The sequence below is a fragment of the Pteronotus mesoamericanus genome, unplaced genomic scaffold (assembly GCF_021234165.1).
Source record: "Pteronotus mesoamericanus isolate MK-2021 breed Mesoamerican mustached bat unplaced genomic scaffold, CSHL_Meso_final scaffold_174, whole genome shotgun sequence".
NCBI classification, from domain to species: Eukaryota; Metazoa; Chordata; class Mammalia; order Chiroptera; family Mormoopidae; genus Pteronotus; species Pteronotus mesoamericanus.
Genome location: NW_026555309.1, coordinates 42,402,988 through 42,543,701, shown reverse-complemented (window position 1 = coordinate 42,543,701; position 140,714 = coordinate 42,402,988). Strand labels below are relative to the sequence as shown.

Below are 140,714 nucleotides of genomic sequence, written 5' to 3'. Positions count from 1 at the left end.
GAACATAGAAAAACAACTGGCCTAGATTCCCGCAGATCTCAAGGTTGTGACTTACCTGAATTTGTTCTTCGCAGTTACAAGTTCCATAAATGCATTTCACAAACTTGGTATATTTAGCTATCTCTTGAAAGTATGTGAATTATAAATAGCAGTAGTTAGAAATATTTTTAGGACTTTGCTGATTTGGTGTTTTGAAGAAGTGTAAAATTTTTTTAGAAAATCTAGTAGGAAAAAATTCATATAAGTCAATTATTTATATAAATGAGATTTCAGAAAGGATGCTTAAATGGGTTTCCAAACACTCTAAAGCTCTTTAGAGAGGGGAAAAAGGTATATTCCAAGAACAAATTATGATAGCATCAGTTCCCCCCCCCAAGTGAGGCTATCATTTTTAGCAGATAGTTAGTGATCATTAGTAATGACTCAAATCAGCATGGTTTTTCTAAGGAAAGATTATTCCTCATTAATCTCATTTCCATTTTTAAAAGAATTACTAGGTTCTTGGCCAAAGAGAGTATTACAAACCATGTCTGTTTTCACAGTTCCATCAAGAAATTAATAATTTTTAAAAAACTGTCAGGTTACACCCTGGCCTGGTGGCTCAGTTGGTTGGAGCATCACCCTATACACCAAATGGTCTCAGGTTCAATCCCCAGTCAGAGCACATACCCAAGTTGTGGGTTTGGTCCCCTGTCGGGGCACATATGGGAGGCAACCCATCAATGTTTCTCTCTCATATTGATGTCTCTCTCTCTCTTCCTTCCTCTCTCTTTAAATCAATAAACATCCTCAGGTGAGGATTTTTTAAAAAAAAAACGGTCATGTTACAGAAACTGTGTTGCCATCCTCAAAGAACTTGACTCTTCAGCCTGTCCATTATAACACTCTATTAATATCTGAATGAAGAGGTAGAATACTTCCTTATCGACTGTGCGGATGACCCAGAACTGAAAGAAGAGCTTATCCATTGCCTCACAGACTCACACATAAAAGGATCTGAACATGTTCCAAAAGAGGACGGAAACAAGATGAAAAAGACTAGGTTCATCAAAGTTCAGCAACACACATTCAAGGTTGAGAGGATCTGCTTTGATGTCAGTATAATTGAAAGACACACAAAGTTTAGCCAAGTGCCATCTAAATACAAGCCAATGATGCACAGTGGCTGTTTAAAAAGTAAGTGTGACTTGCAGGTGCATTAGTACAAGTATGGTGCCCAGATCAAGTGGGTGACGGTCTCATGTGCCCTAAACATGCCAGACTTAGCAGGAATGCTCTTCTATTTGGGGTGTGTGGTTATGAGAGGGAACTGATAAGCCAAGGATTGTCCAGAGGGCCAGTGGGGTCATGAATGGCCTGGAAATCAAGCCGCGGGAGCAGACCTGGGAAGGTTTAGACTCAGAGGGAACACGAGCGTGGTCTTTAAACACTAGAATGGCTACCACAAGGAGGGATCTCTTCTCACTGATCGGCTGGTTGGTTGCTTGCCCAGTGTGCTGCAAAGGGTAGAATTAAGTCAAACTTCACAGAATGGCAGAGTTCCGATTCAAGGAGTTCCACAGTCAGGGCCAATGACACCTGAAAGGCCTCCTTGTGAAACAGTGGGCAACGGAATTCCGGAGAACGAGGAGCGCGAGGAAAGGGGTCGAGGTGGGGTGGCCAGATCACACTTCACGAACAGTAACCAGCCGAGGCTTGGGGGCCAGACTGGTGACCGATCCTACCTCTTTATATGTCAGAGCTCTGAGACTTCCAGCAAGGCACTGAACCTCTCTGAGCTTCAGTAACTGGGAATAATAATGGTAATATAATATTCCCACTGAATTTTATTTTATTTTTTTGATGATTGAACAAAGCAATGCTATTATTGGTAACCCTTGAGGAGATTCCTTCAGTGGGATCTTAGATCTCAAGCCGGCAAGGAAGCAAGGGAGGGAAAGCTTGGCTTTTCATCCCCTGGTAAAATCTCCTGTGCCTGGCAATTACATCTGCCCATGATGAATGCTTCCATAAACACTGGGGTGTGTACGGCACTTTTACTCACCAAATCAGGCAAAAGAAAGTCGTGATTCCACGCCATCACCCGCCATTCCTATCACGGAGAAAGTAGTAACGTTCAAAACCTCTTCTCCTACTCAGCTCTCCCCTCGTCTCACTGGAGTATTTGCCCAGCTGGAGACTCAGGCCACGACCTCCCTGCATCCACACCCGTGCCCAGGCAAGCGAGGACAGTTTAGGGGGCGCGACGACCATAACTATTGCAGAAGCCACCCCAACTCAGGGGCTTTAGGGAAGGAGGCTGGGTGGGGTCGCATCATCTGTTTTCTTCGTGCTCTCGAAATGACTTCCTTTTCTGTGTTGACAGGAAACCGAGGTAAAGGCCACATGAGGCTAGAGGGATGGAGACAATGGCAAGGCGGTGTTCCCACCCTGGGTGTGCCCTGTGAGTGACTGAAGGGGGACCCCGTGTGTTCACAGTAACTACCAAGAGAACTGGATAGTACAAAATTCACAGCGATCTTCTGGCACACAAGTGAGCCCTTTGTTTCTACCTGGAGGAAACTAAGTCCTTTGCTTGGATATTTGATTGGAAGCCCTGGATCTTAAAGACAATTACAAGGATAGGAGTTCAGAGACAGGGGTTCAAGGTATGGCAGAGTCAGACCCTCCTTATATCCCCCACCCTCCACTCTGGGCGCATCACCTGCCCCCTCCGGGCTGGATCTGACTTGAAATTTAAATGAACTGACCAGCCTCAGCTCCTCACCATCCGCCTCAGATTCCCCCTGTTCAACCCCGGACCGAGCTGGGCAGTCCCAGCTTGGACATGTGGTATTAGAATCCTAAAGATAAGTCCTAAACATCCAGCGTCTGAAAAGGGACTTTATCCCCTAATTTGTAGACAGCTTTTTGTATCTGTTTAACTCTGATTGAACACATGAGCCCTGACTTAATGTCTGAAGAGCTTTAACACACTGAACGAGCGCTTTTTTCCCAGATTATTTATTTTTGGTGCCATAGCTGTCATTGCCCCCACTCCACTTACTCTGATAAAATAATAATTCTGGAAAGCACAGTAAGAGTTATATTTAATTAAAAAAAAATTGTTCCAACAGCAGTACCTTTCTTTCAAATGAAACCTTGCAGGGAGCCTCCTGTAGAGGCTGGCAAGGGCAGAACTGGTCTTTTTGGAAGACTTCAGCGGGGCGGAGAGCCCGCCACTCTGCAGTGATCACTCGACTCCAGAGGACAGGCAGGGCCACCGTGCCATACCCTGAACTGCGTGTTTAGTCCCCCAAACTGATGATATGTGAGCAGGTCTACTTTTGCATGGACAGTGGTCACGGGGGCCAACGTGTAATGCATGAGGAAAAAACCTGTCAGCAGTGAGAAGAATAAGCAAGCAAGGCCCCCCACAGCAGGTTGCTGGAGTACAGTTGTTTTGATTTTTCCTCGGCCCCCTCCCTCTGGGGCTCCCACAGTAATAACGGGGGTCCTGGGCAGTGCCCTCTGCTCAGCCAACAGGCTTCACATCTAACGTCTGGGGCCAGTGCACGCTGGGCCCTGTTCCTCCGCCTGCTTTGAGGGTCCCCCGAGGCCGCGGACTTCCTGCCAGGACCTGCCTGCTCACCTCCGTGGAATCTGTGTCCCTTCTGCCTCCTGAAATGGTCATGAAGTGCCTGTATCAGTGATGGCTGCCAGTGGCATTCAGTAATGCCCGACATTATTTCTGTTGCTGTTTTCACTTTTCAAGAATCCTGACTCATGTTTATTTTATTTTGCATAACCCTAGAAGCAGTGAAAAAACAAACACGTTTTAACCTCTTGGAATCAAGGAATCAAGTGTAAGCTCATCATACGCATTTAATCTCCACTGGAGACCTCGCCAGGGAGTGATTTATTTTATAACAAAGAAACACACAAAACCCCACCCCCTCGGGTCTCATGACTTCCTCGGGGTTTCATTTACAGGTTAGTGTATCAGAGAAAATCCACTGGCGAAGTGAAAAGGGAGCAAAGCATGAAAACACACAAGTACTTAAGAAAAAGCCATTTAAAACTGCGAATATAGTGGATAAACTAAGTAGTTCCGAACATCATCACTTGAGTGTCCGCAGGATCAGCTGCCCCCGCTGCCTGATTTCTGCGCTGGCCCCAGGCTGCCCCTCAACATGTTCCTGCTCTTGGGAAAAAGAGTCTGTGCCTCTGGGGAGCTTTGGTGGGGCTGTAGCCAACGAAAGGGCCTGAGAACCCTTCAGGCTCGAGAAAACCTTGGGAAACTTTCCCCGACAAAACGTGGCCTATGATTGCGGTATGTTCATACATCCACCCTCATGCTGGACCCAGAAAGGCTCCTGCTCTCCAGCTCCGGCAGCGGCAGGGATGACCGAGCGGACGTGTGCGGGAGCACGGGCTGACTGCCTCCCCGAATAAATCACGGAGCAGGAACAGGTGATCAGCAGACGCCTGTACCCACGTGATCTGGCTCCTGCCAGCCCACCCCAGCACGGAGCGAACGGCAGGTGTGGTTCACACGCCCCCGACGGTGACCTGCTGACAAACTCCAGAAGGACCCAGCGGCCAGGAGCGGAGGCAGGCCTGGGAGACCGGAGCTGATAAGCGGATCAGGTTTCGGCTTCCCTCCCCATCCCCAACGCCCGCTGGCGCACTCAGCAGCTGCGGGGGCTCACTTGTTCTCAGCTGGAAAATGACTCTCTGTCTGGGCCATGGCTGCGGGCCAGCACCTCTGAGCCCCCCCGCCTCCCTCGAACACATCATGTACTTTCACACCCGAGCCCATGCTGTGCCCTCGGCAGGGCGTGCCCAGCCTCTGGTCAAGTACCCACTTGCTCTACGGGACCTGGCTCTGGTTTCAGCTCCTCTGAGCCGAGGCCCTAATTCTGGGGCGCGTTTAGCAGCGCGCTCCTGTGCCCTTCTGGCCCCGTGGATCTTCTTACTGTCTCTGTTCTTTCCCAGAACGCCATACAGGTGGAAACATGCAGTACGCAGGAGCTCCTACTTTGTAGCTATCAAGATTTCATTGAAATTGCTGCAAAACACTGAAAGGCAGAACTTCGCCCTACACCATTCCCTGTGTTGGATGAGGGGGGACCTTTCTCTTGCTTTTTACACCCAGTATTGGAGGCAGGGGTGAGGCGGGGTGGGGGGTGAGCAACTGGAAGAATTATGTCAGTAGAATCCAGTGTGAGGGTCAGTGGCTCCTGACCTGGGCATGGCTTCTGGCTTCTGAGCCCACTCAGCGTGTGACAAGTCCCTTCGCCCCCTGTGTGCCTGTCCTGCCTCTCAGCCTGCCCTTGCTGGGGACCTGCAACAGCCAGCGTCTCTCCTTGTTCTCACTGTCCTTTCTCCCAGGCCACCCCCACCCCCGCCCCGCCACCGGCCCTTGCTTCAAAAAGAGAAAACGCCCTGGGAGGCCCGGTCTGTCCCAGCTGGGCCCGTGGCCAGTGCCAGCCCAGAGGCAGCCAGCACAGCCGCCCCCTAATGAGATTTAGCAGCCCTGGCTGCAGGCAGCCAGAGCCAGTGACAACTGGATAATATTTCTTAGCGTGGGGCTTACCATTTATTTTTATGCTCATGTAATGCTCCTGGAAGAACCACGTGGGCATTTAAAGCCTGTGGAGCAGCTTAAGAATGTGGGGTCGGAATCCAACGGGCCTGGGTTCAGATTTTTGCTGCTGCTGACTAAGTTCATACCTTCTCTGAGCCCCAGATTTCGCATTTGCAAAAATGAATGTGATAATACCTGAGAGTTATCATGAGGATTGACTGTGAGAGGTGCCTTGCACGCAGGAAATGGGTGCTGGTCATCAAATCCTTTTTCTTACTGGGACCTGGGTTTCAGTCCCAGTTTAGTTATTAATCTAATTTTGCAACCAGGGACTAGTCATAGATTCAGGGACAGAGATTCTCACAGGCCAACAGCTGCCCTGTATCTATTTATTTTTAAACTTTATATTGAAAAACTTTAAAAAAAAAAATGTAGTGATGAGAGAGAGAGACAGACGGACATTGCTTTGTTGTTCTACTTATTCGTGCATTCATTGGTTGCTTCTTGTGTGCGCCCTGACCGGATCAAACCCTCAACCTTGGCGTATTGGGACGGCGCTCTAACCAACTGAGCTACCCGGCCCAAGCTTTTCTTATTGAAAATCTTTATATATGTATGTATACACACACACACACACACACACACATACACACACACATATACATATACATACTCAGAAAGGACACATGTCATAACTGGGTGTCTTGGTGAATTTTTGAAAACGGAGCACGCTGTGTACGCAAGGCCCAGACAGGAAAGAAACAGAGCCGCGGGAGCCCACCTCTTCCCCTCCAGGCCCGCCTTCCCCGGCCCAGCTCGCACCCTGACTCCTGCCCCTGGGCCGCAGCGTGGCCTGGCCCGCCCCTTCCTCGCGTAAAGGGAGCCAGGCAGTGTGCGCTGGGGGCCTGGCTTCCCTGGCCCAGCAGTGTGTCTGTACCGCTGGCCCACGTTGCTGGATACGACTGGAGGTGGCTCGCTCTCAGCGCTGTCTTGCAGGGCTTGGCGTGCCGGGGCTGGCAAGCCAAATTCAGCCTTCCATCTGTTTTGGCCTTTTTTTTTCTTTAAACCACAGCCATGCCCATTCATTTCTGTGTTCCTGGCTGCTTTTACTGCATGGTGACGGAGTTGGCATGGAGACCGTACGGTCTGCAAAGCTGACAACACTCTCCGGTCCTTCACAGAGGACATGTTACGACTCCTGCCGCATGGTATTCCATCGTGTGAACGTACTAAAGTTTATTCCCGCTGTGGCCAGTGAGCAGATGCCGAGTTTCCGACTGAGGGCTCTTTTGAGTGATCTGTGCTGAACGCCTCATGTGTGTCTTTTGGTGAAACAGTCCTGTTGAGTCTATTCTTGGGAGCAAATTTGTTGGGTCACTGGGTACCTGCAAGTCTAGCCTTGTCACCAACTGCCCCCCAGTCTTGCCATAGCAACTGTGCCCCACCCCCTGCCCCCCACTCCCACAAGCAGTATCTGAGGGCTCCAGTGGCTCCGTATCCTCGCGACACGGGGTACGTCCTGTCTTTATCGTTTTGGTCACTTTCCCTGCCCCCCGTCTTGATGTGTCCCTTCTCTCTGTAAGTTACTGCTCAGTTTGTGCTTGGACGCCTCCCCCACAGAGCACTCACTGCGTCCAGGTGTAGCTGTTCCATCTTCAGTTGCTCCTGGTCTCCTAAGAAGCTCCTCTGTGAACACTAGCCCTTCAGGTGTGTACATAAACCAATGCTCCTGCTCCTGCATAATGCTATGTTGTTCTCCAGGGAAAGACGAAAAGAAAATTCCAGCTTCTCTAAAGTTTCTTGGAAAATAGGGATTTGTGCATCCCTATCATCCCGGTTGCCTGGGGAACATGTTAAGCTTTCCGGATTAAAAGATCTTGAAAGTCATTGTAACTCCAACACTCTCTTGAACATTGTCTTGGGAACTCTTGCAGTGATGTCCGCGTACATCTCCAGAGGGGGGACCTTCCTCTTCCAGAGGCTCCTGTTAGTGTTCACCTGCTGACTGTAGAGGATGGAAGCATTTGCTCCTTCAATGTCTCCTCCTTCTGACAAATAGTTCCTGAGCACCAAAGATGTGCCAGGGTTTCCCGAGATGAACCTGGTCAGGGTCTTTTCTGTAGACCGTGTGCCTGGGGGACCCAACGACATCCCTGGGGCTCTGTACCTGTGCCAGGCACACTTTAAAAAGGCAAGAGTCGTGGGAGATGTTGACACTGAGGAACATCAGCAGAGGCTGGAGGGGACTGGGGAAGGCGCCCGGTCCCGGGGGCAGTGTGCCCGGGGGTTGGGGGGGCGGGCGGTGTCGCTCTTTTTGGAGACGGGGCAGGGGCAGGCTTCACCCTCAACATTCTCAAGATTTACTTTGCTTGCGGCAGTGAATTCCCAGCCCAGACTTTCTTTCTGCTTTCCTCCCGATGTAAGTGTGGACCGGTCAGCCGACCTGGATGGTGGTCCCCTCTGACACTTGAATTTTTCAGACACCGGCCTAAATGAACCAACACAAACACTGTCCAAACGCAAGGCAGGGGGAGAAAATGAAAATACAAATTAAGTTTGCGAGATGTCAAACTCCATAGCCTAATAGGAGCACCAGTTTGAATATTTTAAAAGAAAACCTAGCTAATTGTGTGTTAATTCATTCAAGTCTCACAAGAAGCCTGCGCCTTCGATATTGTCATCCTTGTTTTGTGAATGGGGACAATGAGACACGGAGAGTTTTAGAATTTGCCCAGGGCACGCGTTTTAAGGGCAGGGCCGGGATTACGGACTCAGGCGGCCTGGGTTTGGAGGCAGCGCTCTTAATCCCGACGCAGCTGCAAGGGGAACGGCAGGGATTTTCACGTTGGGAAGGAAGCCTTTCCTGGCAGGTCGGAATGGGAGGCCTGTCTGCCTGGCTGACTACGGGGTTGGACAGGGTGCTGGGTGACACCCCAGGAGGAACTACCCAATCTAACCCTCCCCGAACTTTCCCGAAGGGCCCAGGAGCCCAGGCCACGGGCTCCCAGAGCTCACCAGTGTCAATGACAGTGTCTATGCTAACGATGTAAAACATCTTTCCATGAGGGCAGGAAGTTGCCTAAGGAGCAGGAGGCTGTCGCCGGGAGCAGGCAGCCAGCAGCACGGACATTCGCCACGGAGGGAGTGTGGCTCACCAACAAAGGGCAAAGCCCAGCTGGAACCTGTGTCCTTCCACTGAAGCCTATGCAGAAAGTGCATCACTTTTTCATACCAAGCCTTGGTGGAGAGCCTCCCCTCTTTTACTCAGCTGAGCATGTGGATGGCCATGTGTTCGGAAAGTGGATTCTTGGGACACACTTCACAGGCATTTTTCTGTGGACATATGATCGATGTGTGGTCAGTTGCATTAATGGTCCCCAAAGTTCACCCCACCCGGTGGCATACCTTTTCTCACATGACTTTATCTTCTCTCACCAAAAAGCAGAGTATATTTCCCTGCCTTTTGATTCCGAGTTTGGCCACGTAACTTAGTTTGGTCAGTGGATGGTAGAAAAGACTCCAAAAGGCATCTGACAGGTCTCCTTGCCCTTTCTGGCTTCGGCCATCACCATGAGAAAGGCGTGCCCAGGCTAACTCGGTGTCCCGTAAGGAAGGTGGCGGCCGCAGGAGGCCGAGCTGCCCCACCTAAGATGGGTCAGCCCACAGCAGAGATCCCACCCATCCTGCACCTGTGCTCGCTTGCCAGCAGGCCCCACCCCCGCCGACCACCAGGCAGGGCGGGCGCTGTAAAAATAAATGATCGTTGCTTTAAGCAACCAAGTGCTGGGCTGTTCCTGCGCACAAAGACTAACTGGGTCAGCTGTTCTTTGGCAGCTCTGTTTCAGAGCACTATAAACACATGTCAGTTTCGATAAATTAGCGTTGCCGTCTTGGCCATTTCGTTTGGTGAAAATAAATTATCCAACCCCCAGTTTGTGAGCCGATCCTCACAAATCTTTCTCCCAAAGTATCAACATACATTGTGTTTCCCTGCAAACAGGCCTTGATCCATGGCAAACTCTTCCTTCTCTTTTTCTCATTTTTCATATGCCCTACATTCTGGCGAAGTCATGCCCTAAATTGGCAGTGACAGGAGAGATTGTGTGAGTTGGCTCATCTCCTGCGTTCTGTTTGTACCTGTCTGTAAATTACGGCTCGTCATTCTTTGTAAAGCTACTAGTTGAGGGGGAACTCCAGGGTGCTGCCCTGGATGGACCGAATCAGCCTCCGACTTCCAGACTGCAGAGAACGCATGTCAAACCCTGCAGCTCTGTTTGGTGCGTCAGCCCCACGTGCCCCTTTCACGATTTGTCAGAGTCGAAGGGGACCTCAGGGACTTTTAGGAACGGTCTGTGTGGCTGCTTGTGTGGCTGTTTGCTTCATAACAGTTTTGCACAATTCCATCCGAGGCTTGTACAGGTCAGTGTACCTGTCACCGGCCAGAGACTGCCAGGGAGCAGACCCTCACCTTTACCTTCCTACCTGCGATCTTGGGAAGCTGCCCTCACACACCAAAGAGAACCAGGTAATTTCCAAAGAAACTGGCTTAGCATGGGCCTTAGGAAAAATATCATATGATTTAAAAAAATTAACCCTGGGATCTAAAAAATATCTCAGAGAGTATAACTGGCTCGCACCACGGGCACTGTACACAGAGGGGTGCGCTCCAGCCCTCTCTGTGCCTTGCTCATTACTGGACCTGGGACAGCATGCTGTTGGCTCAGTACCAGGGGACGGGGCACCCTGTCCCCACTGCACCCTTCACAGGTCCTCCCTCTAGGCCACCTCAGCAGGTGGCAGCCCGAGGCTGTTTATGGAAACCAGAATCACGCTCACCAAACACTCCCCCTGGGGTGGGGGGAGGTGTAGGGGTGGGGGCGTGAACGGTCAGGTTGTAAATGAGTTTCTGAGCAGCCCTGCAGTTCATCTACCTGGATGGCTCGAGGCAGCGTGAGGAAAGAGCTAATCCGCTTTTTAACACTCGGCAATATTTGAAATTCCCATGGCGGCTCTATTTCAGGGTTACCGGTTTCCTCTCAGCTGATACAGCAGTGCCGCAGGAACTTTGTAAATGTGCTTGTGATAGGAAGACTGGCTGTCCCTCCCGTTACAGGCTGAACTGTGTGTTTGTTGAGCTGCTCCTCGCACGTGAGGTTAGGGAGGTGCCCTTCCCACAGGCTCCCTTGGCCCATGGTCCCCTAGGCACGCTGAAGGGGTACTCGAGGGCATCTTCGGGATGCGCCCAGCCAAGGGGATGCTGGCAGGAGGTGAGGAGGGCGGAGGAGAGGAAGGGCTGGGCGTTTATTTCAGTCTCCTCCTCTGTTAAGTTACAGAGGATGGGTGTGTGTCTCTGCCTGTGGCCACAGCTCTTGCAAGGCGGACCTTTCCAGAATGGTGTGCTCTCCTGGCTCCTCTGGGGCCCAGGATGCACTCCCTCCCCTGTGCCTGCAGCCCTGGGCGGGGGGCGGGGAGGGGGGCCCGAAGTTCTCCGTTAACTCTTTGCCTTTCTTAAACCCTGCTCTCACCTTTGCGGACAGGCCCTTCATGAAACTCTCCTTAAATCGCCCAGTTTGAGGGTGCTCTCTCGTCCCTGCTGGGGCCTGGCTGCTAAGGAGCTGAGCTGTCGACAGGGTAACGAGAAGGAGGAGCAGGTACGCGGTGGGGCTCTGGGACGTGTCTGAGAGGCGGCCTGCAGGGGGGCCACCGGTTAGCTCGCTCGCAGCCCCTCTGACCCCAGAATCCCCTGAGCGGTGCTCACCCTGGCTTCTCAAGGGTCGCGTGCTTCTTCACCAGGGCGGCCGTAACACACCTCGCAGACCTTTATTTCCTCCCCATTCTGGAGGCGAGAAGTCCAAGACCAAGGTGTGTCAACGTGGGTGGTTTCCTCCGAGGCCTCTCTCCTTGGCTTGTGCATGGCTGTCTTCTCCTTGTGACCCCAGTCTTCCCTCTGTGTGTGTGTCAGTGTCCCGATCTCCCCGGTATAGAAGGACACCAGGCACTGGATTAGGGCCCACCCATGTGCCCTCACTTTACGTTAATTACCTCTTAAAAGGCTATTCTTCAAATAAAGTCATATTCTGTAGTGTTAGGGGTTAAAGCTTCAACATACAGCATCGGGAGGGACCTAAGTCGGCCTGTGTGTTGTGATAAAGCCTGTAAGTCCCTTCAGGTCAGGGATGGGGTCATTTTAGCACCATATCCCCAGGTGCGTGACGCCTGTTCTGTCACTCAATGCTCATCTTGCTGCGCCATTTAGACAAGACCCGTCCCCCTCAGCTTCCTGGTCCGTGAAGTGTGAGCTTAAGGCCCTCAGCATGTGTCAGTCATCTTGAGGCGCACAGGTGACATCACGCCTCCTCTCTTGCTTGCCTTTCGGGCCAGCTGCGCTCTAGCCAAGCAGCTGTGTCAGTGATGTAAGCTGCTGACCACAAGGGGGCTGGTCAGCCGAGAGCCTGCCCACAAGTCACCTTTTGTCTTGGGTGGGAGCTGTGGAGGGACATCCCAAAACAGACACTGAACGAGAGCGGCCAGGGAGCGTTACCTTGGAAGTAACGGGGTGACCCCCATGTTCCTACATCCTTGCCTCTGCTCATGCCCAGCGTCCCGTGCCCAGTACGCGAGTCCTTCCCTCCGGACCTTTGTCCAGGCCATCCCTTCTGCCTGAAGCACTTTGCCTGTTGAACCCCAGCCACGCTTGAGCGGTGCCCTCGAGCCGTCCGCCCTGGCCCTGCAGGCTGGGTTGCGCCCCCTTGTACTGCCCCGCACTTTTCTCTCCTATGCATTCACCACGCTGTCTTCTTAAGTGTCCAGCGAGCTCGGAAGTCCTGGAGGACAGATCTGTGACCACACGTGTGCCTCCTTGGACAGTAGTTTTGGCACTTGGTAGGCACTCTGTACACGCTCAGGCGTAAGTGAATGGTGTGACCCCTTTTTCATAATGAAGTCTTCCCAGGGGTCACTCAGCTAACACACTGGCTGTTCTTTCATTTCCTTACTCTACCTGGTCAGCTCCCTACCAGCTTCTTCAGATCGTCTCCTGGGAGAAGAGGTGAGATGAGTTAGTCCCTGCCCCTGCCCAATGGGAGCGGGAAACACAGGTGTGTTAACAGGTACGGCACAGTGTGGAAGAATCATGAGGAAGGTGTCTGGGAGTCACTAATTGTGCCTGGGTGGTAGATGGCTTCACAGAGCAAGGGACATTTGGTTAGGGTTTTGAAGGATGTAAAGGAGTCCAACAGGTGGAGAAATGTAGCAGAAATATTCTAGACGCATGCAGACTCAGAGTTGTAGAAAGGCCTGGCATCTTCAACAAATGCTTGGCTGTTAAGGTGAAGGGTAGCTTGTCTGCTTTGACACAAAGCAGCTGCGTGTACCATAAACGACCGAGTGGTCTAGAACATTCATTTTCTCCACGCTGCGCCTCCTCCCCCACCTGCCCGTGAGCTCTTTGGTTTGGGCTGCAAAGGTCTGTGTGAGGATTGTACTCCGACGGGAAGCCTCCTCCCTCCTGCCTCTCCGGCATCCGTGGCTTCCGTGGCGGAGGCGGCGGGAGGCCGGCAGGCACAGCCGCCGACCCTTGCACCTGAGTTCACTGCGGGAAGAAAAGCAGCGGGCCATTTCCCAGGAAGCTGTGACTCCAGCAGCCTACTCACCGGACGCTCAGGGGAAACCCGGGGGACACACGGCATGCCCTGGGGTCAAACAAAGGCCAGCAGAGCGAGCGGGATGCGGCAGCCAGGCAGGCCAGGCATAACCTCTCACTAATGAGGCTTCCTCGGCCGGCTGCGCCCACACCACGCTCCCGGCTGAGCCACACCCCTGCCGCCGCTCCCCGCCCGCCCGCTGCCCCCTCCGCGGGGCCGCGGAGAGGGACGGCTTCTCCCACCCTGTGCTCCGCACGCTTGGTCCCTGGACAGGGCTGTAGGACCTGGGTGAACGATGGAGGGGTCGTGCAGAAAGGCCTGGGCCCATGGTCCCTGGGCCCTGCTTCTTTTCGTTCGTTTATTTTTTCCTTGTCCCGGTGCAGTTGTCTCCATTTTCCCGCCACCACTTCCCCCGCTCAACCCTACCCCGCCCTGGCTTTGTCCGTGGGTCCTTTATACATCGGCCCTGCTCCCGGTCCTGCGGTTATTCTCATCTGTGTGACACTGGGGAAGCCACTGAACCGCTTACGTTTGCTGTTCCCTGTGTTTAGAAGGAGGCGGCTTCTTCACGGCCCCGCTTCCCCCGCAGGACAGGGGGTGGGGGCGGGGAGGGCTGTGTCCGAGGAGGGGCAGGAAGGGGCTTGGCAGGCGCCAGGGGGCTGGTCACTGCTGTTCGTGATCCTGGGCTTCCTCTCGGGCCGGGCCGGCGGGGCGTCCAGGCCCTGCGCTGCGGGAGCCGCGCGTGGACTGAGAGCTCGCAGGGCCACTGGCCCTGGGCTTCTTCGGAGGGGGCCTGCTTTTGGCCGCCTCCAGCGCGTGCGTCCTGCACGACTCATCTCTCCCCCAGAAAGCCGTTCAGCGGCGGCAGGGTGCCCCCTACAAGGTGCGCCCCCCTTTTCGCCCAGCGACATCTCTCTCGCCTCGCTCTCCGAAGCAGCCTCATGGTACTTCCACGTTCGGAGGGACCATCGCTTCAACCAGCCCTCCGGCCAGGGACACGCAGCTGCCCGTGGGTTTTCCGTGTGGAACGTCTAAAGCAGTGCTGTTCGCTCCACAGCCAGGAAATGAACGTCCTGTTCTGCACAGTTTCTTCTCTTTCCCCACTGGCTTCCCCCGGCGTTCGCGCTCCCTCCATCCTTCACCCTTCCGTCCACAACTGACGATGGGATCCCCGCAATGGGCCTCGCACTCTGCTAGGCTCTGGGTGCTCTCTCGCTTTTTTCCTTCACGTTGTTGGGATCGCCATTTTTTTCATGCCCCAGGACTATTACTGGTAGTTGTTTTAAAGTCAATCTACTGACTTTTTTCTCTAAACACTGACAGCTGATCAAAACTTAAAACCTCACAAAATAAATTGCCCTTCATATTTACACACTTAGTCAAATTATCCTGTTTCAGTATGTCTAATACCACTTCTCCTGAATGCTTCAAACACCTTAAAAGCACCAAAGTTTGTGCCGTACCCATACCTAAGTCCACTGGTAAAAATCGTAACTTTTGTTCTGATCAATATGTTATCCCTACGAGACTTATTTTTGTACTTTGCCAGGATTGTTAATATCAGACCCAAAAGAGAAAGAACGTCTCCTTCCCAGGTGCATTGAATGCAATCCCAGCCTCTGGGCTGGTGACTGATGGATTCTTAGTTCAAACACAGAATCCTTCAAGGCAACTCAAATGGCAGCAGGTGTTTGCTGGTTGGGGCTCCCTCTCTTCCACCAGGTTCACCTGCTTTGTCAACAGGGCTTATACGCAGGTCCTTGCAATCTTTACCTCTCTGTGCCTTAAATCCTGGGCACCTGGTGTTCTGCCTCAGTTTACAATTAACTTCATTCGGCATCATTAGCATTTCACTTTAATTACTCAGGGCCATACGACAGTTTCCTCTACCAGCCATTCTCTTAGGACATTTGGCTGATCCATTAACTCACAAAGCCCATGACCAAACTCCCTACCTGGTGATTCTTGAAATTACTGGTCTTGACATGCCCTTCCTGATTTTGGTGCAGTTCCTACTCTTTCTTGAAACCTTTGACTTATTCATAGTAAGCTTACCTGCTCTTCTCAACTTATACAGCTATGGCATCTTAGGAAGAGATATACAGAACTTCAAGTGAAAAACTGAACCCTATATGCCAAACTTACCTACTTACTCTAATATCCTATTTTTTTTACTCTTCGAATTACAACTAATGTGATTACACATTTATGGGTGTGCTTTAATACATATAACATTAACCTTTTCTTTTTATAATGGTTTTCCATAGACTCAGGCTGAACTTCGTCAACAACTATAGATCTAGTTATTCTTTGTGACATGCAAGTTGTCACAACCTGACCAGAGGGACACCCTTTCCCCTCCGGCCGACTCCTTTCTTCTCAGCAGCAGCCCAGCTTTTTTTGCGGCATCTTGTTTTTCTAGCAATAGCAACATGTTTCGGGCCATTCTGATGTTCCTGGCTCCCAAACAGGGACTCAGCTTCTTTGCAGGAGTCCTGGCTTCTGCTCATGAAATACACGCCCGGGATCGATATTTGGGTGCTGAGGGAAGGTGCACTGAAAAGAACTAGGGGAGGTGTGATAACTTGGCCATAATTATGTTCACAGCCAAACTGCTCATATCGTTCTCCTCTTTCTTTCACGCCATCTTAAATGGACTCTACAGTGTGCCTACTCAGATTTTTAACGCCTCACTCAGACGGATGATCCCCACCTCTGATTTCATCGTTGCTGTGTACCTCAAGGATCATTATTTTGAGGTCCCTTGTATGTATCTTTTAACAAGAAAGCATCTTATAAAAATATGTATACAATTATGGTTTCCATGTAAATGCCTGTTTGTCAGATCGCTTTTAGGTGTAACTGTAAAATGACTGACATTGAAAAAACACATTCAATTATGCAAAGTAATTACAGACTTGTCACTAAGTGCCATTTCATGGTGATACATTTATTGACATGAACTCATCCACGCGCAGGCCGTCGGAGGCTGGCCGCCGCCGGGGGGCCTCTGGGAGGCTGAGCTCCTCTGGGGACCTTCGAGGAAGCAGGATGCTATTAATTATATAATTCTGAGCAATTTCTAGTTAATTCCATTAATGCTGCTTCATTAATTGAAGGCATTTTGAGATACTCCTGGCAAACGCAAAGAATAAAGATGTTCACTGGGCGAAAGTGTGCAAATCACCCAGCCAAGAGATGCATGAGCCCAGGGTGGACTCATCTCTCCATCTGCAAATCTGGTCCCTTAGAAAGGGACTTGGCCATTTCTGTACGCCTGTGGCCAGGACAGTGTTCAGTATAACAGGTGCCCGGCGACCCTTCTTTGGATGGAGAGGGGAGAAAAATACGTGCGAAGAATGGAGAAACTCAAAGCTGTCCCAATAGCCCAGCAGCATCACCCCAAGTCCACAGTTGCTTTTTTTTTTTTTTTTTAAGATTTGATTTTGATACAGTCTGAGGTAATGGGGTTTTGAGACAAATTCTAAATTGCTTCATTTCCAAAATTCATTTTGGCCACATCCAGGAGCAATCCATCTGCTAATCAATAAATAACATTAAACGCGGCTGCGAGAGAGGCATTCAGCACAAAACCAATATTGTCAGCAACCCAGAACAACTCGGGTTTCCTGACAGAAATCGATCCACAGCAAAATAGTGATTATTGTAAATATTTATAGTTCTAGAAGGAAGAGCTCATCAATGCAGCTTTCTGAGTGGCTCCTTTGCTAAGGAAAGGTTGTGCTGGGCTCCACCGACCATCTACCTCCTGATGGGGATGGGGTGGGCGTGTCACACTAACCCGACATTGACTTGGACTTGGCTCTTCGGGGGTGTGGTGGGTCCCCTGGGTGCATCCTGGATGGCAAAGCAACTATATGGGAAGGACACTGGGCATGGAGAGACCAGTTCCCTGCCTGGGCCTTCGCTGACCTCCTGGGTGACCTCAGAAAGCATATAACCGCTATCAGTGCTCCTTTCCTCACCTACAAAAGAACGATCATCCTACCTGTCCCGTTTCACCCATCAATTATGAGGATGAAATGAGGGGTGGCAGCGGAGATACCTCTGAGCGCATGTTCAGTGGCCAAATTTGGGGACTGGTCATGACTCCTTACATCCCAAGAACAGGATTAAGGAATGAGGTAGAAAGACTGCTGCGAAATCGGATGCCATCCACCTGCGCTCGCTGTCCACGGAGTTTTTATTCCTGACAACCCGGTGACAGTGGCCATGAGCGCGAGCCCTCAGCAATCCTACCGTGCACGGGGCGCTGGCGGACACGGACGACACAGACCCCTGTGCGAGGCTTCTCCTGCGTTCACGGAGCTCAGGGGAGGGGGCTGTGCAGGCAGGAGTGAGGCGGTAGGGAACGCAAGGCGCTGGTGAGCTGGCCCTGGGGACTCGGGCATGAGCTCCGGGGCTGTCTGATGGAGTTTCTTCAAACTGAGCAGCCACAGAGGGCAGCTTATTCCAGGAAAAAGCATTGACAGGCAAGGATTAGCACTTCAGGAGAACCATAAAAATAAATCGGTTTCCCAACCTTCTCATCACTTGAGGTTCACTTTTACATTTATTTTATTTTCTGCTTTTTCTCTGTACCTTGTGTACCATTTTCTTTAGGTTGACTACTGTACATAGTTGTATTTAAAAAGAGAGCTTCATATTATTACCATAAATTAAAAAAAAACCCAAACAAACCCCAACCCACCATCATTTGTTATGAATGGAAAATAACCTTAACAATACAAGCTCATTAATTTTTTTTCAATAAATAGCTGTCAGGCTCAGTTCTAGTTTCTGGGGCTGCAGGGGTGACCGAGAGGGACAGGGGCAAGCAATTGAGATAAATTAATGTCAGATGGTAGGAAATACTACGAAGAAAATAGACGGTGACCTAGGAGGGTTACTTTAGAGGGGATGGTCTGGGAGGACCCCCTTGGAGATGTCATTTGAGCAGAGACCTGTAAGTGGCAGAGCTAGCCACCTTAATACCGAAAAACGAAAACAAGGTCATGACTTCTCAACCAGATACTGCTAAGGGCAGGAGGCTGCGTGAGCTCTCGCCCGCCTGTCTGTCGGAGACTTGCCGCAGGACAATCCGGAGCTGGGAGGGAAGGCACGTTCTCCAGGTGGTTCCAGGTGGGTGCTGTCTGCACGGACTCCGGTCAAGTCTTGGTACCTCCAGGCGAACGCATCCCACTTTGGGAAACGCTGCAACCTGAGAGGGAGGCAGGTCATGACCACAGATCAACACACTGGTGAACTGAGACCAAGAACAGTTAAATCGCTGTCCCAGATTACTTAGTAAAGGGCAGGACTGGGATACCAACGCTGACCTCTCCTTCCAAGCCAAGACCGGAGGCTTCATGCCAGGTGGGGCCAAGCACGGTCTGGCAGGTAGCAGACCTGGGAAGGCTCCCAATCCTGCAATCCGCGTTCCAGTACTCCGGACAGCCCCTTCTCAGGCGAGGTTCAAAACGCGGAGCGGCGGAATTTACGGAGCGGGAAACAAAGCGCGGCCCCTGGCGCGAGCATGCGCAGTAACTCGAGCCAGCCTGGCCGCGCTCGGCGCCGGGGGAGGGCCCTCCGAGGCTGACGTCCGCTACGCCGGCGTCCGCACCCCGTGAAGAGGAGGGCGAAGACTCCATCCGCCATGTTGGATGCCGCAGATTCGCCATAAGCTCGCCGGCTCTTTTCTTAAAAAAATAAAAATAAAGAGCGAAGCATCAGCGGGGCGCCCCGCCTTCTCGGTGGGCACGGGAGGGGGCCCAGAAGAGCCCGAGGCTTTTTTTTCCTCCGCGGTGGGGGCGTTGCCATGGAGACGCGGGCCGCAGGTGAGCCGGGCTGGGGGTTGGGGTGGAGAAGAGGTGGGGGTGGGGCACGGCGCAGCTCGCGAAGCCGCTTCGAGTTTGGAGTCGGGCTGAAGCGCGCAGGCCTCCGGGCGGCGGAGGGATCCGCGAGTCGGGGCGGAGAACGGACGTAGCGGCGTTATTCGACTGCACGCTCAGTCGCTGGCAGTATCCCGCCGCCTTGGGTTTTTATTGAAAAAAAAAAAAAAAAGTAGCAAGGGTGCTGGCGGAAAAGGGGAGGCAGTGCACGCGCGTGCGCGGGACGTTTCCAGGGCAACGGGTTGGGCTGGGGCGCGCGCCAGCGACGGCTCTTTGGCGGCCTCACGGGCGGGAGGTTCGAATCCCGGCGCTGTCACCTCTGTAGTCGTGCCTCCTTTCCTGGCCCCCATTTCCTCCTCGGTGAGATGAGTAGCTCCTTTAGATTTACGTACTCTGCCAGGATTCTTTTGAAGGGGCAGGGTTCAACTGAGCTACTGAAGGAAAGCTTTGTGTCCTATCAAGGGTGCAATAAACACGAACTGTGTAATCGTGTAACACGCTGTGATGAATTGTAATTTATCTTCTGCTGCTGCCTAGCGGGGGTCACTCTCCCCCGCCACTCTTTAAAGTTAAGCACAAATGCCACCTCCTCCAGGCAGCCCTTTCTGGTTTCTGGCCTCCCAGCGGAAGCAACCTGTCGGCTGGCCGGATGCAACGGTGTGATGGGCCTTTCACTTCACACCAGGTTCAAGTCCCTTAACCTTGAACTTGGTGCCCTTCCACGCCCCAGCACTGACCTCAGGTTTTGCTGCTCAGTTCTCCCAAGAACTTTAGCATTTACTGACGAGGAAAAAAAGTTCAGAGAGGTCCCGTTCATCCAGTTTTAAAATGGCAGAGGTGAGGCTTTCAAAATCCACTTCCATTTGTGATGAAACCCAAACTCCTGCCCATAGTAAGTGCTCGGTATGAATGTATTAAATGCAGACCCCCTAACTCGTCACCTCCTGCCTCTTCGGGTCTGCTTTTCTTGCAGAGCCCAGTGCCCATTCGCAAAAGCAAACCTAGTATCCCCCGGACCCTTCACAACTGCCCCTCTCCAGCTGCTGCTTCTGAGCCTGTTGATTCACCCTGAAGCAGCTGTAGTGTCTCCAGAAGACACCAGGACCGTATGTTTGCTGGCCGTTGGGTGCCACTCCCCCCACCTCCAGGGACACCTTTCTTGGCCTGAGTTCAAGCCAACAGCTGGGGATAGTGCCCCACACACCAGGCAGGGGTCAGAAGCCCTTCAAGCCTTGGTCCTGCCTCGTCCCTTTGATGTGTCTGATTCAGGTGTGGGTGGCGTCGAGTGACAGCGTTCAGACCCCTAGCCACAGGTGGCAGGTCAGGACCCTGAACTAGCCGGCTACGCTTCCTTCTGTCGACATTAGAAGGTCCGCACCTGGAGAGAATGTTTGTAGTGATGCATTTGAGCCAAACAGGATATTGCTTGGAAGCAAGATCTCAGTAAACTGAAAAAATGCTTCCAAGAACTGGCGGTTTTCGGCTTCCTTTATGCAGGTGGAATTAAGGAGGGAATGTAAGGAAGATGACGTGAAAATGTGGGGAAAAAGCCAGGCCAGGATTGGATCATTGGATAGTTAACAAGCTCCTGAGTTCTTTTGAGGGCAGTCACACTTTAGGAGGAGGGTCTGAAAGGCGCCCGTCAAAGGTATGTGAACCCAGAAGCCAGGGACCAGACTTGCTTAAGGCAAAGAGAGGCCTTTTACTGAAGAAGTTAGAAGTTTACTCGAGAAGTTAGAGGCCTAGGGCGTAAGTACCCCTCTGGACGGGCCCAGTTAGGAATGATCACCTCGCCAGGCGAGGTTCCTTTCCCTAGAACTTAAAATCATGACTTCTTGGTTTGGTGCCCCCTCTCCCAAGTCATTCAGCTCCTGCCGATTCACAACATGAATAGCCCACCTCGCTTCGTCCGGAGTTGACAGTTTTTAAAAAGAAACCTGGGCATTTGTAGTAGTTTCCTTTCCTTTCTGGCCATAATAAAGAAGGAAAAAATCGTATTTTTCAATGTATTGCTGTCAACCTGTGGTCAATTAATTTCTGAAGTTCCCTGTTTTGCTTGGTTATAATTTAGGAGAGGCAGTATAGTAACTAACAAGATAGAGTTTCAGAGGGTCTACATGTAGGCCCAGCTTTTAAAATTGGAGATTTTTTACTGAGTTGTTCGCTTCTCAGCTGGCTTCTAAAATGGTTCCTGTTTACTTTGTAATTCACATACCTTTTCAAAGATAGCCATCAGAAATAGCTGAGTATCCGCCTAGGGCAAGGGCAGTCAAGAATGAGAGATATTAAAAAGAATGTCCTTAATTGCATCTCCTTTTATAGATAGGTCCGTGCAGGCCACCTCTGAAAATCTCCCTATCAAGATGGGCTGATTTAATTACGTGGCAGGAATTTAGCCTAGAGTTAAGTTATCTCTTTGTTCTCAGCTGTTTATTCTTTAAAGTTTCCACTGTTTTTGAAATTTCTCAAGGGCAAGTGTCACCTTTAAGGGCAGGAACGGTTGGGAGGGTAGAAGGAACGTGTGCTCTGGGCCCAGAGGTTGGCACCTCTCCAGATTCCAAACCCAGGGCGAGCCCTGGAACTGGGGGCTCGCGGCCCCTCCTCCTGCAGACGGGGACCTCGTCCTGCCCCCAGCCCTTCCCTGAGGGACCTGACCCCTCCACTGGAAGCTCCCTGCACTATCACCCACTCGCCCCTTGAGAACATTGGTGGATGGAAAGGGGAATAGACTTTAATTTTCTAAAAGAAATAAAAGTAGCCCTGGCAGGGTAGCTCGGTGGGTTGAGTGTTGCCCTGATAGGGATTCTATCCCCACGCGGGGCACGTCCGAGAAGCCAGCCATGAATGCGTAGATAAGCGGGACAATGCATCAGTGTCTCTCGCTCATAAAAAAAAGTCAATCAATAAAAAAAAAAAAAAAATACAAGAAAAAAAGAAAAAAGTAATCTGGGAGTGGAGCAAATGACATAACAAACATTTATTACAGGTTTGAAGTTGTTTCCCTCCCTTTTTTTTTCAAGGAACATAAAATAGATAATTGAGTTTGCTGATAAAAAGGTTATGCTTGGCATATTAATATCTAAACAGGGATTGTAAAATGGGTGGCAGGCTTTTGTTGTTGTTCTTTTAAATCATGTAACAAGTGGAGCTGCAAACTGTTGAACTCTGGAGTCTGGCACCTTGGTGCCCCAGACTGGGTCTGGGCCGGGGCAGGATGGGCAGAAGGAAACGAAGTCATCAGGAAAGCCACCTGTCATTTTCGTCGATTCAAGCCTTTGATCTCTAGGTGGAGGCCGTGTGAGAAGTGCCTGTGTGAGGAGCATGACCAGGAGTAGAGTTTGGTGGTGGGAACCGACCGGAAGGAAGGGGAAGACATCAGTAGGTAGGGACATGGTTGGGACGTGGCGACTGCCTCCCGGCTCGTGTCCAGGGCCAGGGTCAGCGATGAAAGAGAAGCCAGGAGGATGCTGTACCCTCGACCCCCAGTGGTCCCCAGGAAGCTGGCCTTGTTGGGTGGGACAAGAGTGCTGGTTTGGACATGTCACATTTGGTTTGATGGCTCTGTTGACCTTCGGAGGTTTGGGCTTGAGCTGTGGGCTGGAAGGTCCACCGGTGTGACCAGGGCACCCCTTGTTCTCGCTGCCTTTATCTTGGGTGAGAACCCCGGAGCTGGGGCGGCCTATTCCAGGGCTTGTCAGAGGGGCCCTGCTCTCTCTGGCCCTCTAGTGTCTCTCTGGAGGTGGCTCTCTGTGTCCCTCCCACTTTCTCTCGCCTTGTCTTCTGCTGTTGGTCTTCGTCAGGTAGCTCTGTGTTTCTGACCAGCTCTGGTGACTGGCTTTTCTCCACGGTTCGCGAACGGCGCCCGGTGTGTGCCGCCTGTCAGGCAAGAGGGGCGTGTGAAATGCGGGTTCTGGGGCTAAAGACTGGGTGTGTCAGATAGTGGGGGTGCGTTTCTTGACAGAGGATGTCTCAGAATTTCTAATGTGTCCCCTCCCTCTCTTAACTATTTGAGACTAAGTGGCAGACATAGTGCCCTTTTACCCACTCCTAAGTATTTACTAAAAACGAGGATTTTCTCTTACGTAACCACATTTCAGTTACCACCATGAGACAATAACATTGATCGGTGCTCGTCAGAGTTCATCAGTTGCAGCTCACAGTTTGACCAGTTGTCCCAATGATCTAATAACTTTATATAAAGCCGGAGGAAGTTCTGAGTCACACACGCGTTCAGTTGTCATGACCTTGTCCCCTTTTCGTCTGGAGCATTTCCTCTCTTTGTGCTCCAGGACATTCATAATTTTGAAGAATATGGGCTAGTGATTTGGTAGAATGTCCTTCCTTTGGGCTTTGTGTGATGTTTCCTCGCGATTCCGTTCAGATGCGGCTGTTTGGGCAGGAGTACAGAGAGGCGACGCCAAATTCTCTGCCGTCACGTCGGGAGGCACACAGTCCTTTGTCCCGTGGGGTGGGGTGGGGATGTTGCACTGGAGGAGGTCAGTTTCCTTCACAGCAAAGTTACAGTTTTTCTCCTTTGTAATTAAATGTCTCACGATTAGATACCCTGACACTATGTACTTATTCTGCTGGTCTTCACTCCTCAAATTCCTTCACTCACTGGTGTTACTGTCCATTGATGATTCTTGCTGGAATCCGTTACTACCATTGTTGCTAGGAGATGAGTTTCTAATTCCATCATGGCTTCCCCATTTGCTAACTGTTGTTCTCTTGGACCAAAAACGCCCTCTTTTCCTTCATCTGTCTGTTTTATATTAACACGAGCTCGTGCATTCGTACTTTCGTCAGTGGTTTATAACCCTTTATCATTATTTAAAGTGATACTCGAGCTGCCCGGTAGTTGGCCATTTGAAGTGCCTTTGCCACGCCCTCTCTTCGCTGAGCCCCTTCTTACTTCCGGTACCACAGGGCGCGGCTCTGCGAGCTCCGGAAGCGGCTGCTTCGACGAAGAGCCCTGGCTCCTGCTCAGGGAGGATGGTGTTTAGAAGCCGAGAGCAGGGCACGCGGCGAGCACAGTGCTGCAGGCGTATCGCGGCCTCTCGGCCTGCCCAGCAAACACAGCTGGGAAACAGAGCGGGAGTTGATACCTGCTCACACATCTGTGTCTGTTTTTATCTCAGACGCCACTGAGGGCCCGTGGGTCTTGCCAGTTCTGACCCGACAGCACAGGGTGTGTTCCACCCTCCGCCCTTTCCATAGTCGTAATTCCTTTCCATATCTGCAGCTCCCTTTCCCACCGAAGGAGGGCTCCCTCCCACGGTCCGCAGCGCGGTTACTGGTTGGCTCGGCCCTAGAATATTCGTGGAGTCGCCTGCCGACTGGAGTTTAGCAACTTCTTACGGTCCGCCCCCCGCCCCCACCCCGCCACGGTTTCACTCTCCGCAGTCTCCGTTACCTGCCCACCGTCAGCCACGGTTCAAAACTCTGAAAGGGACAGTTCCAGAAGTGGACAACCCGTAGGGCTGAAACTGGGCACCGCACTGAGTGGCGCGGAGAGGCCTCCCGCTGGCCGGGGGAAGCGGACGACCCCTTTGTCCACGACGCCCCACGCCGCGGGCGCTCCCGCTGGTCCCCGCGCAGCAGCGTCTTGGTCACGAAGCCGTGGCCTCCAAGTGCAAGAGTAGTGATGCTGGCAATTGTCATAGGCCAGAGAGAAGCTGCAAAGTGCTTTTTTAAGTGAAAAGATCAAAGTCCTCACCGTAAAGTACAGCATAGGGAATATAGTCAATAATATTGTAATAACCGTGTATGGTGCCAGGTGGATGTTAGACTTATTGGGGGAATACTTTGTAAATTATATAAATGTCTAACCATATGCTGTACACCTGAAACTAATATAAAATAATATTGAATGTCAAGTGTGATTGAAAAGTTGAAAAAATAAAAATAAAATAAAAATCCTATAGGAAACATGTATGGGTGTTACAATGAAAGCTTTCTCTTTGAAATGAAGAATAAAATAAGAATGCTTTTCATTGTCACTTCTATTTCACACTTTATTGAAGATGCTAGTCAATAAAAAAATACCAAGATATAAAAATTGAAATAAACAGATAAACCCTGGCCGGTGTGGCTCAGTTGGTTGGAACATCGTCCTGTAAACTGGAAAGTCACGGGTGTGATTCCCGGTCAGGGCTCATACCTCGGTTGCGTGTTCAGTCCCTGGTCGGGGCACAATGAAGAGGAAACCAACAGATGTTTCTTTGGCACCCTGAAGTTTCTCCCTCTCCTCCCCTCCCTCTTCCTCTCTCTAAAATCAATAAGCATGTCCTTAGGAGAGAAGTAAACAAAAGAAATAAACAGATAAAATTTTATTATTCGCAGAGAATATGATCGTGTATGGAAAAATATCTGTCAATAAAATATTAGAATTCCTAAATAAAAGTTCTCAGCTCAATGAGGAAAAAAGCGTCGTGTGCCGAGGCAGCGAAGGCACATGGTCGGAACGGATCTTCTCTGAAATTGTGGAGGAGGAGAAGGAAATCCCGGTTTGCCGTTGCACCTCAAACGGCAGAAGGGACGGCCCAGCGCTTCACAAGCACCGAGTCAAGATGGGAGAGACGTGCCTTCTGGGGGGGAAGACGAGAACTGAAAATGTGCTCGGACTGACGGCAGCCTGTTGCACCTGGAAGCTTTGAGCTTCTACGAGGACTTCAGCAAGGGGTCCCCTGAAACAGGTGACACGAGGACATTGACTGCAAGTGAGAGACAGGCACACAGACTCAGGGATGGGTTTGGCGCCTCATCATCCCACAAAGAAGGGTGAGTACAATCCAATAAGAGTTCAAGGGAGAGACTGCAGTCACATAACTTTTATGGCAGTGTATTGTTACGATTATTCTGTTCTATTATTGTTAATTTCTTACTGTGCCTAATTTATAAATTAAACTTTATCATAGGTGTGTACACATAGAAAAAAGCAGTATATGTAGAGTTTGGTACTATTCGTGGTCTCAGGCATCCACGGGGGTCTGGGACCCTGTGCCCTGGGGACGGGGCGGGGGCGGGGGCTCGGGCTCGGGGGCTCGGGCTCGGGGGCTCTTTCTCTCGTAGCCCGAGGCTTGCAGTGCAAACACCAACTTCCAGAGTTGCTCGGGCCTGCCCTCCCCTGCCCTCCCATTTCAGTGCCCTTCTGGGTACTATTGTCAAACAGGTTCCCTTCGTTTGTTTCTGCCTGTATTTCTTGCCAGGGTTTCCTCTCATACTTGTTTGTTTATTTACTTTTTAACTTCTTTAAGTATGTAACTTTTCGGAGGAAGTGTGTTTCTTGTATTTTAGGGGAAGGAATGGATTTTGCTTCTCTTTTTGTGGGGATGCAGACATAGGAAGTGGCAGAGGTGCCAGGGGAAGCTTTCCTAGGAGGAGCGGAGCCCCACCGTGGCTGGGACTGACGTGGGACTTCCCTGGCGGCTGAGCCCGCTCCGTCCGCCTGGCCACCGGCACCCTCCCCTTCCTGGCATCTCTCTTGGAGGCCCTGTGCCTGGGCCTGGCCTCCCTTCCTCGTAACCACCGTTCAGGATGCCGCGCTGGTTCCCGTGTCATAGACAGGGCTCTGGGGACCAACGAGGTTAAGTCTCTGCTGGGTGGCCGCGGCTGTCCCGCCCTGAGCCAACGCCCCCCGCCGCCCCCGCACATGGTCCTATTTGGGAGCCAGAGTTAGAAGGGGCTTGGTCAACATACGTATTTCTCAGGGCTTTTTCCACGAACTCACTGGAAATGATCTCATGGCAGGAAGTGCAGCGTTTCTCTGTTTATGGGGAAATGTGTTTATTAACTGTTAACATTGGTCTCTTTAAGCTTTTCACTGTATTTTAAATTAAATGATATTGATGGTTTTGGGGAGGCAGACTTGACCAACATACCATTACATCCTCAATTACAAATGCTAGTGATTTCTACTAAGGTGGGAGGCAGGAGAAAGTAAGGGGACCTAACTTACATTGAAGGGCATCTAAGGAAAGTCTGAGAAAGTGAGGTTGGAGCTGAGAATAATCAGGCTCCTGAGTTTAAAAACAAAACAAAACCAGTCTGATAACCAGAGAACAGGCACCTGCCAGTTCTCTCTGCTTGGCAGAAAGAATTTCAAGCGTGCGGCTCCAGGGACACACACGTCAGTGGACCGGTGCAGGTCACGTGGGAGGTACCCGCATCTGCAGAGGTGGGGGCCGGGAGCAAGCTGGCACGGTGGGCCCCGCTCGGCTGAGGACTGGGTGCTGGCCGCAGGGCAGAAGTCCAGGGGCATGAGGCTTGCCGGCGCCCTCAGCGCTGGGAGGGAGCAGCGGGCCTGGCCCGGGTCACCCTCCAGCTGCCCAGCTGGAGCCGGGTCTGGGAGAAGCGCAGGCTGCCTGAGCCTCTAGCGCTGACCCAACACGGTGAGGGTGAGGGTGAGGGCCAGGGTCACGGGGGGCTCTGGGCCCCCAGGCTCCTCTCCATGCCCCTCCCCCAGCCCCAGACACTGGTTGGGGGCTGGACCTAGAACGTCTCTGTCCCTTCCAAGGCAAGGACCTATGAAATTAGACCACAAATAATAAAACTACAGTCCCTTAGAATTAGTCTCATCAACAACATGGAATTATTTATGTTCCTGGAGGGAGGGCCTGTGCCTCACTCATTTCTGAGTGCCTAGCGTAGTGATTGGTTTACATTGTGCATCGTTAGATGTTGATTCATGAGACTAATAAACATAGTAAGTTAAAAATGACTCCCCCCCGCCAATCCGAACAGAATAGCCCAGGTATTTGGAGAATACCCCTAATACTTACTTCATATCTGAGTTGCCAGGAAGCGTGGACCAGGTCATTCGGGAAGGCTGTGGATGTGTGGCTGCAGGGGTTTAGAGAATTCTTTTTTTCCCAGTTACTCTTCTTGCTTAAATTTAAAGATCTCTTCTGGAATTTAAAAATACTTTAGACATGTGTGAATATTAAAGGGCAGTTATTTCTCCTAGAATTAATTTTTTTTTTAAGATTTAATTTATTTTTATTTTTGGAGAGAGGGAAAGGGAGGGAGAAAGAGAGGGAGAGGAACATCAATGCAGGAGAGAAACAGTGATGGGTTGCCTCTCGCACACACCCTGACTGGGGACCAAACCCACAACGCAGGCCTGTGCCCTGACTGGGAATTGAACCAGTGATACCTTGCTTTGCAGGATGACGCCCAGCCACCTGAGCCACACTGGCCAGGGCTCTCCTGGAGTTAATTGCCAGGTTCAGAGCACTTTATAACTGGGGTTGGTGTCAGCCTTTCAGAATAAACAAGGTGGACGTTTGAAATTCGAAGATGATTGTGCATGTTTCCAACACCGGCCTTCAGTTCCACCCAGAGTGATTTTATCTCCGCTGACTGTGGCTCCAGGAGCCTGGAACAAACAGCCAGCTTCCAAGCCTGCAACAGCAACGAATGAAAACGTGTCTCTCTCTTCTCCTCTGCACTGGCATGCGGACAGGGACTCTCATGGGGAAGCTCTGTTTCCTCATCCTCCCCCTTCAGAAGTAAGAAACAGGTGTCAGCCGCACAAAGGAACCCAAAGAAACCAAAGCAGCAGCACTGGAGACGCAGGGCCGGGAGGCAGAGTGGCCGTGGGCATTGCCGTCCCCTCAGATCAGCTGTGAAATTGGAAAGGACTCGGCACATTTTTTATAATCCTCACACGAGGGTGCGTTTATTGATTTTAGAGAGGGGAAGGGGGAGAGGAGAGAGAGAGAGAGAGAGAGGGGCATCAACGAGAGAGAGGAACATCGATCAGTTGCCTCCTGATTGCACCCTGACCAGGCATCAAACCTGGGACCTAGGTGTGCGCTCTGACCGGGGATCGAACCTGCAGCCGTTTTTGGTGTGAGGGACAATGCTCCAACCCACTGAGCCACCGGGCCAGCCTGGCAGTTGCACAGGGCAGCTGCGGTACCAGAGGGCCCCGCGGGGTTGGCGGAGGGGCTCCTCACATGCTCAGAGCTCCCCGGACTTCTGCCTGGGGTGCTGCCAACACCTAGAGAACGGGGGCTGTCTCTGCTTCCATAAGAGGGTTTGGGCGCTTTCCAAGGGAAGGGCCTCTGCTTCCACGGTGACAGTGTTAGATGTGAACCTGCTCCATTGCCCAGGGCGCTCACTGGGAGAGCGCTTAAAAATAACTTAAAAAAATTGCCAAGTTTTCACATGGAAGAAATGTGGATGCATAAAATTAGAGTGCCACTGTTGGCCCAGCCTTAATTATATAGCTGATACCCAGCATTTCTCATGTCATTTTGTTAATCTGGTTTCAGCGAAGGAACACCCATGGGATTTCTCCTTTGCGTTTAATAAAAACGTTAACTTTGTGAGCTATAGAAGTTGGCGCGTTCATCAGCATTTTATGAGATGCATGATAATAATACCACAAATTAGGGTGAGCAGTTGCTGGGACTGCTGCCCCCGAACCTTGGAGCCAGGCGGGGGGGCACCGTGGAGACTGGTGGTGGGTGGGGGTGGGGAGCAGGCGGGCAGGTGCATCGGGGGCCCTCCAGGCTGTGGGGGAGGTGGGTGCTGGGTGGGGCTGCCCTCACGTCCTTGAGTTGGTCCAGGTGGTCTGTCCATCGTGTGCACGTTTGCCTCTGGGCGAGACTTGAAGACCAGGTCCCACTGTGGAGCATTCGAAGGCCGCCTCTCACGAGGACCCTCGTCTTTCAGAGGAGAGAACGGAGGCCTAAGGAGGGTCAGGGCCTCGCACAGTATACACCGCCCTGGAGGGAGCGGGCAGCGGTGGGGGCCCAGGCCCTGACTCAGGTGGGTGCCTGGCCCATGGCTTCCGGAAGGGCGGTGCCGGGGACGCGTGGGCCACCGAGCTGGGCACGTCACAGTCACGACGCCCTGCAGCCCTCCCACAGACCTGCACGGATGAGCAAATGGGAGTGCAAGAGGCCAAGTGCATGTTCTGGGGTCACCGGCCACTGGGGCAGAGGCGGGGTGAGGTCTGGGCTGCAGGGCTGCTCTCCTCTCTCGCCCCACTGTGCTGATGTAAGTAAAGAGGTTCACTTGTGCATCAGAATCTACTGTTTCCCCCATGTCATCTTTAAAATTTGCCATTTACATGTTAAAAAATGGATACATAAGGTACATGCACAGAAGTGTGTATAAAATAGAGGGATGGCTCCATGCATATTCCCACACTGAATTCAGCATGTGACCAGCCAGAGGCCGCCACCCCGAAGCCCCTGGCTCCAGCCCCCACCCAAGGGTAGCCCCGCCGCGGCGACTCGAGCAGGTCAGGGAACCTGTGCCTCCTTTCAGTACTGTGACTGGGAGCGCGCCCGGCCTCCGAGTCAGGCCTCCTCGCTCAGCGCCGCGCAGAAAGGGGGGTGTACGTGGGAAAGCACCCAGAGATTGGAAAATCACTCGTGTGTGGATGGAGGCTTGGCCAAGCGAGCAGTGCCTGGCTGTGACGAGGACAGAGCCTCCACCGTCCGAGTGGTCTCGCTCGCCTGCGGCGTGGCCAGGGCCAGGCTGCAGGGACGTGCCCAGCGGTGGCCCTGCTGTGGGACCACGAGCGGCCCTGGTTGTGCCCCTCCGGTGGGCTCCCGTGCCGTGTGACTGCAGCGCCCTCCCCGGGCCCAGCGGACTCACCTTAGCATGGGGAGAGCAGCCCCACTTACAGGACTAATGTGAAGGTTACACGGGCGGCAGCCAATCACGGCTTCTGGCAGAGTTAGTTAGGAATCAGAGGATATTAGCCATCTTGCGCCCGCTCAGCCTTGCCGACGGCTCCTCAGTGCACGGAGGGTGTAGTGCCCTCGTCGGCCACCAGAGGGAACCACTAGCACGTATATGTGCCTGTCCCGGAATGACCGAAGGCCCTGTGCTTTCTGTGTTGGTAGCAGCCAATGGCTTTGATTTTTTGCTGAAAAAGCTGTCTGCCGTGTGCACGTCTGGCCCCTGGCCCCGGACCCGTTGCCAAGCAGTGCGGTGGGCATGCTCAGTAAATGTGAGCTCTGGGTGAGAGGCAAGCACCCGCAGCAGGTGCGCCCCCCGCCCCCTCTCCCCCGCTTGCCGCTGCCCTGGGCGAGTTGCTGCAGTGAATCACGACAGACCAGAGAGCACGGTCCCCTCCTGGGGTGGCCGCTCCTCTTAGCTGTAACTGTTTGGAATGTCTCTGTGACCAGGATGCCAGCTGCGGGTTGGGGGCCACGGCCTGTGTCCCTCACCGCGACCCCGGTCCTGTGACAGGAAACAGCACATCCTCTCCTGACACGGTGCTGGCTGCCGGGGGAGGGGCAGGAGCAGGGGTGGTGGTCAGCTCAGAAGGTCGACTTGGTCGGCTGTGGGCTTTTCAGTGTTTCTGGCGACTCACTGACTCTCTGTTCCCCAGCTTTCTGCTCCGGAACACGGGGGTGGCGGTGGTGGAGGTGCGGGTGGCGGTGGTACCGTCCCCTCCTGGGCCACTCCACCAGCCGGCAGGGGGATCAAGTGCAGACAGGTGACGCTCCGTGTGAACCCAGGGGCAGTTTGACACCACCCTGCAGCCGGGCCGGCGGGGAGGGCAGGGGTGCTGCTTCGAGCCATGAACTCCCGAAGCTTTTCCTTCCCGCGGCCAACACGTGGGAATTCCCCCCAAACGTGCAGCTCCGGGGGCTCCTTGCCTTCCCCTGCCCCGCCTCCCCGATCACAGGCCCTCTGGTACCTGGGCATCACACCTACCTGACCGAGGGCTGGACTGTGCACCCCCACCAGGTAGCTCATTGCGCTGTGTATCCCGTGTGTTGAGGATGCCTTTTCCCCATTGAGTCTAAATCTATATTGTGCGCGCGCGCTCTCTCCATTTCTCTCCCCCTTTGACTCTCTCTCTTTTCTCCCTTCCCCTCCCTCTGTCCCTCTCTTTTCTTTTCTTTTTTTATCTGAATATCCTGCACTTTTATTTCCCAACCTAACATGTCATTATGAGAGAACGGAGCATAACGAGAGGTGGCAGTAAGTCGTCATGTGCCCTTGCCATCCTCCCCAAGCCAGTCAAGTGTCTAATGGGCCTCAGAGAGAGATCGAGAACTCACCAGCCATGAGAAAATCTCTCTCATTGCAGGTCCTGTTTACAGGTCAGGAGACCCCAGATCCAGCCTTTTGGCCCCGCTGACTGGGCCTGGGAGGCGGCTGATGTTCCCCACGGGCTAGGCTTCCTGGGTGCCTGGCTCGGACCTCTGTCAGACGGGCTTCCTGCTGGGGAGGCCGGGTGCCCCCTGCCGCCCGCGTTGGTCCTCTGAGGGCCAGGAGCTGCTGTGGCTCCCCTTGGCTGCTGCTGCTCCGGAGGCTCCCGGCCTGCCTGCCTTACCGCGAACTTGTCCTCAGCATCCCTACGTGAAAGACCCTGCCGGGACCCGGCCTCCCTCTGTCCCACCCCAGGCTGCCTGCCGACGCTCCGGCCTGCTGGGGTTCCCTTCTCCCCCTCCCTTGGCCTCCAGCTGTCTTGTGGCTCCTGGGCCGTTGCAGCTTTTGTGCCCCCAGAAGCCTTCCCAGGTGCCTCAGCCACAGGGCCTTCTGCGTTCTCCTCGTGCTGCCCTGTGGCAGGCATGTGGCCGAATGGCGTCGTATAGCACCCACAAACGCGCACACGCAAGGGGACCCCTGCCTAGTGTTTAAGCTGCCTGTGAGCTCACCGAGTAGCTTTGGAAACATCCAGGCCGGAATCTGACCTTGTCGGGCAAGTCATAGCTTCCTCACCTGTGACGTGGGGTGACGTCTTCACGGTTGACTTATTAGCGGGGCCATGGCCCAGCCGTGCAGGTGACATGCTGCGCAAGGGCGCCGCATCGACAGGCACTCATTTCACATGATGGATTTGTACACTCGTCGTGACGGTTTTCAGCAAGTGGCAGTAAAGTGTCCTGTTCCAACAAAATCAGAGTATTGTGACCACAGTGACAGCGGGCGGGGCGGGGGGGTGGCTGGCGTCTTAAGGAAGGGGTGCACTTTTCCGTGTCCCACAGCAGCGCCTTTTGGACCAGCAGGGCCCTGCTGGCGGAATTAAGTGCAATAAGGAGTGTGGAAGTGCCTGGCACTCAGAACACGTCTGCCTCCTTCCCTGTCTGGAAGTCAGGGTGTGATGTGAGGTACTGCCACAGGGGTAAGCCTCCCAGGAGTGGGCTCCCGGCCAGACCGTGTGTGGGGGGCCGAGGGCGGAAATGGGGCCTTCGGGCAGGCGCCGGGCTTTCCCCAGCTCGCGTCCAGCCTCCCTTAGACCGTGTGGCGCCTCCCTTGGAATCTAGAAATATTGCTGAATTTCGCTGGTCCCAAGACTCACGTAGTCACCTCTCTGAACCCAAGACGCGTCTTTTGATTGGCGCGATGAGAAACCTGTGCCCGCCCCGTTTCTGTGACGGTGTTTTCTTAGTGAGCAGTACAGACATCAGGGTGTGTGGTATGTATAGCAGCGCCTCTTAAGATAGCCGTCTCAGATGTGGGGAAATACGATGCTGCAGCCGATTTGGGGGCCTTGCTGTGACGGTGGAAGAGGCCCTGCGTGAGCCTTGCCCAGGTGCGGCTCACGGCGGGTTTCCATCTTCCCTGCTGAGCCCCGCTGTTCGGACTCAGGGAGTTAAGCATGATGATGACGGTGATGTTACGTATGGTCCGTAAAAGAAACTATTTATAAATGGAAGGAAAGTGTTTTGCCCCAACCCAAGCCGCTTTTCCTGAAGATAAAGGAAGAAGGTCTTTTGAGTTGCGCTAAGCTGTGCTACGTGAGGCTCCAGTCGTGACGGGGCACGTGACGGCAGCCTGGCCCGATGTTGTTGAGCTATTCCCGTTTCTGTTGGGAAGCTGCTAGCGCTCATGAATTTAATAACTTCAGGGCAAGTGAAAACCACAAAAACAAAAGTACAACTCCGAAAGCATTTGCCACCCTGTTTCTTAAGAGCTCTGGATACTTTCATAGGCGCTCAGCTTTGGCTGTGGAGCTCTCCTTAAAGTTGGTCAATCACAGTAAAAAATAGTTACAGAGCAGAGAGGATGATTTATACTAATCAAGGGGAAGAAGGGAGAGAGTTTTTTTTTTTTTTTCTCTAAAGCTATAGTTTTTAAGTGAGGTGATTTAATAGCCTGGTAATGTAGCATTTTATCTTACTGTGGTTGTTGATAGACGTTTAGAGTAGTTGTAACTGTCAGTTGATCTCATGCTCGCTGAGTATGTGCTGTGTCCCTCACAGCGTCCTTGCTGCTGGAGGGAAGTCGGCTTTGGGGGGGGGTGGGGCTCCACTGCAGGTAATGCATGTGGCGACGTGGAAGGTGCCCCACAAAGGCGTGGGGTGCACAGCAGCCTCTCAGAGCTCGCATTTCCTCTCCATCCTGAGATTTGGGGAGGGAGCGCTCAGGGGCAGCCAGCGCTAGCTGGCATGTGGGCTTCCAGTGCCCAAAGGAAGCAGGGTGGGGGGCACCCGTCAGTGACCAGTGGCTTTGCCCAGAGTGAAAGGGGCCCAAGCAGCCTCCGGGGACCTCCCAGCCCATTCTGGTTTATGACCTTCTCCAGGGACGAGTAGGGTCAGAGGCCCTCATTTGTTTCTGGGTCCCCAGGCCGGGTGATGGGCAGCAGGTGGGACATCAGAGGTCACGGACAGGACCTGGCTGATAGCAAGTCAGAGTTCAGAAACAAGGACTTGTTTATCTCAAGATTTTCCTTTTTAATAGTACAGACAAGCTAATTAAACACTGGCAAATAAATTACAGAGATTGAGTGCTGAAACCCCCAACTTCTGTGAAAAAACTGGCAAATAATTCAGAGATTGAGCGCTCAAACCCCAAACTCCTGTGATTTTCCTTGTGCTGAACACGCCATTTTCTTTTGAATCCTTTTGTTAAGATGAGTGCATAGTAATCGGGCCTAAAAATGCATCCAGATTACAGCATCTTCATCATGATTAGCTGACAACATAATAATGATATTTCAGGGTGTGAGATACATTTTTTCACATGAGTCTGCTACCATAATGAAAATAGCTCCTTTGCTATCATTCTGGCGGATTCACAGTTCTTAGTACTTGGGGGAGGCAGCCTGATCGGACACTTTTTCTGGATGTGTTGGCTTTCGGCAGTCTCCGTGCGGCTCTGTGACATCACCGGTCCCGGGGGACCGGTCACAGATCCTGTGCAAGAGGGAACACCGTGCCCTCGGCCGCGGCTTCTGGGTCAGTCTGCTCATCCGTAAAGATTGCACCGTTGGTAGCAGACCAACCCGTCCCTCACCACTGCTGGCCCTGGGAGGGTCCCGTGGCCCTGCGGAAGCCCTGGGCTGGATCAGGTAAGGCTGGGTTCCACTGTGACCCTGCACTTGCCTGGCTGTGTGGCTGAGGGAGGTCAGTCTCTCTGAATGTCAGTCTTGCACCTGTAGAATAGGGATCATAAGCCCTGGCTGGTGGGGGGTGGGGGCTGCCTGAGCTAATGCATGGAGGGTGGCTTTGAGCCCACGTCTGGTGCACTCCTGAGTACAGGTGACCTTCCCCAGATCACATGTCCTGTTCCTGGCTGCTTTTCACTTGAACAGTCAAACGCCTCCTCCTGGAAGCCTTCCAAGCATGTCAGCCAAGGATTCCTGCCTTCCCTCAACTCACACTGTTTGTTGTTTGCAGCGTAGCTGTTGGCTCACACAGTGTGGAACAGTCACGTGCCAGCCCGGGGGACGTGGCCTTGAACACGACGCCCTCCTTGCCTGAGCAGCTCTTAGCTCATCCTTTGGAACTATGGCATGACCGCTGTATCTGTCCGTCACCTTGCTTTTCAGATGGCCTTCCCAGTTTTTATAACATAGAGGCTCCTTGCAGAAAACACGTAAGTGATGGAGCCTAGCAGGCAGGACTTTGCTGTGCTCCCTCCCAGCCTGGCAGGCTGTCCTTCCTTCCATCCATTCGTACGCAGCGACTCTCCGTCAGTGACATAGTTATGCGTCCCACTCTTTTGCATTGAATGTTCAGTAGGAGCATTTTCCTGCGTCATTCAGGATTCTTTGAAGACACCATTTTGGTGGCTGTGCCGAATTCCCTGGAGGGGAGGTGCCGTGGCTTGCCCAGGCAGAGCCCGGGGGCTGTGTAGGAGCTTGCCGCCGGAACGCCTGCGTGTTGAGGGTCTCTGTGCACAGCCCCCGTGCACATTTGGTTGATTGTGAGGCGAGGTCTCGAGACCTAGAGCTGCTGGTCAGAAGCTGTGAGCAGGCATCCTGGGGGCTCTTGGCTCCTTCGCTGGCGGCAGCCCGACCCCGTGCCCCTCCTGCATGCCCACGTTGCACGAGCAAGTGGTCTTGGGCTCAGGGCTGATGCTGTGGGCCATGCTGTCCGGAAACCTTCGAGCTGTCTCCTGAGGAGGCATCATCTGGAGGAGACACCTCGCAGGGCAGAGATGCGGAGGCGCAGGCAGCACTTGCCCACCTCCTTGGTGACCTTTGGTGCCTCCTTCAGCCGAGGCTTCCCTGCCGACTGGGCCCCTGGTGGTTTTGTGATTTCCGTGCGGAGGCTGGCTGGTCTCACAGTCTACATCGCACGGCTGAGTCCTGAGCTGGTTTGACAGTCATCCTAGGTCATGCGTGCTTGTCGCCACTTGCCCCTGGGGAACTCCAGGTCCAGCTCGTTCGCCTTACAGAGCTGGGCACGCAGCAGACACTTGGGAAGCTCACGCTAATTGATAGCAGATGGCCAAAGTCCGGCGCCCCCGGGGCTGTGGGGTCCTCCCGCTGGTACCGTGGCCCCAGCACTTGGTGAGCCTCCTGGCTGCGCCTGGGAACCGAGACCCCTCGCAACAACTCTGTTAAATGTCACAGGAGTCCCTTTCTCCTGAAAGCAGACAGGAATCGAGAATACTTGCAGGTCTGCTGGGAATTAGTTTAAGGAGAGACGCTAAGATGCAGTTGTTCTGTGACATGCCTGTCTCTCCCTCAAGCGGTGTCCTCCTCTGTGGCCGGGCCTCTGGCCGGCGCCATCTCTGGGTCCCGGTGCCGGCCAGGGGGCCCGCCCCGTGGCCGCTGCGCGGCAGATGCTGAAATGAACAAGGAAGACACTGACGAGTGATTTGGGAATTCTGCGCGCCTCGGTGACGGTTGTCGTTTCAGGTGCTGCTGCGATAGTGGTAAGCACTTCAGCTTTAACTCGGGGGAACTCGGCTTGTGGTCTGTAGCCAAGCAGCTCCTGTTGCGAGCAGGCAGCAGTGAGCCTGGCCTCCGCCCCCTGCCAGCTGTGACGCAGGTGGGCTGCTTGTCTTCTCTCAACCTCAGTTTCCTCTCCGTGGAATGGGGATTACAGACCCCTTTCCCCTAAATGATAGGATCTTTGTAGGACCAGCAGGAAGCACATTGAAAACAGCACGGCCTCACAGAAAGAGTGAGCTATTACTGCATTCTCTTCTTAATTTGGGAAGCATTTTGGGTTCCTTAGAAATAAGGCATTTCTTGGAAAAATAATAAAATATCGATTGTCAGTATTCACAAGAGATTTTCATTGATGAAGCAATGTTCTGCTTTGTTAAATTTCTATTCCAAGGGTTGCTTGGTAGGAGAGAATTCTCTCAGATCGTTACTTCACCTGCCTGTTCACGGAGAAGCCCGTTCTTTGAATCTGGGGGGCAGGAGGGCTTGTTCCTGGGATGGGCGCGTCCTGCCCACACTGTGGCCGTGTGCGGTGGCCTCCTGCCTTTCTCTCTGGTCTCTGCCTGATGGGGGAGGAAGGCGAGGCGGGGAGGGCTCAGGGTGGAGAGCAAGAGATCTTTGGTTTTGAGATGGGAGAAATAACAGTGTGTAGGGAGCACATAGAGGAAAGAGCTGACAGCCTGGAGAGAAGCAGAAGTCCCTGCCACAGTGTCGCTGATGGGCACACACAGGTGATCGCGATGCCGTTTGCCAGTGGCCTTCCAGGGGAGGGCGCGGGGCAGGCCTTCCAGGCGCGGGCTCGAAGGGGGCGTGGTCTGCAGGGGCCTGAAAGCCTTACTAATGATTCCTCAGTGTCGGCCACTTTTCATCTCCATGAGCCACCGATTCTAAATGACGTCGATGATAAACACGCTGCCTGCCCGGGGTGGGCCCGTCCCCCGATCCCCACCCGACACGCAGCAGGCTCTGCTTGTGCCGCCCATCGTGCCGGCAGGAGCGAGGCCGGTGGATAGCGGAAGTGTGGGGCGGCAGGTGTTGGCGGGAGAGGCTGGGGAGGTCTCTGCTGGCTGCTTCGGTAACACAGGGCGCAAGGCGGGCAGCTGGGAGGCCGCGGTGAGGAGAGGGGGAGGGACGATATGCTCCTTCACCAGCGACGGAAAGTCCACGGCCTAGGGACTTGGCATGACTGCCAGGTGGCCTTAGGGGGCCGGTGATGGCAAGGGCCCGTGGGGACCAGCGTAGATTTTCAGCTGTACAGCGCGGTGGGTGCGGACATGGGCCGGAGGAGTGTGGGGTCGCTTTGGGCCGCGGTGCACCGAGTGCCTGGGCGCTGCGCTCCCACTGTGGACGAGACCCGCTGCCTGCAGTTCTGGTGAAGCTCTGCGGCCGAGGGGCGGTTGCTGCCTCTCCCAGGTCACCAGCGCTACGGCGTCTGGGCACGGGGGCTGGACGTCTAACCCGGGTGTCTGGCTCGAGGCCATGGTCCTGTCTGTCCTTTCAGTGTAGATGTTTAAAAAAATCTAGCTTTTAATTGTTATTGGATCCTAAATTTTAGATATATATATATTTTAATTTACTGATTTTTTTTTTTTTGACAGAGAGAGACACCGGTTTGTTCCACTTATTGATGCATTCCTTGGTTGCCTCTTGTATGTGCCCTGACCTGGGATTGAACCCACAACCTTGGTGTATCGGGACGATGCTCTAACCAACTGAGCTAGTCAGCCAGGGTCTTAAATTTAATATTCTTATATGTGCCTACAATTATTTTATCAGACTAAAAAATGAGGGTTTTTCCCATCATGTCTCCCTGCTTCGTACAATGGATGATCATAATGGACTATCATTAACTATTTGTGAACGGTGATAATGCTTTAAACAGGAATTAAGTGGCTTAGAAAAGCGACAGATTCCTATTCTTTTTCTTTGTGTCTGTGCCAGCCAGTGAAAAGGTGTCTTGCTCCTGAGAAATGTTATTTTGATCGGTTTTTTCTTGCACCTAATTTAGGAGAGTGCAGCTAGAATACTTAATTGCCATCAGTGTGGTTATACATTTGAGGGTTGGATATAATTTTTCAAGTTCCACATCCGTTTCCTACTTTGCCGTGTCGTTACTGCAATCTCGGCTGTGGGGTTGGTTTGGGTTGCAGGGAGGCCTGTGTCAGACTCGATCCAGAGGGCAGAGGTTTTGAAAAACTGAAGGAAGACTTTTCTGGCAACAGCAGGGAGCGAGCTCTCTGGCTGGGCAGGAGTGCGCAAGAGGGACACGACCAGCCGGCAGCTGGTGGGGCTCAGCCGGCAAATGGTCGCTATTTTTCCTAGGTGGCTGGAAGTAACTGTTGTTCCTGTGAGGCTGAAATAACGTAATGCCACTTTTCTCCTTACAGAAAACCCGGCCATCTTCATGTGTAAGTGCTGCAACCTTTTCTCGCCCAGTCAGGCGGAACTCCTGGCCCACGTGGCTGAGAAGCACGCCGAAGAAGGGGTTAACGTCGACGAGATCATCATTCCCCTCCGGCCTCTGAGCGCGCCTGACCCCGCCAGCCGGAGCAGAACGGGCGATGGTAAGGGGGCGCCGTGCCGGGCGTGGGCCGCCCCCGCGGATGTGCGTGTCTGGGATGGCGGTGCTGATGTCCGGCCACAGACACAGACTCCAGGTTTCCGTTTGGAGCCGTGGGTTTTTGTCTGGTGGGCAGAAATACGGAAAGCCCGAATAGCCACCCCAGAAGTCCAGTAACAGTCTAGGTGGAGATCCGCTCACGTGAGGCGGTGTTTGAGTTCCCTGGGCCTGTGGTGCCTCTCCCCATGCCTGGTTGGCGGGCGGATGAAGGAGTGAATGGCTGATTGATGGAGGGAACGAAGGGAGGTGGCGTCACCCCACAGGTCACAGGGCATGAGCTTGCTGTCGAGTAAGTGGGGGTTTAGCCCGGCTCCAGCGCCTGCTGGCTGCGTTACCTGTAGCAAATGATGTTTCCTCTCTAAGCCTCACATGGCTTATCTGAGTACAGACAGATGCTCCTGTCGCAAGGCGGGCCGTGAGGATTAAGTCAGAGAATATAGTGACAGGAAGCTGTTCCTAAAACCCACATGATCAATAAGTACATACACTCTTAAAGACAGCATTTCTGAGGGATTGTGTACACTCAGAACAAGGATTCTAACTGCAAAAAGCTTTGCTTTGCACGGTCTCCTTCGTGGTCACAGCGTGCGGAGCGAGGTGCACCTGGTACAGTGTCCAGGCATCGCAGCGCGTGGCGTCGGGCACAGACACGGATGGGTTGGAGGAGGCGTCCAGGAAGTGTAATTAGGTCCCTGGGGACGGAGACATCCACAGAACAGGAGGAGCAGCTGAAAACAGGAGTTGGCCAAAGGCCCTTGCACACCCATCGTTAGGTGGTGACAGGCAGTGGCCGGTCTCCTGCGCGAAAGCCCTGTCTGTGGAGGTGGCCATCCACTGTCGGGTTCATTAGCTACACTGATAGTCCAACAGCTCTTTCCCGGGAATACTCCGGTGCATTTCTAGTAGACAGGCTGGCTTATTGATTGTCTGTCCCACACAGCGAGCAAGGACAGACTCCAGGCAGGCACCGTGTGGGCTAACGAGTCTCCCTGGCCATTTCTGGGGTGCTCGGAAGAATACACCCGACAGAGCATTAAGCTATTGAGATGTTAGAAGTTGTTCGGTTCCATGTAAGGTGAAAACTAAGAGAACCCGCACTGGGGGCTGCTCTTGGCGAACGAGGAGGGCGGCCGTATTCGTACCTGCTCCCTGTCGACTGCCATCAGTGGGCTGCCCGGGGCCTACTCAGCCCATCCCGGGCCTGTGAACAGGTCTGTCCTCTCCCCGCCGAGAAGGCAGGACGAGGGGCAGTTCCTCATGATCATGTCTTACTGGCAGTTCACGTTTGGTTCTTTGGGCTTTGGGGAAGCAGAAGAGGGATAAAGGCCTGTGTCAAGGCACCAAGACTCTACCAGGTAACCCGATCAAAAACAGGCAAAGACCTGGATAGACTTTTTCCAAAGACGATGTCCAAGTGGCCAACAGGTGCATGAAAAGGCACTCAATATTACTACTACTCATTAGGGAAATGAACATCAATACTGTCATGAGATGATCACCGCATACCTGTTAGAATGGCCGTCATCACAGAGACAAGAGCCAGCATGTTGAAGAGGATGTGGAGAAAAGGGGACCCCTGTCTCCTGTTGAGGGAGTGTAAATTAGTGTAGCCACCATGGAAAAAACAATATGGAGTTTCCTCAAGACATTAAAGGCAGAGCTATCATATGACCCAGCAGTCCCTGTTCTGGGCATGTATCCAAAAGAAGTGAAAGCAGTCTCGCGAAAAGATAACAGCACTCGCATGTTCATTGCAGTGCTATTCATGAGAGACAAGACGTGGAAACAGCCTCAGTGTCAATGGACAGACGAGTGGATCTGGAAAATGTCACACACACACACACACACACACACGTGAAAATTATTCAGCCATAAAAAATAAGGAAATCCTGCCATTTGCAGCATGGATGCCTCTGAGAGATGTTATGCTAAGTGAAATAAGCCAGACACAGAAAGACGAATTCTGCGTTGTCTCACTTACTTATAGAATCTAAAATAGCACATTTCGTAGAACCAGAATAAAGAACATGGGTTGCCAGGTGGCGGGGGAACGGTAAGATGATGATCAAAGTGCACATACGTTCAGATTAGACCCGGGGATCAAATGGACAGCATGGTGGTTATAGGTAGTAATACTGCATCTATTCCTAGACTTGAAATTTGCCAAGAGAGTAGATCTTAAATGTTCACACCACACACCAAAAAAATGGTTACCATGTGAGGTGATGGACGTGTTAATGAACTTGATTGAGGGAAGCATTTCACAGTATATATGTATATTAAGTTATCTTGGACATCTTGAAAATCACATTGTACAACCTAAATATGTACAATTTTTTTCAATGATTTCTTGATAAAGCTGGGGGTAAAAAGAATCTTTTAGTGTCAGGGGCCTTGAAGCTCAGCCAGCCTGCTCCCTGCCGCACTGTCTGGGAGTGAGTTAGACACGTCCTTCCTGACCTTACAGGTAGAGAGCCTCGGTGACCCCGCGGCCACTGCCCGGTGAGCCGTTCAGGTGTCTCGGCTTTCCAAAGAGAACAGCTGAGCACACAGGCGGCGTCGAGGCCTCAGTCGAGAACTTCAAGTGTTCGTGTCCCTGCCTCTGGAGTTGAATCTGTAAACTCGGGGAAATGGATAATCTCTTTTGTAAAATTCATATGGCAGACGGAAGGCTGAGGGATTAACATGAAAAGAACTCTGAGAAAGCCTGTTACAAAGCTTTTAATTCTCTTTTTATTCAGCTTTGCTTATTAAGATTTTCTTCTTACTGAAATGAAATGTGAATAAGAGAGAAAGTAATTGGAATTTTTCACTTCGCTTATAAATAATGAATGAAGATACGACAATGAGGCGGACAGGATTTCACGTGGAATTGCATGCATCGTGTTTTATAAGAGGCGCATGTCTGACTCCCACCCTGTGCCTCCATACTGACGTTGGTGAAAGACAGCTCAGGACTTTGGCCTGAACTCTCCTCTCCTCCCGGGGAACGTCCCCTGTGCTCGGTGTCTCTCCCGCAGCCAGCCCCCCATGCTCATCCTGTCCCTCTTGACATCAGTCTGCAGCCACTGGCCACCGTGCTGCCCGGAGATCCCCGCAGAGGTGTCTCAGCCTGGCTCACCCTGCACGTGCCTAAGGCTCATTCCGCTTGAGATGGCCTCTGGGAACGTGGCCCTCGGCCTGGGCCGGGGAGGAGGCCCTCCTCTGGGCTCCTGCAGCCGCACTCGTGTGTCTCAGCTCTGTCCTCCCCGGGGGCGCTTTCATCGTCCCTCCCCTTTCCCTGGCTTGTCAGGGACCCCCGAGGAAGGCCTGTACGCTGCTTCGGCTCTTCGGCCTCAGGCCCTGGCACGGAAGCTGACACAGGGCACATCCCTGTCCCTGGGGGCGACTGAACCCATCACCTTGTGTTGTTTGTTTTCTTACCTGTGGCTTTGCTGCCCTTCTGCCTCCCAGAGGATGTGTCCCATGCCACCTGTCACCTGCTACTCGGAAAGCCTCAGTGGCTCCCCCTCATCCAAACCAGCGCTCCCCAAACTGTTGAGATCCGCAAGCCCCACCGAGGAGCGGAAGCCCTCTTACTGTCTCCGCGGTGCCTTTGGCGGTGTGATTCCACGGGCGGGCCCTTTCCTCCCCCTTGCCTGGCGCCGGGACCCCCACCAATAGCTGAACGGGGTCGCAAGGCCCCAGGGCGCGCTGTCGCAGGTGGACCCCTGGGCGTAAAGCTCCCTTCACTCCCCAGGACACTGGGTGCCTCTCCTGGGTCAGCTTCTGTGTGGGTAAACCCATCAGAGCGGCTTCATTATTCCTTTATACTCCCTTTTTTTCCATTGCAAAAGTAATAACACCTTGTTGAAAAAGATTAAAACAATGTAAGGTGAGGAAGGCACCTCTCTCTGTCCCCCCAAGTTCCTCACTGGATGGCCTTTTCACCCTTGTCAGAAACCATTGCCCTCAGAGCTATGGGTCTCGGTCTCGATTCTCCATTCTCGTCGATTGGTCTGCCTGTCCTCAGACCAGCAGTAAGTTTTGAAATGGGAACCTGTGTCCTCTAACTGTGATCTTTTTCAAGATTGTTTTCACTATTCAGGGTCTTTTATATTTTATATGATTTTTAGGATCAGTGTGTCTGTTTCTTCAAAGAAAGCTGTTGAATTTGATAGAGGCTGTGTTGAATCTGTAGATCAGTTTGGGGACTATTGCTGTCTTATTACTAAGCCTTCCAATCCATGAACGTGGCATGTCTTTTTATTCAGTTAGGTCTTTAATTTCATTTAGCAATGTTCTCTACTTTTCAGTGTACAAATCTTTTACCTCCTTCGTTATTTTATTTCTAAGTATTTTATTTGTTTTGATGCTATTGTTAAGGGAAATAAATTTGTTATTTTTATTTTCAGATTGTTCACTGCTAGTTAATAAATACAATTGTTATTCATATATTGATCGTGTATCCTGCAGCCTTATCAAACTTGTTTATTAGATCTAATAATTTTTTAGTAGATTCTTTAAGAATCTATCTTTGTAAGATCTTGTCATCTGCAAATAGGGGTAGTCTTACTTCTTCCTTTCCAACCTGGATGCCCTCTGTTTGATTTTCTTGCTGAATTGCCATGGCTAGAAACCCTGGTACAGTGTTGAATAGAACTGATAAGAGCAGACATCCTTGTTTTCTTCCTGATCTTGGGGAGAAAGCACCCAGCCTTTCACTGTCGGGGGTGATGTTATCTGTGTTACCTATTTTAAATATACCTTCTCAGGTTAAGGAAGCTCCCTTCTTACTTTGTTGAGTGCTTTTTTAACATAAAGGGTGTTAGACTTTGTCAGGTGTCTTTTCTGTGTCTGTAGAGATGATCATGTGGATTTTTTCCCCTTCATTCTATTCATACGGTATATTACATGGATGGAATTTCATATGTTGAATCACCTTGCATTCCTGGGATAAATCCTGCTTGGTCATATTGTGTAATCCTTTTAATATGCTGCTGTATTTGGTTTACTGGTATTTTGGTGAAGATATTTATATTCAGAGACATTGATCTAAGGTCTTTTCTCTAACGTCTTTGTCTGGTTTTGGAATCGGTTAATAGTGGTCTCATAGAATGAGTTGGGAAGTGTTCTCTTCTGTTTTTGGAAGATTTATGAACTGTTGGTGTTAATTCATCTTCTATATTTGATAGAATTTACCAGTGAAGCCATTTAGTAAGGCTTTTTATTTTTGGTGGGAAGATTTTTGATATCTGATTCACTCTATTGGCTTGTCATAAGGATACTCATATTTTTCTATTTCTTTTTGAATTAACTTCAGTAATTTGTGTCTTTCCAGGAAATTTTCTATTTCATCATATTTATCTAATTTGTTGACATACAATTTTCACAGTATTAACTTAGACTTTTTTTTTTATTTCTGTAAGGTCAATAGTAATATCCCCTCTTTCATTCTGGATTTTAGCAATTGAATCTTACTCTCTTTTTCTTGCTGAGTTTAGCTTAAGGTGTGTCAGTTTTGTTGATTTTTCTCTTTTGTTTTCTCTGTATTCTATTTCAACTTTTTCCACTCTAACCTTTATTGTTTTTGTCTTTCTGTTTGCTTTGTATTTAGTTTACTTCTGCTTTTCTAGTTTATAAGTTGGAAGGGTAGGTTATTGATTTGAGACCTTTCTTTTTTCTTTAACAGAGGCATTTGTAGCTATACATTGTCCTCTAAGAACCGCTTTCACTGCATCCTGTAAGTTTTGGTATGTGGTGCTCTTGTTTTGTTCATCTCAATCAATATGTTTCGTAATTTCCCTTATGACTTCTTTGACCATTTGTTATTTAGGAGAGGACTTTTAGTTTTCATTCATTTTTGGATTTTTAAGATTTCTTTCTGTTGTTTTTAATTTTAGTCCACATACTTTTAAATTTATGGGGATTTGATTTACGGCCAAATACATAATGTCGTCTATCCGGGAGACCATTCCGTGTCTGCTTGAGAAGAATTTGTATTCTACGGCTGTTGGGTGGCCTGTTCTTTCTGTCTGTGTTAGGTTTTGTTGGTTAATAACTGTTGTTCAGGCCTTCTAATTCCACTCTGATGTCCAGATTTTATAACCGAGGAATATGTGGCTCAGAGACCAGAGCTCAAACAACGTACAGGCATACCTGGGAGACATTGCGAGTTTGGTTCTAGATTGCCACAGTAAAGTGACTAGCACAATGAAGTGAGTTGTAATCTTTTTCTGGTGAAGAGTTTTACCTTCAAACTGTACAAAACACAGCTCCCGTGAGGCACAGTAAAGCGTGGCTCAGCGGCACGAGCTGTGCCTGCACCCCCGGTTCCCTGCTGAGTGAGCGAGGGATAGCATCTGGGTCCGTCTGGGTCCTTTCGGAACTCTGGGCATAATCAAATTCTTACCATTGAGCTACTTTTATAAATCGTTTTCCTTATTAGCTAATTTACTTTATTTATTTTATTTATTTATTTTTAGAGAGGGGTGAGGGAGGGAGAAAGAAAGGAAGAGAAACATCAATGTGTGGTTGCCTCTCACATGTCCCCAACTGGGGACCTGGTCTGCATGCCTGGTCAGGCATGTGTCCTGACTGGGAACTGAATGAGTGACCTTTCGGTTCGCAGGCTGGTGCTCCATCTACTGAGCCACACTGACCAGGGCTAATTTATTTTTGACTAAGTTCTTAAATACATTTTTTTCTTGTTCACTTGTATATATAAAGATTAGTTGCCTATATTGCTTAACTTAAAAAAGTATTTGTTAAGTCTTTAGTACCTCAAACTCTTACTATGAGAAAAATTCTTCAAAAACCTTTTATTAAGAATTCCAAGTTCTTCTAGTTTTCTTTGTGCACATCCATAAAATTTGAGGCTTGTAAAGGCTTAGTTTGTCTCTAATGATTTCTACTCAGGTTTAACCTCCACAATTCAGTTTAGGTTGAGAGATACTTGAAATGGCTTAATTGAACCTTTTAACTGAGTAGTAATTGATTTATTATTTTGGTCTCCCCTTATAACACGAAGGTTCCTAAATCCTCTGGTTTATTTTATAGCCCTTAATCTTCTTGGTCATGTAGGAAGTGGTCTGCAGGAGACCCTTCCATTTTTCTTCCCTTTTTCTAATCACATCTGGCTGTGGTCCAAGAAAAAATGGTGGAATGGACCAAGCTCATTCTCCCTCTTGAGTGTGTGTACGTGTGAGTATGTAGGAGAATGTGCGTGTGAGTGCTGGGGGGCGGGGCAGCTGGGCTTGACCGAGGAGGAATTTCTGTGGGTCTCCTGGGAGTCTTGTTGGGCTCCTCCGTCTCCTTTCCCCTTTCAGACTTTCAGGAGAAGGCCTCTCTTCTCCTTTTCATCCCCGCCCCCTTTCCTTATTAGATTTCGTAGCTGAGTAACTGGGCACCAGCAGGAGGCCTGGGTGCCGAGTCCAGGGCAGACCCAGGCACTCCTCCTGTGGGGTCCGCCTCCCGGCTGGTGGGTGGCGGCGAGCATGGAGGGATTTCCGTGTTTTTCTGGCTTAAGGCTGGGCTATAGGAGAGGGGGTGCTTAGTCAAGGTAGTGGGTTAAAGGATGTGTCCCAGGGGAGGTGGACATCTCGGTTTAAGTCTCTGCTGCCTCTCCTGGGCACTTAGCCCAGGCAAAGCCATCCTGCGTGTATGTAGGCACGTAGTACGTGTGGTTTTGGTGCCCGCTGGAGCCCAAGCCACTCCATCTGCTCTGGTGGGCAGCACAGGGCAGGGAAGGCTGGACTCGGCGGGCTCGGGTTTCAGGCCTGGCGGGGCAGAGGCTGGCCCAAAGGCCTCTGTGAGGGTCACAGAAAGGAGCCCCACGTCTGGGCCGATGAGTCGGGGACAGCCTTGCCCTCCCCGTAGACAAGCATAAAGTGTGCTCAGGGCTGATGCCCCAGCGCCAGGGAGCTCAGCTTGGCTTGGGGAGGGTCAGCCGCCCCCGCCCTCTGTGGGGCCCTCGTGCAGTGCTCAGCCTGCACCACGGCTGGGGAGATGGCTGGTGGTGCCAGCAGGTGGCTCTTGTCATCTGTCCCAGGGACATATGACCTTGGCCCTCTTTTAAAAGAGGCTCTGAGATGAATACTCGGAATGCCTCAGTCCCTGCCTGGTGCACAGTGCACTCAGTAGCCCTCCCCTTCCCTTTGCATCTACCTGGGGCTCAGGTCAGGGGTCCGCTCGTGCTGAGGCAGGTCGCTGGGTGGCACTGTCATTTGTCCGCAGAACCTACAGGTCAAAAGGTGTTATTTCTGTGCTCTGATTGTACCCGAGCTGACACAGGTGCAGGTCACTGACTCTGAGGCTAACAGGACGGGGCTCCAGGCGCACCTCTGCCCTCAGTTAGTTGTGCCTTGGGGCAAAGGACTTGCCTTCTGAAGCCTCAGCCCGCCCTGCAGAATGGGAGCCATGCTGGGGCTCCCCGGCTCCGATGAGGCCGTGTGCGGGAGTGCTCCCTGCGCAGCCTCAGGCGCGCGTGCTTAATAGTTAACGGTCGCTGGTTGGCGTGGTGACAGCGCAGGTAGCAGGCTGAGGGTGCATTCGGTAACCCCCCCGCCACCTGCCGTGTCTCGCATCCCAGGCCGCCCCACAAAGCGGTTTCTGTGTGGCCCATAGACCTGGAAGGCGCACGCTTCTTCGTTTCTGGTAAATAATTCACCATCTCCCTGTTGCTTCCTGTTCTGGCTGGAAATACACGTCCTGGAGATGGACTGTCAGGGCCTGGCCGTGTGGGTGTTCGGGGTTTTTCTGAGCTCTCCGTTGGCTTGACGAGGGGTTGAGCTGCACAGTGAGGGAACGGCCAGCCGGCTCTGTCCGTGTGTTGGGGGCTCCGGCGTAAGGAAGCCCCTAAGTCTGAGTGGGCTTTCTTGGTGTGTGAGATGTTTTTAAATGGAGAAATCAAGGGAAAAGGGTTTTAATGAATACCAGTGGGTGTGCATCGAGGAATCACGTGACCTAACAGTGGCCTGGCTGGGCGGGGACCAGCTTCTTCAGAGAGAGTCCAAGTCGGAATACTAATGACTGTGTCCATCGTCATATACAGTTGTCATTTATCGATCCCCTCCTGAGCCCTGTGCTCAGCATGTTGGTGGATTTCTCTTATTAATAGAGACTCGGTAAAATACAGTCAGCTTGTGTTTCTTTTTCATGTTAGAATCTGAGGCTCTGGGAGGATTTGAACCCAGGCTGGCCCCCCTCCCCCGCCTCATCCAGTGTTCTCAGCACCCTACATACTGGCTTTGTTTGCTTGTCTAGAGCCCACCTGGGGCTACGTGACTGAGGAGAAGGACCCAGGGCTGGGAGGAAGGAAACCCAGATCCCAGCTCTGTGTGCAGCTGCCACTTCTGGAAAACCAGCCAAGTCCCTCAGCCTTTGGGGCCCTCATTTCTTTTCCTAGTGTGAAAATTGCATTGGCTGCATCCATCTTTAAGGTTTTTACAAAGGTAAGATGAGGTAATAGCTGCAAAAGTGCCTTGCAAACTTGAGTGATGTGCAAATATAGGGCTTATGTTATTAGATTTTTGATAATGTTGGGCTATTTTTTCCATAATGCTCACGCTGTCTTTGATTGAATGAAAAACCTCGGGCTGATTCTTTCTGTCCCTTGCTGGCTTTTGTCCCTGGGTGAGAAGGACCGTTCTCTATGGGGACGTTGTCCCCATGCTGTGGATTTGCGACAGGGTTGAGATGGTCTTTGCTCACCCCTTTCTTCCTACTGGAAACTTTGGCCATAGGGGATGACTTATTTTCCAAATGCTTCCTTTCCTGATGTGAAAAAAATGATTACAGCAGGAAATTTAGGTAGTATAAACAAACTAATACTTCGCAAAGTGGACAGTGTCCAGTCAGAGAACTACAAAATGGGCTGAAGGCAGGAAGCTTTTGTAGGATCACGAATAGGAACAGGAAGAAAGTACAGCCCTGGCTGGTGTGGCTCGGTTGGTTGGGCACCATCCTGCAAAGTGAAAGGTCGCTAGTCTGATCCCAGGTCAGGACACCCAGTGCCTGGGTTGTGGGTTTGGTCCCTGGTTGGGGTGTGTACGAGAAGCAACCGATCGATGTTTTTCACATCAATGTTTCCCTCTCTCTCCCTCCCTCTCTTCCCTCTCTCTAAAAATAAATAAATAAAATCTTTAAAAAAAGAAGAAGGAAGTGCAGAGGCCAGAGCTGGCTTGGCGTGTGGGGAGGGTGCAGCGCCCCGCATTCTTGGGGTCCTGTGTGCCGAGCCCACGCTGCTGGGCCGCCTCTGCCCCGCCGACGCTGCTCCTGAACCGTTCTGGGGCCTCCCTGTCTGACTTGGGGAGCAACGGTGACCTGTGCAGAGGATTTCCATGGCAGTAGCAGTGGGTGGTATGGCTGACGCTTTGCTGTGCAGAGTCCCAGCCATAGAGAGAGCAGGGAGGGACCTTGAAGGCATCTGAATCCTGCAGGTGACCTTTCCCCCAAGATGGTGCTAGAATCTGAGGTCCCTCCCACCCTCAGTCTGGATGTTCAGACTGAAAAGAGGAGCACTGGAAGGCCCTGCCCAGCCCGACAGGCGCTAAGGCAGGATGTCAGCCAGGCGGGCCGACTCTCTGCTCCGCCTCGCTCAGCCTCCCAGGCTAGTGACATCGCCCAGGACCCTGCCATTCCACCGACACACCACAGCACCGCAGCACGGGGCTCCCGGGCCCGCTCACCCCTCTTCATTCCCCCCTTCATTCTGGAGACGAGTGCCTTAAAAACGAATGCTAATTAAGACGAAATACAAGTGGTGAAATGAGTTGAAACTCGCTCTAAAGCAGCTCTGATCGTGACATTTAAATCATTAGGTCGCTAGGAAACTTGAAGAATATTGTGATTGTCTTTAGTCCTATAATTTGTGGCTTTAGATTATAATTATTTTTTTCTCTTTTTTATGGGAAAAATTTGGCTGTGGTAATTACGATGCCTTGAAATAGTTTGAATGGCTGTGTGATGCAGCCTCCGGGAGCGTTGCCGAGGAGCCCTCTGGCGGTTCCTCAGACTTGGGGGCCGTGGGGGGAGGGGCGCTGGCGGTCCTGCTTTGCACGAGCAGCATGGGCACAGGACCTGCCAGAAGGATTTCTTACGTCATAACATTACAAAATTGATTATGCAGGTTTACAGTTGTGACTACGCAAAACATAGTTTATTCTTATATTATTGTTTATTAATTATTGTATTCTTTTCTGTACAAATAACTGTAAACCTACTTTTGCCCCCACCATGCATATGAACACAAAGATGCAAATATATTAGCATTAAAGATATTGTTTGTGGCTGTTAATTTCTGGAACAGCCTCAGACTTTCTTTATTAAAACGTGACACCAAGCCCATTCCCACACGTGCGCGCCCTCTGGCTTCCTTTGCAGAGCTCTCGGGCATGAAGAGGAAGAGGGGCAGGCCCAAGGGGTCCACAAAGAAGCCGAGCGCCGAGGAGGAGCAGGCAGAAGGTGCCGCCGGTCCGAGCGAGGCCTGCCCGCTGGCCCTGGAGGAGGCCCGTGGCCCGGCTCCCAGCCGCCTGGAGTGCACGAAGTGCTCCCGCAAGTTCTCCAACCTGCGCCAGCTGAGGAAGCACATCTGCATCATCGTGCTGAACCTGGGCGAGGATGAGGGGGACGCAGGTAACCGCTGCCCCGCGCTGGCCGTGTCGGGGGCTGATAGAGCTCCAGCTGCTCAGAGCAGTGTTCACTGGGTCCGTTACTACTGGGGAAGGGCTCACACTCATGCAGGCCTCACCGCTCTGGGAAAGTGCTTATCTGTCACCATTGTGGACTGTAACTGTGCGTAGCCTTTGAATTGAATGTGTCATCTGGTGGTTGATGCCCACAGAGTCCAAGTCACAGGGGTATCTTAGTAGGCGATGTGGGGCTACAGAGAGGGACAGTCTCTACCCTTAACGGGGTAAGAAAGATATATATTTGATCCATAAATAAGCACAAAGGGGTTATCTTCATACATGCAATTTGATAGATAAAATATTTCAAACCATAGGGTCCACAGAGAAAATCATAACAGTGTGGGTCAAAGTCTAAGAAACCCTTTAAAAGGTAAAGCTTTCTACTTAGAAAATAATGACGGAGTCACAGGAAGTCACAAAGCTTGTAGAGCGAGTCCTCGTGTTCACGTCCCCCAGGGCTCACGTCTCCCAGAGCCACAGCGCAGCGTCAGCATCAGGGCGTCGCAGGGAGGTGACGCGCAGGCTCGGGCAGCCACCGCTGCCGTCAGGAGACGGAAGGGCTCCGTCCCCAAGGTCTCCTGGTGCTCCTGCTTCATAGTCACACCACCCCCCACCCCGGCAGCCACCCGTCTGTCCTCCCAGTTCTGTAGGTTTGCCACTTGACGAATATTCACTGAATCCCACAGTATGGGACCCTTTAAGATTGGCATAGAAAACCGTCTTTTCAGACCCAGCTTCATAATTTTAGACTTGAGGAAGCTGGGGTGCTCAGAGCCATACTCACTTGAGGGAGGGTTGGGGCACCATCCCGTGTCTCCCCACCCCAGCCTGCAGCCCGCCCTGCACTACCCCGGTGCCGTGCAGCCAGGCTTGTCCTTGCTTGGTGGGCATGGGTTACATTCCCGGGCGTGCGCCTCTCTCAGCTACTTCTCTGACCTCCTAAGGGATGAAGCGCCCTCTGTGTGGTCCCAGTGTTTAGTTTCTACCCTGTAATTACCACGGCGGTGTCCTCAGCCTTGGCAGCAGGCGCAGGCCTCCGGATGGGATTGTCAGCTTCCTCTTGTAATTAGCTGTAGAAAATGGCCTCGCGTCCCATCGATCTGAGTGACTAACGGGACTTCACCAAACACCAAATGGAAAGGGAGGAGCTGTGGCCACCGCCGAAGCCTCGGGCGCAGAAATGACCTCCTGCCCAGCAGTCTTGTGGCTGACGTGCACGCCATCGCTCCATGTTTCTCAGTGTGCCAAGCACAATGTCATACTTCGGGAAATGCTTGCGCAAGTGTTTTAATACGTGCTGTATAAAGAGCAGCTTAGTGACATTTCAAACAATTGACCTTGACTCTTTAGTTTGTTAAAACAATTAGAGGAAAACAAAACAGACTTCTTCTGTGCACTGAACCATGGCAAGTTAAAATAACACTTTTGATATGTATTCAACATTTGTTTTATTCTGCATTTGAATAGTAAAAGAAACCAGGAAAACAGATTCTTTTTATGTCATTATGTGCAACAGCTGGTGTTTTTGAAAAACATTTTTGCAGCCTACAGAAATCAATGTGTCAGGTTTATAGAAGCGACTTCTGAACCTTTCCAAGCTTGTTATTTCTGGGGTCACTTTATGCAGAGAGAGTTGTAAAAGGCGCTCTTACTCTTGTTAAACCCTTTTTAAAGCAGACAAGGCATTTATGTTAAGATTTTGTTGCGAGCGTCTTCTATGTGTGTATTCGCACAGTAGTGGACTTGGTAATTGCGGCACCAATGGGAATGTTCTGAGGGAGTGTGTCTGAAAGCGCACAGTCGGGAGGGCAGGGTGGCCTGGGCTCCGAGTGCCGCACTTGCTCCGTGCTGACAGCGTCACGCGCGTGCCCCTCCCGGGCTGCCTCTGCGGCCCTCCTGCTCCTCTGCTCTGGTCAGGCGAGTGGGGCCCCGGGGCGACCTGGGCAGCGTCTCAGCCCTGCCCCATCTTGGGCACCCTTGCTGCGTGGGATCTACCCTGGCACGTTAACGCGCCCTTCCTGGGACCCCTCTCTCCCTACTTTGTCCCCACCTGGCCCAGGGTGGCACCTGTCATTTCTGCCCATGCAGGTCATTGGCCGGAACGACGGTATGGCCCCATTCGACCTCACATGGCCAGGAGGTGCGGCCCTGCGGCCGCCCAGGGTGGGGAGCACTGGAAGTGTGCGCTGGCTGTCCCCAGAGCCCGCCGCGTGGAGGCCCCGGTGGCTGTGCTCTGCAGACCTACAGACACCCTCCTTGTCCGGACTCTCGAGCTCGAGCCTGCGTGTCAGCCTGTGTCCCCAGGCAGTGCGAGCGTGTGGCCTGCGCGGTGCTGCCCTCACTGTCGGGCTCCTTGTAAACGGCCCTCCCCAGCTCTGCTTCGGTGACCAGCCCGGCCGTTCAGGTGTCTCAGCTAGAAACCGCTCCCCCAAATCCGGACTTTCTGCTCGGATTTTTGGGAGAAGACGTTCTTGTTTAGCACCTCCGAGGCCAGCCAGGGCTGTGCCGCTCAGTGACGGCCTGGTGGAAGCCGCTCCGTGGTGCTGGGAGGCCAGAAGGTGACTCGGTCGCATTTGCTGCCCGAGGTTCAGTGGGCTGCCGCGTGTCCTGCGTGGAGGGACTTGATGACATGTGACTGTGCCTGTGACGCGCTGGGCCTTGCTCTAAGCAGCAGTTCTTCCCAAGACAAGTCGCTGCTGGGCCTCATGACCCCCACTTGAAAAGGAGTGCTCCCTCCGCTGTGGCGGCCCTGACTGCTGAGGAGTGCGGGATGGGAGGCCATGGGCGTGGCCGTGGGTGTGGCCTGGCAGCCTTCAAAGCCAGGCGGACTGGTGCGCCTGGTGCTGCCAGGCTGCCTGGAGCTGACTCAGCCGGAGGTGAGGAGGCCCTGCAGCAGCAGAGGAGGATAGAGAGTGACTAGATCAAAGGTGTCAGAGGGCCCCCCCCATACGTATGAGAGGGCAGGGCTGGGCCGCATGTCCAGGGGCTGTGTCCTGGAGGGCTTCCTGACTTGGCATGTGGGGGTGGGGGAGCAGATGGGATAAGTATTGTCCCCCCACAACCTTTCTTGCGAAAGCCTGCAGCTTGGGGAATGCAGGCGCCTTGGAGGAGTGCTGGGGAGTTCTCTGCTGGGAGTATGCAGTGAGGAGGGCGTCCCGTGGAAGGCAGAGCCCTTCAGATGCCCATGCCCTCTGGCTCTCCGGGGGCGCTGCAGGCTGCAAGCAGGAGCTCGCCTAGCCTTTCCCCAGAGCCCGGGAGGCAGGCAGCTGTGCAAAGCCTGAGGGAAGGGAGGGTGGTGCCTGCTCAGCTGGTTGCAGGGAGTTAGTGTGGGCTAATGCGTTTCTTAAACTGCTGTGTGAGTGCAGGGTGGGGGGCCGGGGGGGGACTGGTGGGGAGCCCAGCATGTAATCCCTCGTCAGTCTGCTGTTCTGGCGGCTGTCCGGGGCCTTACAGTGATCTGGCTGATAACACATGGCTCCCTGGGGTGTTCCGAGATTTAATTAGTTCTCGGGCAGCGTAAAACGGGTGCTTTAGAATATTAGCACAGCGTTAGTTATAAATGAATGCACTGAACACTCTGCCAGTGTGTGATTGCCGGCACAGTTAACTCTTCACCTGCCCGTTCCCACGTCAGCCTGCCCGGTGTGAACGTTGCGACCTGTAAGGACTCCGTGGAGGCTAAAAACCCAGCTCCAGTCCCTCCCCTACGAGTGTGGGGCTGGGGACTGTGGGGCTGGGGACGGAGCCACACCCCTCCCTCAGGGCTCGCCTTGGACAGAGGGGATAGTGAGCACAGAGCAGGGGGAGTTTGAGGTAAAAGGAACTATGTGAGGTGTTTGTCTTGATGAGCTTCGTTTTTCTTTGCAAGCTTGCAGAAGCCGCTCAGAGTTGCAGGCGTGTGCGTGTGTGTCCCTGCGAGCTGTGTGATGTGGGTGTGCACTCCACCTTGCGCGGTGTGACCACTTTTTTAAATGCTTCCTTGTCACAAGGAAATGAAATACATAGAATTATGTTAATGTGCTGGGGTTGAAGAGCAGTAACGTACCGATGGGAAGAAATCATAAGGTATGGTTCCCAAGGGTCAGAACCTGGGCAGACATGCAGGCTGGGGGCCGGCGTGAGGCGGCCCCGCTGAGCTTGCCTTGAGCCGCACAGCCCAGAGGAAAGTGGGAATTCCAGCCCCAAACAGAGTGACAGGGCTCTGCCGCTGCCCCCCACCCACGGGAACCTCACAGGGACCGTAAGTTTAGAGAGTTCCGAGGGATCCAGCTAGAAAGAGGGCAGCGCCTGGCCTTGAGCTCACTCACCCTTGAGTCTCCCGAGGCCTTCGGAGCAGTGGCGGTCGTTAGTGGCATTTGATGCAGCCCTCGAACGCCCTCACCCAGCGGCTGTAAAGCTGTCCCCGGGGCTCCTCAGAGCTGCTCTGATACATAAATAAAATGAAGTGTTATTTATTTATTAATTGTTTAAATTATAGTTTATTGATTATGCTATTACAGTTGTCTTGATTTTCCTCTGCTTTGCCCCCCATCCCCACCCCTCAGGCACTCCCCTCACCATTGTTCAGGTCCGTGGGCCTTCGGCTGCTCCGTTTCCTATCCTGTAGCGTACATCCCCTTGGCTGTTCTATCACTACCTGTTTGTACTTCTTAATCCGCTCACCTCTTCACCCATTTCCCCCACACTGCCCTCCCATCTGGCAGCCATCAAAATGCTCTCTGTATCCATGATTCTGTCTCTTTTCTTCTTGTTGGCTTAGTTTGTTTTTTAGATTCAATTGTTAATAGATACATATTTTTGTGCCATTTTATTGTTCATAGTTTTTGTCTACTTAAATAAGTCCCATTAACATTTCATATAATAATGGCTTGGTGATGATGAACTCCTTTAGTTTTTTCTTGTCTGGGAAGCTCTTTATCTGCCCTTCGATTCTAAATGATAGCTTTGCTGGGTAGAGCAGTCTTGGCTGTAGGTCTCTGTTTTCCATGACTTTGAATATTTCTTGCCAATCCCTTCTAGGCTGCAAAGTTTCTTTTGAGAAATCAGCTGAGAGTCTTATGGGAGCTCCCCTGTAGGTAACTGACTGCTATTTTTCTTGCTGCTTTTAAGATTCTCTCTTTAACCTTTGGCATTTTCATTATGATGTGTCTTGGAGTGGGCCTCTTTGCATCCATCTTGTTTGGGACCCTCTGTGTTTTCTGGACTTGCTTGTCTATTTCCTTCACCAAATTAGGGAAGTTTTCTTTCATTATTTTTTCAAATAGATTTTCAGTTTCTTGCTCTTTCTCTTCTTCTGGCACCCCATGACGTGGATGTTGGACCTCTTGAGGTTGTGCCAGAGACTGCTTATACCATCCGCATTTTTTTTGGATTCTTTTTTCTTGTTGTTGTTCTGATTGGTTGCTTTTTGTTTCCTTATGTTCCAAGTCATTGATCTGAATCTCAGCTTCATCTGCTTTACTGTCGATTCCCTATACATTGTTCTTTATTTCAATTAGTGCATCCTTCACTTCTGACTGGATCTTTTTTATGCTGTTGAGATCCTCAATAAGTTCCTTGAGCATCCTTATAAATAGTATTTTGAACTCTGCATCTGATAGATTGCTTATCTCCATTTCGTTTAGCTCTTTTTCTGGAGTTTTGATCTGTTCTTTCATTTGGGCATGTTTATCTCCTCATTTTGATAGCCTTCTTGTGTGTGTGTGTGTGTGTGTGTGTGTGTGTGTGTGTGTGTGTATTAGATAGAGCTGTTTTGACTCACTGTCTTGGTAGTGTGACCTAATGTAGTAGGTGTTCTGTAGGGTCCAGTGACACAGCCTCCCCTATCACCCAAGACGGGTACCTGAGGTGCACTCTTCGTGTGGGCTGAGTACACCCTCCTCTTGTAGTTGAGACTTGGTTGCTGTTGGTATATCAATGGGAGATATTTTCCTAGTCAAGTCATCTGCAAGGACTGGCTGTGACCACTTACCATCAATCTCTGCCCTCCATGGTGTATCAGCTTTGTAGGGGCAGGGTGGGTGCTCCAATTTGGTCTGTAGCTGTCCACTGGGTGCGCTGACTCTGGGGTTTCCCAGGTGGTGCAGGTCAAGGTCAGCCCCCATCTGTGTTCTGCCTGGGGCCCCCTGCCTGAGCTATAAAGCAATCTGAGAAGGCTGTTACTTGTACTGAGCTTGGAGATTCCCAGGTGAAGCCAATCTGTGAATCTAGGCTGGCTGCTGCTAGTGCCGGGCCTGGGGCTCACTGAGGCCAGCTGCTGCTTGTTTGATAGGATTTAAGAAGTTGTGAAGCATGAGCCAAGACCAGCAGTTCATATGGAAAAGCAGCCTGGGTGGGCTGGCAGGTTGGGTGTTGCAGAATCTCATGCGATCTCCAAGGCTGGTCAAGTGGTGTTGGCTAAGTTGATGGAGCCTCAGATATAGCAGCAGTTTGCTAGCTCTGTGGGGGAGGGTTCAGAAAGGGGACCATGGCCTCTGCTTGCCTTGTGCCAGACACTTCACTTCTTCCCTTTATGCTTTTTAAGCTGCCACGCCAGGGCTGGAGCTCAGAGGGAGTGAGTCTGAGTCCATGTGTCCGTGTGCAGGTTAAGAGGAACTGCTTGTGGTTCCAGCAGTTTCTTCTACTGACTCAATCCCCACTGGTTTTTGCAGCTGAAAGTTGTGGTGATTTACCTTCCTGGCATTGGAACTGTGGGCTGGGGGGCCTAGTGTGGGGATGGGACCCCTCACTCTGGAGATAACCCTCCTGAATTTTTATCCACCACAGAGGGTGAGAGACTAGCCCGTTTGACATCTGTGCCCTCCTACCAGTCTGGATGGATGTGGTTTCTTTGATTCCATAGTTGTCAGACTTCAACTCGATTTTGGATGGTTCTGAGTGATGGTTGTTCTATGTTTCAGTTGTAATTTTGATGGGGTTGTGCAAAGAGGTGAGCCATGTCTACCTACACTGCCATCTTCCCGATTATTTATATCAAAGCATTATTTAAAAAGCCAAAAGGAATCCCATAATGCATTGTTTCTGCCTCTTGACATCACCCTCTGTTCTGCTGTAGCTATTAATGCAGGCGTGTCACCCAACACAGAGGCCACAAAAAGAGCTGCTGTGGCTCAGGCAATTTGTAGGCCTTTCAAAATGTTTTGTTGTTACAGCCACTAAACAGTAAAATAAAATGAAACAAAACCCACCACCAGGGACAGTGCAAATCAGACATCACAGAAAAGTCATCACTGGCAGTGACTTTGGAGACCACTTGTCTGGCCCCATCCTTTAGCTTTTTGGGGGCCACCACGCTCTTCGAGGAATGGACGTGAGCACTGGTCCTCGACTTCTCCCTCTGGCCACGGAGAGTGAGGTACCGCGCTGTGTGAGTCCTGATCTCAGCTGCTATCATTTCCTTTCAGTTCTCTGGTAACATCTTTAGTGTTGATACTAATTATATGACTAAGGACCTTTTTCAGTCAGTTCAATAAAATCCGTAAAACTGCTTCCACCAGGTCTAAAAATGTGCCCGGCACCCGATGATGGGGACAAGCATTCAGAGACACTCATTCCTAGCACATGGAAAGTGAGTGTGGGCTTCAGTCAGTCTGCACGAGCCCGGCCCTCCCGTCACCTCCTCTTGAGAGACTTGACTTCAGGAGGACCTGTGCTTCTGCCTTGTGTCTCTGCCTCCAGGCGTTTGTTGGGACGTGGGTGTGCGGTCTGGCTGTGGGTGGACGCGGACCCGAATCGTGGGAAGCTCCGAGTCACCCGGGCTGAGTCACCCGGGCTGGCTCCCTTTGGTTTGTCCCATGTTTTTGGCTTCTGCCTTGTCACCGCATGGCTCTGACCTCCCTTCTGATAACCCAGCGCTTTGCAAGCCCCTGCTGTCCACCCGCTCGCTGCTCGTCCTGCCCCCCGCCCCCTGCTCGGCTCCTCTCTGCAGAGGGTGCTGTCTGCTCGTCAAAACGGTCTGAGGAAGCTGTCCTTGGGCGGGGGATTTGAGGTTTGCGGCTGTGACCCTAATTAAGGGAAGAGCCCTGTGCCATCCTTGCCTGTCTTTGCGTCTTGCTCTGGACGCTGGAATAGCGCTGCACTCAAGAGCTCGTCTTCACTCTGGTGATGAAGCAGCTCCCGCCCCCAGGCTCACACCAGGTTTGGCCATGTGGAGCTAGTGCTTGTTCTGCTGTGGCTGACAGCCATGCTCCGGTGAGCTTGGAAGTCTTTTGAACACATTCAGTCCATTCTTCCAGGGACGGTGCGGACTTAAAGCACAAATTTAACCAAGCTACCCCTCCGCCTCCAAACAGCGATTGAGTGGCTTACCACTGCCTTCCAGATTGGCAGTGGCAAGGCGGGTCAGATGGGGCTGACATGTGGCTGGCTCCCTCGTTATTTTAAAAATATTTAGATGAGAGTCAACTCTGAAAAATCAGATTTCATACAAAAATCTGGAATTCCAGTCTCCCTTTGAGCAGTCAAAAGGTTTGGTGACTACGTCCCATGACCCAGCAGTGCAGCCCTGGCCGGAGCTAGTGCCTGTGTCCTGTCCCCTGAGACTCGCCTGGCCAGTGTCGGTCGCTCGTGCTGCCTGATGGGCCCCGTGAGCATCGACACTGGCTGAAGGTCCCGGACTTCTCACAGTGTTGCGGTCCTCCGGGAGCTCGCTTTCCCTCTGCTGGCTTCGTTTCGGCCCCCCTTCTGCTGCACGCAGTGAGCCACGCGGGGCCCCTCGCCAACGGTTCCTCCTTGTCTCTGCTACCTTTCCTTTGAGTGGAACGCTGCGATTTTTACCCCACCCTGTCCTTTGCCCCACACACCTTTGGCGCTACCTGTTGCTGCAAATGCTGGTTTTTTTATATTTATTGGAAAGGTTGCCTCCTTAGAAAGTCTTTTCTGACTTCTCAATTAGAACCTACCAGCCCTTCCTGTAATTGTCCCAAACCCCCTCTCCTTTAAGTCGCTGTGCAGAGGCCCGTCCCCGACTGCACCTGTTTGCACGCCTGTCTCTCCCACCAGAGCACAGGGCACAGGGGTAGGGTCTGAGGCTGCGCCTTAGAAGGCTGGGTCCCCCACACCTGGTGCGTAGGAGGTGCCCACTTGCCAAGTGACTGAGTCCTCCTCAGGCTGGAGACCTTGGTGATCTCCTCTCCCCTCAGTGTTGTTTGTGGATGACTCTGAGGTCTGGTGGGGTTCATGCCCGCGAGACGAGGGGCACCCAGTGCCTGAACCGCAGCCTGCGGCAGGGGTACAGGGACCACTTACTGATGCAGTGACAGGCTGATGAGCCCAGGATGGCATCTGAAGGGACGTAGGGGCCTGCCCGCATAGAGGGCCAGTGTGCATGCCACCCGCACATTTGCCTACCACCCCCTGGAAGGGTTCTGGGCGCCCTCCAGCTCTGTCACTGCTTGCAAAGGGTGTCTTACTCATCTCAGTGCTTGCTCTTCAGGGAACGAATCTGACCTTGAACTGGAGAAGAAGTTTAAGGAAGAAGATCGAGAAAAGGCCCCGAGGAGAGCGCGGACGCAGAGGACGGAGAAAGTCCAGAAGGTCTCCTCGGGGAAGGAGGCCGGGCAGGTTTCTGGGGCGAAGAAGCCCATCATCAGCGTGGTTTTAACTGCACACGAAGCCATCCCAGGTACCGCAGCGAGTGGAAGGGACCAAATGGGAGCTTCCGGGCAAGGCCGTACTGAGGGCAGCCCGGCCACTTGGGCCCGGGGCTCCGGGCAGTGTGTGCGCTGACGGGCTCCCCACTTCATCGCCCATTAACCTGGGAATGGCAGGGCTGTGGGTGCTGCGTGCAGGAAAGGCGGGGAGGGCCCCTTGGGCCGTCTGCTGCGCCGCTGACTCTGCAGCCCCTGCCTGCCCGCCCCCTCGCAGCGGCCCTGCAGGAGCCCTGGCCAGGGACAGGCCTTCCTGTCTCCGCTCCCCGACCTGCCCCCCTCCGGATGCCCTCCTTCCCCTCACTGCACTCGGCAGGGCAGCGGCTGCTCCAAAACTCGTGCTGATTGTTCAGTACCCCGCCTCACTCCTTTTGTGCATTTTTAGTGGGTTCATCAAATATTTTATAATACTAGAAATTTCTGTCTCCTTTCATATAAAATAGCAAGTGGATATATACTACTACTTTTTTCTTTTACAGTCTCTTCCAGGAAGAGTTACTTTAGACTAAAAGTAGTTTAGGATCGTAGATTCCAAAGCAAAATAATGAGTTTTTTTCCCTATCAATTTGGGGTGACAGGTGTGGAATAAAACTTTAAAAGTTAAGTTTAGGATTTTAAAAACAGCTACTGCCTTTTAACAAAAACCATCTTTTTTTTTCAATGCTAATAGTAACATTATTTAAAACGAAAATGCTGAATAAATGCTTCTTAATACTTCAGTGCCAAGTATGTTGGCAAGTGGAGAATAATGCACATCAAATTTGTGGCTGGAAGAACTTCCTGGCAAGTCACTCTACCTGCCCTCCCCACTTCAGAGCAGTGTTACTCTGTTCTGGGGAATGAAGATCCCAGGAAGGGGGTCCCTGTTCTCAGCCATCTCGAGAAGAAGTTTCTACAATAATTTCTTAAATGTCGATGGTAGTACTTTGAGATTTCCGTTAAGTGGGAGTGAAAAGTAGAATTAAGTTCCTGTGGTATAACAGAAGCAAGGGGTAGATCAGAGCCTTTTATGTAATGCACTTGACAGACATCTGTGCCAATAGGCACACACGTGTGCACATTTGCAGGACGTGTCCACAGCGTGAAAGATCTTTGATCATGTTATAGCATAGAATCGCACACGTGCAGGCGGCCCTTGGATGTGTTCACTCCCCACCCTTCATTTCGTGTGTGCAAGCAGAGGCCCTGAGATGGAGAGGGAGCATCACACATGGGACTGGACCCCAGGAGCCCACACGCCTGTTCGCTGGGGACTAACTGCTTCCACTTTCCCATGCTGGCTTTTTTTTAATGTTTTCTTTTTTAAAAAATTTTTGTTCAATTACAGTTGTCCCACCTTTTTTCTGTTGCTCACCCCTGCCCCCCTGTCTTTTTTAAAAAAGATTTTATTTATTCATTTTAGAGAGGGGGAGGGGAAGGAGAGAGGGAGAGAAACATCAGTGTGAGAAAGAGCCATCGATCAGCTGTGTGTCATGCGCCCCCTACTGGGGACCTGGCCGACACCTCAGGCGTGTGCCCTGACTGAGCATTGAACCAGTGACCTTTCAGTTTGTGGGACGATGCCCAACCCACCGAGCCACGTTAGTCAGGGCCACTACTCCATGCTCTTGATGCCAGTTTAAATTTCAGCACAAGTTCAACACGTGATTTCACATAACACCTTACAGGTAAACATGTCTGTATCTATCTGTATGTTTGTGTATTTTTAATAAATAGATCAAGTGAAAATGAACCTCAGAACCCTTTGATAGGTTATTAGAAAACATATCCTTTTTCCCCAAGCGCCCATATGTGTGACCTGAAGGGAAACTCACCCCATACACAGGAGTCGTCCAGGAAAGAAACGTGCTTCCCAGGCTCTGCTCACTGCACGGGGCTGCGGTTGGGGCCACTTGCAGTGCCTCCTTAATACGCGGTGCATTGTGCCTCCATCTCAGGTGCCACCAAGATTGTTCCTGTGGAGGCGGGGCCCCCCGAAACAGGAGCCACAAATGCCGAGGCCGCCGCAGCCGAGCTGGCACCCCGGAGGGGGTACCAGGAGTACGCCATCCAGCAGACGCCCTATGAGCAGCCCATGAAGTCGAGCAGGTACAGTGTGTGTTCTGTGCGACTCCCGCCAGAGGCTGGCACCAGGGCCGCCCCAGGGCAGCTCGCGGATCGGGGCTGTGCCTTGAGAAGGACACGGGTGTCCTGCTTTAACCGAAGAGTCTACCCCTCCCATGGCCAGTCAGCGGCCCCCCGTGAGCAAGTGCGTGTCCCCTCCGCATGCTCAGTGAGATGGGGGCCCGTCTCAGCCGTGTGAGTGCCCGCTGAGGTGGAGTGATGAACTGGTCACCGGAGCTCCGCAGCCTTTTTGCAGCTGAGAGGAAAAACACAACACTAGCCATCAGGGGCGCCTCTGGGACTGGAAGAGGGGAGCGAGGTGTTCTTGACGAGGAATAAGCCTCTGTGCCCCATCGGCCTGGGTGGGCTCCCGACCCTTCTGCTAGAGTTCAGCTCAGCAGGTGAAACGCCTGTGCTGTGTCAGGGACGGGGCACGTGAGCGGGGGCAGGGCAGACACGGCTGCTGCCGAGGGGTGGGGGGAAGCTCTCACTCCGCTGGGACCTGACACAGGCGATGTGGCCTCCGAGCCCCTGTGACGCCAGCCGTAGGCTTGTCCAGTGCGTCGGACTCGGCGTAGCGGAGAGAATAAATGAGCAAACAGATGAGAAGCGTCTGGCGCCCGCGGTGCTCTGACGACACGGGAACATAATGTCACGTGGGGACATATGTCATGGGGGGAGGCTTCATTAATTTGTAGCCTCAGTCCACTTTTCTTGCAAATGTGAACAACTGAATTTATTGATGAAACTGTAAAAATACTCACTTCTTTGGCAAACCTGTAATGGAAAGAAATTTGAAGATCATTCGGGTCTTAACTCAGGTTGATTTGTAGGCTTCAGCTAATTACCTTCATAGTGTTTCAAGGCCCACTGGGGAGGCCTTCAGCTAAATGCTAGTCCAGTTGCAGGTAGAGATGGTCCATATTGAAGTAGCAGATTGAGGCTGTATTTCTATTGTGGCATATCCTATTAATATTTTATAATATTTGTTGTGAAAGAGATTTACTCACATGTACAGTTTTTCCTTGTAAAATACGGAGGCGAACTTCTAGGCTACAGCACTATGTCAGTCAGGTCATGTCCGTTAGGTTCCCATGCAAACATGGTTCCGATTTATTATACAGAAACTGTTGGAAGTCTGGAAAAGAACCAGGAGAATCATCTGTGATCTCACTACCCTGAGATGATGACCACTGTTAAAATTTTTAAGAGTTTGCCCTTTCAGCCTTTTTACAGCTCATATGTTTTATAAAATTGAATTTATATTTGAGGAGTGATTTTGAATCTTGCTTTTAATATTAGCCACATTGTACTTTCTTGCTCAAATATTCACAAACTCTGTCCTAGGGCGACCTGCTGTACCATGATGAGTATAGGCTCTCATCTTCTCGGCCCTGGACATGGCAGCTGGGGGATCTGTGTAACATTCCATTGGACTGTACCCTCTAAGGCCTCTCATTGCCGTTGGAGCACTTGGCCTTGGCCCTCTGGGACAGCCGCCTCTCCCGCCTGGCCTGGCCACCTCCCGTGAGCCTTCTAGTGCCCTGGCTCCCTGGCTTCAGCCATCTGGGCCCTTTCTACTTCCTTGACCGGTCCTTGCAGGTGCCTCCCCGTCTTCCTGGGTGCCGCCCCTCCCCCGGTCATCCTTCAGCTCCCCGCTCAGCTGTCCAGTCCTCAGGGCGGCTGCCCCCGACCCGGGCTCCTCCCGGATCCTGTCTTCTCCCATCACAGTAGGGAGCTCACAGTCTTCATCTGCTCAGTTTTATGGCTGTTGGGCTGGGCCGTGGTGTCTCTAGAAGGTTAGCCCCAAGAGAGCAGGAGTGGTGTTTATTTTTTGTCCCTGTGTATCTCCAGTGCCTGGGATACCTTTTGAAATAATGAATGAATGAAAAAAAATATGTGCAAAGCAGTTTCCTATGTTGGGAGCCTCCGACAGCTTCCCGCTTTGAGCTTTTGTGAGAGAGAAGCCGCTCAGTGAGCACCTTCATTCGAGTTTTGTGCTCCTTCTTTTGGATCCAGAGACCTGGCCTTTTGAACGGGTTGCCCGATGGCATTCCCCTGCAGTGGGTGAGTGGGGGACATCGGGCAGCGTAATCTAACAGGAGCCGGAGGGACCTGGCAGCACGGCGCACCCGGTCACGGTCACAGTCAGCGGCGTGCTCCTGAGGGTCAGACGGGGGCTGCGTAGCCCCTTCCTCAGACGCATCCCCCTTCACGGGGACCAGGGTGCTGAGGACTTTGTCAGGTATTTGTCTGATAATACACTGAAAATCACAGCAAAGGATTCTCCTAAGGCCGTTTAGATGTTGCATTGGAGAAGAAATGCTGTGATGTGTTTATTTAATTAACATTTTGAATCCTTTAGTGTTCTTTGCACCAATAAAATATGTTGCCTCCTGGATATCTTTATCATTCGAGAAAGGTCCAAATGACTTTCCTTAAATTAGCCTTGGGTTTAGCATGCAGGCTTACCAGTAACTTTCACATTTGAATATTTTAATTACACCCTGTGAGTTGGACCCTCTGGGGTTCATGGACTGTGATCCATTTAAATATTTTTGATTTAAGGACAAGACAACTCGTGTTGATCAAACACAGTTGTGGGGAGAGTCCGTACATACAGACTTGGCAGGCCCAGCGGGCGGAGCTCGGTGATGCCTGCGTCACAGCGCCGCGAGGTGGCTCCTGTCTCTGAGGGCCTCCCTGGGGCACCTGGCCACGCCGTCCAGAGGGAGCCACTGGGAGGGAGGAGGCCTGGCCTGCCCCCTTTGGCTCACTGCCATCTCCTGTCCCAGTGCATGTTGTAGTGCTTGGGCGACTGTCACTTGTTGATTTTGGAAACAAGGCATGGCTGTTCCAACAGCAATAGAAGCCCCGCCCGGGGCCTTCTCCACATGTACGGTCCCACTGGGCAGGGGGTGGGTGAGCATGGTGCTCTCGGACAGCTCAGAGGGTGAGGAGGGATGGGCAGGCTCGGGAGGCAGACGGTCCGCTCGGGTTCAGACCCTGGCCCCACCACTCACTAATTGTGTGACCCCGGGCAATGGCTCAGTTTTCGTGTCTGTAAAGTGGGTCTAATGATAGGGTTTGGATTAGATACTCAGTATAGGGGTTGGCGTGTGCTAAGCACTCAGTACTCATTAGCTGGTGTTATTACCGTCTCATTACAAACACACACATCATCCTGTTCAAGAGGAAGGGCCCGAGGGGGCTGTGCTTTTCTCCTGCACCCCCTGCGTGAGCTCCAGCAGCGCCTGAAGCTCAGGGCAAGTGTTAATCAGCGACACTCATTTATTAGTAAGTGACGAATGAGGTTCATAACCCACTGCTGAACTCAGACAGCTGTCCGAGTTCAAGACCAGTCGTGACACAGGAACAGGAAGATGTGGTTCTCTGCTGCTGGGAGAAAGTAGTGCGGCACAGGTTAGCACTGGCTTCCTGTGACTGTGCCGCAGAACTAGACAGCCCGTCCCCCCACCTGCTCCCACCTGCAGTCCCCGGCCGCGGCTGGTCGGGCCCGCGGATGCCCACCTCACTAAGTGCCCAGTGCCGCACGCTTCCACGCTCGGACACGTCCTCAGCAGGTCGGGAGAGGTAGCTCAGTTCTCAGGGCTTGGGCCTGTTCCAGGCTCCCGATCGGACACCTCAGCTCAGTTTTCCTGGAGAGAGGTGAGCACCTAGAGAGAGGCTGGGTCTTTCGCTGGCAGGCGGCCCTCCCCTGGGAACTCGTAGCAAAGGGCATGGCGGCTGCCCCGACGGCTGGTCGGGTGAACAGGCAAGCTTGCACTCCTGGGGCTATGAAGCGAGCCCAGGCAGGTGGCACATAGTCTCACGGAGCAGACTGGGTTCAGCAGGCGGAGTTAAGACTGGCCCCATCGGATTGCCCGGGACCCATGCAGGTCAGCTTGGTACACAGCTGGCTCTCGCATTTGCTGTGAACAGCACAGTCCTCTTCCTCCTCTGGCTTCCCACCTCCTTGTCCTGTGCCTGAACTCAGCCATCTCTGTGTCAGTCTTTCCCAGCCACCTTCCTCTGGGTCAGGGGCAGCTTTCCCTTTGCACCCTGCTCGCACTCCTGTCCACATGTCCCACCCTGTGGGGCAGCCGCCTGCCGACCTGTCCTCTCTAACCCCCAGACTGTGAGCCCAGGATGAAGGACCCACGCTCCATCCCTTGATGGGTCTGTTCCCCCAGGTCCTCTGGTCCTGTTGGTTGGTAAACGCTCGCATGCACGCATCCATCCTCAGTCCCACTTAGTTCACTTTGAGTCCTTGCCGTTTGGTTCATAGGAGGCGCTAGAGCCCATTAACATGTGCAGAGTCTCCACGGTAACCGTGCTGTCATCTGTTTCTAGGCTAGGGCCCACGCAGCTCAAGATCTTCACGTGTGAGTACTGCAACAAGGTCTTCAAGTTCAAGCACTCGCTGCAGGCCCACCTGAGGATCCACACCAACGAGAAGCCCTACAAGTGCTCCCACTGTAGCTACGCCAGCGCCATCAAGGCCAACCTCAACGTGCACCTGCGCAAGCACACGGGCGAGAAGTTCTCCTGCGACTACTGCTCCTTCACCTGCCTGAGCAAGGGCCACCTCAAGGTGCACATCGAGCGGGTGCACAAGAAGATCAAGCAGCACTGCCGCTTCTGCAGGAAGAAGTACTCTGACGTCAAGAACCTCATCAAGCACATCCGGCATGTGCACGACCCGCAGGACAAGCAGGTCCAGGAGGCCCTGGATGAGCTCTGCCTCATGACCAGGGAGGGCAAGCGGCAGCTGCTCTACGACTGCCACATCTGCGAGCGCAAGTTCAAGAACGAGCTGGACCGCGACCGCCATATGTTGGTCCATGGTGACAAGTGGCCCTTTGCGTGTGAGCTCTGCGGTCACGGGGCCACCAAGTACCAGGCGCTGGAGCTGCATGTCAGGAAGCACCCCTTTGTGTACGTCTGCGCCATATGCCTCAAGAAATTCGTCAGCTCCATCCGGCTGCGCGCCCACATCAGGGAGGTGCACGGGGCCGCCCAGGAGGCTGCGGTCTTCACCAGCTCCATCAACCAGAGCTTCTGCCTCCTGGAGCCTGGGGGCGACATCCAACAGGAGTCCCTGAGCAGCCAGCTGCAGCTGGCCGAAGAGGAGTTTGTGTTCCAGGGGGTCAGTGCACCCAAGGAGGCGGCCTGCTCTGGGGGTGCGGAGCCCGAGGTGGGCCGGAAGGAGCCAGAGCCCGAGGCCCTGCAGCAGGCGCCTGCCCCGCCTGTGCGTTTAGCTGGCCCCTCCCAGGCCGAAAGCACTGCCCTGCCGCCCTGCGGGCTGGGAGCCAATGCCATGGTCCCCTCAGACCTGAACTCCCATGTAGTTGTTTCGGACGAGCTGTTGTTGAAAAGCAATACCTTCTCCGCTGAGGCTCACACTGCTCCTGAGAAGACCCAGGACGCCCAGCCTGGAGGCTCCACCCAGACTCGGGGAGAAGAAGTCACCTTGCTGCTGCCCAAGGCCGGAAGCCCTGCCGCAAACCAGGAGGCCCAGACCTCCGAGAGCCCCCCGGGGGAAGGGCCGGAAGCCGCTGCCCTCCTGCCCGGGGGGCCAGATCCCAGTAGGTGCCTCAGGTCAAACCCTGCCGAGACCTCGGACCTGCCTCCGGTAGCCGGCGGGAAGGACGCGGCCCTGGGTCAGGCTGACTTTTGCCCCACTGCGCCCGAGCACCGGGCTAACATGAATGCCTTCATGCGGATCCTGGACAGCTTGCAGAAGAGGCGCATGGACACCGGCCTGTGCGAGAGGATCCGGAAGGTGTACGGAGACCTGGAGTGTGAATACTGTGGTAAGAGAGGTGCAGGGCGCAGCTGGTGGGCCTCTCATTCCATCTGTCCCACCTCGTGTGTGATTTGAGCTCACGTCTCTGCCAAGAGCCGCTTCCAGACAAGCTGTCCTCCATCCATAGAGAGCCGTGGGTGGCCGCCCGTGTGAGGTCTTTGCAGAGGCGGCTGGGGTGACGGGCAGTGAGCCGAGCGGCTCGGTCCGGCTGCGTGCAGAGGTTTAGCCCACGGCCTCTGCCGGAGCTTTAACCAAGAAGAGTCTTTCTTCTGGCACAGGACACGGATGACGTAGCGCTTTATGTTGTGGCCGAGTTCCAGATGAGCAAAGAGAGCTTAGGGAGGTGGTGGCAGCCCGGTGTAGGGAGGCCCTGAATAGAGCCTTCCAGTTGCAGAGCAGGCATGGCCTCTGTGTCCCTGGAGAGCGGGAGGTCCCGCGCTGCACCCGGTGACCCAGGTGTCACCAGCGTATATGCATGTGCATAGCAGTACTGGGCACTGTAACTGGTCCTCAGTAAATGTTCGTGTCCTCCTCGCCCAGCTCAGACGCCAGGCAAAAGAAGTAGTGCCCTGAATGTTTGCAACCGCCCACCTTTGAAAAGTAATTTCCAGCCAGCAACGTGGTGGGAAGTGTGAAGGGTGGCCGCACAGGCAGGAGATGTAGAGGAATATAGTCATAACAGAGTGGTAAAAATTAAAAAAAAAAAAATCAAATTCAGTCTAAAAGAAACTTCCTTGTTCTCACGTGAACATATTTTTTTAGGCAAACTTTTTTGGTACCAAGTGCATTTTGACATGCATGTCCGCACCCACACCCGGGAACATCTGTATTATTGCTCCCAGTGTCATTATTCTTCCATCACCAAAAACTGCCTTAAACGCCATGTAATTCAGAAACACAGTAACATCTTGCTGAAGTGCCCCACTGATGGCTGTGACTACTCGACTCCAGATAAATATAAGCTGCAGGCCCACCTTAAAGTGCACACAGAGCTGGTAAGTAGAAGCCCGAGTGGCAGCCCCGTCTCCCCTGGGTGCTCCTGGCTTGCTCACGGTCATGCATTGGAGGTGCCCCCGCTGCGTGTCAGTCCGGCGTGTCAGCGTCCACCCAGAGAGGCCCTTCCCCCGAGCCCGGCTCTGCACCTTACGAGAGCCTCCCCCCCAGGGTTCTTTTTACAGGGAGAGTGTCCCCTGGGATGATTAAAAGATTAGATCGAATCCTTCTGCTTTCTGTGCAAAATTTTCAGTGTGGGACAAAGTGTGCAGGAGAAAGGTCTGCAGAACAGAAGTAAAGCAAGGGTCTCGCCCATGACGTGCAGGAGAAGGACTAGTAACAGGGATGATGATGATGATGATGATGATGATGATGATGATGATGATAATACCACCCCTAAAAGTTGCTGAGAGATCAAGTTAGATAATGCCTGTCATGTGTTAAGCATGGCATTTGGTTCATAGTGAGAGCAGAGTAAAACTGTTATCTAATAATTGTGTTATTTGTAGGAAATCAAGAGGCTATCTGTAAAACAATTTTATTCTTTTAAAAAAGGGATATGCTTATTCAAGGTGCTGCTTATGTTCATAGTGGTAAATTTGTTTAAATCTTTGGTTGGGAGATCATGTGACCCAGTGGATGAGCGGTTTTTGTTTGCGAAACCTCGTCTCACGGAAGAGGCTGACCCCCAAGAGTGACAGAGATGCATTGGCGGGGCCGCGGCAGGCCCAGGCGCGACACTGTTCTCACTGCGTTCCCTTTCATGCCGATGGCGGTGCCGACTGGGGCTCCAACACGCGAGGTTCCTGCTGCCATCTTCTGACGTCAACGTCACAGACACTGCCGTGCTTCGTCACTGAGGGCGAAGGCAGGGTCTTTCACGTTGTGTGGGTGGGTAAGAACATGCCCTTCGGGGTTAGAACCCTGCATTCAAGTGCTATCTCTAGCACTTTCACAGGCTGTGTGACATTGGACAAGTCACTTGTCCCTTCTCTAGGGAATATATATTAAAAAGAATATATCCATTTTGTGCACACATGTACACACATATATACACATGTATGCACATAGACCCCAATGTACACACTTTTGTTTTAAATCCTCACTTGAGGATTTGTTTATTGATTTAGGGAAAAGGTCAGGGAGAGAAAGAGTGAGAGAGAGAGAGAGAGAGACACACACACACACACACACATTGATGTGAGAGAAACATTGATCAGTTGCCTCCCATATGTGCCCCAACCTGGGATCAAACCTGCAGCCTAGGTACGCAGCCTCACTGGGGACTGAACCTGCAACCCTTTGGTGTACAGGGTGATGCTCCAACCAGCTGAGCCACCCTGCCAGGACCACATAATGTGTTTTTTAAATGACTCTCTTCAGTTAAGGTTAACAGTCAGTATTACCCTATTTTGCCATGTATAGTGCGCACCAACGTTTTTGGCCCAAACTTTCAGGAAAAAAACCTTGCATTTCAATTTTTAATTCAACTATTTATTTATTTATATTTAGAAACGAAACCAATTGTTGTATTCCAGAGTATTATTTTGCATGCATATATTGTTTTCTAGAGTTACACTTTTAATGCATAAGCATAAATAAAAGAATTAAAAACACTTATATAGATATGGAATCAGTACTACCCATGTTTCACGTGCATCCTTATTTTTCCCTCAAAAATTTGGGCAAAAAGGTGCACATTATACATCACAAAATATGGTATATTAACATCAAATATGTAGCACAATGGTTAGACATTTATATAATTGATGAAATGATCCCCAGTAAGTCTAACACATACACGTACACGCACACCCATACATTACACACAACTATAAACACAGCACACACACACACACACGTGTCCACATGTGTACGTATATGTGTATGTGCACAGATCTGCTCGAGTTACGGGGAGGCTGAGATGGAACACTCCGGATGAAGAATGTGGCTCGGCGCCGGCGTGCGTGACTTGCATCGGCTGCTGCCTGTCACCTGGTCCTACATAGTGCTTGTTCCTCCTGCCCTCCAGGTTGCTGTCAGGTTGCTCTCAGGTTGCTGTCAAGTTGCTCTTGCTTCCAGTCTTCTCCTAGGGCAGGGACAGCTGAGGCGGCAGAAATCATCACTGTGACTTTGCCAGGAACTCCTGTGAAGTCAAGAGGGAGCGAGCCTACCAGGGAACAGGGCGGGCTCTCAGGGGCAGCCTCGCAGGGTGCCCGTTTAGACCAGGAACCAGACCGCTGCCCGGTTTAGCCTCAAGAAGGGTCATATAACTGTGCCTCAGTTTAGTCCACTTGCTGTTTTGGAACTTGTTGCTCTGGATTTAGAGATTTTGAAATGCAGGCTGCGGACCGATGGGGATGAGGAGGCTGGAAAGGAGGTTGGCAGTCGGGGCCTGCTTGTTTCTTCCCCACCTGTTTCCCTTGCCCATGGCATGGGACAGAGGGACTCGGGGTCCCACCCCGCTGTGTCCTTGCCCCGGGACGTGGTGCCCAGCCTGCTGACCACACCCCTGGGGGCGCATCAGGGACATGCCCTTTGATCTTCAGCCCCAGTTGCATGCGCTTTTATTTTTCTTGGTGAAGTGGCATTTAAAGAAGCTTCTCTTTCCAACCCCCTGTGGTTAGGAATCGTGCCCCAGGGAGGCGCTCTCTTCAGTGCCGACACTCCCGCAGAGCTGCCTGGGGGCCGGTGTGCTGGGCGAAAGGCCCGCGTGCGGCCTTACTTAGTTCTCCTGCCGCCACCGGCAGGTGGGGGTGGCTTCCGCCACTGGGTGGGCTCGGAGCCTCCTGTTGCAGAGTCATGTGGTAAGCTGCCCACGGTCACGCTGCTGGCAGGGCACAGAGCTGCCCCTCTGTGGTCCTGGATTTCCGCCACGCAGTTCTTGGTAGGCCTCTGGGCCACTTGCACATCATTAGAAGGAATGTGGTGCGGTAGACTCTGTCCCCGGAGAGCAGGGACTGTGTGCTGCTTCTGTGCTGTGCTTAATGCTGCAGTGATGACATGTCTGAGGGTTACCGGCAGAGAAAAGCAGCAAGGAGGGAATACACGGGGTGACTCCATGGACCTCACAAACAGGAGGGCGTCCTGGCTCTCGTCGGCACTCCCGTCATCTTAGAGGTGGTTCAGGTTCAACGTCAGCCTCTCCCCTCGCCGGCACGGGCGGCTCTTCACCTGAGACCCTCTTAAAGGTGAACGTGCACTGCTGCCCCTGCAGCTCTGCGCGCCAGGCCTCGGGCTGTCCCATGCGGGAAAGAGCCGTCCCGGCCTTCAGGGTGCTCTGGGGGATGTGTGTTGGGGCGGGGGGGTGAACAGGTGGCAGGATGGCCGTGAGGGAGGTCAGCAAGGCCAGCACCAACCGACCTGGAGAGGGCCAGGGCCAGGGCCAGGCGAAGGAGGGCTGCCTGGAGGCGGTGCTCTGGGCTTGATGAGTAGGGCCTGGCCTGAGAAGAGGCAGGGAGGAGGCTCCCAGCAGAGTAGGCAGCACACACCAAGGGGGAGCCTTCCATATTTACACGAGGGTACGGGATGGCTAAGCATTTTTCCCCAAGCAGGTGGTCCACATCGCTGGTGTAGTAAGATAGCATCTTTTATGAAAACAGGTTCCAGTATTTTGAGTTTAGACAACATTTGTCTTTTGAGCCTGTAAATTATTTTTCTAAAGAAGCCAAAGGTACCAAGACAGGCTGACGTGGTGGGCGGATCACTTGATAGTTGTCACTGCTTACCTCCTGCTCCCCAAGCCCTAGGCAGCCACTCACCTGCTGCCATCTCTGTGGGTTTGCCTGTTCCGGACACTTTACATGGAACAGTGGGGTGAATGCTGTGGCCTCCTTTCTCAGGGCGGTGGCGGGGCGCCCCCAGGTGGCACAGATGGGCTTCGTGATGTGAAGGTGCCGTACAGACGCCCTTGTCCAGCTGAGGACCCTGCTCGGGGGCAGGTCTGGCAGGGTTGGGAGTGCACTGCCGTCCTGACCTGGGCGAGCCCTTGGCGTCAGTGAGGGACCCCGTACCTGTGACCCAGAGGGTGGAGGCCAGGGGCGCTGGAAGTCTGGCTGGGCCCTCCCATTTGACCTAGGACTTGCATGTTTTCCACACAGATTCCCGTGCAGTGCAAAAGTAAGGAAATTTAAAATTAAACCTCCACTCTCACTCCCTGCCCCAAATGGCCCTATATCCAGGCCCGTTCTCATTGTGAGAGGACCCCCAGGTAACCTGGCGAAGTTCCTGTGTGACTCCTGAAATGTGTTTCTCAGCTGAGGATCCACCTAATGACCGGGAGGTGTGCACACACTTCATACAGTTTCTTTCCGGCACCTTCTCCCTCCCTTGGTAACTAGATGGTGTCACTGACCATCAAGGATATATCAGAATCAAGGAAATGCGGAGCCTAGTCGAGGGTATGCGTCCATGACGTTCCCAGAGCAAACCCGTGTTTTACAGCACTGTGCACGCTCTGGGAAGGGGAGCCCCAAGAGAACATGGTGTTTGTTCAGTGAGGGGGCTTTGGGTTTGGACCGCATACCCATGTCTGTGATTGAGGGCGAGCCATTCGGCCTCCTGGAGCCTCCCTGTCCTCATCAAGTGGGGGTAAGATGCTCTGTCCTGTTTTCGGGGTTGTGAGGGGAAAATGAGGGAGTGTGTACAATTCCTCCCAGATCAGTGTTTTCAGTCCTGGGTCATGATCCTTGCAGGATTGTTAACTCGGTGTAGGGGACCACAGCTACTTTATCTTAAAAAGGAAATGGAATAGCATAAAATAGAAATCATCGGTGTTCTTCACCCATACCAAAGGTAAGTGTTCTGTTTCTGAGACCTTTGTTTCCGTGTTTCAGTATGTGTATGTGTCAACATGTGCACATGTCTGAGCGGGGTGTTCCCTGTGGGTCCCATCACGTAAGTGTGTAAGTCCCTGGCCCAGGCGATATAATTCAGGACGTCCCGAATCAGAACCCCAAGGGGGCGATTGTCACGGATGACCTTCTGGGGCTCCCACCGCCACCCTCACGTGCGGGGGCCCCTGGGAGTCTGTTAATGCAGCAAGTTTCTCCTGACACAGACTTTGGAACTATCAGGAAGCGGCGCGTGCGGTGGATGCGCACAGCACGTCAGTGTGCTCTGCTCCTCGCCGGCGTGGGCCCCTGCGCGGCGGGCCTCGCAGGTAACCGGCGCCGGGCGCGGCGGGGCACGTGGCCGGCGTCGCACTCCTCCTCTGACACCTGTGTGCGGTGTGGCTCACCCCGCCCTCTGCGGCCCTCGGTCTGTGACGTGGGGGTGACAGGCCCCTGCTCCAGGGGCACTGTGGGAGTGAGGAGGCGACCTTTGTCAGGGGCACCGCACGGGTCCTTGTCCTCAGGAGCGGGCATAGCCGGGGGCGGAGGCGGGGGCACGGTGGTGGCGGCGGTGGTGGCGGCGGTGCCCCCCTCCGGCGGTGGTGGCCTCTCACAGGTTTAAGATCGATGCCGGCCCTTGACTTTGAGAAGTGGTGCATGGTCTATTTTTGGCTAAAAAGATGCACACAGTTTAAAAAACCTTACCTGTACTTGCTGGAAGTAAGCTGAAATCCTAGGTTGCCAACAAAGCACAGAGCAAGTAGAGGGTGCTGCCTCCAGCATCCCTCTGGGAGTACGTGGGTCGGTCGGTGTGTAAGTTGTTTGTGTGTGTTTGTATTGTTGAGTGGCAGAAAATGTTACTGAACCTCAATGATAGGATGTAGGTTTCTGCCTTCCCGGAGCTACTGGAGCATGGCCTTTTCTTATTTGATCACAGGCCAGCTTGTTCCTGTGTCGCCCTGCTGGGTGTTGATCCGCAGCGCAGACACCTCGGGCCACCAGAGCGTCCTGTGCACAAAACGGCTTTCTGTCGGCAGCCCGACGTCCCGCTCCGGAGGGGCTCAGCCTGGCAAAACCACTGCTTTCAGTGAAAGAGAAAGCCTTGAGCCGAAATCCCCAGTGGAGCCCATTTCTGGCTGTTTTCTAACTTCAAATTTGTCACAGCGTAAGCGCCACCCTCTGTGTCCTCTCCGTACTTCGGCGTGCCCCGCGGTGACAGTTGGGCTCTGCGTGTTGGCACTTCTCTTTCTGGCCCAGCTCGGGAGCCCCTTGAGGGCAGGCTCAGTGTCTCTCAGCCTCGTCCTCAGCGCAAAGCCCTGCACTGAACGGGGGCCCGGGGAGGTCTGAGCAGTGAAGGGGCGAGTCCACAGGACAGCGGGTGCTGTAACTGACCTTTTCTTCCCGCGAGATTGCTCAGAGTGGACTCTCCTTACATTTTGAAGCTGATACCAAATACTTTCTAGGTGTGCTGTTTTATGCCACAGCTAATGGTGGCACACGGGGGTCCGGAGCCGCGCGGGGCTTGGAGCATCAGCCCCGGGCAGCGCCTGTACCACGGCCTCTGCCTCCTGCTGACACCTCCCTTCTTGCGGAGTCTTGTGTTGCTTTGAAGGTCACTTCCCTCGGAACAAACAAGCTCACCGGGCCGGACCCTCTCACCGTCATCACGGCGCGGATCTCTCATTCTCCGCCTCTGCCAGGAATGCTTTTAACTGCCGCTCTTTTTAAGTTTGCTTTGTCAGTTTGGGTTTTCATCTCCGGTACGGAACTGAGGTTTTGAAAAAGAAATAAATGAGTCCTAAGAGGGCACCCTTCTCCCTGCACCCCTTCCCGCTGCCAGTGTCCTTCCGACAATCTTCAAAGGCATCAAGAAATGAGGGGCCCTGATAAGCTCTAAGATAAATTGCTTTCAGACTATCAGAGATTAAAAGAAAAAAATCAAATAGCAAGGACTCAGGGGAGATCACTGTAAACTCCTTCAAAGCCCTCCTGAAAGCCTCCATCCACACTGATGACAAGGGCGCTGGGGACAGCGCGGGGTGGGGGGGGCGGCCTCTCCACGATGTGTGCCCGGCCCCTGGCGTCTTTCAGAGTGTCACTGTGGACACAGGTTCCTGTGTGAGGGTCGGGAGCGCTGAGGTCCCGTGGAAGGGTCAAGGGCAGAGGAGGACAGTGGCAGGAGTCCTCCAAGGCCCCTGGAGCCCATGAAGTACTCTGGGCGGCACCCTGGGGCACAGACCGGACAGGAAGCTCAGGAGAGCTCCCCAGAGCCGCTGGCACCCCTCGGACAGCGGAGCTTGGCAGGCATCGCTTGGAACCCAGGTGTTTGCTGGGAAATGCATCCACCCATACTATTCGGTTGTTCAGGGGGACTTCTGTGTCTAAGAATAGAGTAGGCTTTTCTAAGCGTACTTTGGGGAACACCAGCCTCAGGAGAGGGTCTGTCACAGCAGCTAGTCCACAGAGGACTCTGGGGACGCGCTCTTTCAGACTTGCCCTTGGCAGGGCGGGGGGGGCGGGTTCCTGGGTGTACAGCCCACGAAAAGAGTGCCACCTTGGGCTGAGTCACAGAGCACGACCTAACCTCGGTTCTCGAATGTCTCCCATCTCAAACGATGGGTGCTCAACCAAGTCGTTCACAGAAAAAAATGTCTCGGTTGTCGAATAGACTTCGGTTCTTGACCTGAGAGCCCTTTTATGCTGATGCTATATTTTTAATGGGAAAAAATGATTTGCTTTTTGAACAAATGGATTCTTGAACCGCCTTCCAGAATGATGTTCGAGAACCGAGGTTCCACGGTAACTCTAACCACCACAGCAGCCAAGTCTTTCAGATGTAGTGAGCACTCAATCTGTTCTGAGCACTTTGTGTTTCTTTTCATAAACTTTATTTTTTAGAGCAGTTGTAGGGTCACTGTAAAATTAAGCAGGAAGTACAGAGACCCCCCCGCAAACCCCCCCACCCATGTGCCTTGCCTAGCTAGGGTGAGGCCCCCTTGGTCATGGTGCATAGCTCTCTTTACACGTTGTTGGGTTTGACGTGCTGGTGTTGTGTTGAGGACTTTTGCATATATGTTCACAAGAGATACTGGCCTGCACTTTTCTTTTCTTGTAATGTCTTTGTCTTTTTTGGTATTAGAGTAATGCTGACCTCCTCGAATGAGTTAGGAAGTATTCCCTCTGCTTCCATTTTCTACAAGAGGTTGTAGAGAATTAGTATAATTTCTTACTTAATTGTTTGGTAGAATTCACTGGTGAACCCATCTGGGCCTGGTGCTTTTTGCTTTGGAAGATTTTTAACTATCGATTCAATTTCTTTAATAGACATAAGTCTATTCACGTTGTCTGTTCCTTTTTGTGTGAGTTTTGGCAGATGGTATCTTTTAAGGAATTGATCTATTTCATGTAGGTTGTCAAATTTGTGGACAGAGTTTTTTGTAGTATTCCTTTACTAGTCTTTCAATGGCCATGTGACCTGTAGTATGTCCCCTTGTTCATTTTTGATATAACTAGATTGTGTCATCTCTCTTTTTTTCTTAGCTTGGCTAAAGGCTTAATTAGTTTTTTGATCTTTGAAAAAAAAAAAAAAAAACAAAAACAAAAACAAAAAACCACAACCAAAAACCCCCCAAAAACCAATGAACATTTGGTTCCATTTATTTGTTTTTATTATTATTTTTTTATTTTCAGTTTCATTGATTTCTGATTTTTATTTTTTCTGGTTAGTTTGAATTTAATTTACTCTTTTTCCCTGCTTTCTAAAGGTGGAAGCTTAGATGATTGATTTTAGATTTTGTCTCTTTTTTAATATCTGCATCAATGCTGCTTTCTACAGATTTTGATGTTTTTATTTTTATTTAGTTCAAAAAATTTAAATGTTTTTCTTCAGATTTTTTCTTTGCCTTGTGTTATCTAAGAGTGTGTTTTTATCTGGACGTATCTGGGGATCTTCCACCCGTCTTTCTGTCGCTGGTTCCCAGTTTGTTCCCTGTGGTCGGTGCAGACGCGTCACGTGTCCTGTTCTTTCCAGCCGGCTGCTTTGTGAGCTCCCCCTGAGGGTGGGCTATGCTAAGAACAGAAGGTTCTGGTGCATCTCAAAGTGCTGCCTTCTTCCCCTGCTGCCGGCGCGGAGACCGCTTTTCTCCGGCGTCACTGTGAGAACAGGGTGAGCTCGTGTAGGTGAGTCTCACAGAAGTCTGGGGGTGCTCACATCACTGGCCCCCGGAGCTGTAGCTCCCACAGCTGTGCTGGTTCTCAGGGAGGCTTCTGCGTGTGGAGTTCTGCTCCAGTAAGTGTGGTGCGCTGCTTTCACCTGTGTGCGGGGCCGACTTGCCCTATGACCTCCTGTGGTTCTAAGAAGAGTTGTTGCTTCTTCAGCTTGCTCGAATTTTCACTTGTTGTTTCTCACATGCTGGCCCTGAAACTGGAAGTCCACTTTGGGTGTTTTTAGCCTCCTCGACCCTCCCAGCCACCCTACAAAGGAGGCAGTTTTTATTGACATTTTGAAGAAACTAAGGCACTGACATGTGGCGTCACTTGCCCGAAGTCGCCCAGCCAGTAAGTGGCGACGACGGGATCGGAACCCAGGGACTCTGAGCCCTGAGCCTCACAGGGCAAGCGCGCCAGGGACAGAGGCTTGGTCTGGACGTGCAGCTCTGCGCTCGGTGGTGGGGGGGCCTGGGGCAGGTGCTTCAAGGCCTCATAGGTGGGGGCACGTGCAGTGCTGCCCAGTGCTATGCATGCAGTCGGCTCTTAAGACACAGTCGCTCTTTGTTATTGTTATTACTGAGGGGCATGGGCAGGCTGCATTTGGGGGTGGCTGTGCGGATGGTCTTCGTTCACTAACCCGCGGGGAGCCCTGGGAGCCCTGCCAAGCTCCCGGCGGGTGCTCCTTCGTGGCGGGAATTGAACCTGAGGGAGCGGGGGCTGTGTTTTCGGCCCCCGGGGGTGCACGTCCCTGCAGTCACGGCGCCTGCAGGTCTTGCGTTGGTTTTGTGGTCATCTGGACTCGCCAAGTCCTCACCACCAGGTCCTGGGACGCTGTCACGTGTGGACGGCGGGGCTTGCTCATGCTGCTCACACTTCCGAGGCTTGTTGTGTGTGGGTCTGCCGCCATCTCTCTGCCTGCCCAGTGTGCACCGAGGCCGTCTCACTGGGCCGTCTGCCCCGCTGGGGACGCTGGGGTCGCTGGGGTGGGAGCAGGGATGGACCCCATGCCCCCCAGGGACTAACCGCCGCTGCTCTCCACCTCCGCAGCACCTGCCCCCTGGAGCCGGGCAGCACCGGCCGCTGCTCCGTCGCCTTGCTCAGCTCAACCCCGTTAGCCCCTCTGGCGGTCGTAACGGCGCCACACGCCGAGGGCCGGAGCAGCGGCTGCACGGCACTGTCCTGTGGTGGGTTCTGGAGGCGAGGAGTCCGCGGTCGGGTGTTGGCCTGACGCGGCTCCCAAGGCTGCGGGGCCCTCCTCGCCGGCCGTCCTCCAGGCCCCTGGGCTTGGGGGCTTGTCCCCCGTGTTCGGCCTTCATCCTCACAGGGCGTCCTCCCGGGGCGCATGCTGCGTCCAGGTGTCCTTTTCTAAGGACAGCAGTTAATTGGATCACAGTCTGCCTGCCCTGGTGACCTCACCTAGCTAATTACATATACAATGACCCTATTTCCAAGTAAGCCTGAGGCGTGAGGGGTTAGGACTTTCCCATGTGAATTTTGGGGGACACAGCTTAACCCCGAACGTACACTCCTGGGATGAGTGTCCTGTGCAGTGGCCCCTGAGTGAGCTTGGAGCGGCAGGGCAGGTGAGCGTGGCCCTGGCCCGGTCGTTCACAGAGGCAGCTCCCGGCCGAGCGCGGCGCCCTGCTGTCCGCTGGGCCGGTGCTGGGCGAGCCCCGTGCCGTGGCCTCTGGGGGGAGCCCGGGTGGGCGTCCGTGCACTTGGGCTCTGACCCTGGCTCTCCCTTGCACCCCTTGGCCTCCGTTTCTTCATCTGTCACCTGAGTGTGACAGGTGCCTGCCTGTGGAGAGTCTCGGGAAAAGACCCGTGACCCCTGTGCCCTCCAGGCAGCAAGCGCTGTAGGACACGGGGCGCATTGGGTCCCAGAGCAGCACTGGTCTGTGCCCGGCGGACCCCAGGCCGAGCCCTGCCTTCCCCAGCCCGGTCACCTCTTCCGGGCTGCCATCGCTTGCTCAGCCGCCCCCCCTCTGACAGGGAGGCGACGGTGGTCCCTGCCACTGCTGAGCTCGCCAGGCTGTGCGGGGCCAGGTGCCGGCTGCATGTCACGGCCTTGGAAAGGTGCACTGTGCGTCTGGCTGCTGTGGTGGCGGTGGTGGCGGCGGTGGTGGTGGTCTCTCCACAGAGCCCGGGGGGAAGCAGGCAGTCAATTGATTATGCTCTCTTTCTGTTAAGGACAAAAGGAGTTACTCTTGTCCTGTGTGTGAAAAGTCTTTTTCAGAAGATCGATTGATAAAGTCGCATATCAAGACGAACCATCCCGGTAAGGCTATGCAGGTTAGGGTGGGAGGGCAATTTCAAGATGCTCTCGCTTGCTGTGAAACTGCATTGTGCCCCAGCGTCACACGATGGGGGTTAAGGGGGCCAAAGACAGGAGTGAGCTTGGGAGAAACAGCTGCCTTACTTAGCGCTGGGAGTTTACGTAGCCGTGTACCGCATTGACCCCGCGGTGGCCCAAGGCCCCTGCCTGTCTCTGCCATGAACGTGGAATGCCTTTACGTGGGCCACTTCCAGGGCCAGTCTGACACAGAGCCCCCCCCCCCCCCCCCAGGGAGCCTGCACTGGCCCCTTCTGTAAATAAGTCCGTGCTGCCCAACATGGTGGTTTATGAGGGGTGTGGACTTCCTCCCCGGCCCAGGAGCCTCTGCGAGTCGGAGCGACTGCCCTTTGGTCAGTTCCGCACCACTCAGCCGTGCGGAGATGCGGCTCCAGCTGCCCGGGCATCCCTGTCTGGTCACTTCTGTTCTCGCCGCCTGGATGCCCCCGTCCTGCCTGTCCAGCTCCTGCTGACTTTCGTGTTCCCTCTCAGAGCCCTGCACTCGGGGAGCCTGTCTCCTACACCCTGTCAGAGTGCACACGCCACCTGCACTCCAGTCGCGTGTGCTGTCCCCGCGGCGCCTGGGGTGTCCTGGGGGCTGGGCTCCCGAGCACCCACGGCCGAGCTGCCCCAGTTGTCTTGCCTGTCGCCGAACTTCTTTCCTGGGCCAGCACCCCCAACTTTTTTTTCTGGAGTGTTTGAAAGTATATCCCAGACATCAAGTAATTTCCCCATAAACAAAACTTCAGGATGCATCTTTAATAAGGATTTTGTCAACATAACCACGGTGTCACCATTAGAACAAAGAATTCACAGTAACCCCTTCCCACCGCCTCACATCAGCCCACGTAAAGCGTCCCCAGTTGACGCAGGGTTTGTTTTCACAGTTGGCCTGTCTGAGTCAAGGCCCAAGCACTCAATTTTGTTGTATTCCTGCAGGGCACCCCTGCCCCCTGCTCCCCCCGCCCCAGGACGTAGGTGCTTGGGAGAAACGGGGCCGTTCTCCTGCAGATGGTCTCACATCCAGCATCGATCCCTCTGCCGCCTTGTGTTTCTGCATCCCTCCCGTTTCATGGAAACACGTGTTTAGATTCGAGGCTTGATTAGGCGCTGGGTTGACTTGCAGGCAGAGCTCCTCTCTCGTGACAACCGTGGGGCACGTGCTGGTTTGCCGCCTCTGCTGCTGGGACTGACCAGCCAGTTTGGGGGCTGTCGCGAGGTCTGTTCACAAGTAACCTGGCCCAAGGTCCTCCGCGGCTTCTCATCGCCTGCCTGCATTTCTTCTAGAGGTTTCCATGAGCACCATCTCTGAGGTGCTTGGGAGGAGGGTCCAGCTGAAAGGGCTGATTGGGAAGAGAGCCATGAAGTGCCCATATTGTGATTTCTATTTCATGAAGAACGGCTCCGACCTCCAGCGGCACATTTGGGCTCACGAAGGTGAGTATCCATCTCTCCGAGTGGGGCAGCCTTTGAGCTTTGTGCTCGCACACTTCACTGGGGAGGGAGGGAGGAGGAAGCCACATCTTTGGGTCCCCTGCAGTTAGAACTTCCTCAGTGCGCCGGGAAGCACGCCCACCAGTCTGCGATGGCCAGTGATTTCAGTGTTACTGATTTAGTGCAGGTGCAGTGATGAAAGGCGTGCAGTTCTTCATAGCTCTCCTCGCTGTGTCGATAAATTACTGGGGCTCCTGCAGCAGGAAGCAAGGGCCGGGAGTCTCAGTTACAGCAGTACCTCCGGTGCCCACAAGGGTGCGCTGTGCCCAGCAGGCGCTAAACAGCTGATGATGTTCTGAATGGAGGAAGGCTAGGAGGGCCTCAGGATTCTGACAGGGGAAGGGATGTGTCCAGATGAGGTAGGGGGCGGAGGAATATAGTCTCTGCTTTTGGGGTGCTTGCCCGTGAAGGGAAGTGTGGGGAGCTCTCTCTGGGACTAGGGGACATTGGAATCAGGATACTGTTAGAGGCAGCAGGGCGCACCAGCTTTGTTTCTCCCCCTGGGTCTGACGTGGCTCCTCATGGATGAGGCCTGGAGCCGTGGGGCCCGGGAGAGCCCTGCCTGACATCTGTGGGGGCCCCTTCCCCCTTCCGGACATCTGTGGGGTGCGTCAGGGACCTGGAGCACCGCGGGGGAAACAAGGCAGCTCCAGGAGGGAATGCAGGACTCGGCCCTTTCCACAGGTGGGATAAACATGGCCTGGTTTCAAACCACAGGGACGCGGCCTTTCGGACGGGAGAGACCAAGAGTGGCGTCACGGGGCCGGTCGTGAGGGGGTCGGACCCGGACGAGGCAGGAGGAGCCGCGATCTGGGCCCGGCTGGGAGATGCCTTCCCGGCGAGCACACGCGTGCACCTCAGCTCCAGGCTCCTGGCGCAGCCACGGCTGCGGTCAGGCCCGGTGTCCTCCACCGTGAGGTCACGGGTGTACACAGACGAGGGGTGAGGAGGCGGTTGCACCTCTGTGCTCCAGGCGGGCGCAGCCTTCCCCCCGTCACGTGGCACACCAGGCTCCAGGGCCCGTTTCCTGGTCTGCATTTCTCTCTGGGCAGCGCAGGGGGGCCGGGCCCCTCGGCTTCAAATCAGTATTTGCTGCGAAGCGGATCCTGTGGGTGTTCGATGAGTGACGGAGGGGCAGCAGATGCCAGGGTGCCCCGCGGTCCCAGTTGCCACCTGGCCAGCACCGGCCTGGGGAAGCTCTGCTGATCTCAGAAGTGACGCATGCTTTCACGTCTGACCCCGCTGATCTTTGCAGAGGCCTGTGGTTGCTTTAAGTTTGCTTGGTTTAACTCAGTTCAGTGGGATTTCATGAACACCTGGTGAATAGACCACTCAGGGCCTTGAGCCCTTGGGGTTCCCGGACTGCAGGGATGGGCAGGCGTGGACAGCTCGCTGCGTGCATGGTGAGCAGGCCAGCCAGTGGCGAGCTGCAGGCTTTGGGCACGCTGACAGGGAAGCAAGGACTCTCTCTGAGGAGGTCCGAGAAGGCTGCCGAGGAGGAAGCACCTCCCGGTCCAGACGGCAAGGCGTGGGGAAGGGTGCAGGCGCTTAGGGACAAGCCACGCGCTGCTTCATTACAAGTGGATACGGACACACACCCATAAATAAACGTGTGCGCGTGTGTTTTCCCTTCTCTGTAGGCGTGAAACCCTTCAAATGCTCTCTGTGTGAGTACGCGACTCGTAGCAAGAGCAACCTCAAGGCTCACATGAATCGTCACAGCACCGAGAAGACCCACCTCTGTGACATGTGTGGCAAGAAATTCAAATCCAAGGGGACGCTGAAAAGTCACAAGCTCCTGCACACTGCGGACGGTGAGTGAGTGAGCGAGTGACTGCAAAGCGAGTGTTCTTCCCCGGAGAGGGCGCTGGAAGCCGACCCTCCAGGTGCAGCAGAAGCCACGGCGTCCTGGAGGCAGGCGCGGGCGAGCGTCTCGGGGTGTGTCCGTCCCCAGACGCAGCAGCCGCGGAGACCTCGCCGGCCGCCCCGCGGCCCTGCGCTCAGCCAGGGCTGGAGCTGCGCCGGAGGGCCCCTGGGGCTCGAGAAACACACTGCGTGCGCACGCGGGCGTGCGCATTGGGGGTGGGTGGGCAGCCCAGGAACGCGGCCGCCTCGGAGGCCTCGACCTTGGGCTCTGCGAGTTGCAGTCGCCCTCACCCCTCCACCCCCACTTGAGCCTGAGAATCCTGAGCGCGTCCGAGGTTGGCCCGGCCTGATGTTCCCTGTGGGTGCTCTTGTCGTCCAAGCCACATCGTCAGGGTTCTCACGTTCGGTCCAAAGGGGGACTGAGTCCACAGTACACACAGTACTGGGGCCCGTTTGACCGTGGTAAGGTGTCCAATGGATTTCTAACTCCACTCATTCTTTAAGAACCATCGATTGGGTCCTCACTAAGTGCCAGCTGTGAAGGTAGGTTCTGGGGGAACAGGGTCAGTAAGGAACAGTTCCTGCCTTCGAGGGGTTCCCAGTCCTATGGGAGGACGAGGAGCACGCAGCCTTGGTACAGGAAGGAGCAGTGATGGTGGGGTGTGTGGGAGCTCCTGGGAGGCGGGTGTGGGCCATGGTGGGCGGAGGTCCCCGTGGCAGGACCGTCCTGCTGAGAGGGGCTGGCTCGGGGAGTCTTGCCTGCCTGCCGCTGCCTAGGGGGATGACCTTGGTCAGAGGACTGTGTCCCTGAGCCTCAGTTTCCTCATCAGTAACGCGGGGAGAATTCTTCCCCTGCTTGCCGGCCGCTCCTCTGCTGGACCCTCCTTGGCCCCGATCTCTGTAGCCGGGGAGGCCCCAGGGCTGAGTCCGTGGGCTCTTCTTTCTGCGCTCCCACCTGAGGCAATCTCTGCAGTCTTTATCCACTTGCGTGGAGGGGCTTCCAGACTCCCACTTTAGCCCTGCCCTCCCTTCCACGCCCCAGCCCTGCCCCTACACCTGCCCCCTCGGCACCTGCCCCCGCAGGTCCAGAAGGCTCCTTAAGCTCGGCATGTGCAGCACTGCGCTCCATGTCGCCTGTGGGCCAGGGGTCGCCAGGCTCTGCAAAGAGAGAGTAAATGTTTTAGGTGTCGAGTGCCATATTTTCTGCTACATACTTTTATTTTGTTTGTTTTTATTTTGTTTTGTTTTACAAACCTTGTGAAAGCACTCTTTACCCCCAGCCTTACAACAGCAGGCGGCAGGTTGGGTGGGGCCCCTGCCACAGTTTGCCCACGGGCTGTGCCATCTCAGCCGCCGACCCTTTGCAGTTGCTCCAGGCTGAAGCCTGCGGTCATTCTGGACTGTCTGTTAGCGAACCCTGGGGGTCCTCCCTTCGGCAGGATTCAGGATTCCACTTCCTGCACCATCACAGCACAGATCTGTACAAGCCACTAGTCCCCCAACAGCTCCCCCTGCGTCTGCCCTTGTCCCCTGCAGTCCGTTCCCACACAGCGACCAGCTTCCCTGTTGAAACGAATGTCAGTAACAGCCCAAGTCCTTGCTGCGGCCTGGCTGACTCCCTGAGCCTCTGCACATCCAGCTCACCTGCTCCACTCCCTCCTGCCCCGCCTCTGGATGGATTGGTCTCCTTCCTGTCCCTCAGGCCCACCAGGTCCAGGCCCGCGTCAGGGCACCAGCCTCTACCCGGCCTGTGCTCCCCCGATCCTCTGTGGATGCTTTGTTCACGGCCTCCGGGGGTCTACGGGATGGTCCCTTTCTCAGGGCGGGCTTCCCTGGCCGCTGTGTGTCAAAGAATCTCACAGCCACCAAGCCAGCTGTGCCGCATGCCCATGCTTCTTGTTCTCATCCTGGCTCATCTCTCCCTCATGAACCACATAGTTTCCTGCTTTACCATTTTTTGTCTCCACCCCTGGACGCTCCACCTGTCACGTCATACTCTTTTCTACCTTTCCTGCTGCTTCTCCGTAGACCTTTCTCTGATCCTTGTACCTTCCTTATTTGTTCTCCGATGCTCGTACGTTCCTTGTTTGTTCTGACACTTGTACGTTTCTTATTTGCGGTTTTCTGTGTCTCCCGCTAGATGGTGAGCTCCAAGAGCAGGGATTTTTGACTTTAGCTGTATTTGTTTTGTACCCCCAGCACCTCAAACAGTACCTGATTTGTAGAAGGCTTTTGTTGATTGAAATTCTGTTGACGGAGTCACGGGGAAAAAGAGCAATGTGCAGCAGCCTGCATAAAATGGTTGGGAGCTGGTCACCCTCAAAGATGGCCAGTTATTTTCCCCATCTCATCTCTCAGTCGTATCAAGTGGAATGCTTGTGGATCAGATATTTTAAAATGTGGAAGAGGCACTCATTATGAAATGGCTCTTCTTGGGCATCTTTTAATGAAGTAGAAAGGAATTGAGTACGTACTCTGTCCTTTACCTGCTTGTGAATCCAATTTTTCACATTTATTGTCGTCTTGAAAGCGATCTGTCTCTGGTTATTCATTCCCGTTTCCCAAAGGAGCTCATTACCGTGCCTCAGAGGGGGTAGGTCAGCCGGGGTGAGGCTTCAGTTAAACAGGTTTGCCAGGCGGTGCGGATGGAGAGAGACGTCGATCTGTAAAGGGCCCGACCAAAGCCTTCGTAGGGACAGCGCCAGCAGGCAAGAGCGTCAGGCAGACCCCATGCCGAGGCGCATTCCCCCTTCTGGGCTTTAGAGAGGGCCTAGGGATGGTGTGTGGTCTGGGGGCCGACCCGCGACTGCGCTCACCTGGAGCAGGTGGGGAGGGTTAGGTGGCACAGTGCCTTTGTGTGAGGTTATCACGCAAGAATTCCCTAATTGTGACATGAAAAGCTCTCTGAAGGTCAGTGCTCATTCCTTTGGATTCCCGCTCCCTGCGATCCAGCCTGGCCTCCTGCACTTGAGTTAAGAGGTGTTCTGGTAAAATTTGCAGAGAGGAATTACCCAAGCTCCGTCAGGCCTGTGCTGGTGCAAATTAGACACGTGGGAGGGGGGTCAGGGAGGAAATTAGGTCAGAGTGCGGGAACTGCCTTTCTGTCCTTCTCCAGTTTCTAGTAGGAGATCCCATGCCACACCTTCTGGGAGAGTAAGTGCGGAGTGTTTTCCTCGCCCTGCCCTCTGAAAGGCAGGAGCCCTCTAGGATAAAGTAGCCCCAGCAGCCATGGCCTCTGTTTCTAAAAACACACTCTGAAAGCAGGGAGCCGGTAGAAGGTGGTACCCGAGCTGCCAGCTGGTTGACCTCCCTGTGTTCACTTCCTGGGCTTCAGGGACTGGCGCCTGTGGCACCCTCGCCCCACTGTCCCCCTCCCCAGGGGGGCAGGGCCAGGTTGGGGCAGCATGGAGGGCAGCCTGTGGCGCATCTTTGTGGACCGGGGTCTGGGTAGGGGGTGGGAGGGTGCTGACCTCAGGGCCCAGGGTGCCACTTTGTGTGTGCACCCTGTGTGGGTCCACCAGACACTCTCGTTCACAGGTTTTCATGAATGATAAGGTTCATTGGAAATAACTGAGTCCACACTGTGAAATGGACCGTGCAACTTACAGAATAGATTAGACTCGAATAAGGCTTGGCTCCCTAACCGTCCCCCGGGCAGAGGGCCCCGGCTTCTGTGCCCGGCACAGTGTCAGTCCCTGTGATCCGTTCCAGTCCCATCCCTCTGCCACTCTCTCATCCGACTCTGGGCCGCCTTCTGTTTCTTCTGGAGGCTTATCCTGACCCGGTCCTCCCGGCCTCAGAACGGATGCGCTAATCACAGAGGACCGGCACCCTCAAAGTCCGCAGAAGCTTTAGGCTTAGCCTTTCAAGCCCAGGGACTTCTTAAGCTGTGTTTTTATTGCTGTAGCTCTTTCTGTTCTGATTTGCGGTTGCAGAAACCGCCGCAGATGCTGGAGCTGCGGGGCCGCGTGCTCCGCGGAGCGCCTGCCGGCTGCAGAGCACACTGTGCTTCCCGAGGGGCGCTGTCCTCACGCCAGGGGCGGCAGGAAGGCAGGAGGGCCAGAGCCCTGGGCCGGTGCCATCCCTGTTGGTAAGGTGGGCGTGCGCGTTTCCTCTGGCTGCTGTGACAAACCCCCACAAGTGCAGCAGCTTAAAACAGCGCAGATTTATTATGTGACGGCTCTGGAGGTCAGGAGCCTTAAATCCAGGTGTCAGCAGGCTGCGCGCCTTCTGGAGGCTCTGGGGGAGAAGCCATCTCTTTAATCTCCCCAGCTGCCAGGGGCTGCCCCCGCCCTCAGGCTTGGGAGCCCCTTCCTTCCCCTTCCAAGCCGGCAGCGTAGCAGCTTCCAGGCTCTTTGCGTCCTGTGCTCCGTCGTCACATCTGCTGCCTGACTCCGACCCTCCTGCCTCTCTCTCAGAGGCTCTTCCGATTCCATTGGGTCCGTCTGCCTGGCCCAGGAAAATTCCCCGTCTTCAGATCTTGACCTTGATCACATCTGCCACATCCCTTTGCCGTAGAAGGGGGTGCGGCCAGGCTCGGGAGTTGGGGCCTGGATGTGTCTGGGGCATAGCGTGACGGGCCTGACGCGGCGGGGCTGTGGGGAGACCATGTTCATGTTAAGTGTGTTGGGTCATTTGAGCTGTTGGGTAGATGGACCTGTTCTTTGTGGTCCGTGTTCTCAAAGTCCCCAAAACTCAGCGACACACTGTGAGAATGACGTCTGTGGTGATTAACTTCATTGCCTGTGTCACTTAGGAAGGATCAAATTACCCTTCTCCCAGATACTCTCTCAGTCGGAAGGCACAGTGCAGTTGTTCATATTTAAAGAGTATCCATGTTGAAAGGGTCAACTTTTCAGTTTTCTGAAAAGTTTGCTTGTGCAGAACACGACCTTTTGCAGTGAGACTGGCTCAACAGTCACCAGAAGGCATTTTCACATCCCTGCCTCTACCTATTATTGCTAGTAACAGATTTATGGGCACTTCTTTTTCTAAGTATTTTAATGTCCCTTCAAGTGTGGGGGGCACGTAAAGTTGGATTTGGCAGGGGTGATTTAATTTAATAGGTATTTAAACACGGTGCCTTCACTTGGGAGGAATTCTCCATTGCTGTCCTTCTCTGGGCTCTGGTGGAACCCACGTACCTGAAGGTGAAGGGGATGGTTTTATTTTCACGAGATGGTTTCAGATCTTTCTACTGTTCCATTTCTCCTTAGTTGTATATAGAACTCTATTTAAAGAAACTGAGCAGCTGGAACCCTCCTCGGGGAACTTCATCAAGCAGACGAGGCTGAAGTGAGAAACAGAAGGAGGGGACAGGTGCTGAGCTGTTCGCCAGGCCAGGCTTCCTCTCGCCGAGAGTGAGCCCCACAGCTGCCCCCCGGCCAGGGAGGGCGCTGGCCCATCCCGCCCAGGGATTGCTTCCTGCCCGCCTGAGCACTGGACCTGTTTTTTCTTTCCTGAACTTGGGTGCCCATCCCCAATCCCATCTGGGGAGGGCGGCCTCACTGCTTTGTTCTTGTGTTGTTTTTTTCTTATCTTTTAAAAGTTAAGAGTATCACACATACCAAAAAATTGCATAATTGTTTACCACTCAATGGGTTCTCACAAAGGAGGCACGCTCATGTGACCGCATCCTGGGACAAGACTCGGAACGGTGCCACCCGCAGAAGTTTCTCCCCCACTCCCACATTTTCCCCATCTCTCCTCCTCAAGGCACCCCCTGCCTAGTCTTCTCCCTCAGCCTTGCATGTCTGAATTTCACATAAATTGATTGGTGTAATAGGTGTTCTTTTGTGTTTGGCTTCTTCCTTTACCGTTGTATTTGTGGGGCTCATCTAGGTGCCTGTGATTTTGACCTGTAACATCTGGGCCTCTGAGTCAAATCAGAAGAGTTTTCTACGCAGTCGAGATTCTAAATTCCGCAGCCAGTGACTGGGAGGCGCCGGTGCTGCAGGTGGCCCTTTGCATGGGGGTGGTGATTTGGCGGTGCGCTCGGGTGCCTTCCTCCACCTGTGTTTCTCCAGAAAGTGGCGTGTGGCTTGGTTTCCTGTTGCCTGTTGCCCTCCTAGTTGCCAGGACTTGGCTCAGAATGGCCTCGAATGTGGACCAGAGTGAAACCCTGCCTCGGAAGACAGAAAGTGCCCGCCCTGAGGTCATTTACCAAATCAGGCCGCTGTCTGTGTGTGGAGAAGAAAGAGCGCCGCAAGCCAGCACAGACTTCCTCAAGGCTGGGTGGTGGTGCTTTGAAGGACAGTGAAATCTTTTGAGCTTCAAGTTCAGGAGCCATTGATACCATTTTATGGTTCTGTGTTGAAAGACCTGTGCTCTGGACTGTGGGTGTAGCGGATGGGGTGAAACACTCGAGGCGGGTGCCGATTTATCTGAAATGCTTCTCTGTTGCACAGGAAACACTGAAAACAGCAATCTCCAAAAGCTAACCCCTTTTCGCAAGTGTGCGCACAATCCTATCACCTAACAAATGAGTCGTTCTTCTTAAAAGTGTTCCAATCTTGAGTCATATGGAGTGAGTAGATAGTTCGGATTAAAGTATAAATATTATTCTCATAGCCTCAAAATCCATGTTATCATTATATTTTGTTGCCCTGGAGGCCACGGGTGACACATCTGAGAGTCGTAGAACGTCCCGTTGAGGCGGCAGTCCGTGCGTCACCGAGCCGCCGCCTCAGTTCTGGACAGTGTGTTACCGTCCCGTCTGCCCTCCCAGCACGGGAATGCCTGCGGCAGGGGCCCTTCTGGCATACAGGCGTTTCCTTTTGAATTACTTCCAGAGGGCATGGCTCCAGGAGCGGGTGGCACTCATTTCGGTCATTTTAGGGAGGCATCGCACTGCCCACTTTAAAAAAAAAAAAAAAATACTGTAGCAGAGATGTGAAAGTGGGAACTTCAGCTTAATTCTTTTATTAGCACTTTCATAATAGCACTTCATGTTATTAAAAATGTCCAGTTTCTTAGTTTGATGGTTATCAAATCCTACCGTGTTGCGATACTTTTTAGTTATTTGATAACTCATTAACATCAGATAGTATGGTGAGGATTAAATGGGTTCAATGAGTTCATGTGCATGAAGCATCCGTCCCATTGGCTGGCGTGCGGTGCCCCTATGTTAAGTGTTTGCTGTCGTTGGACTTCCGCTGATTAATTAACTCTGATTTAGTCCCCTCCTGAGTGTGTGTTTGTGTCCTTTTTTTTCTTTTTTCTTTTTTCTTTTTGTCTTTTTTATCACTTGCTTTCTGGGATCTTGGTGTTTCACGTTTACCCAGTCACTGACCCACCCGACAGCTCCGTGTGCTGGGCGCCTCAGGTTGCCGCTGACAGACACTCGTTTGAGGTCGCCGGGGCAGAGAGGGGCAGGCATATTATCAAGGTGCCAGGGGACCTTGTAGAGACTTGGGTCTTTGTGTTTTCGGGGCCTTCTTCCCAGGCGAGTTGCCCACCTGCTGGATCAGGGAGACCTGCCTCCCCAGGCTTCGGGGTGCACGGGTGGAGAGAGCAGGCACGTCACGTTCAGCACAGCCGCTGACGCCGGTCGCTCAGTAGGTCCAGCCAGTCGGGTGCGTTGTGTGAAATTTATAAAAAAAGCAATCTTTTTTTTCTCTGTAATCCCTCCTTCCTTCTCCTGGGCTGCTGCGTGACTTGCACCCAGATGCGGCCATGGGCTGTTGGTCTGCCAGCCCTTTGAAGTCGCCGTGCCCTCGTGGGAACCCTAGGTGTTCCAGCCCACTCTCCCTGCCGCTCTCAGGAGCACCCTGACAGAAAACAATCTGGCCGCCTCAAAGTGCTTCTGTGAGTGCCGTGACCCCACGGTGCGTTATTTTAATCAGGCAGCAGAGGGTCATGTCAGGCCTCCTCCAGGCCTGCTAGGCGGGGCTGGCCGTGGCTGCTGGAAACACTGGCGGCACTTCCTGCCTGGCCTCTGGGGCCTTGGGCTTTGGCAGCGGCTTGTAGGAGCTGCCGCCTCACCCGAGCTCTGCAGACACGGGAGGGTGCCCACAGACGGCCGCCTCTGGGTCTCCAACAGGGGACGCCGTGTGTCCGTTCCTGGGCATCTTCTTAGCACTGAACTCTTTTCCTCTTTGATCCAAGGGCCTTGGTGATAAGTGAAAAGACTCATCAACTCGGAGAATGGTTCTCTCAGTTCTCCCCCCACGGCGGGCGGGGGACCCAGGCCCTATGGGGCCCGGGTGCCTGGCACATAATGATGTATTTACAGGTGTTGTGAAGCAGGGGCAAAGTGTGGGTGGCTGAGATTGTACTGAAGAGGCGTAGAGATGTGTGAAAAAGATGATACTCTGTAAAGAAAAAGTGTTAATTCCTTTCTAAGTGTGACTTGACTGCTGTAGACGTGAAGAAGTTCCCCCCACACTTTGACTTGCAGGGTTAGTAAAATCTAGAACTGGGGTTTTGTTCAGCTGGCAGGATAGGGGTAACTTGCATTAATATGTTTATGCTGTTGGCCCTCTGCTCCTGTTGAAAGTGTCACTCACATAAGCTGTGTAAGGTTTCCTTTTTGTTTCGGTGCAGTTTAACAGAATGCCACTGGGTGCACACTTGCTGCTACGAGAAGTAGCCATATTTATGTTGGGCTGTACATGTTTGTATTCTTGCAAGTTGAGGTTTCCTTATGCTCACCCGCGGGTAAAACATGTCGCGTGCCCTGTATACAGTCCATTAACGTGTGCCTGTGCACCCGTTAGTGCGTGTCTGCATAAACGCTGATCTTCAGAGAGCCACGTTTTGCCTTCTCCTGTCGCCTTCTTCCTCGCATCCCCTTCCCGCGTCAGGCACTCCTTAGCGCAGACCTTGCTCCCGGCTCCTGGCCTTCCGCAGGCTCTCGCGGCTCTCGGGATGGCGCCCTCACTCACTGGCGAGTTCGGGCCGCCCGGCCCTCGGGGCCCGCGCGTGGCTCTCCAGGCCTTACACACTAGGCCCCGGAGGGAGGCCCAGCTGCCGCGCTTTCCCGGCCACCGGGTCCACACCTCTGTGCTCTCTTGTCCCTCCTTGTGTCTCCTCTAGTCACCTGGACACACCTTTACTCAGGTGTCATTGCTCATGGGTCTCCCCGGGCCCAGCTGGCTGTCCCCTCCTCCACTTGTGGTGGACCCCGCGGGCCGCGTTGTGTCTGTGCCCCCACCTGCCTGTTCCCTGCCTGAGATCCTGGACTCCCGGATGACGAAGGTGTCTTCACATACCCGGCTTCGTGCCTGGCGACGCTCACCTTGTCCCCCCTTCTTTCCAGGGAAGCAGTTTAAGTGCACGGTGTGTGACTACACGGCGGCCCAGAAGCCACAGCTGCTTCGGCACATGGAGCAGCACGCCTCCTTCAAGGTAAGGGCGCGGGAGGCGCGCGGGTGTTCGGGCTGCCAACGCACGGCTTTTCCAAGGGAGGTGGGCAGAGCACCCTCTCATTGTTCCTGGTGCTCCCTTCACTTTTGGGCCCTGTGGCTCATGGAATAAAGGAGCTACGCCTCGGGCCCCTTTCAGAAAGGTGGCATTTCTCTGTCCTTTGGAGACCAAGGCTAGGAAGCGAGGGTAAGAGGGTGCACCCCAGGGAAAAGGCACGCTCTTGCCATCAGAAACTGGAGTGACTTAGAGGACGGAAAGGGGGCTTTAGGGACAAGTATGTGTGCTTGCAGATCCTGGGTTCCTTAGGTAAATCCCCTGACCCGGCAGGTGTGAAGACGCCCGCCTGGCGGCTGTTGTAGGAGCGGAGGGGGTGCTCAGGAGTGCCCGCCACGGTGCCCAGCACGCATCAGGGCTCGGGAGACGGGGGCCTCCCTGTCCCTCCAGCCTCTCTCATGGACGTTTCTGTAACATAGATGGTCGTCGTCTCTTGGCCATTGCTTCTGGTTCGGTTATTGACAACAGCTCTGCTCCGAATTCTGCCCTGCGCGTGGCAACTTGAGCCTTAAAATGGATGCGGGTGCGGCTGCTGCTGGCGTCAGCCAACACGTGGGCACAGCAGATGCGATGCTCCAGTACGTTTGCTGGGACCATGTCCAGCACCACCCCGAGCATGGCGGACGGTGTAGGGACCACTGGCCACAGTCAGGTGGCACTCATCGAGCATCGGCTTCGTGCCTGCACTGGCGGCTTCACACCCCTCAACTCAGGGGCTCCCCTGGTGGGTCTCCTCTCCCCCACGGGACAGAGGAAGAACTGAACCTCAGAGAAGTTAGCTGACCACCTGTCGGTCTTTCCTGCCAAGACCACACCCACAGATTTCAGTCTCCATCGTCATATCGACCAACCTGTGTTGTCATTGCTTTTAAGGTGAGGAGGACCCGCCTTGTCCATAGGCTCATCTGATGCTCAGAACAGCCTTGTGAGACAGGAGTTCTGCTCTGTCCTCTTGTAGTTAAGAAACCAAGTGGCTTGTTGAGGATAAGGGCTCCTGTGGTTTCAGTATCCAGAAAGGGAGGGAGAACTTGGGCTCTGTCTCCGAGTGCTCGGCCTGAACTTTCCCACTGCATTGTCTCAGTTACTCATGTGGGCAGAAAACTGGAGGAACTGAGGAAGCTGCCCACATTGCTCATGTAGCTGCTGTAACATCTCCACTGAACGTGAGTTTCACAAGTCAGACCCAGGCCACCACGTAAGAGTGTCAGAGTCTCAGCTGGGGAGGTTCTTCAGTGTGTACGTAGCTTGTGCACAATCACATTTAAGAGCTTTATTTTGCATTTCACCACTGGCAGATGTGGTCCGGGGGAGGACCCTGGAGTTCTTAGACTAGCGCGCTTCTGGTAGGAGGGGACCGAGAGCGAAGGCAGCGCCCACGGCTTAGATGTGGAACTTAGACCGGCTCAGCTCGTTGTCGCCTCGCACCTCCAGAGGTGCCACTAGACTTTTCGCTCATGGCTTGGCATTCAGTGTGGAACGTTGTCCTTTTCTAACCAGGCACGGCTGAACAGTGTGTCTGCCCTGAAATGCGCAGTTTTCCTCCTAAGATGTGTGGAATTGTTGGTGTATGTGCAGAAGAATGGGATTTGGGGGCATGGTTTGATTTATGGGCCCACTCTCACACGTGCTGTTTTTCTCAGCTTTGTCCTGCCTCCAACAGCCCCCATCCCCTGTGGGGCCTTGGGTCATGGCCATTTCCCACGGGCTCCCTGTGGGTCTAGGCGTCCTCCCACCTGTGGGCGCCTGCGAGGAACCCCTGAGCCAGACCTTGGCTCCTCTCAACCTACAGGCCAGGAGGTCTTCTAGCACCGAGCGTGTGTCATCTCGCAGGTGACGGGGACCGACACAGCCGCCTGCAAGGACTCCTGCCAACCACGCCCCTCCCCACAGCACTCACTCGCTCTCCCTTCCCCCACCCACCCCACTGTGAGCTTCTGTTACTGCTGTCACAGGTTACCCCGCCTTAACCTAAAATGTAACACAAACTTACTGCCTACAGCCTTGCAGCCGGGGTGCGGACAGACTGTGTTCTTTTTGGAGGCTCATGGAGAAGGTCCGCTCCCGGCCTTTCCTGGCCTCTAGAGGCCGCCTGCGTTGCTTGGCTCTCGGCCTGTCCTCTGTCTTCAACGCCAGGGACATAGTGCCTCTCACCCTCCTCCTCCTCCTCTTCCTCCTCCTCTGACTCTCTCCTGCTTCCTTCTGCCCGCCGGACCTTGTGATTGCAGGGGCCCCCTCGAATAACCCAGGACAGTGTCCTTATATTGCGGTCAGAAACTAGCATCCTTAATCCCACCTGTGGTCTTGATTCCTCTTTGCCACATAAGGTTCCAGGGGTTAGGGCAGGGACATTTTGGGGGTGCAGGGGCATGTTGGGGGTGCAGGGGCATGTTGGGGGTGCGGGGCATGTTGGGGGTGCAGGGGCATGTTGGGGGTGCAGGGGCATTTTGGGGGTGCAGGGGCATGTTGCTGCCTGCTGCATCCCTGCTCCTTTTTCACATTCACTTGTGGTAGAAAATCTTCATCAAAATCAGAAAAGACATAGTACGAATGCTCGTAGGCGCCTTTTTCATGCCAGTGACGAAGGTTATGAGAAGCCCACCCTCCCTGTCTCCCTGGGTCCTGGAGGAGGCCTCACGCCCCTGGGCGGCGCTGCTCATCTGTCGCGTTGGCCCGCAAGATGAGGCCGATTTGGTTTTCTAGCTCTGGATCTATAATTAACAGTGTATAATTTGTGTCAGGAAGCACTGTAATAAGGGCCCTTATACTGCCTTTTACAATTACATGTTTTTATTTCTATATTTTAAAAATACTGTCAATATGCATTCATTAAAAAAGATGGGGAAAATGCTATTTGGCCCCTTCCCTTGTAGAACTTTCAGATATATAATGTTTTTTAGACATGATTGCGGCCACGCTGTCAATGGGCGTTCTCTTGATGAAGATGAAAGCGTCCCCGTCGCCGCTGGTAAAGCTGTTTCGGGGAATGTGGCTGAGATGAGTGGCTGATGGTTTGCTAAGAATACTTCCCCTCTGCGTCAGGCGGCGCCTCCGGCCAGAGGCAGCGCTGGGGGCCAGGTGCGGCAGGTGTCAGAGGCCGCCTTGTTTATTTATCATCCTTTCCTAGGCCTTTCCACCTGCGATGGAAATGGAGTTGTTATCTACCTCCCATAGCTGCTTAGGGGCGAGAAGTTTAATCCGGCCTTCCCTTCACGATCGGGCAGTTGGCTCGGGCCCAGCCTTGGCTGCTCTAAGTGACCCCACCATGGCCGTCTTCATGCCGCAAGCACCCCTGTCCTCCGGAGTCTGCAGGCCTCCCGCCAGTGAGGACTCACAAGGCGTGGAGGCGTCGGGCGCCCTGCTGGCTGCTGTGATTGCCGGGCATTCCCCGCGGTGGGGCTGGGGCGCTGTCGGCCGCAGAGAAGGGCCCGGAAGGCTGCCAGGCCGGAGGACTGCCGCGCCGGGGCCCCTAAACAAACGGGCTGTCCTTCCCCCTGAGCTGGCGGCGCTCCTCCTTCTTTGGAGGAACAAGCCGCGCCCGTTCTGTAGGCGGTGTGACCGGTAGGCGGTGTGACCGGTGGGCAGAATCGCCTTGTGGCATCTCCTTGCCATCCGGCTCCCGTGGACCCGTAACTCTGTCGACAGGGACGTTCTCTGTTACAGGGAGGATGGATTCGGTGCCAGTCTGGTGCACATGAACAAATAAGTGACTTTATTTTATTAAAAATTTGTTTTGAAATAATTTTAGGCTCACAAAGTTGCAGAGATTCCCTGTGTACCTATTATTCACCTTCCCCCAGTGATAACATCTTTTTTTTTTTTTTTAATCCTCACTGGAGGACATTTTTTCCCCCCATTGCTTTGAGAGAGAGAGAGGAAGGGAGAGACAGGAACATTGATGTGAGAGAGAAGCACTGATTGTTGCTTCTTAAATGTGTCCGGACCGGGAATCACACACACCTGGACTGGGGAGCAACTTGCAGCCTAGGTATGTGCCCTGACCAGGTTTCGAACCCACAATGTTTTGGTTATGAGATGATGCTCCAACCAACTGAGCCACACTGGCAAGGGCCATCACATCTTATTCCTTAACCATAGTATACTATCAAAACTAAGAAGGTGACTTTCATAATTGCTATGAACTAAACCGTAGGCCTTATTTGGATTTTATTAGCCTTCTCTTTTTTTTAAATTAATACACTATTTTTAGAGTGGTTCTAGGTTCATAGCAAAATTGAGAGGAAAGTACAGAGAGTTCTCGTATGGGGACAAGGCAGTACCTCCTGTCAGTCTATAGACTGTGAGCAGTCAGCGCCTGCAGGAGGGCTCGGCCCGCAACCCTCACATGTCAGTTCTGTGCGAGGTCCACCGTGGTTCCCTCCTCTCTCCATCCACAGAGAGGCGGTCCTGTCTGCACAGTGGCGTCCCCTCGGTCGGGCCTCAGTTTAAGATTCTAGATGCCTGGGGCGTGTTCTCTCTGCTCCAGGAGCGGTGGCCACCTTATTCTGCTCATTGGTATGTGCCTGTAAGATCTGCCTGACCACGTTGACATGTCACGTAGCGCTCAGGACCTTTCACAGGGCCCGTTTCCTGTCCTGAGTTTGTTGTGAATTCGCCTCTTTCTCCCCGAGTGGCGTCTCCCCCGGGCGGTGCCCCCCGGGATGGCCTGGCCTGCCCTGCTTTCCCTGCGCTGGTTTCCCTGAGTGAGGGGCCTGGCCCGACCCCGTCTTTCTTTCCTCCTCACGACGCCCCACCCGCTGTTCCTCTTTGCTCTGAGATGTGTCAGTGCGCTCCAGTGCTGGGGACAGTTTGCACTTCGTGTCTTGGCTCTGTGAGGCTCCAAGTGCTCCAGGAGGTTCCTGAGTTCTGGGAAGCAAGTCAAAAATTTGGTGTATGAATGTGCAGGTCTGCACACAATAAAAAATAAAAAATTGAGTCTGAAATCAGCAGTTTTCCAGGTCTGTCCGTTTTGGAAACTGTTCAGTGTGACTTACGGCTGACCTTGTGTCCTCACTTTGGACTTCTCTGCTTGGGGAACAAGGCCTGGGCTTGTTGGACAAATAGCTCTGATCAGTCCTCTGCCCTGGGTTTCCCAAGAGGGCTGGCCTTCTCACCTGTGGCCATAACCTTGTAGGGGGAGGTGAGCGTGTTCTTTCAAAAGGGAAACCAGCCAGTGCGTCATCCCGAAGACTGTTAAATTTAATTTATGTTTGATATGTATCAAAAACCAACCAAATTCTCAAAAATTTATACCACGAAGCCTGAGGAACTTGTTTGCCTGTTGTCAGATTAAAATTGTTCAACTAAAGTATTTTCACAAAGCTAATTAATGAGGACCTGGTTGGTTGGGCATCATCCTGCAAACCAAAAGGTCACAGGTTCGATTCTTGGTGAGGGCACATGCCTGTGTTGCATGTTCAATCCCCAGTCAGGGAGTGTACTAGAGGCAACCGATCAATATTTCTCTCTTATCTCGCCGTTTCTTTCCCTGTCTTTCTCCCTGCCTTCCCCTCTCTGGAATCAATAAAAGAAAAAAAAAAAAAAAAGCAAGCTAGTGAGAAGTCAAGGATATTTTGATCATTGATTTTGTTATTATTGACAGACTTTTCCTTAGTATTTCAAAGGGAGTATGTGATACCACAATATAACATTTAGAATTTTAAGAGACAACATAAGTTTAAATAAAGTACTGAATTTTCATCTGAATTTTTGATGCAACATGTGAAATGTTTACTCATTCCCTGCACACACCTATTCTGTGCGCCCCCGTGGACCAGGCCACACACCGGGGCAGGGGATGCAGGATGAAGCCAGGTCTCGGTCCCCAGGCACCCAAGGCATAGGAGCAACAGCAAGTGAGGGAAGTGTTGCATGCCGTGGGGACCCAGAAGGCCACCTGACTAGTTCAACTCCGTCATTTTTTAAAAGCGATGTTTTAATTGGGTTATATGTTATCCTATCATGTCAAACCTATTGCTTTTACAATGTAAAGCAACCAGAAGGTTCTCTGGTTAACAGATACCCACCAATCAAGGGGGAGCTGGTGCGATCCCTCCTGGAATTCCCGACAATTAAACGGTTCCCCACGGCGTTCGTATCCCAGCGTGTCCACGGGAAGCTGAAATGAGTTATGCTTACAGGAGGCGCCAGGCAGCTGAGCTTACAGAATGCGTAAGGGGCTTAGATGCTAAACCAAACAAAGATGGTGTGTGGGTGAGGTCAGCCAGGATGTAACTGTGCAAATAACGTGCTCCTCATTGCAGTCCAAACTCAGTGAGCAAGGGAGTGAAAGTGCGGAAGTGACCTCAAGTAAGTAGAACTCTGGGAAGCACGCATTGTAAACGGTTCAAGGTCATCCCCCTACTGCGAGTCTCAGTAACCCTGAGAACGCTGAATCATCTGCCGTTGCTCAAGGCAGCGTGGCTTGCTTTCTGCTACAGTTCTTCCCTTGCCCATGAGATGGTTCCATCTTCCACCAGAAAGAAAGCCGTGCGTGGCCAGTGAGACACGGAGGAGGGGTGGCAGGGCCATCCAGGACGGGGACATCGCTTTGAAGTTGGGTGCTGACTGTCGGGACCCCGAGTCCGCGGCAGCCCACAGGCCCCTGCTGCGCACACGTGTTTTCCTTTCTCTGTGTGCCTGCACGCAGCTCATGTTTTCCACTGCGCTCGGGGTGGAGGCGGGGTGAAGAAGCCAGCGTGCTCTTAGGAATCTCCTGTGTGAGCTTTGCCGTGGATCTTACAGAGGGGTCCACCACAAGGCGGAATGTTTACATATTTAGTGTCAGAATAAAGAGGACAGGTGGGCAGTCCCTTTTATGGTCCCGTAGGTTAGGCACGACAGCAGGTGTTCTACGCACGTTACCTGATTTTTCCCTAAAACTCCCTGTATTGTAGGCACTGATACTCCCATTTTATAGACAAGGAAACTGAGGTGCAGAGTTTGGTAACATACTCAAGAGCACATCAGTGGCGGGGCTGGGATTCTCTCCTTGTCTCTGTGGACAGAGCTTCCCTCCGCCCAGCACTGTCCACCCCTCGGGCCAGGCGGCAGAGAGACCTTTTGCCTCTCTCCATTTTTCCTCTCACTGCTTTGATTATGTAAGCCTGCAGTTATATGTTCAGTTACCAAACTCAAGCAAAACCTTTAAGCAAAATGCTGACAGAGGGTAAACTGAGCAGCTGGAACTTTTTCCAAGTTCAGTGGAAATTACTGAACCGTAGGCAAAGCGGGTGAAAAGGAAGGTGTAGGGTTTTGGCTGCTGCTGTTTGTTCTGCTCTTCAGTTCTCGGCTTAGATGGAAGTGAAGAATCTGGGGTTCCACGTTTTCCTCTTATCCTTGTAGCACGGTCTGCATGTGAGGAGAAAGAAGGGCAGGGTGGGGAAGTGGTGGTCAAAGGGGCCGTTTACTAAATCGTCAGAGCCGAAATGTCTGCTTAAAGCTTCTTAGGCCATCTTCTGCTTCCTTGCATGTTAGATTTTTAAAGCACTTATGAAAAAAAAAAAAAAAGGAAATTGGATTGACTTATGTTAAATTAAAACCCTGTCTGTCTAATAACGTGTGGTATATTCTCTGGAAATATTGCATTTTTGACAGCAGAAGTGATTACAAAAAATCAATAATCAGAGAACGGAGAAGAGACTTCTAAGCTCCGGCACGAAAAGCAATTAGTGTGGATTGATTTACTGTTATTTATTGTGATGAGATAATTGCCTCAATGCAAGTCATTTTTGAACTTGTGGTACCCCATGGTTTTAAAACATTTATTCTTTTAAATTGTTTAATTTGTCTTTGGCCATATTTTATGACAGAGATGGCTTTGTGCTTGTTGAAGGATAGGAAGACCCGGCCCTTTCTCTCTGAATCCTTAGCCCCAGGCTTATTTCTGCCCCTGTCGGGGCCAATCCTGGAACGAGATCCCAACCTTGGGATCTCAGGCTTGTACATTTTGAAGAATTAGGGCCCCCACCCCCAAAAAATCACAAGACTCTTCTCTCCTGCACAAATGGCGGGGGTGGCTTTGACTGAAGGCTCCGATTGCAGACTGCAGCGTGGACTGTGCGTGGCCAGAGAGACACGGAGGAGGGGCGGTAGGGCCATCCAGGACGGGGACATCGCTTTGAAGTTGGGTGCTGACTGTCGGGACCCCGAGTCCGCGGCAGCCCACAGGCCCCTGCTGCGCACACGTGTTTTCCTTTCTCTGTGCGCCGGCACGCAGCTCGTGTTTACCACTGCGCTCGGGTTGGAGGCGGGGTGAAGAAGCCAGCGTGCTCTTAGGAATCTCCTGTGTGAGCTTTGCCGTGGATCTTACAATTTACAGTCTTGGTTCTTTTTTTAATGACTGTGCCCTTTTTTTCTTTTTGAGCAGCTTCCATCCCAGTCCAGGGGTGCAGGTGCCATCTTTGGCGACGGACCTGGCCCGAGTTTCTCTTGCAGCGGGATGGGCCGCTCGTGGCTCTGACGGCGTGGCTCCTGGAGCAGCCCTTGGGGACCACTCTGTGTGTATGAAACCCTTCTGCCTGCCGGCCGTGACCTCCTCCAGAACGTTCCAAAAGGCCACCAGCTTTGCTCGATGGCCCTGTGTAGGTCATGGGACTTGGCAATTCAGAAATTCAGTGTGATGAAGCTTCACTGAGTGGAGAGGAAGTTTATCGTCGACATGTTAACCCCAGAGTAGGGAGGTTAAGCCCACGGCCAACCAGTCAGGTTTTTTGTTTCTGCGTGTTTGGTTTTGCAAGTCTGTAGGACCTAGCGCTCCCTTGGCTGCAGTGGACAGCCCCTCAGAGGTGCCGGGCATGCAGGGCGTGGCGCCTGACCTCGGTGTGCACGGTCTTCCTCCCACCAAAGGATGGAGGATGCAGAAGGCGTAGCTTCCGGAAAGCTCCCTTGCCCCCTCCGGCCTGGCCCGCACCCCTCCCCATCGCTGCTCACAGCAGACGGAGCACATCTCCTGCGGGCTCCTGCTCGGCTCTGCACCTGCCCTGCCTGCCTCTCCCAGTGAGCTTCTCCCAGAAAGCCATGCGGCCTCTCACTTCCTTCTGGTTTGGGTTCAAATGCTTTACTTTTTTCTATGATATTGGATGACACCTGGCAGATTATTTACTTGTTTATGATGCTATAACAAACTGCGTGAGACACTTCGTTTTACTTTCTGTTCTATTCTAAGGAGGTAGGCTGCACTTAAAAGCAGTCTGTCGAGTGACTGAATGAGTAAATGCATAGATTTTGTAGGACGGGAGTGTGATAGAGGCATCAGGAGAGCCATCTAGGTGGAGGTGGCGGTCTGAGCCCCTAGCCACAGCGCCTGGATCAGCAGCTCTTCCCTTACTGCGCCCTGCGTGGCCCTTACTGGTCCTCAGTTCACCACGTGGCCTTGAGTGCTCAGCACGCCTGTCCCCTCACACGAGTGAGGGGCAGTGAGGTAGGATGAGGTACAGCACATTTAAGTGCTTCAGAAGTGTGCTGTTTGGTCCTGGGCCCACCACGCCTGGGCCCCGGGTCATGGGTCCCTTAACCTCCCCGTCACGGTTGATTCCCACACCCCGGGGAGGCCTAGAGCTCCCTGCCAGCAGCTGTTCTCTCTCTCCCTCCACAAAGAGCAGATTTAACATCTTTAAGGAGATTGTTTTCTTATGCTGGTGCAGGAAGCCTTGCTCCATTACTGTATTACGTTCCAGAACTCTCTCGGCGGAGATTCCTGGCATAGGGAGTGTGATAATCTTCCTCTGGTGTGTTCTTTGGAAATCTGTGGAGATGCAGGCATGGTGGGTCTTCAGGAAGACATGCTGTTAACCGGTTCTGGCCCCCAGTTTGCAGGTAGCAGCTCCGCAGGCTGTCCACGGTGGGGGTCTGTGCAGAGCCAGTCCCTGGGAGGAGGAGGGTGTCAGGGAAGAACAGGCGAGTGGTTTTTGCTAACAAAACTTTATGCATTGAAATGTGGCCATGAAAACACCTGCATCTTGCTAATCCTGGAGTGGGAAGCAGAAGTCATGTGCAAAACTGAAAATACGTTATCACAGGGAAAGCTTGCTTGCATTTTAGGGGATTGGTGGCCGCCTGAGACATTAACGAGAAAACCTCCATCTCCCCATCCTGTTTTCTCAGCTGTGGCTGCAGGTCTTTGATCTTCCAGGTGTCCTGCAGGCAGAGCCCCGGGGCAGCCCCTGAGGGCCCAGGACCACCCCTCTGCCCGCGCAATTTGATTGGAGTTGGGCAGTGCCAGACTTACGGCTCATACCTGCTCCCTGCCTGTCACCATCTTTAGAGAGATGCTCCGCTCCTGCCTCTGTCTTCTTTTGGGACATTTGGGGCTATGGTGGGTATGTTAGAACATCGTTCTCTGTCAACGAAAACTTCATCACACAGGTGAAAGAAAATAAACCTAAAATACACTTTATCGTCAAGGAGTAAGTGTTGTTGTTAGTCATTAATGTTAATAACAGCGACCACTTGTTGGGTGCTGCGTGCCATTCCAGGCATTTTACGTGAGTTATCTGCTGTCCTCATAAAAGCCTTGCAAAGAGGGTTTTTCCTCTTTTTATGACATTCAGTTGTTATTTTATATTAGTTTCAGGTGCACAGCATAGTAGTTAAACATATCATTTATGAAATGAAAGAGGGTTTTTCATGTCATATATTTACCTATTTAATCATCCGTTTCTTATTCCACTTGGTGCGAAGTAGAATGTACGTGGAGAATGTTGTGTGCGTACCTGAACCGTGGTATGGCGAGTCGTCATGAAGCAGGCGCTCAGCATAGGTCACACAGGTCTTCCCTGCGTTTTGGATCCAAATTCACCTGGATACCAACTAGACTTGTGCTTTGTCTCCGTCGTCTCTGTCTCTACATGGCCTGGGTTGTTAAACAGAGGTTGTGAAATGGCAGCTTGTGGCCCTGGGTCTTACCTCGCCAGCCGTCCAGAACCTCCTTTCTGGTCATTTTCCTTGCCTGTCCCCGCAGACAGCAGCGGGCCCGTCACGGGGGACAGGCCCCCATTTCGATCTCAGCGCCTTGGAGGTCACGTGACCGGTCTCGCCGTTTGCTGTGCCTGGAGCAGGGCACTGCACCCTTTTACCCAACTGTCCCGTGCTTTGCAGCTGGTTGCCAACGTCACGACCTTGGACGTTACCTTGTTCCCAGCTTCTCATCTGTTTTAAAACGTTCCTCTGCATCCCTTCCTTGACGCTGATGGGAAATGGGATCCGCCACCCTTTAATGCAGTTGGATGTCCTCTCATCCAGGTTTATAGAACCAGTTTCACACGTAAGGCATGACTCGCTGTCCTCTAGTATTTTCTTTCTTTCTCTTTGAAGAACCAGAACAGTAAATCCTCACATTATGAAAAAGGAAAATTTCCATGCTTTCTTGCCATAAGTCTGAGAACTCAAGGTTTCAGCCTCAGCAAGTTCAACCCCACTTTTTGCTTTCAGCTCCAAGTGGTGATTCTTAGCGCCCCAGGAGGAAGACCCCTCGCACAATTGCAGCGTCGTCGAAACATGACCCCAAGTCCAGCGTGGACCTTGCCTCCGCCCCAGGCCTGCCTTTGTTCTCAGCACGTTACCAACTCTCTTCTTTCTCAGGCCGCTCGTGCCCTCCCTGGCGGCCCGTCCAGTGGACACCATCTGATCGGGTCCCCCAGGGCACTTGACTGTCATTCCTCGCGCCCCGGGGGCGCTTGTTCCCCAGACTCCGAGGCTCCTGGCACCCTCGCCCTCCTCCCTGCTGTCCTTCCCCACGAGCTCACCTTCCTTTGGCCCCCACGCTCCAGGGGGCCGTCCTGCCGCCCCTGCTCCTCACTCACCCGCGCTTGCAATGGCCGGGCCCCCCCCCCCCCGTAGAGCATCTGCTCGCTGCCTGTGCTCAGCTCCGCATCCACAGCCCGGAACGCTCCCCTCAGTCCTACACTCAGGCCTCCGGCCCCTTTCGGGACCTGCCCTCCTGGGGGTCCAGGGTGCTGGCCTCCCGTCCCCTCTCTTGCAGCCGGTGGAATGCCTTCCTCCTGCATCCCTGGGGGACAGAGACTCGTCCACCCCCTGCTCTCTGCAGCGCCCGGTCCCCAGGCCCGGCTGGCTTGCCCTCCGCCCTCTCTCTCAGACTCTGTCTTGAGATCCCCTGTCCGCAGCGACTGGTAGATTGGTGCCCTGCCTCCAGGCGTGCTCCTTTCAAAGCCACCCTCCGTTCATTTCCAGAGTGATGCTTCTAAATGTGAAGTTGGGGTGCCGCCCCCCGCTCGACACCGGCGGAGACTGGCAATGGCCTAAGGCTCCCTTCCTGAGGCGGCGCACCCCGCGCGGCCTGGCTGCTCGCCCGCCCCGTCTCGCCAGCCCCCCAGCTGCCATGTGCAGCAGCTGCCCCCGTCTCCCAGCCCCCCAGGGTGTTCCTCATGTTTGGAGTTGACCTGGGCTGCCCTGTGTCTGGGAAATCAGAGAAAACCAAACTGTACCCCTCCCAGGGGCATCTCAGGCAAGACGGGTGCTCAGAAAATAGTGGTGAATGCGAAACCAAGCTGTCTCTTCATTGCTGGCTGGCCCAGGGCCCCAGAGGGGTCCCAGGAAGGAGTTAGGAGCTGATGGGTCTCATGGAAAAGGCCATGGTGGGCACGAGGGCGGAGAAGCAAAACCAATGAAGGGAACAGGTGGGGTTTTCTCCGGCTAAACCAGGGGCCGTTGAGTGGTATGAGGGGCCACGAGGGGCTTGACCGCCCTGCACGTGACAGGGGCTGAGCTCACAGACTGTCAGAGGCCGGGGAGGGAAGGGCGGTCCAAGTCCGCCTCTGAAAGCGTCCCTTCCAACTGTAAGAATCGAAGATCTTCTTAGAACTCAGTAGCTCAGACGCTGATTTCTCGTTTGGGCTCACCTGTACGTTTCTTGCCTGCCTGCTCATGTTTTGGCATTTTTCCCCTCATTAGCAACTCCCCCCAGGAGAGGAGCACAGGGAATCGAAGGGGCTGAGACGCTCACGCGGCAATTTATCTGCTTTGCCACAAGGAGGATGAGACTGGCCCCCGAGCCTGAAGTCAGGTTTGTGGGATGGCTTTGTACTCAATTACCCCTTCCTGCCTCTCAGCCCCTGGCCACTCAGCACTGGCGGTGTGGCGTTTCCAGGGTCCTTTTCGATTCTTGTGTAAATGCTAATATTCCAAACATAACTGCATGATATTTGCTAATTTAGGGGTGGGTGCACTTAAAAAATGTTTTAGCTTTTAATTTTGCACACAACCATGTAATTGCATTTTAGACCCCTTATGTTCTGCTCAGTAGGTAGATGAGGGAGACTGACTGATTTTTGCTGCTGTTCCGCGTCTTTTTGTTTAATGAGCCCCCGTGGGCCAAACCGCAGGGTTCTCCTGCGTGGAAGACCCACTGCAGCACATGCAGTGCAGCAAAAAGCCTCGCTACCGCAGTGTGGCCTCGATGTGGGGTGGCATCCCTGGGGACATTTCAGAGCTGGGTGTCTCATCAGATTAGCTGCCCTGGGTCTTCCGCTTCGAGAAGGGCCCTCCTGGGAGCCACAGCAGGTCCTTCATGGCCTGGGAGGGCACCTTTCTCCGTGTTGGAGTGACAGATGGCGACAAGCCGGGGCCGGCCCTGCAGAGGCTCCCGAGGAAGCCTGCACAAGACTCAGACATTTGGGCAGTAAGAGAGGAGAAGATGTCTCGGGTGATGCTCAGGTTTCTGTCTTTGGGTGATGAGCTGATTTTCCAGAAAGATCGTGAGTCTGAAATGGTGTATATTTATTTGTAGTTGCCTACAGACCATTGCTGTAGAGAAACCTGCAAGATGGTTGAAAATTCCTACCTGTGGTTCAGGAAAAATCGTAACTGGATCTATAGTCACCAATGGGAAAATGATCCCTGGAACCAGGGCAGAGAAAACAAAACAGGCCCGAGGACAGGACCTTGGAGAAAGCCAGCATTTACCATCAGCCTGGGAAGGGGGTCTAGCAGATAAACTGAGACAGCTCGGAGCACAGGGAGAGCCGGTGACAGCCCTGTCACTGGTAGCACATGTCACAGCGGGAGGTGGCAGCCGGCTAACGACACAGGGTGTGTGTGAGCGCTGCCTGCACCGCAGGAGGGGTTTGCCTAGGGGACCCCCTGACCCGAGACAGGGAGTCCCCTGAGGGCCTGCTCTTCAAGACTGTGGGGTGGGCGGGGCCTCGGAGAAAAGGTAGTGACTTAACCAAGGACAAGGCAAACAGAAGGTGTTTCTTTTCATTTCCCTCCCCCGACCCCCGCCCCCCGCCCCATTCACCGCCCTCTTTCCATGGCAAGAGCGCAGCCCCTCTGTAGACCTGAAAGGAGGAAACCACTGGACGAGGGGCCGATGAGAGCCTCGCAGGGGGGAGGGCATTTCCCCGCTTGCCGGTGCAGCGCCTGACCTTCATGGGGCACTGTCGCTGGCTTAGCCCTTCAATGGGTGACGGTGGTGACAGGTCAATGAACTGGACCGTGGAGGAGTCAGGGTGGGTTTGAAGTCTTAACGGACACGGGGTGCGTCAGCTCCCGCAGGCATGGCGTGGGCTGTGCGACGTGGCTCATCAAGACACCAGAGGCTGCTTGCTGTGGCGTCTGAGGTAGCCGTCTACAGTATGTCATTTAACGCTCGGAACCTGACCCGGCGGTGTCCTTACCCCCATTTTACTGGTGAGAAGCCAGTGCTCGGGGGAGTCCCAGCACCTGCCGGAGGGTCCATTGTCGGGCCACGCCGGAGGTCAGTTGAACTCGTCCCATCAGGACGCCATGCCGCGTGGGCTGCTCCACTCTCCCTCCCCCTCCCTCCTCGCCAGCTGGGGAGCTGCTGTGGTACCGAACGGGTCCCGAGTGCACAGCTGGGATCTCCCCAGCATGCCGCTGCCAAGGTGCCCAGCACGCGGTTCAGAGGGACACGCGGCAGTGTCCCGACCAGGAGTAAGGGCGTGGGATGTGACCGTGACCTGATGTCCTTCTGACACCTACCTGACGGCCAGGTCTCCTTGGGCTCCCCCAGAGGTCTGAGCAGGACAAGGCCGCAGGACCTGCCTGTGTCTCGGGCCTGAAAGCGCCGTGGCTGGCCCCGGTGTGCGTGTGTGTCGGGGGTGGAGATAGAGTTTAGCAGGTGGGCCTCCCTTGTGGTGGACTGAATGGGTTGACACTTGTTTGTGTCTGGCAGGTGCTTACGGGTGGACCTGGTGGAGGAAGTAATTTGGTTAGGAAAGCAGGTACATCGGGGAATGAACTGAAAGGGCGGCTCCTTGGAAAGGCGTTCCCTTAACCAGAAGTGATGGATTGCTGCATGGCTTTTTCTCATTTTCTTCTTGAGCAAGAGCTGTGAATTCTGGGGCAAACAAAAAAAGAACAGATAGGAAAGAAATGAAAGCAGCCACATATGCAGAGGCCCCTTCCAGTCTGGGAACACCTGGCCCTGTCACTTGGTGGGTCCCAGAGAGGCAGGACTCAACGTTAAGGTCACACTCTCCCAAGAGTGTGCCCCAGTGGGGCGGGCCCGCTCCCGCGGGCTTTCGGGGTCTCAGGCACTCGCAGGTGGGAGGGTGGTGACCGACGGCGGACCTTTGAGGGGAGCCGTGCCAGTCCCTTCTCGTGAGCGGCGGGGCTCATGCTTCGCTCACGCGTCCTCCTTGTCCCCACAGCCTTTCCGCTGCGCCCACTGCCACTACTCCTGCAACATCTCGGGCTCCCTGAAGAGGCACTACAACCGGAAGCACCCCAACGAGGAGTACGCCAACGTGGGCGCCGGGGAGCTGGCGGCCGACACGCTCGTCCAGCAAGGTAAGCGACGCACTGGCCTGGGGCCCTGCTCCTTTCCGGCCGGGCGCCCTGTTCTCGAGAGGCGCTGTGACATCTGATCACTGCATCCTAACCCCGGAGCACGTTGTTCATTCCTCACCATCAGCCTGTCCCCCTCTTCCTCACTGTTAGTGACCAGCGTCCCTTAGTGGCGGGCAACCTTAAGGGCCTCTGAAATGAAAAAGGGACGATGCGCCCACAGGCCTTACCCCCCAGCCCGTCCCGGCTGGGGCTCATTTCTCTGCATTGCCTCTGCTTTCTGTCTGGGATACTTTTTGCATAAGTGGAAGCTCCTGGCTTCCTTTCTTTACTTACCACTTCCGTAGCATGAGCGCCTTCTTTTCCTCCGGTCTTCCCAATTGTAATCGCCGAGGGCTCTTTGTAACACAGCGCTAAGGGCTGCCCCTCGCTTTATTTATCCATACCCCTGTGCGTGAACATTGCAGGGTTTCCAGATTTTTCTTTTATTGCAATGATAAAGAATGCTGTGGGAAACATATTTATCAGGGAGCTTCTTTAGATTATCCAAAGATCTTTATTGAGTCTGTAGATCACTGATCCTGAAAAGGAAAAACCATTCAGAACATTTAAACTAAAGAGAATGGATGGAACCTCTAACATTATTGAAAAGGCCGGGGCGTTTTTTGCTTCTTTTTTCAATAAGTAATCACATATTCCCACCCAAGAGGGTTTGGCTTATGCACTGTTGCCATACAGAGAAACGCTGTTGTGTTTGTATCTGCACTTTGTTATTCCACTAAAAGTGGTTGCAGCAGGCAGCATCTCAGCTGCCGCTCTTTCCTGAGTCCCCATCTACGCAAAGCCAGAGACAGCTTTGGAAAGTCACCCCGGGAAGCGGGTGTGGGATGGCAGACTCCGGGGCGCGCCGAGTGTTCCGATGCGGCGTGGAGCCCCGCTTGCTGGAATTGCCAGAAAGTGCATCTTAATGTGAAACAAATGAATTGACTGTGTCCTTCAGCGCTTTGCGTGACAGGGCTGATGTATGGAAATGGATGAACAGCATAAAAAACTCGGGGCAGTTTTAAAGCCGCCCATCTGAGGTAATGGGTTGTGTGTGCCTCGTGTTTTCTTTAATGGCAGTTTCGTGGAGCTGGGTGGTGGGGGCGGGGTGGGTCTGGCTCAAATCTGTGTCCCGGCCTAGCTGTGCCCGAGGGCAGGTTACCAGACCTCTCAGCCCAGGCCCTTCCATGAAGAGCGGAATCCCTAGCGGCTGCCTCCTGTGGGGGGCAGGGTGGAATGAGAGGGCACTTGTCTGGCACTTGGCACACTTTTATTCCTTTCTTTTGTAGTCTTCTCCTGAAATCACCTACAACCTCTGAAGCCATTGCATCACTTTTGATCATGCCCAGGAATCACTGAGGAGAGAGAATGGGTGCCTTGGAGCCCCAGCAGATAACTTAGAGTAGCGGGCTAGAGGCTCCTTTAACATCCTTCCCTCCACCCCGCCCCCACCTCGGTGGGACTGGCAGGAAATGGACGTTTCCCGTGGATGCTGGGACAGGCGTGGGCATCTGGGTGATGATCATGCCATGGCTCGGTACTTGCAAATTTTCATCACTGCCTGGCAAAAAATGTGCTGAGGGCCAACTGTTCCTTGCCCTAAGTTTTCAACCGGCTACCTAAGACTGTTGTAGGTTGGTATTCCTGGACAGCTCCAGGTTTTATTTTTAGGCTCTGCAGGGGTATTTTGGGTGTTTTTTCTGATATGTGTGTGTTAGATATACTTCATATGTACACACGTGTGCCTGTGTGTGTGTGTTATCATCCGTCTTCAAAGGGCCATGGTGAGGAAGAAACAACCAAACGTCTCCTGGCTCCTAGGAGACGCCGTGCTTTGGCGGGAGAGCAGGTGCTGAAACGAGAGAGCGGTGGGCTGTGGTCGCAGCTGGGACATGTCAGGAGCAGGAAACTTGCCCTGTTCTGTGCTCGCGTCCCGGAGGGGACGGGGAAAGGAGGGAGAGAGTGGGGCTGGGTGGGGGTCTTGTGCTTGGAAGTGCTGAGTTGTCCAGTACCACGGGAACGTCCCCTTCTCTTTTGATTAATTTCAGGTAATTCTCCCCAACCTCACTTAGTGTATGTTCCTTGTCTACTCCTCAAAAAATACCCTCACAGGACTATGTCATTTCTTGTTTTGATGTGGAGGACTTATCTACCAACTGTGTGTAGATGGTGCCACGCAGTGGCGCGGGCAAAGCCACCAACTGCTGGAGAAGATTCTCCTGACCCCGTGCTCAGGGATTAGGGAAGGCAGCCCATGCGAGCTGGGGCGGAAGCCTTGAAGGCCGACGTGTGCCCCTGCCGGGCGCCCCTTGTAGGTTTCTGTGGAAGGGACTGCGGAGTTTTCGAGAGTTGGGGGTATTTCCCACATGCTCCAGAGGCTCCCCTGGGATGTGGAATGCTTGCTGTTAATATCCAACAACCGGCTGCCCCAGGGACGGGGGTGAGGGGAGGGAGGAGGAACCGAATTGGAGCGTTTGCCAGTTTCTGTGGAGTAAATAGTTCCACCAGGGCCAGCTTTCATCCCCGACGGAGTCACTGACCTGGGGAGAGATGCGCACAGCAGGCTCGTGAGCTGGTCCCAGCCGGGTCCAGCACGCCTCCCGCCCCGAGAGCGCAGGGGTGGCACTGCCAGTGGCGTGCCCGCGGGGCCCCTGCAGGTGCTCAGCTCTCTGAGGACCCTGGTGCCGTTTGGTAATTAGACTAGTGAATGCTCTGCAAACGCTCTATTCCCTGCTTATGTTTTATGCACCTCTGACCATTTGAAGGCAGGTTGGGCAATCTCTTGTTGGTGCCTCTTGGCGCGTCACTTGTGCACAATATGGACCTGAGGCATTTTCCCACACAAACGCACATTTTCACGTCGCATTGCTGCAGTGGGTCCGCCCCTGGCCTCTGCTTAAGCGTGCTCGACGAAGCAAGCCCCTGAGCCGGCTCCCTGCAGCGCAGGGCATGAGAGGCGTGAGAGACGGGAGGCGCAGGCATTGTGCCAAGCCCCACAGGTTACTAGCTCGCTCCTGGAGCTCAGGGCAGGATGAGATGGGACCAGGTAGGCGGGCCGTCTTCCAGTGGCCTCGAAGCGCTGATTCAGGTGGTCCTGAGTCATGGGCATGGCACCGGGTTGGGAGTCAGCAGGGCCTGGAGCCAGGCCCTCTGCTCACCATGGCCCTGAGGCCAGTTGCTAATGTCTCTCATCCTCTAGTGGCACATCTTCAAAGAGGAGGGGCTGAAAGCTGCCTGGCAGGAGTCGCAAAGACTGAAAACTGGTCTCCAAGACCTTAGACCTACCTGCCTGACATGTCATAAGTACGTGATGAACGGTTCAAGTTTACGATCACGTAATTTCCCGAATTCCTTCTATTCCACGTATCTATTGTGTTCCTGGCGTACCTGGCACTGTACTTGGTGGCATTTACAGTTGCCACTGCCTGGCCTGGGGACGAAGGCTGGGGAGCTCCTCCCTGGCTCCGTTTTCGACTCTGTAACAGGAAGTGGGCCTTCCTCCAGCGGCCCCCCTGCTGATCACGGGGAGGTGAGCTGCTTCTCCCAGGGGCTGACCCCCTTTCCAGCCCCTGATTTAGGGGGTCATGGTGGTGGGGGTAGGCCATTGAGGTGAGAGAAGCCACGAGAGGATGGGGGTTGGGGAGAAGGCAGTTTCTGGCATCTGCTACAATCTTCCTCTTATTTTGAACTATGGTAGAAGAATGTAAATATGTACATATAGGTACCCTGGATATATATTCATATCTTAGTTTTTTACACCAGATTCATGGAAAATAGCGTGGAAGAAAATCCAGAGACTGTCAGCTAACACAAAAGCCATCTACCTATTCTATTTTGGGGCATTTTTATTCTAAAATTGTTGTTATGAGGGCCCAGGTTCCATACGTTGTCGGCAGATGCTTCTGGCAGTGTGGTGTTAGGCTTTGTTATTGGTTAATTCTCTCTCACAGAGGCCTTGGGAGGTGAGCCTCTTTGTTCCTGTTTTAAAGTGAGGAAACGCAGGGGGACAGATGACCGGTCCAGGCCACGGAATGTGCAGGCGGCTGAGCTGGGCCGGGTCTGGAGTCAGTCTGGTTCCGTACCATTCACGGGCTCATGTCCCTGAAGTTCATCTCAAGTTGGCGCTTGTTGAAGCGGTGGAGGAAGAATGGGTGGGGGGTGGGAGGCACCGTCCCGTTGCAAGGTGCCCATTGGTCCTCATTTGCTAGAGGCCACACGATAATGTGTTGGCAGGTCACACACAGAATGCTATTTATTTTCCCTTATTCCTTTGTTACCAGGTCTAGAGACTTACTCCACTTCCCTGCGGTTGTCCGGAGGCTCTCAGATCCCCCAACTCGGGGTGGTGTGTGAGGGGCCAGCAAGGATGGGGCGGCCTTGCTTGAGCTCCAGCTACCAAGTCACCTCCCTGGGGTTCTGCACATCAGCCTGGCCAATAATAAAAGGCGCTTTGCTTTTCCTCTGCTGAGTCCCTCATGCTGTGTTTCTTGGGGGCCTCGCAGGACGTGGGCTGGCCTTTAGGACGGGATTCCGCTTCCCTGGGTGCCAAGGCCATGGTCTGACAGTATGCTGTGCTTCTGGGAACCCTCTGCCTTGGTGCTCCCCTGGGCGCATTTGCTGGTCTGAGCTGGGGCCCCAGCTGCAACCCTGGGCAGGCACTGAATTAAGAGACCCCAGAAGGTGAGCATGTCGGCAAAGTCTGATGTGTATTTCAGTTGTTAATACTGTGGAATCAGAGTTGCTCTGTGTCCACCCTTTTTTGATAATTGAGCTGCATTCCTTCTGCTCACCCTGGAGTACCTACCTGTACCTGTGTCCTCGCACAGCGGTAACAGGCGACCACAAACTTGGCGGTGGTCTAAAACCACGCAATTCATCATCTCTCAGTTCCGAAGCTCGGAGTCCAAGACGGGTAAAGTCAAGTTCGCCGGCGAGCCTGTGCCCCTGGAGGCTCTGGGGGAGAGGGTGCTTCCTTGCCTTTTCCAGCTCCCGGAGGCGTTCGTGCTCCCTGGCTCCAGCTCCGTCCTCTGTGTTCAGAGCCAGCAACAGCCAGCAGAGTCTCAGGCCACATCACTGTGGCCTCCTGTCCTGCCTCCGTCTTCCTAGGACCTTTGTGGTTGCATGTCCCCCCGCCCTTCCCTCCCCGCCGAGGATCCAGAATCATCGCCCGGTCTCTAAACCCTTAACCGAGTCACATCTTTGAAGGCCCCCTTGACACGTAAGGTAATAACGTATTGGCGTGTCGCAGGGAGTCTTTGGGGGCCTGTTCTTTTGCCCCCCGCAGTGCCCTTTTTAAGGATATGAGCTTCAGCATTTTCACCTGAGAGAAAACTCCCTGAGCGTTTAAGGAAGTGGTTCTGGGTCACGTGAGCGCGTGCTACCTTCAGGCCTTCCGCCTCCCCAAACCTGCAGTCTCTGCCATCCCGGGAGACAGATTATTGAGAATGAAATTGCATTTTCCGTAATGTCAGCCCCCACAAAGGAGCGCACATTTTAATGCCCGAAACTCCTCCAGAATGCATTGCGTTCCAAAAAGAGCAAAAGGTGCCAGGATTGATTTTTACGATTGCTCCTGGAATTCTCTCCTGCCGCCTGGGCCGTCGCTCCTTGTGAGGAAACGGCGGTTTGCGGGTTTGCAGTCCCTATGGTGGGCGCTTAATATCAGCACTGCAAGTAAACTCACCAAGTGTCCCCGTGACCTTTTACTGCGCTTTGCCTGAGAATTTAATGAAATGAAATAGAAATTAATTTCCCTCCGCTTTGATGTGAATTAACCGACAGAGTTATACACTTGGTCTAGACTTCAGATATCCATTTGTTGTTCCTTAATTAATATCACTGTGGCAAAGGCTGGAGTTTTAATTAATGTGGGGACATTATCATATTACTTTTAATTTAAACATAATATAAGGCTGTTTTCCTCCCTGAATGTGTTCCCATTGAAAAGTACCCCGTGAGGAACCTTCACTTCTGTGGAAAAGCCCAAGTGCAGGCTTGGGGAGTTCGCGCGCGTTCGTTGCCTCACGTTTGGCGACGTGGCCCGGCGGGGAGCCGCCTGCGCGAGTGGCGGAGAGGGGCGCGCTCCTTTTCTGCGTCGGATTTGTCATCTTAATGTCATGGCTTCGGAGGGGCCGTTACAGTCACGTGGAATGAAATGGGAAAGATTCCGGAGGCTGTCGAGTGGAGATCGGCCTCTCAGCCCTGGGCTGTGTCCGGAGGAGCGGGGTGCCGCTTCCGGGTGAGCCCTTGGGCTTGGGGCTCTCCCCAGCTAGGGCTGCGCCTTGACGGGGCGACGGGCCTTTTCCCCGTTGGGTGAGACCGAATGCATGTGTTTGCTGAGCGCAGAGGGAAGGGGCCACGGCACAAAGGAGCCTGGGGGTTGGCTGGAGAGAGACCTGAAGGAAGAAGAGGATTTTCCGAGATGCAGAGTCAGGGAGTTGAGACGCGTGGACTGAGGGCCTGTTCGTCGGATGCCAGGGGCTGGGGCCGAGTGTGAAGCAGCTGGGCCGAGTGCCTGTCCTCAGCAAAGCGCCGCGGGAGGAGGGAGGACAGACAGCTGACCGGCACAGGAATGACACATAGTGCAACTGCAGACCCCGATCACCGCCGTGACACGTACCCAGCCAGGGAACCGTCGTTTGGGAGGTTCTGTGGGTTGGGGGGCCACCTCAGCAAGGGGCGTCAGAGGCTCTCTGAAGAGGTGGTGCTTGAGTTGAGACCCTAGTGGGGAGGACGGGGTGAATGGAGATCATAGGGAAGAGCTCCCAGGCGGGTGTCCTGAGATGGGGGAGCCTGATCAGTGTGAGACAGGGGGTGAAGGGGATGGAGGCGGGGCGGCATCTGTCCTCAGTGGGAGGGAAAGCCACTGGGGGTTGCCGGCTGTGGAGATGTGGAGTCGTCTGTGGGTCCCGTGGTGGTCCTGTGCGCTGGCTGCAGAGTAGACCAACAGTGGCTGCCGGGCGACCGGTTAGGAGCTGGCTGCTCCCCACTGCGCAGGAGGAGGCAGTGGCCTGGGCCAGGAGGACCTGGGAGGGGCTGGGGCGCTTCGCTGTTGGGTGTGTGGGCACGGCATCTCTGGACCGGCACCTCGGGCTGCAGTGGAGGGAGGGCAGAGGTCGGAGCGGGAGTCACAGGTGGCACCGTCTGGCTCACAGATGCTGTGCAAAGTGTGACGATCCTCCTACGAATCAGAGGGCAGAAGGAGGAGCCTGGGGCTGAAGGTCTGAGCAGTCAGCCAGGGGTCATGGCCTCGGGGGTGGACCGGAAGCAGCAGATGACAGAGCGAGAGGGCCCAGTCCGGAGAGAGGGAAGCCCGACAGGTGGCTGCTGAAGGCCTGAGGATCGGGGTGCGCAGTGGAGCGGTGCCTCCCTGCACCCAGGCAGGGTTTGGAAACTTGGGGCCTTTTACAAAATTTCTGTGATTGTGTCTGAGCATTCACAGTTTAACATATATGTCAGTTATTGTAAAGCACATTCCACTTAGCCCATAAGCCAAGGGAATTAACGTTACTCACCCTGTTCTCTCTGGCACCTAAAATATGAAGTATGTACACCCATCTGTAGGTGTGGGCAGGACATTGGCTCTAGGACCCCTTGCAACGCCAGAATTGGACAGGTGCTCAAGTCCCTCCTGTGAGGTCTGGTGTTCGCATGTAACCCATGCTCGTCCTCCAGTGTACTTGAACTCATCCCTAGATTACTTGCAATTCCTAAGATAGTGGAAAAGCTGTGTAAGTTACTTGTATGGTTTAGGGGACAGTGACAGAGAAAAGAGGTCTCTGCGGACACAGCCTTTGAAGGCCTGTATAGGACGTGGGAGCAACAACACAGCTTTCTGAGTGCTTTCACTGGCGGTTGGCTGACTGACGGGTGGGGAGTCCAGGGATGCGGGGGGCCGGCAGAATCAAGCTCTCTGCCAGTGTTCATTCAATACATGAAAAAATGCATTAAGTTTTTAAGTCTCTTCCTTAAAAACGAACCGTTGCTCTTCTGTTCCAATACTAAGGTAAGCCTGGATTGAATGCAAAAATGAAAGCATCCCTCAGACGCAAGGCATTGGGGTGGGAGGGGGAACCGCTGTGCTGTTGTGTGTGACGCACGCTGCCCCTCACCTCTGTCTGCCTTCAGGTGGCCTGAAGTGCCCGGTCTGCAGCTTCGTCTATGGCACCAAGTGGGAGTTCAACAGGCACTTGAAGAACAAGCACGGCCTGAAGCTGGTGGAGAGCGAAGGGGAGCCCAAGTGGGAGGTAAAGTTCCAGCGTGCGGTCTTGGCCTCGGCACTTCCGAACGCAGATGGGAAGCAGGCGAGCCCGGCCCCGGGCACAGGCGGTCCCTCAGAGCACTGGGATTCCCGGGTGGGAGACTTGGGAATCTTTTCACATCCTACCCCCCGTCCGAGGCGGATGACTGGGTGGGATCAGGGCCACGCGTGCAGTCTCTTCCTCTGGGTTGTGTTCAGTCTGTCTTGTGAAGGCCTGTTTGGTCTCATTGACAGTTTCGCGTCAGCTGCTCACAAATCCAGAGTTCACCTAAGCCAGGGCTTCCGGCGACCTGGGTGATTCTTCTGCGGGGACCACCCCGTGCACGTTAGGACGTCCAGTAGCATCCTTGACCCCTGCCTGCTAGGCACCACTAGCATCCCCAGCTGGGAACGCCGAACCAGGGCAGGCGGCATTACCCAGGGGTCAGCGCCCCGCAGCGGAGGGGCCTTGTCGGGGGGTCAGCTCAGGACCTGCAGTGGTCGGGAGTGGGGGCTCAGAGACGCCTCCTGCTGCACGTGAGGACAGCCTTGTGTTGTGGCCGCGCAGGAGGTCCCAGAGCAGTGGGAGGGAGGGTGCCAGCGCAACCCGCCGTGGTGACGGGACTGGGAGGAAAACAAGGCCACCGTCGTCCCAAGAAAAGGCATCGACGTTCCGTGTCCACTGATTAAGACAGCCCATCAAGTGGAATTTGAGGAACACGTCTGTGAGAAAAACCAAGTGCGTGAGCCCTGCCCCTCAGCCGCCTCCTGCATGGGGAACGGCAGGGGCTCCCTGAGGTCGGGGAGGGCAGCCTGGCACAGCTCCGCTGGTGCGCCAGCCGCCGGCTGAGGCCGCGCCAACAGAGGCGCGAGGGAAGGGAGCGAAGTGTCTGCATCTGCAGGGACAGGACTGTGTTTTGGGGAAAGTCAATAAAAACAATGGAAAACTGCTGTAGATAATATATGAAATCATCAATATGCTGTCATCAGTAGCTTGCACATAGAGGAAACCTTGAGCCAGAGGATCAGAGATTTAAATATAAAAACAGTGATATTTGACAAATACTAGAAGAAAACATAAGTGAATTCATGTGTAAATCAACAGTCTGGAGACCTTTCCCAGCTAGAACTCAAAATCGAGATTTAATAAGGGGAAAATATTTGTTGTCATATCATAGAAAAAGGGTGAATATCTTTATATTATAAAAGGCTTCTAAAAATAATGATGAGCAAGATCAACAGCCCAATAAGAAAGTGAGCAAGAGATAAGGAAGGGTCACAGAAAGAGAAATGCAAATTGCATAAGGCAGGTTACAAGGGCCTCAAGCCTTCCCTTCTCGTATTTGACATCAGGTTTGGATGTTGTGTGTTGTCTTTTTTATTTTGTTCTGAAATTGAAGTATGCAAAAACAATATCTGCATATCTGCAAACATGATCAACCTCACACATAATGTTCACTAAAACTAGACAGAGGTAGAATGTTTTAGCTGTCAGCTGGCAAGAATCCAAAGAAGTCCGCCCTCCTGTCTGCTGCCGAGGCTCAGGAGAAACAGGCGCCCTGCACGCTGGTGGGCGTGCTGCCTGCTGCAGCCTCTGTAAGGGGGCGCAGTGCCTCGGGCAGAGCTGCAGACCCCGCAGGAACAGCTGGTGCAGAGCCGCGCACTCAGCTCCAGAGGGGAGGGAGCTGGGCCCCCCAGATCTGGGCGCGGTCTCGCCTGCAAACAACAGGCTGCCGGCTCCAGCAGCTGGCTGCCGCCTGGCTCCCAGGAGAGCCGTGCGGAGATGCCGTCTTTCCTGCCCATGGCCAGTATCGCACAGAGCTCCCCACGGAGGAGGGGGAGCATCCCGTGAGCATCCCGAGTTTTACAGACTCAGGTGATCCTAGGATCCAGACAGTGTCGGCTGATATGCTGCTTAATGGCAGCTGAAAAGAAACACGCTGCTTTGGCTTCTTCACGTGTTCATCAAGTATTTATTGGGTGGGCGATGTGTGTCAGGCTGGAAGCACCTAAGTGGCCTCGGCTGTGGAAGAATCGCCCCGTGCTCATCGGAGCCTGTGCCGGTTACTGATAGGGGCCTGCGCAGCGAAACTGGCCCACGAACGTTGTGTGCAGCCCCCCCCGCTTGCTCTTCACTGTTGGTGGCAGTGACACTTCCTGCCTTATCGTGGCACTTGGGCTCCTTATCCATTCCAGAAGGATGTCACTATTAATACCTAGTTCTTGTGGAAATTGTGTTCTCTCTCCCTGCAGGTACGAGGCACCTGTGACTGTCACTTTAGCCCCGTCTAGCTCCAAGTCCCCATTTTATACAGATGTGTTTTCTGTGCCCACTTTTGTTTATTGTACCCATCACACAAAAATAAGAAAGGCACGAGTAGCTGAGATTTCGGGGGCCCGGACGCTGCGCTGGGACGTGTGCTGCAGGCTCACACGGGTGGTTCTGTGGTTACCATGTCCCCGCTTCCTTCTGCCTGCGTCACGGCTGGGTGGTTCTGCCGGCCTGTGGCGCCGGGCCCTGGGCATGGGGACCACCCGGGTCAGTGCCGCGGCGGTGGGAGGGGACAGGGGAGCAGCTGAGTGTGTCTCATCTCTAATTCTGAGCAGCATGGCCTGTCCCTGAAGGCAGGGATGTGTGGCAGGGGGCTCTCTCCCGAAACAGTTTTAAGGTCTTGGTGCTGGCAAAGAGACGTTTTCTCTGTGGGAAGTAGGATTTTCATTGGAGCAGCTGACTAATCAGGTTTGCTAGGTAAATGGTGTGTTGCAAAGTGCTTTTGTTTCGCCTTCGTACACTATCCTGGGATTCTGGGTAACCGTTGGTCTTCCGGAAGGTCACTTGGGTGTCATGTGCTTCCTTAGCCAGCCACAGAAGCACCCGAGGAGCCCTCCACCCAGTATCTGCACATCACAGAAGCCGAAGAGGATGTTCAGGGCACGCAGGCCGCTGTGGCCGCGCTCCAGGACCTGAGATACACCTCCGAGAGCGGTGAGAGGCCACGCCCGTCTCCCTGGGCACCTCAGAGCGGGTCTGTGCTGGGTGTGCGGGATGAGTGAACCTGCGAACGAGGGAGGTCTGCCGCCTGTCCATTGGCGGGTTGGCCCCCTGGTCCCTGGCCCGCGTTAGGCTCCAGAGGCGGGCCCGTTGCTGGGCTGGGGGTCCTCTGCCTCCTGAATAGAGCCGCAGCACAAAGGTGCCACCCCAGAGGCGCGGTGCATGGCGGTGCTGCCGGGCCCCCCACACATGGCCACGCAAACATGCAGAACAGACCCTGAGAGCAGCGGGGTCCTGTCCGCACTCCAGACACAGAGGGCCCTTCATCGCGCGTGGCTGCTGAGAGATACCCACTCAGGGCTGGGACTGGGGCTGGTCCTGCAGCCCAGTTCCCTGAATTCTCACTGCGGCGCTGTCCCCCTCCCACGCCTTGTGGTCATCACCCCAGGTGGCTTGTCCCAGGGTCTGCAGGTCCCAGCAGGTGGTGTGGGGTGGCAGGGCCGAGGCCGAGGACACAGCCGGTCCCCGGGCAGCAGCCGCCCACAGAGCCGGCTTCCCACTTCTTCTGAAAAGCCCAAATCAAGATTTTTCTATCAAAGGGCCTCATTTTCAAATGCAAGATCAATTTTAGAAAACAAACCTCTGTGCCAGCCTAGTGGTGATTGGGGCATTATGCTTAGAAAACGTTGCTTTAGGGCTCCTTTCAGAATACGAACAGGATCCAAGTTCTTACAATGGACCACAGCCCTGTTTGTACTTGGGGGCCAGAAAACAGGCAAGGGGACAAAGAAGAAAGCGTTAAGTGGTGACAGGAGATGAGAGGTAGGAAATTGCTGTTTCCAGCCAGCCCTTAAGTCCCTAAACCCCAGGAAGTAAGAAACCAGCATGGAGAGCTTCACTGGGCCAGTCGCTAAGGGACGGTGACACGCCAGGACTGTGCTCACCGCTGGGCTGCGGGGGTCTCAGGAGGCAGGGCCCCCCGCTCTGCAGCAGGTCAGACCTCGGGTTCTGTGGGTGGGCGAGGGGAGGCCCCGGCTGTTAACCTCCGTTCCCAGAGCCGAGACCCCTGTGAATGTGTTTCCCTCCTTCCCGGTCAGTGACCCCCGTGGGTGCCACAGCCCTGCCTGGGTAGCCCCTGTCTTCTCCCCGTCTCTTCTTGACCCACTCACGGTGGGGCTGGCCCACAGAAAGCCCGCCCGGGGGATGTGGCGGAGACTTCCCAGCGTTCTGCTGCGCTGGAGACCGGGCGGTGGTTTTCCTTTTGGTGATGGAATGATCAGCGTCCGAGTGCCGTGTCCGGGGGAGCCCCGGACGGTCCAGCAGATGGTGCGAGCAGGCAGGGTCTGCTCAGTGGCTGCCCGACGGTGTGGGTTCCAGTCTGCGGAGATGAACAGGCTGGAACCCCAGGCTTCAGCTGATTTGGAACAGTTACGCCTGTTGTTCTGATGATGGAGACGCCCGTCAGTGCTTCGCCCAGAGCCTGTGCGTTTGGCTCTTGCTGAGCACCTACCCCCGTGCTCACGGGGGCCCACCTCTGCCTCTGATGCCATAGCTGGCACTGCTCGGGCTTCCATTTTGAGGGCAGCCTTGTGTCACCATGTCTGGGCTCAGAACATCTGGGCTTTCGGTATAACTGACCAGTGGCCTGAGGCAAGTCTCTTGGCTTTTTTGTGTTGAAAGACCTAATCTATAAAATGGGGAGGATGTCATCATGGTGTCCTCTCCTCGCAGGGCTGTGGAGGATTTCGAGATGTTCTTATAAAGAGGGCTTTGTAAGCCAGCAGGTACCCCGTGAATGATTTCTGCTGTCATAGTGAGCGATCACCCAGCGCCCGCTCATCCCGGCAAGAGGCCCCGCCCCAGAGTGGCCTCTCCCGAGGGCTGGTTTTGCAGTCAGTGAACTTCAGTACTAGTGGCCTCAATGGTCTCCTGTCCGTTCCTTCCTTGAAGGTGACCGGCTGGACCCCACCGCGGTGAACATTCTCCAGCAGATCATTGAGCTGGGCGCCGAGACCCACGACGCCGCGGCCGTCGCCTCTGTGGTTGCCATGGCTCCGGGGACAGTGACCGTGGTGAAACAGGTAAGGGCCCCCTCGCCTCCTCAGCCCCACCTCCTCACTCTGGCCCCCTCCCTCCTTCTGCCCTGCCCCCTTGGTTTTCCGGGGCTTGCGCCACCCTCCGGAGGCCCCGGCGCGGAACGGCTCCCGTCTTGTGCTTTCCCTTCTCGACCTCAGATCGTCATGGAATTGCATTGTCAGAGCTCCGTGTGGGCACGTGTGTTTCAGGGCAGAGGTATAATATATTTTTGAAAATTCTGGAAACTTTTCATTCATTTCCTTTGGAAGAATTCCAGAGTGACAGTGAGCATGATGCAGACACCCTTGGTGCCTGAGGCACCAGGGAGCGGGGACAGCCAGAGAAGCCAGGAGCGGCCCCAGCACACAGGCCTTTTAAGTGTGCAGCATCACCCCATCAGATCAGCACAGGATGACTGAAGTGATAGGGAGGAAGAGATCAATTTGTGAATAAAGGCTACTCAACTTGAATTGCTCGACTGTTTGGCTCATTCCCTCTTCTCTGCCCTCAGGGAGTTTACTGTCTGTTAGAATGCAGTGTGCTTGATAAGTAGCTCATCCTTTTTTCCTGTCTGTACTTTCCTGCTTCATTTTACAAAAGATTTAGTCTGGTTCACACAAATACTTAAAAAAATAAAAGGACTAAGCACATCCAAACCAGGATAGGTGCACGTTCAAGTTCATGGAGAAGGTTGGCACGCAGACAGTAGAGTTTTACATAGTTGTCCATTGTTTTAGTCTTTCGATCGGTGCGTATTCAGTAAGTGCCAACTGTCGTCTGGCAGAGCCTCAGGGGCTCCGGGAGGGACCCAGCGCCTGCCATCGAGGTGCTCACTTTCTAGTGGAAAAGACAAAACACCGATCAGTAAGACAGAGAGGATGCCGCGCTGGTGAAAAGTGCGGCAGAGAGAAGCACAATGAGGAAAGAGGGAAGGGAGCGTGGGCGGCGGGTTGGGGGGGCGGGGGGACTGGGTCACACAGGCTGTTGGGATAGGTCTCCGACGTCCGAGCAGACACCTGGAGGCGGTGCGTGTTACGGGAGCTGCCCCAGTTCAGCTGCGAATGGAGCACTGAATTTCATAACAGAAAACAGGGAGTCAACATGAAGCAGTTAACGTAGGGAAAGTGGTATGGTTTCTGGGCACTCACAAAGACACCTCTTAAGCTGCCGCTCACGTAGGCACCCCGAGCCGTGTGGCGCAGAGGCCGGCCTCTGACGGGGCGAAGGCAGACGTGGCCGTGCTCCCTGCAGGGCGGTGCCCGGGCCCCCAGAGTGTGAGATCCAGGCTGACTAGTCCTCTGGGTCAGCTGGATCTCTCGGTCCATCGAGAAGACTTGGCACATCCCGGTGGCAGTCTGACTGTGTGTCCTGAACCCACGGCCACACAGCGGGTTCCCTCGGGAGGCCCGGGACCGGAGCCAGGCAGGGGCGGGAGGAGCCTGATACTCTGTCCGCCAGGGCCGGCTGTTCTGCGTGGAGGAAACAGAGTCATGTTCTTCCAGGCTGAACACTCCTGTAGGTTTCGTGTTTCCTAGCTTGCAGTCTCAGGTGGCCTCATTCACGTCCTCTGAAACGCCTCCTTTGCACGGTGACATGTGGCGTCCTAGCTTGCCTGGCACTCGGGAAGGGCCTGCTTGGGAGGGCATCGGGAGAATGTTGGGCGTTGCAGACATGCCAGGGCCTTTTGAGGGTTGTGAGAAGGGGCTGCCAACGTGGTCTGCCTGTCCTCAACTGGATTGATTGCCGCCACTCAGGGACGTGACTTCACGCACGCCGCAGGCCACGTGGGCCTCGGATGCAGCTTAGATGGGCTGCAAGGCATTAGACAGGTAGCGCAGCACAGGGCAAGGCGATAAGCGTCCGGTACAACCGCGCGGACAGGTGTGGGGGGGATCGCAGGGGCCGAAGACAGTGACACTGTCCCGAAAACCAGTGCTGAGGGAGCGTCCCTGTGAACAGCCCTGAGTGGCTGCGCCGGGGATGTCCCCCAAGAACGCGTGCCCTGGCCGTTCTCCTGCCAGTCTGGCTCAGCCCCTCGCCCCCCGAGGCCGGCCGGCCGGGTGTGCTCACCCACGCCTGCGGTGCAGGCATTGCCGCACGGCGGGCTCTCCGGAAGGAACGCCGTCTGGTTGCAGTTGTCCTGGTATTTATATTTAAGCATAACAGTTATTATTAGGGGAATAAATGAGTTTCAAGTTTTTCTTTTAATTAAACTCTGGTTTAGGATTTTGCTGGAGAGAAAGTGTGTTTGTCTGTCGCGGGCACTGAAGCCACTCACAGGCACGCGGGCGCGCTGGGCGAGGCTCCCCTTCACCGGGCGCGGCCCCTCGATGGTGGGACGTTGTCTCTCTCCAGCTCAACATGTCACACATAGTAGTTGCTCGATAAACGCTTATTAAGGAGGGCTGAGTACACTGTGGGATTCGTGTTTTGATTCTCCAGCTGTGTCCTCTAAATTTTTCTATTCCGTAGAGAAAAAAAGCAAGAACTCCTTGTCATGGAGCCCCTGCTGTGTGTTGCAGAAAAAAATTTAAAATTACTGTTGGATAGCATATTTTGAGATCTTTTTAAAGTTTCCTAGGACACACACACATATATCTTCCATAGGGCCAAAAACAACTTCTTTTCCATATTTAAAAAAAAATTAAAAATAAAAATAGCAGAGTTGTATGCTATTTATAACTTTATTCTTCCATGATGCATTGGTATAAATTAAACAGAATCTTCCATATCAGAGTTTATCAGTGACAGTGGCACGTGATTGACCCGCAGGTGTTTGGGTTTTGGGTGTGGGCGATGAACGCGAGGGTAGGCCTGGGGGTGGGGGGTGGGTACAGACTGAGGAAGCTGGAAAGCGAAGTGCAGACCCGGCCCCCGTGGCGCGCCGGGCCTGACCCTCCCGCCTCCTGTGCTTCCCCTGGGCCCACCCGGCAAGCCAGGGGCACCTCCTCATTTCAGGACCCTCCTTTACCCTCACTGCCAGAGTCCCCTTTGTCATGCATTTGTCATGCAAGGTCACATTCTCGGGTACTGCGGATTAGGGCACCCACTTCTTTGGGGGTTGGGGAGCACTCTTCTGCCTCCCACGCTGGGTTACAGGGTTCAGCCGGGTCCTGAGCTCAAGAGGCAAAGTCTCCCGAGGGAAATGATTTCTTCCCCCACCCGGCAAGCAGCCCACGCGGGTCCTGCCCGCCAGCCGCCCTCTGGGCACGTGGGACATCGGGGTGAGCCACACGATTGAGCGCTGCAGCTGAGGTCCTTGCGTGCTATCAAGAGCGGGCCAATGCGCACGCATCTCATAAATGAGTGAACAACGTCCTTTGTCAGAGAAAAAACCCCCAGCAGAACCAGTGAAGAGATCTGAAAAATGCAGGCGTCCACCCGGCGGTTCCGCCCGAGAGCAGTGACTGCTTCGGGGAGGCCGGCCAGCGCCCCAGGCGCGGGAGGACCACCCGGGCTTTACCCCCTTGAAACTGGGGGGGTGGAGTGGGGCCAGGGGACGGGCAGGGAGGGCTTCATGGACGCCCTGGTGCCCGAAGAGAGCCTGGGGCGTTGCTGGGGGCTGGGGAGGGCTGGGCTTCAGGCAGGGGCGGGAGTCACTCTTGTACCACCTCCCTCGGAGTGACTACTCAGTAGTGACTCTGAGTAGCAGTACCTTTAGTTGACAAGCCTCTGTCTCTGTCCCTGTCCCTGGTTCTCTGCAGTGTCCCTTAGGGTTGCCACTGCCCTGTTCACTGTTTTCCCTCCACATGCTGGACCCTTCGAAGCTGTCAGCCAGTGCCCCGTGGCCGGGAGAACCGGGAAGGGTCAAGTGCCCGCCTCCGACGCAGACCCTCAGCCTGGCACGGCGCAGGATTATGCCGCCATAATCTTGTTCAAAATCCCAGGGGCTCTTCCCACTTGCCTAGCTGCTAATTTAAAAAAAAACAAACAAACAAATTCCAGCTTTGCTGAATACAGCTCCCCCTTCCCCCGCCCCGCAGCTTCCCACGCCTTTGTCACCTCGGCAGGCCCCCGGGGTGGTTGGAGCTGGAGTGTGAAGCTGGGGGCCTGTCTGGAGGCGAGGAGTGGGCAGGGCCCCCTTCCCGGGCCCAGCGGGCAGCGCTCAGTCTGGGCTGCATGGCGGCAGCAGACCTCTAGGGAAGGCGTGCTATGTGCTGGTTACCAGCCGGCACCGGAATTGCGGTGTGTTGTCTGGGGTCCGTTGTTTTTGCAAGGATGTGCAATTCACTTCTACGGCCGACCACAAAGACCAGCTGCCCACTTGCAGGGATGCCCAGGTCCAGCCCGTCCTGCTTTTAGTTCAGGGCCCCGAGGCCTCTGGTCCCTGAGCCCCTTTCGCCCTGTCCGCCTGTACAAGGGCATCTGGGAGGGAGAAGCCGCTCTGCTCGGGGGTGCCTTGCCCTCCGTGGTCACTGGAAGGGGGGCCCAGAGTCGGCCTCCCCCCACCCCCCTCGGGGGTGGATGCTGACCGTGTCATAGGACGCGTGGCAAGATAGTGGAGTGAGGGATCTGGAAAGTGCTTTGTGTGAGGCGTCAAAGTCCATTTTTCTTATTTTTTAAAAAACAATCATTTCAGTCAATTATTTTGATTGTTTAACTGTACAACAAGACCACAAGAGGCCGACGGAAGACTCACGTCAATGTAAGAAACTCATCATCCTCTGTGGTCGGCACAGAAGACACTGGCCACCTGCATGATGTTGCCAAGTGGGACTGGGCTGAGAGCGGCTCCCTTATCCTGCAGGGCAGTGCGTCCTGTGCTGTTGTCCCTTTAAGCTCAGATCCCTGGGGAGTCACTGGGATCGTCCTTTCTGTGTGTCCCCCGGAGGCACTTTGGGGCTCACACCGTGGACAGACCCTCCCTGACTCAACGCCGTCCGTCCACGGGGCGGAAGTAGCGGGCAGGCCAGCCCTGCTCTTCTCTGTGCACCTGTCGCCTTCAGAACCTCCTCCGTGTTCTGCTCATGTGCCAGGCAGTGTGGGAGCCGGTGTTCCCACGGCAGGTGCGCGCCCTTTCACGCCACAGTGAGAGCCCGGCATCTTCCGTCCTGTTGTTTGTTCCCCTTTCCCCTTCCGGCTGTCGTGCCGTCGTTGTGGTTCAGCTAAGGGGTCTTTCCTGCGAGATCAAGGGCGTCTGGACTGCATGAGAATCGATAGGAACTGCAGTGTCCGCCTGCTGTGACTGCTCGTGCGCTGTTACTCCTCAGGGTGTGTTGGGATTGTCACATCCACCCAGGCCAGCCGACTGTGCGCGTACTGACCCTCATGATGGATTCAAATGCCTTTGGAAGGCCCCTGCAAGGGGATCGCATGCTTCTCCTGTGGGCGATCGGATCGTTGCATATTCAAGGACTGAGAGCGGCGCGTCCCCCTGCCTCCTAACCTTAGATGATCCAACTCGAGTCTCTGCTACTCGACTCACAGGTGCCTGCAGTTCACATGGACGTCTTTCGTCTTGGCATTCCTCATCTTTTTGATCTTTATACTGAAATCTCAGTGACTAGTTTCTTTTTTCTTTTTCCCTTGCCCTGGCCCCTGTTATTGGGGTAACCAGTTTTCAGCTGCACATTGTGGTTACTTAGCTTTGGCTCCTGCCTAAAGAACGTTGTGGGGCCACTGATGAGATCCTCAGGCTGTGCCAACAGCAATCACATCGAGCTCCTAGTGATGCACATAGGAAGCCTCTTGATGCTTCCATGCCTCACGCCTCTTGCAGAACATTTGTTCTGCTGACACTGTATAGGGACCTTGAGCATAGACGTCCAGAGACAAATACCACACTGAGGTTCTTGGCAAGGGGTGCCTCTCCTTAGTCGCCGCGTGCTGACGCTGGTGCTTTGTAGCCTCCCCGAGTTCTCCCTTTGGCACTCGAGTCTTTTTTCTTTGTCTTAAATAAAACTCAGCTCTCAGGTTCCTGTTTCTGGTATGATTTCTGGTGGCTGATCTCCAAGACTGTGTTCTCTGTCATTGCTTTTGTGACTTGTCCAGCCCTCTTGTTCCACGGGAGTGACTGCAAACTCCATGTCTCTGTGAAGGCTTAAAAGTAAAAATAAGCTCCATGATGCATCTGTGGCCCTTTGGGGAATTGTCTGAAAAAAGAGAGGATGCAGGCTTTCCCCACTTCCGTTCCCGCCCTCTTTTTCCCAGGGAACACCTTTAGCCAACCCTCAGGTGTCAGTCTGTGGAACTGGCTTCTCTGGCCCCTTCCTTTCCCTGAGCCCAGATTTTCCTGTCATGCTCCGAGCCTGCTGCATGGCCGGCGTAATGTGCGGGATCCCACTCCACTTGAGCTCGAATGCTGTCAGTTTATTCCTGTGTGCGTGGGCACCCATTTCCCCGTGCGTGTCCGTGGCCAGGGAGGCTGGGATGTCATTGGTCCTCCCTCCTCTGCAGGGTCACTGTGCCAGCTGAGATCGCTCTGTCTCTTCCAGGTTTGGGGCAACATTTTTGCTCACTTCAGACAGGCAAGCTCATAGTGGCATTATGTAAAAGTTGCACTGATTTTGCGTCTGGGAGTAATTTAACCCCACAGCCTCCGCTTGTGGTGCCATTGTGAGTGATTCTCTTAGAGAAGGCCCTGGGAGGCCAAATTGGAAGAGCAGACGCCACAGCCACAGGCGGCCCCAGGCGACCCCAGGCGCAGAGTAAAGGGGAGCGGGGCCCGGGGCTCAGAGCCAGAGGGGCACACAGACGGGAGAGCAGGCCACGGCGGGGGTGCGCCAGGGGAGTCAGGGCTGCCAGCCCCCCCACCCCCCTCCCTGTCCCCCCGAGAGAAGCCCAGAGAGCCAGGAAGCAGGGCCTGTGGGTGCACCGGCCGGGAGGCGATGTCTTCACAGAGGTTCAGCTCAGGGTCTCAGGCTGCACTCAGGGCAGGCGGTGCTCAGAGTGGGATCGGGACAGAGGGCCTGTGGGAGAAGGATCCATAATTCCCCTTTCTGATCCTAGACCTAGTTGGCCACTAATGGACTTACGTGGCTCAGTTTGATGCATGGTTGAGATGGTTTATGTTTTGTTTTGATAAACATTGTTCAAGCAGAACATGCTCCATTTCCAGGATGGAAATGCTCCATCCTGGAAGTTCTGCTTGTCTCTCTTGGGGGTGGGGCCGTGGCTGTGGCAGGTCCTGGGAGGATCCTGGTGCTGCTGCTTCGGGCTCCATTTTCCTGGTCCCTTCCACCTTGGGGAGGCAGCAGGTCACCTGCATGAAGGACGGTGGGAGAAAGATTGTTGAGTCTGAGGGCAAAGAGCCTGCGTCGGGGGAAGGAAGCCACGCGCTTCCCCAGCACAGAGAGGGAGTCCCTGGGGAGGAAAGTCAAGGAAGGTGGGGTCAGTCACGTCCCCGCGGCTTCACGGAGCACTTGCCTGTCAGGTGGCCAGAGCGCTCGCCGTGAGAAGGGCCGAGCCTGCCAGGATGGCAGCGTGGGGCATGTCTCCCGAGCCATGTGCAGAGGGCAGCGTTCGCTGACAGAGGCAGGCGGGAGGGTGTCAGTGACAAACGTGCCCATGAACCCCCACCCAACCCCAGGAGCTGCCGTCCGCGCAGAGGCTGCTGGGCAGGGCGGGGCCTCCAGGGAGAAGCACATCCCCACGAGTGAGGTTCCCGCCGCCGGCGTGGTGCCCCCATGCAGCACCTGGCACTGACTAGAATGTCAGTCCCCACGTCTGTGTGCTTAGAGGTCAAGCAAACACAGTGTTATGCACGATGAACAGTCTGAAGGCTGGGCAGTGAGGCGCTCCCTCCTGCCTCCGCTGTCGCCTGCCTGGGCCCTGACCTGGTTGCCGTTCAGTTTCCAGACGTCTCTGGGGTGCACGTTCAAATACCACGGCATGATGAGTGCTGAGTGCCTGCTGCCAGCCGGGTGCCCTGTGGGCGTGGTGTGGCAGGGATGTGCCGGCAACCGGACGGGCCCGGGCCCGCCTGCCCCTGGGGGGAGGGCACCCGGTAGCACCCGCCCAGCGCCAGGCGCCGTGGCACCCTGCCCGCTCAGCTCTTGCACTGCCCGCCCTTCTTACCACAGCGAGTGGGGAAGGGCGCTTTCCCACAGTCACCTGACTGCGCAGACCGCCCACAGTGTGCCCCAGCTCCTGGGCACGAGGCACGCGAGCTCTCCTTGCCGTGTGCCCCCTTTCTGCTGCCCAGGCGTCTGTCTCGAACCCCCCCACCTGCTGAGTGAGGCCTTTGGCCAATGTGGAGCCCTTTCATCCTCCCGGGGGTGGCCGGCGGCTGTAGGAGGCCCTCTCCCCCAGCCAGGAGCCTCGCCCTTCCTGTCCCCGGCAGGTGAGCGCCAGTGGACTGGTTCCTGCCCAGGGCCCTGGGCGAGGGACAGGGTTGCAGTGCTGTCCAGCTGGACCCTGCAGTGTCCCGGAGAGCGGGACGCACGCACGGGACAGGCATGGCGGTGTGTAGCTGGAAGTCTGTGCGACTCGGGCTGTGGACTGTCGTGGGATCAGTGCTCTCAGGAAGGGGAACGTGCCAGCTGTCTGCTTACAGCCTGGAGAAAAGCAGCGTGGGGGGCTCCTGCCCCTCCCAGGGCCCGTGGGTCGCGGCCCACATGCCGTCCCCTCGTTTGCAAAGGCTTTAAATCTCTGCTGACCTGCGAATGGTTTCTCCCTGACTCTGAATATCTTTGCTACTTCCACAAGTTTCTCTCCCTTTTTTTGGTCCTGTATATACATATATATTTCTACTATTGGAGATTTATGAGGCTTTTTTCCCCCTAAAAGCCATACTTATTCATAACCTTTTCTTTCCTCTATAAATTTAGGACACTATTTATTGTTTCCCTTTGTTCCAGTGCACACCCTCCTCCACCTGGCCTGGGGCCCAGAAAGTCAGTGGGCTTGCTGTAACCTTGTAAGGTGGGCCTGCCTGTTGAGGACGCGGGAAGAAGGCCTCGGCAGGTTACCATTTAAGGGAGTGAAACCCCGCCCCTGGGGAGAAGCTCCTTCCCCAGGGCTTGTGCACACACAAGGGCCAGTTCACCTAAAGGCGTCGACTGCAGCGCTGCAGTTCGTTCTCTGCGGTCGGTGGTGCGTGGGCGTCCGTCTGCCGCGCGCGGAGCCTCACCTTGTCATGGGGTCCTGGGGTTTCTGCAGTGGAAGGGACCATGGATGATGTTCATACCGTCTGACTCCTGGGAATGCGGGCCTCCAAGGCCAGGGTCGCCTCCTTCAGGAGACCGCCCTGACCACCGCCCGCTCCCCACCCCGCCACCCCGCTCTGGGTGCCCAGGAGAAGTGCCCAGGCCCTTCCCACTGGACTGCAGGCTCTCAGGACGGGGAGCGTGTGTGTGGGACTCAGTTCTTTCCAGTGTCCTCCCGAGTGTCCGACGTGTGTAACGCTCTCGGTGGAACAGCAGAGGCTCTGAGGAGTAACCTGAAGCGGCTGGGAACTCTGCGTCCGGGAACGTGGGCGCACGTCTCATCAGAGGGGGCTGTTCCTTCAGTGGCTCGCCTTTTAGAGGGGCCAGCTCACGGAGGCTGCTCTCTGTCTGTCTTGAGGAGCAAGGGCTGGCGCGCTGTTTCTGCACGTCCCTGACGCCATCTGAGGACGTGACGCCTTCGTGCCCGTACACGCACACATAGGTACACACACACGCCCACGCCTACGCCCACTCCTGAGCTCATACATGTGCCCCCCGGGTCCATATACCTGCACATAGACATGCACACACAAATACACACAGATGCACACTCACACTCACGAGCCGCTCCACGACACACCTCCGCACGGCACACCCCCACGTGCATGCACACAGCACACAGCCCGTCCGCCTCCTCATGGGAGCTCCTCCCTGAGACGCTCTGCACCTCCCAGGCCGGGCCCCATGAAGCCCTGCACGTCATGGGCGCCCATGACCGCCTGTGAGCTGAGGCCAGCGGCTGTGCTGCCCTGGTGCCACTCTCCATGCCGTGTGCCGCCCCCGCCCCCTGCCCCCCGCCCCACCCCAGACCACAGAGGGCTGACCGACCGGGCCGGCTAACCCCGGGGACGGAGAGGGGAGCAGCGGGGCTTGGCTGCGTGTCTCCTGCCTGCAGCCCCAGGTGCCGTCCTGTCAAGGACACTAATGACACTGGAGAGAGGGCTGTTCCCCAAGGCACAGGGTAATAAATAGGAACCTGGTTCAGCTGATTTAAAAGCGGATTTGAGATGCGCGAGTGCCTGGAGCAAAGCCGTCCCCCTGCCTGGCAGAGCTGAGCTGACGGGGTTTTTTCCCTCCGGAAAATGTGAAGGCTGATCCCCGCCCTGGAGCCCCTCAAACTAGAATGTCCCAAGTGAAGGCGCCCAGCACCTTCGCAGCCCAGTGAGGGTGCCAGGCCTGAGGGCGGGTGCCGGGGACGTGGGCAGCCCTGGGGTGCGGGGGTTTTGGCAGCCATTCTCCTTCCGAAGGGTAGTGGACGTTCAATGATGCCGTCCCCGTGGGTGTCGTTCTGGTTTCTTTCCATTTTAGGACCAACAGAGGTTTTGTTTACCTTTCTTCCCTATTTGTCATGGATTTATGTGCCCAGAGCCACGTTAGACAGTGGACTGGGTTCCGCTGAGCCTGACCATTGCGTGGGAATCCCAGTGGCCGTCTGGGTGGGGATCCCGGACGTCTGCTCAGGCGGTTGAAGCAGGGCCTCCGGGGACGCGTGGGGGGGGGGGGCGTGAGGGGGCTTGGGCTCCAGGAGGTGGTTTGCAGTGTTTTGAAAGCTCTGGGAGAAAGGCGAGGTGCAAAGTGTATTGTTTACTGTGGTCTGCTGGCTGCTTTTAAACTGTTCCCTTAAATTCCCAGCTAATAAGAGCCTTTGCTCTTTTCTCACTGCCACCTCTGTGGGATCCAGTGGTGACATTACAGCACTTCCTTCCCTTAATTAGCCTTTCTTTGTCCTACGCTGATGTCCTTGGATGCCTCTGGGCCATCTGGGTGTCCCGGGGAGAGGTCATGTTTGGTGCGACCCATGACACACCGTGTCAGGCTGGCTTCCCCAGGGCCCCGCTTTGCGGGTGGCCTTCCTGTTTGGCAAGGTGGCCCCCTCACACCCTCTGGCCAGTGTCGGGGCTTCCTGAGGACTCGGGGTCCTGGGGGAAGCTGTGCTCCCCATCCCTGCCTCGCTGGGCCATTCTGCAGCATCTTATTTGAGGCAGAGGAGTCCACAGTGTGCTCTTTTTAAATTGATTTTAGAGAGAGAGGAAGGGGTGGCGGGGTAGAGAGAGAGAGAGAGAGAGAGAGAGAGAGAAACATGGATTCGTTGTTCCACTTATTGATGCATTCCCTGGTTGATTCTTGTATGTGCCCTGACTGGGGATCGAACCCGCAACCTTGGCGTATCAGGATGACACTCTAAGCAGCTTGTCCTTGCTGCAGAGGTAGGAGGAACTGGGTGCAGAGCCAGGTGGACTAGAGTAGAGCCGTGGAAAGGGCTCTGTGGGGCCACACAGGGATGGGGGTGCAGGGAGCCCCTCTTCATTACGCAGGGCTCCTCCAGCCAGGGCACTTCTCGGGAGTCCCTGGGACGTTGGGAGGGAGAAAGCATAACGTGCTTGGAATGGTGCTTACAAAGGAAGTGGGGAGGGGAGTGAGGGAGGAGGGAGGAGGGAGGAGAGGAAGGAGAGGAGGGAAAAGCAAGACAAGTGAGGCCTGTGCTTGAGGGAGAGAGGGAGGGAGCACCGCCAGCCGGGGTGCAGGCCTGAGGGCAGGGCTCGCGGGAGCCGCTCCGCCGACGCCCTAGGGCCCCACAGGGCGCCTGGTCTGACCGTGAGCTGGTCCCCGTTCCGGGCGAGCACTGGAGATGGGCTGGAGTGCGGAGCTTGGGGCCCGATTTCATGAATAATTTGTACAATCCCGTGGGTTAAGGATTTCTATTAAGCTATCTATGCTGCTCATAATTTATCTGCGAGATGTGCTAGATCCAGCATTGGGGAGAGTGGAGTGCCCGTCTCAGGGGATAATGACGCCGTGAAGCCGTATTATTTCCCCCGTGGAGAACAGTTTTCAGCCTGCGCTCACAGATTAGGCTCCCGGAGAGATCATTTTGAACATGGAATGGTTGGAAGCCAGCCAGCCAGCCACAAGCCGACTTGGGGGGGGGGCGGTTAGAGCAAGAAGGAGCACTGCTCGCCTGCGGCGGGTAGTCCCTTTAGCCCCCATTGCACTGCACCCTCTGAGGAAGGTCTCTGGACTTGGGGTCACCCGGACTGAGGTCCAGCTGTTTGACTTTCGATGAGTCCCTGGACCACTGGACGCTTCCGTCGTCCCACTTGGGAATGGGGCCAGAGATGCCCTCGCCACGAGACGTCGTGCGGAGACGCTTGGGGTGACACGTGGGAGAGTGTTCGGTGAACTGCGAGGGCCGGGTGGACGCTGGGCTCTGCAGGCACGGAAGGAAGCCCATGGTTTGCAAAAACGTAAAACAGAGAGAATGTGAATCACGGGACTCTGGGGTGCGTGGAGGTGGGGGAGGGGCACACGCTGCAGAAGCCTCAGCAGCCCCTTCCTAAAGCAGCCTCCCACCCCAGGACCCTCTGCAGTGCCCGTTCCCACATCGGCTGTGTGCCGCGCCCGCCGGCTGTACGGGCGGCACGTGCGGGGCTGGCACAGCCGCCCGGGAAAGGGCATGGGAATGGAGAGGCGGCCCAAAGGCGGGCAGCAGGGGGCCTTTGGGGACCCCAGAGGCCGTCCGCGTTGGGGGCTCCGTGAAATCACAGCGGCAGCATGCGGCCCCCATTACACCCGTGTGGACTGGGCAGGATGCTCTTTGCAGGGCTGCTGTGAAATGCACCTCTGCGTCTGTCTCCGTTGCCTTCCTGGTCCCAAAGGGCTCTGTTTGTTGGCCTCATCATAGCAGTGGGTGCATTTAATGGAGATTCTAGCAGACAAAGCGCTGGCGCTGAAAACTGGAAAGAAATGGAGAAAGGATTACCTTTAAGTAGATTTAATACTTAGAAAAGGAACATGGACAAATAAGCGCCAGAGTTCAGAGGGACAGCGAGGGAAGTCTGACGCCCGAGCCAGGCGAGTCGCCACCACAGCGCCGCGGCCTGTGACACAGGATCCCTTCGGAGACCTTCCCTGTCCTCCTCTGTGAAGCCACGTCTCAGCCTCCCAGCCGGTGGTCGGGCGCCAGGACTGTGACCTTCACTTCAGGCCTCCCCTGCCGCTGTTCCCCACCCCTCGCTCTCCTCTCCGACAGGCTGGTCCCTGGGAAGCTCCTGCGCAGCCTCAGCTCAGGGGCAGGGGCTGGTGCCCGGCTCCGCCAGGACTCTTGAGAAGCCGGGAGGGGACCCAGCAGTGCCCCAGGCCTCGTGGGCGGGCAGAGGACAGCGGGGAAGCGGGGTGCAGGGAGGGGGCCCAGAAAGGAGCCCCACAGAGGGTTGTGGGGGCAGCTAGGAGGCCGGCCCCCAGCGGCAGGCTTGGCCACTGAGCCACGGGGGCTGGACGCGGGGAGCGGGGCACATGGGCGCCCCCTGCTCTTCCCCCTCCTCTCGGCTTGTTGCCTGTTCGCCTGAAGCACAGGGGGTTTGCTTTGCGCCTGCGAGGCCGCGGGACTTCAGCACAAACCGCCCCTGCCTGCCTGCTCCCTTTGCGTGGAGGTGACTGACAGCTAAGAAGGGAGCAGCATTTGTGTGTGTCTCCTCCCCTGTCCCCAACCTTCTGTCAGGTACTTGCTTTCAGAGTGAAATAAATCAATATTTACTTCTAAAGTCTCAGTTCCTAGTACATTTTCCCATTTAAATGAAATTGAAACAAGCAGTTAAAGGAAAAAAAAAAGAGGTCTCAATTCACTCCAGAAAAACAAATCAGGCTAAATGTATTAATAATTTCCACTCAGAATGGCTCTCTAGCTTCTGGTGAATTCTGTCAGCCAAACTGAAAGTTCCCTCCAATCCATGGCTATGGGCCCCCCACCCCCACGGGGCCTTTTCCGTTGTTCTCTCTGAATAAAACATGAGCCCTCCCAGCTGTCACAGCGCCTCCTGCTCCCAGGGAAGCATACAGTTGTGGGGCCAGAGTGAGACCCCTCCAAGCCAGCTGGGGTCTCCAGAGACGGTGTGGTCACGGCGTGTCACCCAGGGGCAGGCAGGCAGGAGGAAGCCCCTGATGTCGGTGGGGCCAGGAGTCAGAGGTCATGAACAGGAGCTCATGGAAGCTGCCTGAGCAAGCCCACCTCTCCCCATCTCCCTTGGGAGCCACTGTTAGCTCCTGCGCCCTCTGCTTCGCTGAGCCCCGCCCCCTGCACTGCCGCCCCGTCGGGGGCAGCTCGGCCCTGCGGCCCGTGGCCCGCTCTGCGGCCGTCTTCCTCGCCCACCAGGCTCTGGCTTTCCACTGCACACCGGTCGCCGCCTCTGGCAACCAGTGGATCGTTATTCAGCAAGTACGGAGCGTTTGCTGTGTGCCAGGCATGGGGCTTGGCGCTGGGGAAAGGGCTGGGCAAGACGGTGCGGTCCCTGTCCTCATTCCGCTTAGACCAGTGGGACCCGATGGGCTGGTGGTGGTTTGGTTGAATGAGGGAGTCCCTGGCATCCCGCAGTCCCTCCAGGTGGTAAGAAGCACTGGGAGTGAGTGAGTGAAGGCACCGAAGGGCAGCGACGTGAGCGTGCGCCCACTGTGCGCACGGAAGCTCTTGGAGCCCCCAGCAGCCCCTGCGTGGGAGAGCCGGGGTCAGAGGCGCAGGCGTCCGGCCCAGGACGCACCGCTGGGAGGGCGGCGCCGCTGGTGGAGCTGCGCTTTGCACAGCACAGCAGGCCTGCCTTCCAGCTTGCCTTCGGACCCCCCAGGAAAGTCTGTCTCTCTGACACCCTCCAGTCATCTGGGGCCTCTGTGTGGCCCTAGAATTCAGCAGGTCCCCTCCCCGGACAGGCGCCCTCTCCTGCCCAGCGCTGTGGCGGGGAGCTTCCCTGGGCAGGCTGCCTCCCCACAGGGCTGAGGAATTGGCATCGACAGACGCCCAGCCCACAGGGCGTCCACTCCTTCCCGGCATGAAACTGATCTTCAGACTGAGAGGGGAGCTCCCAGAGTGTGTGGAGAGACAGACACACAGCGCAGGAGAAACCCAGACCCTTTCTCACCGCCCAATGGACCGGCTCTGAAGTTCCAACCATGCCCCCCGCCACCCACCAGCATAGCCGCCGTGAATGACTGCTGAGATGCCTTCCAATGCTGGGTTCCACCGTGAGCCACAGCTGGGCCCCGGCCGTGGCCCTGCAGCACCGAGTGAGCGTCACTGTGCATCTCTGCATCTGTCAGCCAGGAGGAGGGAGAGCCCCAAGTGAGGGGGAGAGGATCACGGGCCGTAGGGACAGGCTCTGGAACTCACTAGATGCTCCCGGAGCGGCAGTGCTGCTCCTGTGGTCCTGGTTGGACCCAGAAGCAGGACGCGTGTGACCCTTTTCTCGCCCCCTCTACAGGTCACCGACGAGGAGCCCAGCGCCAACCACACGGTCATGATCCAGGAGACCCTGCAGCAGGCGTCCGTGGAGCTGGCCGAGCAGCACCACCTGGTTGTGTCCTCTGACGACGTGGAGGGCATCGAGACGGTGACCGTCTACACGCAGGGCGGGGAGGCCTCGGAGTTCATCGTCTACGTGCAGGAGGCCATCCAGCCGCTGGAGGAGCCGGCCGCGGGGCCGCCGCCGCCGGAACTCTAGGGCACGCATGCGCACGGGGTCAGCGTGGTCTGCGGCTCTGCCGGGCGCCCGGGGCACCGGGCAGCGAGGCTGCGGGCTGGTGCTCCCCCCGGAAGTGCTCTTCTTGGTGCTCCCTGCCCATCAGTCGGCTGCCGAGGGGCTCTCCCTGCCCTGCTTTGAGCGGGCAAGGCGACTGGCATCACCAGCAATACAGGACCCCCGCCCCCAGCTCACATACCCCCTTTTCCCAGTATGATTTGCTTCTGGAAAGACTTGTGCATCAATTCTTCTAACTTGGCTCATACCGCATTGCCCCCTTCCATCAAGCGTCGGAGACCCCGTACTCCCAACAGCATCTTCCTGAATCTCCCCCAGCTCCTTGGCCCCACCGAGGTGCCGAATCTTCATCTGGGACTGCTGTGCAGCCTGGTGCCAGGGAGGCAGCCATTACAGGGAAGGTGACCTGCGGGGGAAAGAGTGGAGGCGCTTCAGGCTTGTTAGTTATTCCCTCCTCCAGTACCGAGGGTGCTTCTTATCGCGGGGGTGACCACAGCCTGGGGACTCGTCCACTGCCCTCACATGTGGGGTCTCAGCTTACAGTCTTGGCATTCTTCTGCATTTTAAAAAATTGCACTTTTTACTCTTCGCCTCCTATTCTAAGGAGGTGAGCTGGGTGGAATAAAACCAATCTGCCTGACTTGGCTCCTCTGTTAGGTCGCATGGTTTACGTTTCCCACTCCTGAATCGAGATCTTGGAGTTGGGCCCTGCCCAGACGCACCCCATCCAAGACCAGGGGCCCTGAGCGGGCGGACCCAGGTGTTCTGTCTCCCTCTGCAGCGTTTAGGTTTGCTTTGGGGCCCAGTGCTGGAGGTCGGTGAGCTTATCCTTCACTTCCTGTGCCAGCCCGGACGTGGCGGCTCCCCTCCATTCCACTTTGTACACTTTGAGCTGCCAGGTCTTTGGGACACACTGTTGTCTGGCTAAGGTTTCCGTCCAGGTGCTCAGGGAAGTCGCACACCTGTTTGAGCCCCTGCTCTGTGCACAGCACTGGAGACATCTAGGTGGGCCCTACTGCGCCCTGCCTGGCCCTGGGGTCGCTTGACTTCATCCTCCACCCTCTGGTTCACCGGGGTCAAGATTTGTTGCCTCTAAGACCCTTTCTTGAAATAAAATCTCATGCAGGTATAGTAGCAGATGGACAAACAGACACAGTGGTAGTTGGTCTCCGAGGGTGGAGCCCACAGCTCCATGCACCTGGCCTTCACTGTTACTGCCCTCTCACCCGACCACAGCAGAGCCTGAAGGCGGCCCTAATACAGGAAGGGAAGCGGCGGCTTGCCCTAAGCCGGGAAAGGAGGAAGTGCATCGGGTCTCCAGGGGAAGGAAGGACACTGCCCACGTGGGGTGAGTTTGGGGAGAGCTTCCTGGTGGAGGCGGCCTGTGATCAGGGCTCTGTAGACTAGACAGACTTTGCACTTGGCAGGGATTGGGGTGGGACGGGGGAAGGGGATTCCAAAGAAAAGTAACAGGGGGGCTGACCCTTGGGAGCAGGGCAGCATGCGGACAACAGCGAGCCACAGCACTCCATTGGCTGGTGGGCAGCTCTGAGGCAAGGGGCACAAAGATCAACCAGAAGCCAGGACCCAGGAGGAGAGAGATGAGAAGATGAACAGATATCGATTTTACTCAGGAAACCATGGGGGCTGGGGGCTGTTTGATAGACCCAGGTGTGTGAAGGGCAGAGCAACATTCCAGAAAGGTGATCTTGTCCCTGCGTCAGGTGGACTATGCTGAG

At 54.2% G+C, this 140,714-nt stretch overlaps 1 protein-coding gene across 1 annotated transcript; it reads left to right on the top strand.

Moving 5' to 3' along the window:
- Nucleotides 1-39,595: 39,595 nt before the first annotated feature.
- Nucleotides 39,596-138,939, top strand: ZFAT (zinc finger and AT-hook domain containing). The gene is made up of 15 exons (XM_054590101.1): nt 39,596-39,767; nt 51,185-51,436; nt 60,926-61,114; nt 63,077-63,227; nt 67,596-69,058; nt 69,814-70,046; nt 81,276-81,363; nt 82,705-82,854; nt 84,552-84,725; nt 94,037-94,125; nt 109,824-109,962; nt 118,129-118,247; nt 121,100-121,226; nt 123,183-123,313; nt 138,700-138,939. Exons 1-15 carry the CDS (start codon nt 39,608-39,610, stop codon nt 138,937-138,939), a joined length of 3,705 nt encoding a protein of 1,234 aa, XP_054446076.1. The 5' UTR covers nt 39,596-39,607.
- The last annotated feature ends 1,775 nt before the right edge of the window (nt 138,940-140,714 follow it).

What these genes read in the sequence shown, in the direction of transcription:
- ZFAT (XM_054590101.1), top strand. Translation starts at nt 39,608, where the DNA reads ATGTGTAAGTGCTGCAACCTTTTCTCGCCCAGTCAGGCGGAACTCCTG. An exon ending in CAGCCCATGAAGTCGAGCAG is followed by an intron (nt 63,228 to 67,595) that starts GTACAGTGTGTG and finishes ATCTGTTTCTAG; the next exon opens with GCTAGGGCCCACGCAGCTCA. An exon ending in TATCAAGACGAACCATCCCG is followed by an intron (nt 81,364 to 82,704) that starts GTAAGGCTATGC and finishes CATTTCTTCTAG; the next exon opens with AGGTTTCCATGAGCACCATC.